Source organism: Gossypium arboreum, chromosome 13 (assembly GCF_025698485.1).
Source record: "Gossypium arboreum isolate Shixiya-1 chromosome 13, ASM2569848v2, whole genome shotgun sequence".
Lineage (NCBI taxonomy): Eukaryota > Viridiplantae > Streptophyta > Magnoliopsida > Malvales > Malvaceae > Gossypium > Gossypium arboreum.
The window spans coordinates 7141833-7274643 of record NC_069082.1 but is presented as its reverse complement, the minus strand read 5'-3'; the positions used below and the strand labels follow the sequence as shown (position 1 = coordinate 7274643).

Below are 132811 nucleotides of genomic sequence, written 5' to 3'. Positions count from 1 at the left end.
TCAAGAGTTAAGGTAGAATCAAGAAGAACTCATGAACCTCAAAATAGAAGCAAGGTACCAAGAACTTACCTTCAATTTTCCTCCTCCTAATGATCGAATACTCAAGAGCTTTCTCCTCTCCTTTCTCTTCTCTAACTTTCAGCTATGATGAACAAAGATGGACAAAACTTTGTTCTTTTCACCCCTTTTTCTTTTAATAAAACTTCATATTTCATCCATTTAATTCTTTAATACAAAAGACATGATATTCTTATCATGAAACATTTACCTAACCCATTATCATGGAACATTTACCTAACCTATTATCATGAAACATTTACCTAACCTATTATCATGAAACATTTACCTAACCCATTATCATGGAACATTTACCTAACCTATTATCAATTTGTATCAATTTGTACCATAAATTATGGATATCAAGTGTACATTTGTCTACAACAACATGATGGTTGGCCACTTCATGTAAAATGGGAGGTTTATCATGCAAATCCTCCTATTTTGCACTCCTATTTATTTGGCCACTTCAATTTAGCCTATAGCATTTTCAAACATTTTCACATAGGTCCTATTTCATAATTTCACTCACAAATGACAAAATCAAAGCATGAAATTTTGTCAACATTCACGAAATTCGAAAATTGGGGCGTTACAACTCTACCCTCCTTAAAGAAATTTCGTCCTCGAAATTTACCTAATCAAACAGATGAGGGTATTGCTTTGTTGCATCGTCTCTTCGGCTCCCAAACTCGAAGTTTCCCCTTCCTTAACTTGTTGAAAACGAGTGACCAAAGACTCATATTCCAACTGCTTTTCCTTAATCTGATCCACCCAGGTTGGCCTCACTTGTAACTCACCAGCAGACTTCCATCATCATCTGAGACTCAGACGAGCAAACATTGCTCTCGGATCGAATCTGACTCTACGACTTAGAGCATCGGCTACCACATTAGCCTTGCTTGGGTGATACTCGATCGAACAATCATAATCCTTAAGCAATTCAATCCATCTCCTTTGCCTAAGGTTCAGCTCCTTCTGAGTCAACAAATACTTAAGACTCTTATGGTCGGTGTATATAATACACCTTTCTCCGTACAAGTAATGTCTTCAAATCTTAAGTGCAAATATCACTCGCCAACTCTAAATCATGAGTCAAATAGTTTCCCTCATGAGGCTTAAGCTATCGTGATGCATATGCAACCACCTTACCCTCTTGCATTAACACGCAGCCCTAAGCGCGCGTGTGATGCGTCCTTATACACAGTAAAATCCTTCCTGACTCGGTTGAATTAACACAGTGCTTGATCGAACTTTCTTCAACCTCTCAAAAGCTTCTTGCTACTTCTTAGTCTATACAAATGGTACTCCTTTCCTTATGAGTTTTGTCAGAGGTGCTGCCATCACAGAAAAACCTTCCACAAACCTTCTGTAGTATCCTGCCAGTCCTAGAAAACTCCGTATTTCTGACACTTGACCTAGGCGGCTTCCACTCCAAAATCGCTTCAATTTTCCGAGAGTCCACCTTAATCCCTCAGCAGAGACCACATGTCCTAAGAAGGTTACCTCCTCAACCAAAATTCACACTTCTTGAACTTGAAAAGTTCCTTCTCCCTTAATACTTACAAGACTATACGGAGATGCTCATCATGTTTCGTTTCGGTTTGAATATACGGGATATCGTCAATAAAGACGACTACTGACCGATCCAAAATGGTTGGAACACACGATTCATCGATCCATAAATGCTGCAGGGCGTTCGTCATCCAAATGGCATAACCAGAAACTCATAATGACCATATCGAGTCCTGAATGCCGTCTTTTGGATATCTGCCTCCTTGACCCTTAACTGATGATATCCAGACCGAAGTTCGATCTTGGAAAATACAGAAGCTCCTCTAAGCTGGTCGAATAGATCGTCAATCCTTGGAAGTTGATACTTATTCTTAATTGTCAATTTGTTCAACTGGCGATAATCAATGCACATCCGCATCGTACCATCCTTCTTTTTCATGAATAGCACTGGCGCTCCCCATGGAGACACGCTTGGCCTAATAAAGCCCCTATCCAACAACTCTTGAATTTGAGCATTTAACTCTACTAACTCCTTCGATGCCATCCTATACGGTGCGATAGACACAGGCACCATTCCAGGCAACAAGTCTATTCCAAACTCAACTTCTCAATTCGGAGGCAATCCTGGAAGCTCCTCCGGAAAAACATCTTGGAACTCCTTTACGATCCTAACCTTATCCACTATCAGTCCCTTCTCTTTCGACTGACTTACAAATGCCAAATAGACCTCACAACCTTTCCGAATCCACTTTTCGGCCCTTAATGCCGACACCACATTGGACAAATAATCCCTTCGCTCACCTATCACCATAACCTCCTCATCCTTTGTGGTCCTTAACACCATTCGTTTAGCAGTACAATCCAGGGTCGCCTTATGCTTAACAAGCTAGTCCATTCCCAAAATGAGATCAAACTCTCCGAACGGTAACTCTATCAGATCTCCAGGGAAAATCCTACATTGAGTTTCTAAGGGTACATCCCTATACAGTTTGTCTACCCTAACTGAATGACCCAAGGGACTTAGTACAGATACCCCACTCACAATCTCCTCGGAAGCGGTCCAAGTCGTCCATAATCCATTCTGGCCTCCAACCAATATTCCGCCATATTCGGGCTATACCGGACACGCCTTAAAATTTTCGTTTCGTTAGTCCCAAGTCATTCGAAATTGATCCACGAATTTCGTTGCCCGAACTTGCTCAAGCAACCCTTCCGAACATGAAGCATTGCACGTGACAAGGCATCATCCTCGGCTGCCCTATCATACGGCCCATTCTCATCCGTCGGTGGTGGTCGTGCTACTCCGGTGGGTATGTGTTCGAAGACGAAGATCCACTCGAGCACTTCCTCGGCTCGTCTACGGACTCTTGTACTCATATCGTATTATCTTGATTACGAATTTTTATGCATCAATTAATATTCCGGTGTTTATTACGATGTTTTATGAATCGATGATAGTTCGAGTTTGTTTTCGCAGAATCAAGTCTAGCTACGCTTCAATCTCTTATCGATTTTCCTATGGTTTCAGATATCATCCTATCTAGAGTGTCCTAGTAGGGTTTGATGATGACAGATAATTCAGAAAATATTCGAAAAATTCGAATACTTACAGACTTGGTAGGAGATTGAATGCCACCTTCTAAAGATCTAAATTTTGAAAATCGAGTTTTCATATTCTTTATAAAATTTTTGCTTTCGAAAATCTTTGTTTTTGTAAACCCATTCCACAGCCGAGTTGTTGCAACCTAGGCTCTGATACCACTAAATGTAGCACCCCAAACCCGGCCCAGAAGTTATGGTCGGATCCGGCATGCCACATCAAAAACATAAAAAAAAATTCATTCTAAGTCCAGAAAATCGTACTTGATGTTCAAAAGATTAATTCATTAAGGGTTAAAGTGAATGGAAGCTATGCACTAGGTAGGAAACCGGAAAAGAGGAGGTGAGTCCATCGGACTGCTTAAGTACCAAACTCCCTTCGGATCCAATCCTAGACATGCAAACCACCATTGCCATACCTTAACGTCATGTATATTTCTAGGAAACCGATTTGATTAAGTCCTTTTTAGGAAAAGTGATTAACTTTGGAAAATATCTTCATTGCAGAAGCTTTGCTTGTTTTTGTGTTATTTTGAAAACAATTACTGTTTTTGAAAACGCGCCTTAAAGCTATCCAATTTCAACAAATCAAATATAAATATTACCTATCTTAATAAAACATATAAAACCATCAAAAATAAATAAGCGGCCTTATTACATTTAAAAGCCCAAAACCTCAAACGTAATTAAAAGGATGTCCAGTTCACGGAAGAAAATCAAACTTTCGAGCGGTGGCCACTCCAAATTCTCTCACGACTCCAAGCCCACTATAGTTGGGGATTTCTGCGTGGATGAAAATAAAAGGGTGAGTTTGGGGAAACTCGGTGTGTAAGGAAAACCCATTCAAAGTCCAAGTCACTCAAGCCCATTGGGCTAAGCCCATTCAGTAATGATGGTCTTGGGCGAGCCTTTTGAGATTACAATAAAGCGGGCCTTAGCCCTTATTCAGATAACAGATGGGGCCCATAGGCCCATTTCAAAATACATGCAACATCAAGAAACATATGCAAGCCCATTTGGGAGACTACTCAACCCACCAACCACTACACTCCACCCGTACCAGCCATACACTCCATGTGGGAATAGCTCAACCCACCCAACCTCAACACTCCACAGCGACTACCTTAACTGCTCGATTATCATAAATTGAGGCAAAGCCTCCAAGACGTGGACAAGCCACTTTCAAGACTTCCTCCGTCAATATCCCATCCATGCATCGATAATAACATCATGGCATGCAAGAAATAACAACGATCAAACATGCATTTAGGTCAATTTAACCCTAGGGGTATTTGGTAATTTATCTCTTAGGGGTAAAAGCGTAAATTTTCCACTTCTAAAGGTATTTCAGTAATTTATCTATTTTAGGGTTTTCAATCATATTCCTACTTTTCACGTACTAATGAATCACATACCGAGGGTTCTTACCTAATTGGGCTGTTGGCCCATCATTCCAATTTTGGCCCATTAAGCCCAAAAATATCGAGGCACGTAAATCATGCACTTTGCGGTCCAAACATTGCAGCTTACCAAAAACATTAATAGATTTACCTCACGAGCATTCGCACACTCGAAAATCTACAAAATCTTGGTTTTCGGCATTTCGACTTTTCGACTTTTGCCGATCTAGACTAAGAAAGAGGTGTTAGTTACACACATGCTTTGCGACGATATCTTGACGAGATCCACACACGAACCGCCTACAATTGGATTACTAACACGTTAATCTAACTATTCAAATACAAACTACGTATTAACCCCTTACAATATTCGGTCAACCACACCTACAGATCATAGTAAGCTTATAAGAAATCAATAAGCAACTCATTAACAAATTTTTGTCAATGTTTACCACATAATCATAATTTCACTGCAATCTGTCTTCCTGAGCAACAGTCACTAAATTATTTATAACTGGAGCTACGAAACTCCAAATCAAGTTCCGTTAATTTTCCTAAAAATAGACTCATATATCTTCTATCCATAAAATTTTCAGAATTTTGGTCTAGCCAATCAATACCAGATTTTCTCAAAGTTTCCCATGTTTCACTGTTTGACTAATCTGACCACTCTTCATTACGAATCAAATTTCTCATTGTACAGAACTCAAAATATGTTGTCGTTTATTCCATTTGAAACTAGACTCATTAAGCTTTAATTACATAATTTATTCAGCTTCTAATTCATCTCCCACAATTTATGGTGATTTTCCAAAATCACGTTACTGCTGCTGTCCCAAGCAGATTTATTACCAAATCACTCTTTCATACACCTATCTTGCATGCATGTTATTTAAACATGTATATCACCAATCAATCATCACATATCTATGATTTTACTTAAGTATAATCTCCATTTCATCATTTTAAAGCACAACATGTTAGCTGATTTTTCCTTTAACATCTAAGGCACATGCATGCTCATTTGTTTGGCTCAACTTCACCTATCTTCCATTTTTCATCAAAAGAACATGAAACAACAACCATTTCCTTCATTTTAATTCATGACTAAATGCTCACAACACAACTAAAATCAAAATATACTTCAAGAGTTAAGGTAGAATCAAGAAGAACTCATGAACCTCAAAATAGAAGCAAGGTACCAAGAACTTACCTTCAATTTTCCTCCTCCTAATGATCGAATACTCAAGAGCTTTCTCCTCTCCTTTCTCTTCTCTAACTTTCAGCTATGATGAACAAAGATGGACAAAACTTTGTTCTTTTCACCCTTTTCTTTTAATAAAACTTCATATTTCATCCATTTAATTCTTTAATACAAAAGACATGATATTCTTATCATGAAACATTTACCTAACCCATTATCATGGAACATTTACCTAACCTATTATCATGAAACATTTACCTAACCTATTATCATGAAACATTTACCTAACTCATTATCATGGAACATTTACCTAACCTATTATCAATTTGTATCAATTTGTACCATAAATTATGGATATCAAGTGTACATTTTGTCTACAACAACATGATGGTTGGCCACTTCATGTAAAATGGGAGGTTTATCATGCAAATCCTCCTATTTTGCACTCCTATTTATTTGGCCACTTCAATTTAGCCTATAGCATTTTCAAACATTTTCACATAGGTCCTATTTCATAATTTCACTCACAAATGACAAAATCAAAGCATGAAATTTTGTCAACATTCACGAAATTCCGAAATTGGGGCGTTACGATCGTGGACAATTTGATCATCTTGCGGACTATCGCCTTTGACTGTGTCAGAACATACGTCAGCACCGCTGCGTATCATTGACTGAACTAGCAATTTTACTGCAACCTAACGGTATAGCGGTCTACCGCATTGCATTGTACCGCATGTACGTTAGCTACGCTACATACTATTATCTGATCTGGCAGTTCATACTTCATGTCTGTACCGCGGTTCACCGCATTGCACAGTACAGCCTATACGCTGGCTTTCCTACATAATTTACGTGACTAGCAGTTTATCTGCATACTGTTAGCCCAAATTCCCAGAGGGTCGAGGGCAATCCCAATACCCTGAGGGTCGTCTGAATACCTTGAGGGTCATGGACAATGCTGATGATCATCGTTGTCGGGTAACCCGGGATGACATCATATGGAGTATAGGGTTGGATGGGCTTTGCGAGGTCCTGTATGGAGTGTTTGGTGGGACAAGCTCATAGCTTTTATGAGAAGTGATGGGGAACGGAGAGGTGTGTTGGCTGGATAGATGGATATTTTTAGAACTTATTTGTACTCATATGCATCTGATTGATCTATTTAACTGAATTGGAACTTGTGAATGGTTGAGAATTATTGCTACTGTGACTGAATGTGATACTGTTCGATTGAGAGGCACTTGTGCCTATGTGAATTTTGTAGATTCTCATTGCGACTGTCTGACTGGATTCTTATTGTGACTGATTAAGATTTGTTGCTACTCTGTCTGAGTGGTACTTGTGAGTGAGTGTATCTAACTGATTGAGTTAAAACTAGTGGCAGAATAGCACGATGTTTGTGTAGCTGAGTGTAATTTTTAATATGCATTAACAAATATTCATGCATCCGATGCGTCCGTTTGAACGCACCTTTGGTTCTGAATAGCTCTGTAAGTATGTTCTGTTTCTGAACTGCTTTTAGTTCCCTATTTTTGTCTCTGTAGTTTAACTGGTTTGATCTCAAATTGAGCTCGAGTAGCTCACCCCCTCTTTCGTTTCCCTTTTCAGGTACAATTCTGGATTATGTTGATGGACTTGGCACGCGAAGGTCTCAGACAGTCTCGCAAACAAATAAATTATCAGTTTTGTTTTCCGTTACGATTTTGTTATTTGGTTAACTTTGAACTGTAAGGCTTTATAATACTGTGGTACAGTTTCCGTTTTAGATTTTCATGCGTACGTTTATTTTGGATTTTATATTGAGTCTTACTGTAAATTTTATTGACTGGTTATTAAATGGTTTTAAACACTTTTGGTTCACTGAGATGAGTTATTTTGAAAAATTTTCCTACGATCACTTCGGTGATCAATGTAGCAGTTCGAATTCGGTCTAGACTTCTAGGCCGGGTTTGAGGTGTTACATTAGGTTTATTTTTTAGGTTCGAATTTGACTCGAAAAATGGGTCTAAAATTTTAACTAAACCCAGTTTAGATAAAAATATTAAACCCAAGTCCAAACGTATGAAACTTTTTATATTATTATTTATATAAAACAAATTTAAAAATATAATACATCAAATACACTAAAATATTAAAATAGATGTTTCCTACTAAATTGAAAATACATTAAAAAAGTTTTTATACTTAACAAGCAAATGCCTTTAAAATAGTAGCAAAATTAACAAGCCCATGATTAGGTCTAATGATGAGTTCTTTTGTTAGTAATGTTTATTTTGGTATTTGAGTTTTTTCTGTCTTAATTTGGTACTTAATTTTGACTTTAATTTTTTTCCAATTAAGCACTTAAGTTTGGCTTCAATGTTCAATTTGGTACCTAATTTTTTTTTGTCCAAATTAATTACCTATATATTTTTTACCAAAGCATGTGTGTCAAACATTTATTGGATCATATGATGACATTTGGCTTAGGTATCAAATTGAATATCAAATTCAAACCTAAGTACTAAATTGAAACAAAAAACACAAATACTAACTTAAGTATTAAAGCTAAACTCAAGTATCAAATTGTATATTAATCATTGGTAAACAAAATTTCAAGGATTAGCATCTACTAAGCTTTCATTTTCCCTTTTGCATGTTACAATTGATATTTGTTTAACGCATAAACTTGGTATCTTTTTTCCCGTAATGATCCATTTTCAACAATTTTTGTACACCTATATTAAAATCTGAAATAATTTGGTTATCTTCAACATACATAAAGCTGTTATATTAAAGTTTATTTATAGTTGAGATTTTTAAAGGATTTTTATAAGATATTTTTTACACATTCTTTCCATGACATTAAGGAGTAAGGAAGAAAACGTGGTAGTGTTAAAAGGATCAATTCATCTAAACAAGCGGAAAGTCAAAATAAGAAACAAGTTAAGGAGGAGTAGGGGAGTCACACATCCATAACATATGCATATGTTAATATTAAAAATTTACACATCGCAATTGTAAATGGTGAGACTTGGACTTCGATACTTGAAGACCCAAAATATCGCCTTAACCAATAATGTCAAGATCTCAATATAATATTAAAGAGTAAAAGTTAATCAAAATTTACATACATCACTCATTTAATCATATGTGTACAGATAAAAGGAAGCCACTCATCCACTTGCCAACCCTACGTGTAACATAATTCACTATAAATTCCACCTACATATACATACATACATAAATATAAAAGAGAATTTCATTGGTCTTGGACTAGATTGGCTACAAAATTTGACAAATGGCATGTGTAGGAGGATTAAATTCGATGAATTGCATGATAGTTTCTCCTTTTTGATAATTTAGTACATGAGAGAATAATGATGATTGTGTGTGGGGGGGGGGGGGGGCTCCATCGAAATAGCTGGAATTTATTTATTTTAGTGAACTGGCAAATGTAATTTGTACGCCAAGTTATAAGGTGAAAAAGGGAGAAATCATATAGATTTGGTTGGTAATGGTATGTTGATGTTGGAAGACCCGCCGTGCACCGCCACAATTAGTAGGCCCCTAGCCCCGCTGTCACCCCATCATATGTGCTTTTGGATGGATCCAACATTTTCGTGTTCTTTCATTCTTCAACATCATCATTATTAATTAGGTACTCTTCAATTTCTATATGTAATTTGCTTTCTTTTCATTCACAGGTTTTCTGTTTTTCTGTCTTTGAATTTGTCTTGTGCACAACTGATGTCCTCCATTTTTTTCCCCTTTTGTAGAATTGGGTTTGTCACTTTAATAGTGTCCGAAATTATTTTATAGATTTTTCTCATCATATCATTTATAATCTATTTTTAGTTATTTAATGATATTTTAGTAATTTTTTTATGTTATTGACACATAATTTTACTAATTTTTTTACCCAGAACCCTCAATCTTGAGTTTAGAATCTTGAACCCCGAATCTTAAACCCTAAACTTAAACCCTAAACTCAAACATTAAACTCCAAACCTAAACCTTAAATCTTGAAACCCTCAAGGTTTAGGTTTGGGGTTTAAGTTCAAGTTCAAGTTTGTAGTTCAGGGTTCGAGGTTTGAAATTTAAGGTCTGAGTTCAGGGTCAGAGTTCAACATTCAGGATTCTGGGTTTGGGGTTTAAGATAAAAAAAATTACCAAAATTATATGTCAATGACATGGAAAAAAAATTACTGAAATGTCATTAAATAATTGGAAAGGGACCATGGATGATGTGGTGGGAATGGTCCAAAAATAATTTCTCATTTGTATGGGATATTATTCATTATCTATTATAATTTGATATCTCTATTTTTATAATATTATTAGGGGAAAGGATTGTATGAAACAGTGACGCCATGTCATCTGTATCCCTTTCCAATAATTTTATGCCATATCATTACTTTTATCCTGAATTTCAGGATTTTATCCTGAAAAAAATCAAATCCAAATTAAAATCCTGAAATTCAGGATAAGAATATTGATGTGGCATAAAACTATTGGAAAGGGATACAGATGACGTGGCGTCACTGTTTCATACAATCCTTTCTCTGTCCAAATTTATAACAATGTTGATTGCTTCACTAAAATGAGAAGGGTCCAAAGGAGTTAGAAGATGTTATTGAGATTAATAAAGGAGTAATTTATTTCGAGATAGATTAATATAATTTATTTGTGTTTTTATTTAAAAAAAAGTAAAAGGACGTAGTAAAGGAATTTTCATGCATCAATAATTTATTATTTAAACTATGAAATTTCAAAAAGAAGAAATTCATGTTGAAATTGATACTATCAAGCAATTTAAAAGTGTAAAAATTTCAGTATCAGCTGGATATTTAATGTCAAATAAACTAAAGAAATGAGAAACACAAGCCAATTGTCCACAATGATTAACTTGTTCCTAAAAAGAAAGTTGTACATAGACTTTGCTTATAAATCAATCCAATTTTTTTTTATATAAAAGGAAACATATTACATACTTATATTGAGTTATTTGTACCACAACCCACTTAAATTATGATTTCAATTTTCGATTAAGTCTTAGTTCAATTGGTATTGGCATTATTATCAGTGGAGGAGTGGATTCAAATGCGCTGAAACGCATTATCCTTCTATTTAAATGTTGAGAAGGGACTATAGGTTCGAAAGCAGATATGATAAGAACCTATAATAAAATTAATGTAATGCCCCCTTTTTTCCTTTAAATCCTACTTAAAACACACTTAATTATTATTTGCTAAAATATTGACAAATCTATAATTTGAATTCGAACATTTATAATTCAATCTTGGTCCCTTTAATACAAAAAATGTTGGCTTCAGCCTTGATCAATTTAGTCATCAAGTTTTTTTTTTAATATAAATTTCAATATAAATTCTTATCATATTAGCTCTTTTTGATACAATGCTTATAACTATTCATATCCCTTCCCCAATCATTAAATAGTAGGATAATACACTTTAGCGTATTCGAATCCACATCCTCTTGTAGTGACAACAATGTCAATCAATACAATTTTAAATACGAGTGTACTACTTAGATAATCATATCCAAGGTACACATACTTTTAAAATTTGATCCACACACTTTAAATATACCCCACCTCTGATCTGATCTAATTTAGCATTTATCACCTAAGCTGACGGTTAGAGGAACAAAAGAACTTGATTGATATAATATCAATATTTTATAGACTCAATCGTACCATAATTATGGAGGTTTTCGCTGAGTTAACTCTATATCTAAATAAGTCATGGTAAACATTCAATATTAAAAAAGATAAAAGGGAAAGTATAATAACCCAAAACACCAAATTTTGGTTGGTTTCATTTGCAGCTTTAACCAATGCTTTTGCATGATCCATCAATTAGTGAGGATTTTGATCTTAATTGGAGGGTCCCATTCGGTTATTAAGCTCTTTTACCACCCTCATGATTGCCATAACATGGGCCCTTACCGTTTTACTTTGGATACCCTTTTATCTTTGCTTTGCTTTGCTTTGATTTAAGGTTTTATACATAAATTGTCCCCTAAACTATACCTCAATTTTTAGATTGGTCCTTAAAGTTTTTTTTTATCAAGAGTGGCCCCCACACTATCAAATTTATCTCATTTTACCCAAAAAGCGTACAATATTCAATAAAAATATTTAAAATGTGACGCGTGTCACATTCTTATTGGTTAATATCATTTTTTGAATAAACAAAAATAAAATTAACAGTTTAGCGATCACTTTGACCAAATAAAAAAGTTTTAAGGACTACTTTAGGAATATAGATATAACTTAAGAGTTATTTTATTAATAAAGCTTTGATTTATTCATCAATTAACACTGAAAGAGTTTTCCTTAATTTACTCAAATGGTCTTTTTGTTTGTATCACCTAACATTTTGAAGAACATCCTTTCTCTGTGTACCTCATACAATTCGTTAATACGAAAATTTTATGATTTTTTTAAAAATAAATTTAATTGTCACGTTGCATGTTACAAATACTTTTAAATAAGGGCTTTTTTCATACAAGAATACCTTTAATACCAATTAAAAAATATCTTCAAAGGTATATCAGTTATACTCAGATCAAAATGTTTAAACTTAATTTATCTAATTTCTTCGGCAGGGACCTAACCCAAAATTGGTAAAATTAAAATTAGATCTTTATAATTTTGAAGCATTAAAATTGGAAAATTTTTTAAATTGTAAAATTATAAATTTAGCCCTAAAAAATTATAATTCAATTTTAGCCTCTAAAATTTTTTCCTCTAACTTCATCTCCCATAATTCAATATATTTAAAAAAATTGTGACTGACATTACCAACAAAAATATATTTATAATTAGTATTTAATATACAATTAATGAAATGTTTTAATTCTATAAGCAATGTTCAAAATTTTCATATATCTCAATTTTTAATATTTTTTATTAAATCATGAATGAAATATATATTGCCTTTCAAATTTTACTTGTAGAGTCTAATAACTATATGACGCATTAAATCATTATATATATATATAAGGTCAAGTGGTCCATAGGTAGCTTAGAGTACAAGGGATTAAGTTGAAGGTCTCTTATCATTTTCCCCAAATGTGAAGTGATGTTAACTGCTTAGCTTCCTCCTCTTGCCCCATTCATTTTCCTTCCTTTCCACAATATATATTGTATAAATATTTATGGGTAATCGATTGAGTATTTACTCGATTAATATGAGTATTAATGTCAATAGAGGAGGACGTAGATTTGGCGCATTATTCTTCTAATCATGGGTTGAGAGGCTATGAGTAGTTTTAAATATTATGTAAAAAAAAAAAATAGATATAATTATAACCTATAATAAGATTATTTAAAAAAAATATTTATGGGTAATCAGTTTATACAATTTCGATTAAATGTATAAATCCAATCATTAATCATTAAATTGTTTTACTTTATGCCATAGTATTGTTTTGACTGCATAAGCATGTGGGTTAATGAAAACTACTTATAGTATCTCAATTAAATGTAATCAACAACCTCAACTCATATCTCCCATCTCTCTCACTCTCAATTATATAACCTATTAATAATTAACATTAATAACCCACTTTCAAGTAGATCTCAGGCTACCTGCCATGCCAAGCCTAAAGCTTATAAGATGCTTGAAAAGGTTTGCACAAATATACAAGAATAAGTAGGATAATGGTTTGGGCAAAAATTAAGCTTAATTTTTAAATTATAGGTTAAATTTATCGATAAATCATGTTAAGCGTAATGATAAGATATATTATACTCTTAAGAAAAGAATGTAGATTCAAACACTAGAAACGATATTGTTAGGAAAAGTAATCACAAATCTCAAACATGAATCATAAAATAAACATATAAAATACTAAAAAATCAAATTTAAACTCATTTAAAATTGTTGAAACATGGATAATTTAACTCAATATTGCAACATGAATTTCGATATAGTTTCTATAAAATTTAGTGTTACAATATGATTTCCCATAGAAGTGTGATAAAATCAATAATGTTGACTTGTATTATTGCATTAAGTAGTGCATGAAATGTAGGATTCTATTGTAAAAGAGAATTAGATAAAATTGTATAAAGTGCATACTAAAAACTGTTTTGGAGGCTTTAAAGAATTCTATTCGCTTAAAAGATAAGAGTCTACTTCATCAGCTAAGGTTTACAATGTAGGGTAAGTGTTCAATCGAATTAAGTGAAAAAATTTTGAGTTTATCGAGTTGATGAGTCCTATTTTATCATACTAACTTGATTTGAAATTTTCTCGAATCGAGTCGAGTAAAATGAAATTCAAGTCAAATCAAATCAAGTGAAATTATTTGAGTTAAATTAAAAATTAAACATGCCAAATTAAAATCTTGTTATAGTATAACTAATTTTATGTTAGAGCACATAAATTTGAAATCACATATATTTGAAATTTTTTCAAAGTAAAATAAGAAAAAAATAATTTAATATAATAAACTTAAATTATTAATTAACTTTTATTTAAGTCCCCAAAATTATTATTTTAAAAAATTAAATTTTAACTTTCTTTATATATTCTTTATAATTTTTTAAAAAATATAAAATTTTGAATTTTATAAATATTTTGAATTTTAAAATTATTATGAAAATTTTGAAATTTATTTTGTATTTTTGTTGAAAGAGATCAATTTGTTTTTTTTTAAATTAACAGGGACCAAAAGGGGTATTTATACCAATCTATTATTCAAATTATTCGAGTTATTCGAATTGTAAAATTCAACTCGACTTGAACTCAGAACTCGAATTACTTATTCGATTTAATTCGAAAAAATTGAATAAGATTCAATTAACTTAGAATTCGATTTTTATTTTATTTTTTTGATCAAATCAAGTTTTGTTCACCCCCAATAACTTGTTAGCAACTTATGCAAGAATTTTTTAATTTTAAAATAAAAGCTAATAAGATTATTTTATCTTGATATTAAATGCTATTTATACAACATATAAAAGATGGTGGATACACACAGTTGGGGTAGACTTTTTGAGTGTTTCATTTTTTGGGTTGAGGGAATATTTTGCAAGGTAAATACACCTTGATACCCTAGGTATTATTTGGAGAATTTTATTCACTTGTATGCAAAGATGTTTGCAATATGTGATAATATTTTGGGAGATTGGATGCAAACAATTGCATACTAGTGAAACTACTTTTTATCTACATTTTGCAAGATAGATACATTATGATTAGAGGTGTCCATAAGTCGGATTGGACCCAATCAAAATTTTATACCCATTTGTCAGGCTAAAAATGTTAAAATTCGAGTCTCATCTGGCCCGTTCGTATTAATTTTTTAAAATATATATAATACATCCACAATACTAAAAACATTAAAATAAATGTTAAAAACATTAAAATAAATGTTCCCCAACAAATTGAAAATAAATTTACAAATTGATTAATAAATTTTAAAAATATGTATACTTAAATAACACTAAGATATGTACAACTTAACAAGCAAATGCCTCTAAAATAGTAACAAAATTAAAAATAAAATAACAGTAATACAATATCCAAATAATAACAATAAAATAGTAGCAATATAATTGTGAAATGCTAGCAAAATAATGAAAAGAAGAAGAAAAAAAAAAGAAAAAAATTACAATTCTTTTATTTTGCATATTCGGGTCGGCTATTTTCTAAACGGTTCTTATTTTTCAGGCCAAAAAAGCCTTACTTGAGGCTCAACCCGTTTTCTAAACAAGCCTTATTTTTTTGCCTAAACACATTTTTCGGGCCTATATTTTTATCCAAACCCTCTCACTTTTCAGGTCGGGCCACATGTACAGGTTTAACCATGATATATTAGGTATTATTATAAACTACTAAATACTAAATAAAAATAACATTTAAAATTAAAAAATGAAAAGAAAAAAAACTTAAATGAATATATACAATGTAACAAGGTACATAAACCTACATTGTGACAAGTGTCGCAACTTTATTTTTTATTTAATTTCTATATTGTTTATCTATTAAATAAAATTCAAATAATTTAAACACAATTTTATCTTAATGTATTACAAAATTTAATTAAAATAAATGAAAATTGTTATTTGGAATATATGGATTTTAAAAATAATAATAGTTTTCATTTAAATAAATTTTACAAATAATATATAATGCTGATTATATAGTTTTTAAATAATATTTTAATATATGAATTGTTATCTACATATTTATTTAAATATATTACAAGAATTAAAACTATTTAATAACATATTCATCATAAAATAAAACGAGAATTATAAATTATTATTATTATTATTATTATTATTTTAAAATATTTATTTAAATAAAACTATATGAGCATAGGTTGTAACATTCTACATATTTATATAGGTAAACCATCATGATAAAACTATTATCATAAAATTTTGCACTTTTTATTATATGATATGTATAAAATAGTTCAATTAGATATGATTAATAATAATATTTATGCTCATAAAATTATCAAATTATATATTACAATGTATTTATAATGGCTCAAATATTAAATAATGGTTTACGGGTTGTAATATATAATAGTTCAAACATATTATAAATTTGAAATATAATATATATTATATTGAATTATTATTAATAGTAGATAATACTGTTATAATAATTTATAATAGTAAAAGTAAAGGGTGAGCTAACAATTTAGTGTGTAACTCAATCCAAACAAACAGCACAAATACAGATACAGTAACAAAGACGAATATAGATATAGATATAAATCCTACTTCATCCACTACACACCATATTTGTTCATCCCTAGACATCAATTAGAGTATTAAATACTCATGCAACCTTACACACCTAGAAGTGAGCGTATGTCACTTTTCAGAATAGTGCAATCAAGCTACCAGAAATAATGTAGTAATCCGCCAGAATTAGATAAGTGTGGTCAAGCCATCAGAACAAATATGTGGTTTAAACCACCAGATAAGACAGATCATTAAATTGTTAACACTTCCTCCATCATATTATTATCCCACCTTAATGCATATGCAAACATTAATCAGATAACAGATGCATATATATCATACACGCTATACGTATCAGAATATACTATCATGCTTTTAGAAATTGCACTAATAGAATATTAGATTTCATATCTATAAGTCATACATAACATATTATGAAACCTACGAAGTGGCTAACCTCGAATCGTACTTTAAATACGACCTAACTAAATTTTACAGAAAATGAGCACACATGCCCATGTGACCCACACGGTCTGGCACACGGCCTCACACACACTCATGTGGCCCACACGACCCACTTAACTTAGCCCATGTGGCCCACATGGTCGTGTGATTTACACGGTCTGGCACACGGCCATATGGTGTCAACAATGAATTTTTTGGCTTCGCATCGTTCATTGTTTTTCGAGATTATCATTACAGACTTGGTCGTTTTTCGATACTAGCACCACGACAAAGATTCCAGAACTTAAAACAACATTTAACACGAACAATTTAGCAACGATACACTAAATATAATCCATTAATTCAACCACAACCACCAACATTAGGCCTTAACATGCTGGAAATCAGTCTTTTGGGCATTCGATTACTTACCCAGAACAGTAGTGACAGTCCTAAAAATCTCCTAATTCACTAGAAGGATGTCACACGCCTCACAAACTTCTCCTATTGAAACATCAAAACAATCAAAAAAATGAATATTGCATAATACTATAACCGCTATTTGTCATACGGAAACGAATTAACCTTACCGAAGAATGCACTTACAAGACTTACACTTAAACAAAAATATGAATTCTTTGCTCGAACACGGCACTACGGTGAAGAAAATCAATACCACAAGGATTTAAACATTGGACCTCTAGGTAAGCTGAAGTTTTACCACTAAATCAACAAGCTCATTCTTATCATTAATTTAGCAAAAATAATATATAACCTTAATATCCAAAGTCGGTGGTTGGGACAAAAATAACAAAAATTTAAACGAAAGAATTTGAACCTAGAACATCACACACACTAACACAACACATAACCAATAAACTAAATTAATCACTTTAACAATATTTAACAATTCAAAAATAAGAATTTTGAGACGTTGCTAAATTGTATCATATATCATATATCATATATCAAATTTACGATACATCATTCATAAAAATTATAACAAACTTACAAAAAGATTTAATGATATTTAATTCTTAACGGGTAAAAACTTATATCATATATCATATATATATATATATATATATTAAGAATTTGAATCATTAATTATATATCTATATATTATAATAGTTTCATCTTCCAAATTTTCTTCCTCATAATTAAAGCATAAGTTATATTTATAATATCATAAATATATTATATTTCAAAAATTTACACACACAATCAACCTATACATCGCTCATGATAAGAAAACTAGTTTATAAATATGAATGTACAAAATTCGAGCTAAATCTAGCTTCAATTTTCCGTGAACTTCTTTTGACTTTAAATCTTACTTTTTCTTCTTCTTTTTGGCAAAATAACTTATTTGGCACAAAAACAAAAGTCCTTTTAACTTTTTCTTTCACCATTTTTTAGCATTTAAACTTGCATTTTTTTTGTTAAATCACTACAAAATGAATGGAAAAATTAACATTTTTAACTTTGCTGATGTTTCAGACATGTGGATAACACATCAACATTTAATAAATCTTAAAAAATTATAAAAACTATTTTAAAAATTAAAATATTAATATTATAAAAAATATAAATATTTTTAAAAATTAATTAAATGCTAATGGGTCATCTACGTAGCAATCCATATGTATGTCATGTCAACAAAGTTAACAAATATTAATATTTTCATCCATTTTAAGATGATTTAACAAAATATATAAATTTAAAGACTAAAGATGCGAAAATAATTATAAGACCAAAATGACTTTTTTTTTAATTGAAGGACGAAATAAATGATTATGTAAAGTTGTGAATATTAATATTACCATAACAATCATAATTCGCTTATGCTTTATTCATTTTAGGGTTTTCCTTACTAGGAGTCTAGGATACTTGAAGGCAGATATTATTATTATTATTATTATTATTATTATTAAATTTAAACATATTTTTTAATTAAGGAACAATAATTTGGTCCGGGTGGGTCCTTGGACAGTATATTGTAATTTCCCAAGTTATTAACTTTTGTTTAGGGTTTCTCATAGTTAAGAATTAAGTGGGCTAATTTCCCAACTTAGATTTGATGATACGATTAAAAATAGGAAATATCAAAATATGATCATATGAATTATTAATACTAGTTTTTTTATCTGAGTAAATAGATAATTACTTGAATCAATTTAATAAAAATTAATATATTAAAAATACAATTCCATCATTTTAATAGTTTATATATTTATAATTTTTAAAGAATTAAATTAATATTTTATCATTTTAGGAATTAAAATTTAATTTTACTATTATTAATTTAAAATTTTATAAATTATAAATGAGACTACATAGAAAATTTTCTATTTTAAGAAGGCTCAAAGACCTTGCCAGCCTCCTTGACTTCACCATTGAAATCTAGAATATACTCCTCACTATGCTTTGGAAAATTAAAGATTTGAAATTATATTATTGTGTAATAGATATAATTAATTTTAAATATATAAATAAAGTTAAAGTTAAAATTAAATCACCGTGATAAATTGTATAGAATATAGATGATTTAAGACATGATGCAAATAAAACATAGTTAAATAATTAATATATAGCATGCCATGATAATAAAGGTGAATCTAGAGGGCTCATGGGCTTGATTCTCCTAAAATAGAAAATTATTATTTAGGTTTTTAAAAATTTTAAAATTTTAAATTAATAAAAATAAAATTGTACTTTGATTCCTTAAAATTATAATTTTTTATTCAATCCTTTTAAAATTATAAAGATATAAACTATTAAAATTAAATTTTCATTTGGCCTCCTAAAAAAATATTCTGGCTTCGCCCTTGCATGATAATAATATTAATACAACACAAATACACAAAAATCAAAATCTATACATAACAATTATTTACTTGTATAATTTTATAATATTTTAAATACAAAGAAATAACACAAACAATTTTCTCTAAATTGAATCACTCAAATAAAATATTTTAAATATCTCATGATTTTAAAATATACTATAAGGATAATTTTTAAAAATAATTTATTATGACAAATCACATAAATTAAATAAAGAAACAATACTAATCCAACATAAAAGAAATTTAATAATAATATCATAAAAATATGTTCTTAGTTAATGATTTAGTCTATACTTTGAGAATTAGAGAAAACTCGAGTTCGAGATTCAATTATATATGAGGAAAGTATTAACAACCTCACAATAACTTAATACGTGTTGTTTTAAAATTTTGAACCCAGTATTTAAATATGATCCCGTAAAATTTAAGAATGCATGAAATTTATTAATTAAGTGAATTTGATTTTGGAAATAAACAAAATACTCAATTTAATTTTATTATATTTTTAAAATTTACTCACATTATAACATTAAGAACAACAAATGAGAGCGTATCCAGTAATTTTGGCAACAATCTCTTTAATTTTCGTAATGCTAAAATATTACCTTTTTTTTTTTAAATTAAATCGATGAAAAGAAATTCATAGGTGCATTTTCATATAAATAATTGAATTATTCAAAATTACATGCATTTAGAGATAAATATTTTACCCAGCACTACGCTTGTTCGACTCGTAAAAGGCAAAAATTAGGATTCAAAATTAAATTATAATTTTTATGATAATAAAAATTACTTAGGACATCATGTTCTCAAAAACTCAAACCTTTATCAACATAGAATTGAATCGAATATCGTTTTCATCTTCCCAAGTTTCTATACATAAACTATGAACACGGAATTAAACAATACAAAAATGGTATTCTTCTTCCATTGACATTTGATATCAGCTTCAGAAAAGGCAAAAGACAAGAATAAAGAGATAAAACAAAAGATTAAATCAATCCTATATCCTTGACTGACATAATTTACCTTAAAAACTCTATACTTTAACCAATCCCACCTATATGATTTTTCTGTTTTCCTATACATAACTTAAAGCTTACTTGGAACCAAGTCATTGTCTTGTATTTCATGTAATTGTTTGAAGCAGATCCTCATCTCCTCCATCTGCATTGAAGGAATAGATGTCGACCGGGGCCACCGTGCAACCCATGGCATTCTGCTTGGTTCTTTTATTACAAAAGGAGCCTCGGTGTTTGTCTAGATAGATTACAATCACGGTGATATCGTCGTGAAAATGGCGCCTTATCCCCTTTTTTATTTTCTTGATGTCACTGTATCTCATCTCCCTTTTCTTTGCAACTTCTTGAAGTGCAGCTCTTACCAATCTCCTGGCAATACCCTGCAAGCATTCAAGCAAACAAATATCAATACTGAAATGCGTTGCATTTCCATAGGTTTCATTAGGTTAATGGAAGAACACGAATACTGACGGCTCTCGGGTTTTTGAAAACGATGTTTACAGCAGCTTCATCACTCAACTGCTCCCATAGGCCGTCTGATGCAAAGATGAGGAATTGATCCTGTGGCTTAAGCTTTCTAATAAGGATCGAGGGTTCTGCTGTAATAACCGGCCTTTTAAGAGGAACAGGGTTTCCGAACTGCTGGAAGATCGGATCTCTATAAAACTCAGGTTTCTTCAGGTAAACATCACCTATAGATCTTGACACCTGAAATAAGAAAAACAAAAATAGCTTAGACCAGCATGATCACTCACATGCTCAAAGATCATGTATTAATCAATCATCTCCAGTTCTACAATCCAATGTAAGATAAAAGCTAATGCATCTTATTCTCTCGATTCGTGAATGGATCGAAGTAAAAAGCTCAACTTGCCTACCAAAGTAAAGGGGAACAACATCACAAAAAGAGAAGAAAAACATAAAAACGAGAGAGCATCGATTCCTTGCAGTTACATAAGCCTAGCTTTATGCTTCAGGGGCCTGCATTTGTCCATCTCATGCATATAAGGCATACTATATGGAAAATAGCAGCATGAAACAGTACTGGAAATCAGACCAAAATATTCTTGGAAAAGTTGAAAATACTCAGAATTATAACCATTTTTTAGAATGAACTTCCATTCTAATGCACAATGTATACGTCCATAATTATACCTCTCCATCAAGCAAAAAGAAACAAAATGGTTGCAAGCAATGCCTACGAAGAGGGAGTTAATTGGCAACTAATTCTAGAATCAACATATTGATCATTTCTCAAGCAGACTAGTTTTGAACTAAACGATTATAAATCAACTTGTCAATAAAATTGTACCTGGATTATGCCCTTAATCCTCCAAACTCCGCGGGTGTAAACAACTATATGTGAGTCATCTGGATGAAGTTCCTCGACCTCCTTTCGAACTTCCTCGACTCCAACATTATGATCAGTTGACAACCTCTCTGCCACTACTGTGTTTTCCTTATCCCCCGAAGCTTTCCTGCCAAGAACAGCTCTCGAGTCACCGAGATTCGCCACGTATAACACATCATTCGAAATTGCACCAACTAGACAGCATGATCCAACCGAAGCAATTTGAGGCCTCACGGACAATGATCGCTTCACCAAACGCAAAAACTCCTCTTCAGTGGCATTGAATGCCTTCTTTATCACATCTGCAGATAATCCCCCTTGTTCTGTAGCAAATTCTACAATGAATAAAGGAAAAAAAAATTTAAGGGTCTCCATCAATCTTTTTTAGAATCCAAGTGCATGCTTATCACTGAAAAGTGTGCAAAACAAAGAAAAATAAATGACCTGAAAAATGCCAAAACTTGAACTACACTTACTAATTATTCCGAAAAATTCAAGTCCAGACAACCCCAAGTAGATACAAATTTAGACAAATAGTTCATATTCTCTTTTCCCATCAAAACATAGTGCTACATGACTGTGGAGCGGGGCAAGATAGATATTGTCAAATTCATTACTGTTCCATTGCTGGCATGATCTGCCTCGACCCCACTCTGCTTCGCCATAAATGTTAAAACTTGAATATCATTACTTTTAATATGCATAATCTATCAATACCTCACCTAATATATACATTTTTACTCGTTTTAAAAGTTAAATATATAAGAATAGAGCAAATATCAAAATTAAGTGCCCCATTGGTCCCTCTTTTACTGTTAAAAATTAGAAAAAGAAAGTCTATTTGGAGTCATCAGTTCGAAATCTATCAAACTAAATACATATTTGATGATTCCATAGACAACTTATGATTTTCCTGACAAGGTCATATCTATATACATACATGATCACATGTTCATTCATGTCATACATACATACATACATACAGAATAGAATGGGAAAAAAGGAATGTTGAAATAAAGAGGGAAAAAGGGAATTACTGTGGAGAAAAGGGAAGAGATGTTTGTTAACAAAACGGGAAGCTTCCGGACCGCCATGACCATCGTAGACGCCAACGTAGGTAGCAAAAGGAGAGGTGAAGACTTGGCTTTGATCTTCGAGACAGTTGTTAGCCTGCACGACGGCGATGGAGAAATCACCGGAAGCGTGGGGTTTAAGGTCAGCGTGCCACATGAGAGCATCCCCACCAGCTCTAACGCCAAGACAACGTTCGAGCGGCCTGGAAAGGGACCGTAACATCATCATCATCGTGTTTAAAAAATAATAATAATCCCTTTATAGGGGATTTGATTAAATGAAAACCTTTTCGATGGTTTCAATGGGGGGTTTCACTTTGGGGGAGAGGAAAATGGAAAGATATTAAGAGGGAAAGAGAGAGTAGAGAGTGGGGTAAAGTGAATGGAAAAGAAATGCCGCGTAAAGAGAGGAAGATGATGATGACCAACGACCCCCGATGCTTGCTGTAATTACTTCCCACTCTACGCGTTAACCACCCTTTTTCTTCTTTTTTGACTTTTAAACCCAAATCCTTTTCTTTTATTTTTAATTTATTGAATGGAGACACTTAGGTCTAATTTAATATTTCAATTTTTAAAGAATCGTATCAGTGATTGAATTATGTATCTACTTATTCTCGATTTAATAGGTTAGTTTAGCTCAATTTAGGCCTGTTCAGATTATTTAAATTTAAAAATTTGTTCGAAAAGTGAGATGATTTAGGTAAAAATATAAGTTTAAAAAATAAATTTTAATAAAAAAATAAAGTATATTTTTTAAATAGGTTGAGTCTTAATATTTTTTTGTTCAGGCTCAACTTGATCCGGCTCAAATTTGTAAAAAAAATTGTTGTTACTTTGTCATTGTTTTACTGTCATTTCGCTATTATATTATTACTATTTTATTGTTTTTGTTTAAATATTGTATAATTATTTTTTTATTGTTGATTTGGCTACTATTTTAGAACCATTTGTTTACTAAGTTGCACTTATATCTTGGTATTAGTTAAGTATAAATATCTTTTAAAAATTTGTTTTCAATTTATTGGGAAACATTTATTGGTCCAACTGACCCATGGATAGCTCTAGTTCAATCCTTTTGCCCGAATTGATATATCAATTGATTTATTGGTTCAACTAATTCGATTAGTTGATTTTATTTGATTTGATTCAAAAACACTAAGTGTTATTTCAAGTTTAACTTAATTTATATTTGTGTTGATAGTTTAAATTATTTTAATTTTAAATCATTCAAATTCAACACTTAATTTTTGGGTCGATCATTTTAGGACTATTTCATATTATAATTTTATAAAAGGAAGTTGAACTGAATAATATTTAAGCTTTTGAGTTGAAATTCAAATCAATGTTATTAAATTGGGTCATAATTAATAGGTGTACTAGAATCTAATTACAAATATATATCTATAAGATAAAACCAAAAATAAAGGATTAACATCTGACCAAGTATTGACAATGCATTGTTATCCACAAATTTAATTAGATACAAAACAAGATAAACACTGTAATGTGAATTCCGTATGTTAACTTAACAGTTAGGATATTCATCGCTTCAAATATGATTTGGGATTGAGTCACGTTATCTCTAATACGCCCTCTACCAAAGAAAATGGAGGACTAAAGTTTGAATTCTTATTTAGTATTTACAGCCATGATCAATTTCTCTTTATGATCTCCACCCATACAATAAATGTGAAAAGTGTAGCAGTATGAATAACATGTTTTTATAGGGGCCGCCATTCAAGAATATATTACTTCCTCTGAACCTGACACTAAGGCATGGATAGCAACTGACAATATATCAAATTAAACTCATATATCAACACTCAAATACAAAATTTGACATTAAAATCAAACGCAAGTACCTAAAAATATATTAATCCATATTCATAAACCTTTTTCTTTGTTTTTGCATCCGTCAAAATTCCAAGACTTACATATCTCTAATTAAGAGCATCATCATTTACAAAAATTAAAAAATTAATCCCTCTACTTTAATTTGTTATAATTTGTCCCACGTAAGTTATAACAACCGAAAAGTTAATCTAATTAAGTAATATTGTTAAACCTTATTATTGAATTGTTTGTTTGGAAACCAGCAATTTAACAACTTATATGCAACAAATTAACAAAACTCATTTGTTCAAGTTCATGTTTTGAATAACACCTGGACTAACTTTCCAATTTTCATATGCTACAATGACTAAATTTTGACAAATTAAAGTAGAGGGACCAACTTCTCAATTTTCATAAAGTAGGGGATGAAAATCATAATTAGACCATGTATATGTTCTATCGTGTGAGTTGGGGCCTGTTTTATAGTATACTTCTACAGTAAGGACAGTCCCCACACGTTCTGAGCCAAGGATCTAAGCAAGCAAAGTGAAACCTGTGCCCACACGGCAGCTGAGTAAGCACATCTCCTTCTCCGAAGCTTTCAAGGCATATACTGCAATCTCTTGATTCCCTTGATGTCTTCCTTTCAACATTGATGTCTTGGCTGCGGAAAATTTCCAGCGGCAAACGGTCCAGAGCCTCCTGAGTAAGTCCAGGAGGCTTCTTGTTTGTTTCTCGTAACAATTCGAATCTTTCTGCTTCAGAGGTTAATGGGGAACCCCTAGCAGCCAACCCTGTAGAGAGTTCACTTATGATCCTAAAATCATCGCGTGTTACATGCTCCCGGTGGGAAGCATTAGGTGGAGCTCTATTGCTTCGCCTGAAGAAAACAACAGGAAGAAACCGTAATGAGAGGGAAAAGAAAAGATGTACAAAATGTTTAAATAGCGGTTAATGCAGGACCTAACATATATGTGTCCATTATTGAATGCCACATGCAAGTAAAATTCAGGATCGAGTGGTCCGCATGCTTCTCTCAAGCAGTAGATGGTAGTTAGGAAACGAGTAACACTAATTCGCTGTGTACATGAAGTGGTACCAAAAGTGGTCTGGATAGTCATAGTGGCTAATGATGTTACTACTTAGAACCTATGTTACTCAGAGTCAGGCATGAGTTTCAGATATGGATATGTATCCAGTACAGGTATAATTACTTTTTTCTAAGTTTTTCCATATATTTAAAAGATCCTTGGAGGTCATATCCTCGTATTTGTGTGTCAGACACGAGTGTCAAATGAAGAGTCCGAGCAACATAGCTTAGAACCACTAATATTACCATAGAATAGGAAGCACCAGCAGTGGGACTGGACCATATTGATAGTTAGCAATGCGAGAACAACAGGCACTAATGGGCAGAAAGCATCAATAATAGCAGTGGGCCTGGAAATTAAGGTACTACTGGTAGGTAAGGAGTGACGAAAGCAATATCAGCTTGAATGTATTAGCAGAAGTGGGACAGAAATTTCAAGCATAAAAACAAAAATTCAATCTATTCAAGAATATATACATATAGAGCGAGAGAGAGACTAAATTCAACTTAAACATTTTCAAGGAAAAAAAGAAAAAGCCTGCCGAAATATGATGATTATGTTAGGCAATTCCATAGAAGAAACTTCAAATTCACTAGTGACAACCCACCCAACTGACCAGCTGAAAAGTCCATGGTAAGTTGGAAAATAGTTTGGACCGAGTGAAATTAGTCTCAACATTAACTGGCTACAACCCCTAACAGCTCTACCATATGATACGGTATCTCTATTCTTACTGCTAAACCAAGTCAGACTCCTACTACCCCTAATACAAGACTACATATTTATCATTTGGATTCACTAATAATAAGGTAGCACAATGAACTGCAAGGCACTGATTCTTCCTACAGGTTACGATGCAAATTGCTCATATGATAGACACTTCTTTTGATCATATTGCACCCTCAACAGATCCACAAAATCAAAGTTCAAGAGCAAAATCATTCTGAATTTAGGTAAAACTTTCACAGACACAGAGCTCCACATGACTTGTCTATCCTATCATCAAACTTCAGAAATAAGTAATAGAGAAGAGATGTGCTGTGCTGTGCTGTCTTTAAAAAATGAAATTTGTGACAGACCAAGAATAGTGGGATAAATTTGGTCCAACTTGAGTAGCAAAACAAATTGAGTGCCACAGGCAAGTTCACCATCAATGATAAAAGTGGCTTCCAATTGGTGTCAAAGATCATGCAGATAAGAAAGAACATGATTCAATAGCTATTATAATTTACTTGTTCTTGCAGTTTGACCAGTAATAATGCTGTACATAATACATGGACAAGAAATGCAAATACTAAAAGTTGCAAATTTGCAGAGAGCTCTAGGTAACCTGTTTGCAGAAACAGACACGCCTCTTAGTCTTTCAACAAGCCTTGCTCTTGCAAGCAGCACAGCTCCAGGAAGCCTCTCATTTGCTCTCAAACTTTGCCTGCTTGAACTGCTTACACCATCTGCATTTAATCCATAGCTCGAACTGAGCTCACCAGTACCTTCATCAAACCCTTCTCTAGCAAGCCTCTCACTTGATCTCAAACTTTGCCTTCTTGCATTGCTTACACCGACTGCATTTAACCCATTGCTCGATACAAGCTCGCTGGTACCTTCATCAAACCGCACTGATGAACGCTCCTGAAAAAGTAATATCCAAATATAAGCGATTCAGGCAAGGAGAAATAAATTACAGAGACTAGGTAATAATATCAAACTTCCTTGTTTATTCTTGTATATGTGGCAAAATCTTACTGCAAGTGAGCTTAGGCTTTGCTTGGTACCAAAGATGGAAAGGATGAACATGGAAAATTTGTTCATCAAATGTTAAGATTCATATCCACCTTATTACTTTGTAACTTAACCATCAGATAAACAATTTTCCAATTCACTCCTTTCCGTCGTTCATAACAAGCAGAGCCTTAGGGTTTAGAAAAATTGTCAAGAAAATACCTATTCTTCAGTAATTTCACTGATAAATTTAGCTTAAAACTAATAATTTTCAGAGCAAAGTTCAGTATTGAAGCATAAAACAGACAACGAATAAAGTACCAATAAATTGGTTGAAAATCCATTTCTTAAATTAAAAATAAAAAAATAAATATATTTTCCTTTCCAAAATAATACTTAATTCACCCCCATTTTTCCTTTAAGTTCTCTTTTTTCTCAGCAATAAAATAAAAACAAATACCTAACAAGAAATAAATAATTTGAAAAAAAAAAGGTAAAAGAGAAATTGAGCGCACAGAGAGCGAGGAAGCACGGGAGCTGAAGTGGCGCACGTGGGGAGACCGGCGGAGGGAATCACCGCCGTCCAAATCATGCCTCTGATTGTGATGACTGAGATGATTCCGGCGATGGTAATTCCGTTCAATTGAGGACCCAATCCCTGAATCCGGATCGGGTCGACCCACTCTTGACCTTCGTGTGTAGAATAACTCCGAAGCGCTTGTCATCCAACTAAAACCCCCAAATGGTGTTTTGATCTGATCTTACCAATTAAAATTTATTTTTAATTTCTCCAAAAAAAATTTAAATAAACATGCAAATTGTAATTTGGATTAAGAAATAAAGGAAGAGAAGCTGATGAACCCTACGAAGAAACGCGGGAGAAATTCCTGCGAATGAAAATCGATAGCCTTAGCTTCAAAGAAAATGAATGGAAAGGGATGTGCGTTTTTTTAACCCTAAATGGTTTAATTCCGGTTTTAGTCCCCCTCCTAAGCTAAAATGTAATATTTAATCTATATATTTTAATTTTATATAATTTCATCTTTGATATTAAAGAATAATATTTGATACACCGCAAATACATTATCATCGAATAATAACATGATACTTGAGTATAAACAAAATTAGTGAAAGAATTATCAATAAATATTAACAATTTTATTTAGTTTTTTTATTTTTAAATTTCACATTCAATTTTAGATATATTTAAATAAAATTATTAATATTTATTTATAAGTCATTCATTATTTTTTATTTCATTAGCATTGAGGTTATTATTCATTAATGGTTGACGATTTATTTTATTAATTTTATCATTATAACGATGATGTGAAATTTTTATTGACAATTTTGTTATGGTCAAGGTAGCCATAATATATATTTTTAATACAAATTCGGATAATAATTAGTAATATTAAGAAAGTAAAAAATTAAATCATGTTAAATTAATCGAGGTTTAAGGGTGTAAAAGCTCTTCAATTTTTTTCAAAAAAGTAATTAAGTCTTTACTTTTTTCACTCAATTGAGTACTTCAACTTTCAAAATGCATAAAAAAAGACCCTCAAACTTTTTTCAAAAAAAAATTAAGCCCCTACCTTTTTTTACACTCAATTTGGCACTTGAACTTTCAAAATATATAAAAAAAAATACCTTCAAGCTTTTTCACAAAAAAGCAATTAAGCCCATACTTTTTTTACATAAAAAATAACATTTGATTGTTAACTTTAACAGTTAAACGTTAAAATTAACTGCCCCTAATTTTTTCAATTAAAATCATCCCGTGTCACAACCACAACATGACATATGGCAAAACAATTATAAAAAATAAAAATCAATACAAGTTATAAAAAGTATTAAACTTTAATAAAAATATAAAATTTATTAAAATTGTAAAATTTTATAAAAATCATAAATAATTATAAAATGTATCAAAAAGGCCCTTTAACCATCAATTTTTACCGTTGACTATTAAAGTTAATGACCCCAATTTTTTCTAATTAAAGTCATCACGTATCGTAATATAGTGTGGCATGTGTCAAAAATGATAAAAAAATAAAGATAATTAAAGTTATAGAAAAATTATAAAATGCTTGTTTAAAAATTATAAAATACTTCTTTTGTACGATAATTTTATATTTTTATAAATTTTATATTTCTTTACATTTTTTATAATTTTCTTACAATTTTATAATTGTTTATGATTTTTATAATTTTTTCTAATTTTTAATATTTTTATATTTTTATTAAAATTTAATGATTTTTATAAATTTTATTTATTTTAATTTTTATCATTGTTTTGCCACATTTCACGCCATGATTGTGACACAAGATAACTTTAACTGAAAAATTAGGGTCAGTTAACTTTAACGGTTTGACTATTAAATTTAACAATCAAAGGGTCTTTTTTTATGCCTTTTGGCAGTTCAAATACTCAATTTAGTGTAAAAAAAATAAAGGTTTAATTGATTCTTTTTTTTAAAAAAAAGTTTGAGAGTCTTTTTGATGCATTTTGACAATTCAAGTACCTAATTGAGTAAAAAAAAAAAGAACAAGGGTTAATTAATTTTCTTGAAAAAATCTTGAAGATTTTTTACACCCTTAACCCATTAATCAACCAACTGTGTCATTGAAATTTGATGATTTGGGAAAATATCTTGTGAATATCAATTAGAGAAATTAAATCTGAATTTCAATATATTAGAGGGACTAAACCCAGAAATTTACCGTGAAAAGAAAAGGTATATCTTTATGTGTTAGTTGAAGGACTAGTATTTAGATGTAGCCACGCGTTAAACAAAGTGTTCCATTACATCAACATAGAATTTATTTTCCTTCAATAAGATTTTTTGCGTTGACTGTTGACCATGGAAAACTATAAATCAAATTATTAATTGAAAATGATATATATTCCTTCAATGAGAATATTTTTATTACCTTAAGTCGAGAATTTGATTCTCACCTTGTATATAGAGTAATTTTAAAACTCATAACTTAATATCTACCTCTTAATAGGCCTACGAATAGAAAAGATTAGTTACTATCTAACTTCAATAAATACATTGAAAAATAAAAAAAATCGATATTAAATGAAATAGACATAATAGATTTCTAAAGTCAACTTTGGTCAATATAAATAGAAAAACTAAATGAAATTTGGTTTAGGTAAATTTTGGGTTCAGATTAAATTTAAAATTTAGTTAATTTTTATTTAAGTCAATTAAGTTTGATTGTAATTTTTGAAGGTTTGGTGATTGGGATATAGATTATTTCGGGTTATAATTACTTTGAGTTTAAGACATTTTAAGTTATTTATTCGGGTCATGTCTAATTATTTATTTGAATTGTTTCAAGTTTGGCTTAATTTGGGTCGATTTCATATTTAGGTTAGACAAATCAATTTTCAAGATATGAACTAGAGTTGTCTATAAGCCAAGTCACCTAGTCTGGCCCGAAGGCTCGTCGACAAATAGGAGGATTTTAACAAAAAATATATGTCCAAAAATGAGATTGGACAAAAAATAAGGCTCGTTTTAAAAATAGGTCGAGCCTCGGGTAAGGTATTTTTTTACCCTGGCCTGACCTAGATTTTACAATAAAAAATTGTTGTTTTGCTACCATTTCACTATTATGTTATTTCAATTTGTTGAAAAATATTTATTTTAATATTTTTAGTGTATTATATTTTTTATTTTTTTTATATAAAAAAATTAATAGTGTCAAACCATACCCGGGTTTTAGTATTTTTATCCAAACCAGGCTTGAATAAAAATTTAAGCTCATTTTTTTGGGCTAAATTGGGCCCAAAAATTTATTAGGACCAACCTGATTCGACCCATGGACAAGTTTATAAAATAACTATTTATATATAAAAAAAATTGTCCATGAGCTATTTACTATTTAGAATATTTAAATATGTCGATTGAGATTTAATTCTTTTTATTTTGAGAGGTGGAATAAAATAATTCAATTAAAGTGTAATGATGATATACCTATAATGCATTATATGTCCCATTCTTCTATCCTTTTAGGAGTCAATAATTATTTATAGCTATTATCTTTATATCAAAAAATAATTCGACTCAATAATTAACTACTTTTGCTAGATTGATTTTTGATTAGATTAATATGTTTTTGGTCAATTTAAATTTTAAAATTTTCAAATTATTTCAATTTCGATTAGTTTTAACTTTAGATCAATTCGTATTCAATTATATTTTAGACTCGTAATTAAATGGATCGAATTATCGATTTAATGATTTGTATGTAAAATTTTATTTAAAATATTTTAAATACCACTCTAACACAATTACATAATTCATAGATTATATAATTTGAAATTATCATTACACACCACCATTGATAATTTCAGCTTGTAAGTCCTAATATTTTATTCAAATTTCATAAAAACCCTTCCTTATCTCCATGACTAATTTTGTTTGATCATCACATATTTGCATGGGAATAGTGGTCATCATGAGCCGAAGACTCCGGTTTATCAACACCGTCGACGCTTCGAACCCAGAAACTTGAACCGAAAGAAGCCGCCCGGTCCGGAACGTCATCCATCACCCATTCATGGCCTTTCGGGAAATATATCCCACTCTTTGGATGTGGAACCCAACTCGATGAACTTTTTATATCGTCGTTACTCTTGCACTTCTTATTGATCTCCCGATCTGCGCCTGCAATTTTGCTCAATGGTCGCTCAACGCGTTTTGCTTCCCTACGCCCGAATAAAGTTTCCAAAAGTCAAACATATTTATTAAGTTCATAATGATTTGCTTCTAAATTTTGTATTTTTGTATGGTTTTTTTTTTGGTAAAAATTTTAATTTTTGGCTTTTCTAAGTACAGAACAAATTTCAAATTTCATTTTTGACCAAACAAAAACATCTCAAAATTATGGCTCAAACTTTAAAACGATCCCTAAATTTTAAAATGTTCTAATTGAATCTTCAAAAATAAAGTATATTTAAAACACGTCTTAAATATGCTCTACATCAAACATAAACTAACATTTAACACCCAGATAGACAGCGAAAGTGACAAAAAAACTTGGTTAATACGATACTAATATTTTTAGGACCCAATTAAACCATTTTAAAATTTAAGGACTAATTTAAAATTCATTCTATAGATTAAGAAAATCTGTTGTAATCAACCCAAATTATAACGACAACATTACGTACCTTAGCATCAAAATCTTGGTTTTGGTAAAAGCAGCTCTTCCCATGCAATGCAGCTCTTTAAAACCCCTAAAAAAGGACTCCAATGCAATTATCTAGGACTTGATCGTTTGTTTTATAGAATGCTTTCGAAAGTGCAGTTTTTGTACTTTAAATTGTATCCGAACGAATGAATAAAGGTTTGACGAATAAGTTCGATTGCGAAGGTCCTAAGAAAATTAAAATTTTAGAATATTATATTTCGGAATTTCGTCTTTTTATTTTAAGAAATTTAATCATTTTATATTTTTCAGATTTAAGTATACAGGTCCAATTATTATTAAAAGTGATTCGACTAAAAAATTAAAAAATATTTCGAATTTCGAGTTAATTGAATTGAGTTATTTGATTTTTTCGAGTCAACTAGAATAAGTAATTCGAGTTCGAGTCGAGTTAAATTTTACAATTCGAATAATGATTAATGTGAATACCCATTTGATCCTGTCAATTTTAAAATAGGTAAATTTATCTCTCAACAAAGTTTACAAAAAATCAAAATAATTTTCAAAAATTTTAAATATAATTTTTAAAATTCAGAATATTTATAAAATATCAAAATTGATATTTAAAAAGTTATAAAAGTTCTAAAGAATATATAAAAAACTTAAATTTTTAAAATAATAATTTTGGAAAATTTAACTATTTAAGTTTATCATACTAAAATATCTTCTTCTTCTTTTTTTCTTATTATGCTTTGAAAGAATTTTCAAATTTATATGTTCTAACATTGAATTAGTTATATTGTAATAATATTTTAATTTGACATATTTATTTTTTAATTTCACTCGATTTGGAAAATTTTCAAATCGAGTTAGAATGATAAAATGGGACTCGTCAACTCGATTAACTCTAAAGTTTTTCACTTGATTCGATCGAATGCTCACCCCAAACTAACATCATAAAAATTCTTTTGTTAAATTTAGATTCGTTATAATATTAATTTTTTATTTTATGACTATCAAATTTGTTTTTTTTCTTTTCATTTCAAGGTGTCACAGAATAAATTTAATAGAATAATTTTAACAATATTAACAATTAATTTTTTTTGACATCTAAAAATAAAGAAACTAAATTCTTAAAAAACCAAATTTACGAAGAATCAAATTGGAAAATAAAGAGATAAATATATATTTTTGGTGCTTATGTTTATCTTTGATTTTAATTTTGCTATTTATATATATTTTTTTCAAATTGGTACTTATGTTGTTTTTAAATTACACAAAATGGTATCAAATTTATTATCTGACATATGGCGATGATGATGTCATAATAACATTTGGGAAATTATAAAAATTTATAAAAATATGTATTAAAAATTCAAAATATAAAAATTATAATGTTTGATACCAAATAAAAATAACATAAAAATCAATTTTTTATATATTTTCATATTTTTATAAAAAAGTATCATTTTTTATGAAAATATAAAATCAATTATTTTAATAAAATAACTTTTTATAAATTTTATTAAAATTTATATCAAAATCATGAAAATATTCATCAAGTCACAAAAAGAATTACAATTTCTTACCCGAAATATATATTTTATATTTCCAGAATCTTTTAGATTTTTTATTTAATATTTAGATAATGACATCATCATCATCACATATTAAATAACCATTGGACCACAAAATAAAAGTTAGCATCATTTAACTTAGGTACCATTCTGTGTAACAGTAGTCAAACGTGGGTACCAATTTGAAATAAAAAAAGGACCAAAATGAATATTAAGATCAAATACATGTACTAAAGAATATATTTATTTTTCCATTAAAATAGTTTAAATTAAATTATTATTTTTGAGAGAAGTCAAAATGAAAATTTTCATTTAAAAAGAATTAAAATATTAAATTTTAGGAGGGTCCAAGGAACCAAAGCCTCTAACTGCCGTTAGTTTGCCATTGTCATTATCAAATTACTCGCCCTGAGAGGAGTTTAGCGGCGAAGCTTGGGGATAATTTGTGGCCTTGACCCTCTTAAATTTAAATAAATTCAATTTAATCTCTTTCAGCCCATTTAATAAGGAGAGGTCAACTTCTTTAAGAAAAGTTTATGAAGTATCATTCATTAAAAGCTGGCGAACATCCCAATAAATCGATATTATTTCAATTAAATTTTTTATCTCTCAATTTTACGAAGAATTAATGGGTTCACAAAATGAATATATCTTATTAGATGTCTAATAAGACAAATCACATACATCGCATCGCACTTGATTACTTACTAAGAAATTTTCATATCATATACGACATCGAAAAGCTAGTATATTACCACTTAAACTAAACACCTATTTATTATGAAATCTGTTGCTTCGAATAAACGAGAAATAACAAATTTCTCCCGAAAAAATCGGCCCCTATCGTTTCCTCTTTTTCAAAAGTAAATCTTAATTCGCTCAGGTGATTTGGAATATTGAGATTTTTTTTAGTGAAAAGAGTGGCAAGTTGGTGTGACACCTAAGGTCACTTTAACATATAGCTCTAAATTCTAGAGACATTGTGAATCGTTACTTCAGCATATGCCTCTTGTTTTTTTTCCTTCTTTCACCAGAATATATTCAATGCAAAGAACTTATCTCTTACACATTTGATTGTTGGTTAAATTCGAGTTTTAGTCCTTATATTATACTTCCTTCCTGTTATCGATGTTATACTTTAGTCTAAATCCATAATATCAACACAACTCCAAATTCATTATATCATTTAAACATTAAAATTATCTATTTAACTTGTTATTTAAATAAAAATTAAATTATGGTATAACCACGATGTGGATAAAAATAAAATTATGTGTTAATTATATTTGTAAAAGAATGAAATTTTAATTAAAACGATAAAGTTCAAATTTAATTTTAATTAAAACGATAAAATTTAAATTTACTTTATAATGCAATGATATTTTAGTCATTATCCAATTGAATTAGTGCCTAATAACTCGTAACACTAATTTAATTAATTATGAATAACATTAAGTTTTATTATCTTTCTTTCTTTAATAGATTACAGTCGGTTACTTAAAAAATTACAGTTAATTATTATTTTATAAGGTAAACTATCAAAATAGTCATTTTGTTTTTCTCATATTACATTTTGGTCACTTATGTTTGAAATGTTAAGTTTTAGTCACTTACGTTTATCGATTATAACATTTTAGTCACCGAGCGTTTATTACAGTTAGCAATATAACAATAAAGCTGATGTGACACGTTAAATCATCAATTCAAACGAAAATTTTAAGTTAAATTATACAATTGGTCCCTATTTATTTTGAGCAATTTATTTTTTTATATTCTTTGAATTTTCTTTTTCTTTTTTATTTTTCGTTCTCTTCTGTTTCTCTCTCTATTTTCTTTCATTCCCTGTCTTTTTTAACGTAAATTTTCTATGTTTTTCATTTCTTAAAATTTATCTATTTTTTTCTTTTATGTACTTCTACGTTAAAAGATATGGAGAAGTGGTGAAAATAGAGGAGAAGTAGAAGAAAATGAAAAAAAAAGAAGAAAGCTAAAAGAACATAAAAGTAAAAATATGGGGATTAATTGTATAATTTAGTTATTTAAAATGATAATTTAACATGTTACATCAGCTTACCGTTAACGACAATTAACGGCTCAGTGACTAAAATGTTACAACACATTAATATAAGTGACTGAAATGTAACAATTGAAACATAAGTAACTGAAATATAATAATTGAAACATAAGTGACTAGTTTAATAATTTATCCAGTTTTATATTATATGAAATAATATTATAACTGCTATTTATTTTAAAATATTAATTAATAAAATCACGTTTCTAACTTGGTAGTTATAAACCAACGAATTTAGGCAATAAGAAACTAATATTTAGTAGAAAAGGGTAATTAGCACCTCAAAGACAAAGCCAGTGAGTATTTTTTTTTTAAATCGAAAGCTCCCTTCCATATATATTTTGATTTTATTTAATTTCTTCGTATTTAAATAATCAATGGTTTGTCGATTGAGTTTTAACTCTATTGACATAGACATTATTGTTAATGTAGGAGGACCTGAGTTCGAATGTACTAAAACGTATTATCTTCCTATTTATGAATTGAATAGAGACTAAAACAGATATAATGAGAATTTATAATGAAATTATTCAGAAAATCAAACTCACTATTAAATAGGAGATTAAATAATATAAAAATAAATAAATAATAATAATTTTTTCGAAAATATCTTACAAAATAAAACATATCTTCAAATCCCAACAAGAAGAATATATATAATATTTAGTTTGGTCAATCACGAAAAGAACTTAGACTTTAACAGAATATATTAATTTTAAAAATAAAAACCAAATTTTTTTTAGAATATAATTTTTTAAAAGGAAAGAATATTAAAAGAAAACAATTGTCATAATTGAACTACTCTTTAAATATGTCTGGTTAAATTGAACCGTATATGACCATGAGATCTTTGGTCGGTTTTAAGAGGTCTCGAACAATGTAGAAGGAGAAATCAAATCTTCTGTTACTTATAAAGTTCACATTATTCGGTTTGCGCAAATAAAGTTTATATGTTTAGTTGGACTTTGAATGATTACAAAAAATTCATTCATAAAGTTTTATCTCATCAAGTGATTTTTTAGAGAGATGATCATGTATTGTAATACATTTGAAGGAAATATTCGGATTTGACTGTGCATTAAAGTAAGCATAGGGTTTTGTTTTTATCTTAGTTAGAATGAAATAAATATAAAATCAAATAATTATAGTATCATACTAGTACATCGTGCGATTTGGAGACCCACATATATAATTGCGTGTAGTGAATTTTGAATTTGGGTACTTAAAGCTAATAACTTATTGAAATATATGGGATAATTTACACCAAGATGATGTTTGAACAAAAATTTAGAAGGATGAGCATTTGGTACACCGGTAGTGTACTCTTTTTATTTAATAAGTAGTCTTAAAAATTGACATGTGTCTCTTTTTTAAATATATATATTAATATTTTATTTTACCCTTATAGGATACTCGTCAACCTCTTAACGGTACTTGTGAAGTCTAAAAACTCCATTGACATTGTATTTATGGTGTAATAAAATAATAATTAAATAATTAAAAATGACACTTATATCATCTTAAACTCGCTTGTGGAGTTTTTTTTTTTTTACTAATAATTACCCATAATTTAATATAATAGTATTTAGTACATTGTGAAATTTTTAGACTGCACAAGCAAATTTATGAGATTGACAAATATCCTATATCTAAACTTTACAAATAGGGTTATGAGGTTATAATAGAATTGAATAGAGTTTTGAATTGGGTGCAATAGTAGCTACAAAGCCATAAATGTTGGTTTGCAAATTGGGGGTTTGGTTGGAAGGAGATGCATTATACATATTGAGGAAACTTACTCAAATGAGAAAGACGTATCTCTTGAGACAAGCTAACCAACTTGTGCTCTACTAGTATCCCAATCTTTCTTTAACAGCTCAACTACTTAAGATATATTTGTACTTTGAGTAAAGAAATTTATAAATCATATCACCGCTAGAAAAAAAAAATGAGAAAATCCTCCAACAACTCTCATCACCTTTTATCGCTAAGGTCTTAAATATAAGATGTTGAGATTTGTAAGAAGTCTTTTTTTTTAATATTTTATGTCTAGATTAATTTTGATTTTAATTTATGATTAACTGTATCTTAGGCCGTGTAAGCATTCGAAATAGGGATATACGGCCGTGTCCCAGCCCGTATGAGTAAATTGACTTGGGTCACACGGCCTAAGACATGGATGTGTCTCACAGCCTGGTCACACAGTCGTGTGATCCCTGCAGTGTTGAAAATTTTAAGTTTCTGATTTAGTCCCAATTTGTTTCTAATGTGTATTTTGGACCTCGAGGGCTCGTATAAGAAACAATATATATGATTTTGATCAGTTTTTGACATGAATGCTATATGATATAAAATGTTTGCATTTTCTGTCTATTTGATTTGTAAACTCCAGTAATGCTCCGTAACTCTGTTCCGACGATAGATTCGGGTTAGGGATATTACAGTGTGGGCTCGAACCAATTGAATTGAAACACAGAACTAGAAAAAGTTTTCTCTCTTTTTGGGGTGAAAACAAAAATTCTCTTTTCTTAATAGAAAACGATAGAATTGTTATTCCGGAAAAATATATATAATAGTTAAGAATAAACTCTGTATTTTTTGATAAAAATAACGATATCTTAAAGTTGTCTAAATAGCTCTATCGGTGCCATTTATTTATACGAGGAGAAAGTAAAACCTTTGTTGAGTTGTAATGGTTTATTTCAAATAGAAAAATAACTTCCTACTTAGAATAGGAGACATGTGCACAACACACCCTAGTATTCCTAAAAGGTTGTCGCCCCCTTCATGTCACATGAGAGGTTTTAGGCCTCTCTTACATCGGGTCCAAGTACGAGTACTTCTTAGGCCTTTTTAATCTAGTACTCTGTAATGTGATCCAACTTGATTCAGTTTTTCTATTTCCTAAAATAAACTTTAATATTTATATATAAACAAAGTTCTCATCCCTATTTTATCCCTACCAAAATTTTGATAATTTTGCCTCTGGTAAAATTTCGAGAAAATATGTTCAATATTTCACAACTCAACACGTTCACTATAACCGAATGGTTTATTTTCATTTTCAGGCTTCAAAATAGTCCAAAAAGATAAACTCATTCTTCCACTATTTTTTAAGTAATCCATATAGGATTGCAAATTTTTATTTTTATTTTTATTTTTATTTTCATTGAAACCTACATTCATTTCCAAATGATTTCATTTATCCATTTTGAAAAAGAACATAATCATTCATGAATGTTTCCTATTTCTCTTTTTCTATTCATTCCGTTCATTTCTATTCAAAGACACAATTCATATCTGGATTCAACAAGCTAACAGAGGGATTGATTGGATATATGTAGTTGAAGATCAAAAGATTTATAATTAAGTTCCAGCTTTTTGTCTATTAATTATAAACTCATTTAGTCAAGAAGTCATTCCACTATAATATCGTAACTGAGCTCTCCTCAATGACATATCATTACGAAAGCAACTACACAGTACTTGTCCAATAACCTTATCATAAATGTGATACCCTTATAGGACATCATAGATATTTTTAGGATAATATTTGTTCTCCTAATATTATATTATTTTATATAGTGGTAATCATTACATCTTTCTTCATGAAAAGTCAATCACTATCAAATAGTGATCAAGTCATCTATCAGAAAAATGGACGACTTGTGACCACGTTTACTTTTCATCAACTATGTAATGCCAATGAGAGGATATCATCTACCCATGTTTTGTGCTATGAATTTCACTGTTATGAATGACGCTACATACTAAAAAAATTCGTACATCCAACACACAAGCTTTTGGTTCCTTATCTATTTGAACTCAGGCTTTTACTTATGTCAAAGTGTACAACTCACACATACATAATCCACTATCCACTCTGGATTTAGGTATGTCACACTATGAACGTCATAAGTGAATAAATCCATAAACGGATTCAGGATGTATCCTGCTTTGGTTTTGTTCGATATACTGCTAGTCCAGTCAGTCACATCTATGTCTTTATCTTTTGTGAGTCATCCACTCTGATGCTTAAGACAAGATATCTCCAAAATTGGACTTAATAGACAACGTATTATCCTTTCAACTAGTTTGCTCATTTTTCATGTAATACCCCGAAAATTTCTATAGTAAAATATTATCCTTGATATAAAAAAATAAGGAAATAAGTGATAAAAAGGGAAGTTTTGAGTTATGACAACATTGGCAAGTAAATTATGATATCTTGATTCAGGAAAGGACTAAAAGTTTTGTTGCACAAGAGTAAATACTCAAAAACTTGAGGGGTTAAAGGGTAAATATGAAAAAGTTTAAAGACCAATAATGCAAATATTTTAAGGGTAGAATGATATAAAAACTAAGGAAAATGGATGAATTAGGACCAAATTGAATAAGTAAAGAATTATGAGAGACTAAATTATAATTTTATCAAATTAAATGATGACTCAAGGATGAAATTTTAAAACATAATCAAGGATAATATGGTCAATTAGAAGGAGAGAGAAATCTAGAGACAATGATGATGTTGGAGATATTTTAGATAAATTAAATAAATAAATATTAGTTTATTAATACTTTAAATTGATTTTTAAATGATATGTGATTATTTGATTATTATTTTATTTAATATATATATGTAAGGAAAGAAAGAAAAGGATGATCATTTTTCCCATGCACTAACGTGCGAGAAAGAGAGAAAGAAAGGAACTTTTGCTTTCTTTACAAATTGGTCCTTCTATAAAAAATTCATCATTTTCATCCAAAAATTAAAAGAATTTTCATAGCTACCAAGAGAAAAAAATGTTAAGGAGACTATGGGAAGTTAGAATATCAAGTTGGATTCAAGAAATGGAAGCTGAAGGAGAGAGAAAATCAAGATGAAGATTGAAATCAATAGAACAAGGTAAGAACATCATGATTTCAATATATTTTTAAGTTTGATATTATTGAAAAAGCACGGAATTGATGTTAATGTAGAGTTTTCTTATATATGGACCTATGTTCTTGACATGTTAGTGAAGAGAAAATAAGAGAAAGTAATGAGAAATAGTGTAGAGAAAGAAAATAAGGGTGTTATAAACATGGTAAATAAACATATTGCACTAAAACAATTTTAGACAACAGCAGTAGGTTAACTTTGAAAAATCACCATAAATTTTGAAAAACGAATTAGAGGATGAAAAATATGGAATTAAATATTATTCAGTCTATTTTCTTATAAAAAAACCATGTAAGAAATAGAATTTTGAATTATGAGATATAATAAATTTTATGAGACAAGGTTAGAATGATTTCGGGTTTCCTATTCTAACTTTGGAAAATCATAAAAATTAAATAAAAATAATTATGGGATTAAATTTACATTTTAGAATCCTGAATGAGTCTATTTTCAATAGAAACAAACAAGAACATTATTCTAATCTTGTACAAGGAGATAATTAATTTTAATGAAGAAGGGTTGGAACTGTCAGACTTCAGAATAGGGGTAACTTTAAAGAATAAACTGTACTTATTGGCTAAACCAAAAATTCTAAAACTTTTATGGTAAGAATATATGTGAGTCTAGTTTTATGGAAAATTAACGAATCTTAATTTGGAGTTCTGTATCTTAAGATAAAAATAATTTAGTGACTATGACAAGCTTTGAATATACATATAAGTAAATAGTGAAATTATAGATAATGTTACTTATAAGCATGTTATATACATTAAGGATGTGGAATGGAGAGGAGGGGGAGGAAAATATATATGAATATTCAGCTAGTATGGTTAATTTACATGTTTTAGGCTCAAGGACTAAATTGAATAAAAGTAAAACCTTAGGGGAAAATTTTGTAAAAATGTCAAAAATGACCAAGTTGAAGGGAATGAATTGTTTTATTATCTAAATTAATAAATTAAATTAAATTATTAATTTAAGATCGGGTGAAAGTTGAGAAAATAGTAAATTACCAAAATGCCCTTAAATCTTGGTATTTCTGCAATTTAGTCAGGTAGATTCGTATAACTTGAATGAGCATTTAAATATGTCAATTTAAATATTGTATTGTATTTTATATGATGTTTGAATTGAATATATGAAATGTATGGATGCTGAAATGATAGAAATAATACATGTTTTGAAACTATTTGAAAGGGATAAAATCTGTTTGAATATTGGGTTCCGGATGGATATAGGTGATTTCCCAAATGAAAGAGTTCCTGCATGTGTTGCAGAAATAGATAACCCGGACTGTTAATCTGGCAGAAGCCTTCTCGAGAATATAAAGTGGATAGGATTCGTTCCTGATTCACTATAATACCTCAAAGTGGATAGGATTTGTTCCTGATTCACTATGGTAATTTAAAGTAAATAGGATTTATTCTTGATTCACTATGGTAACTTAAGGCGGATAAGATTTGACCTGAAAAGGGTAATCCTGATTCCCTACAGTTACGCGATATATGATTCCTTATGATTACTTAAGGTGGGTAGGATTTGACCTGAAAAGGTAATCCTGATTCACTACAGTTACATGAGATATGACTTGAGAAAGTGCTTGATGATTAAACATCCTAAGGGTTATTTCTGAATATGAATTGATGGAATATGGAAATGTACGCTTTGAATGTACTGTTGAAAAATCCATCCGAACTCCAATGATCTGAATATGAATTGATGGAATATGGAAATGTACGCTTTGAGTGTACTGTTGAAAAATCCATCGGAACTCCAATGATTCAACGGATAGAATATTTGATATGATATGAGAATTATAATATGAAAAAGATGTTGCGTGAAACATGAAAATGAATACCAAATGATATAAATTAATTGAAATTATTTTGAAAATTTCGATAATGCCTCATATCCTATACCGATCTCGAGTACTGGTATGGGGTGTTACATTTTATTAGACTAAGGACATGTTTAGGTTCGTTTACTAATACAAGTTGTCTTTCTGTACTACGATCTGACCACATAATACTGCTCAGTATTAGTTAAATATTTAGACAACCAATGAGTAACATTTGCTTCTATTTTGATTTGCGTGCAAAAACCATTTGAGAACAAAATACAAAGTAAATTAATTTAATTTACGAATAATTTTATTAATCAATCTGTTCGGAAAATTACAATTTTACAAATGAATACAGTACACTCAAGACACCAAATCTTGTTAGAAAAATGAGTTTGAAAAACGTATCAGAAAATAAATTTATGGAAAAATCAAAGTTTTAAAATTTTTTCCAAAACAAGATCTTGGTTATAATATCTAAAGTAATAAACACTTAATAAAAATTGTACTTTTTTGATTCGTCTAAGATGAGTGCTTCGACCGAGTAGTCTTTTTCTTTATCCTCAAGCTCACGTCTGTCGAGTGTGAGCTTGCTTCGAATCAGAAAATTTTTCACAAAAATTACCAGTGGGGTAATTTTACAATTTCTCTAAACTTTTGGGTTAAGTTGTAAATCAGAAAAATATTTGTAGAAATTTTTTGAAATAATCTCTTCAGAGAATTTTCTCTCTACAACTTTATCTTGAATTCAAATATATGTAAATAATGACCCAAGATTCTATTTATATAGGAGAGTTCAGAGAATTCAACTATGATTAAACTTAATTATTTTAATATTAAATTTAATCTAATATTTATCAAGATAAATATTAGATTAAATTTAATATTAAATCTTATTAAAATAATCGAATGTTTATTTATAGGATAAACATTAAATTAAATTAAATATTAAGATAATTACTTTAATATTAAATTAATAAAATACTATTAAGATTAGTATTAAATTAAATTTAATATTAAACTATTAAAATAATATTATTTTTTGAATAATTAATCTGAAATCAAATTCTCTAGTAGAATCCCAGTAAGAGCGTAACTCTTCCACTGCTCAACCACTGACGACCAACCGCTGCCGACCACTGGGACGCTGCTGTCGTAGCCACCGATACTATAGTGTCCAGTGATGCAAGTGTGACACCCTTACAGCACCCCCAATAGGTTCAACTGTTATCGGTTCAAAAATTAATTTAATTTTACTTGATCAAAACTAATTTTTTCAAAAATCATTTAGATTTTTCAAATTAAATTTAAAAAAAAAAATTCTTTAATCAAATTCTCTAGTTGAACAATTCTCACTTCCACTTAATTTAATTCCACGTCGAATAAATCGACTCAATTCAATTATTCCCAAAGTCGTAGAATTTTCTTTTAGTCCAAATGCAGTCCAATCGAACATTTGTTGAGCTAGTAGATGAACCAATCAAACATATACAATTAGGCTTTAGTGATTGCAATTATATCCAGAAGCATTGTTCCGATAATTCGCAATTACTTAATTATGTAGTCAGTCCATAAGAAGTACCATGATTGAAAGCTCCTTATTGTATACTCTTTATGAAAGCAATTCATCCAACTACTTTGTCTAATAACTCGTTATGTGTGTGTTACCTTCATATGATATACTTGATTCATTTGAGTTAAATCCGTTCACTCAATGTAATCCTATTTTATCTTATTGCCATCATTGTGTCTTCTTAATGATTAATATGATCACTGTCAACAAATGACTGTGAGAAATTACTCGTTTGAGAACAAGCAACCCGTGACCATGTTCCATATTTTTCAATCCACACAATGCCAATGAGAGAATATCATTAACTCTTTAATTGAGTTATGAATTCCACTGTTGCTAGTAAAGCCATGTCATACACAAGTCATGTACCCAACATATCGGCTATGGACTCGATCATCTTTAGAGTATAAGCCTCTACTTATATCAAAATACATGAGTTGTATACGCATGTCAATGACTAACTCAGGATTTAGGTAAATCACACCATGAACGTCACAAGTGAATTAATTTACAAACGGATTCAGAATTAATTCATCTTAAATTCAGTCTAATATATCATTCTACCAATGAATACATTTATGTCTCTACTCGTGGAGTCAACTGCTGCAATAGCCATAACTAAACATCTCCCCAATTGAAATTGTAGACAACATAATAATCCTTCTCAATATTTGAATCAAATGCTCACTTTGATTCTTTTACGGTATTACAAACTCATTTAGATTATCTACTAAAGTAAGTTGTCTTTCTCGTAATGTAAACGTTTTTTATAATGCCACTTATCTTTAGTTTAAATTTTAAACAATCAATGAACTAATATTTGCTTGTCACAATTTCGCTATGCATGCAAAATATAAACGACATAAATACAAAAGATATAATAGTGGAATGTGAAATTAACTTTATTTATTTATTCATCGTTCAAATAAATAGAAAATAATTACATATTTACTACAATATGGGAACATTTCCCAATAGATCCAATATCGTTTCCATTTAATTATCGTTTTTAACCGAGAGAACAATAGTAAATTGAAATCGGATACATGGGACTGATTTACTCACACAAGCTGACATATTTAGGTTGCTCCCACAAGTTTCAGACTAGGGTTGCTCATACAAGCTTAGTTCTGTGCTGCTCACACAAGCTTTAGAGTATCTGCAACACATGTTGGATCTCAAGTCATCGTATTAATTATTGATCAAATATCCGTTTTCCTTTTCGGGACCCTAATGGCATGTTATTCGTATCTTAATCGTTTATTAAATTCACACAGCCACTGTTACCATTTTCATATAATTTCAAACCTTGTAACATCATCATATGCATATCATTCAATCATATAACAATTTCACATACATTCAATACCATATACCTATTCGTATTTTTCAAATATTTCATATTTTACGATTTAGTCCATTTGATGCCAAAAGACATTATATTTATAAAAATTCAAATTAGAAAGCCAAACAATACAATACAAACATATCATGAATTAATAAAGTAAGTCCCATATGAACTTACTTGGCAACAACAACAACAAATACGTCAATGACTAATTCACAATTTTGTCTTTTCATTGATTATCCTCCGATTGATTTAATTCTTGATCTATACGATAATTCATTTCAATTTATCAATTAAAAATACCTTATTTCATCCTACTATAAGCATAAGTCAGTTCAATTTCACTTTTCGAATGTTTCCTAATTTTTTCCATTTTATCCAATTTAGTTCCTATAACTGAAATTACCATAACTTTCAAATTCGAGCTTCGGTTTCGAAACTGATCTCAATTTCATCTTTCTATAACCCTCTATTATAAAAAATTGTAGAAATATTATACTAATTTCAAAATTCATACACTTTAGTCTTTACATTAAAAAACTAACAATTAAACTTTACAAACTAGCCCATTTTCAATTCTAAGCTCAAAGTCTAACAATTTAGTACCAAAAACTTCAAAAAATCAACAATGGAAACTTTTGAAAATTTTAACAGTTTTACAAGTTGATACGTGAGCTAACTAAATCAAGCTTACAGGACCTAAAAATCATTACAAGAAACGAACTAAATCGAACTTACTTATGGATGGCCGAAAGCTTTGAAACATAAAACCCTATTTCTTTCTTTTCTAATCGTGAAGAAGATGAATATGATAAGAAATGACTTCCATTTCTTTTTAATTTTTGTTTATATATTGTAATTAGTTACCAATTAATTATAATTAACTTAATTAACCTAAGTTGAATTAAAGCTAAATTTAATTAACAATTTTGGTGGGTTACAACTATTCTCCACCACCGATTAACATAACATGTAGGGTCAAATTTCTCAATTGGTCCTTCACTTAATTAAAATTCCATAGTGATTAATTTGTACCAAATGTACAAATTAATCTTTGTACATTTATTAACTATCTATTTGACAAAATTAAGGACCAAACTTTAATTAAACATTATATTAACCTCATAAATATCAAATAATAATATTTACAGACCTGAACATAAAAAATGAGGTTCTGAAACCATCATTTCCGACACCACTAAAAAATGAGTTGTTACATAATACATTGTTATCCGAAAAACAAAGCGATAATTAGTACACTATATTCTCTTATTCTCAAATAAATTATTTTGTTTTAAAAGGATATACGTTGTAATGGATATCTTATTAAGATCATGGATGAGGAGACAATTAATTGAATCTATTATATTGGATAATAATTTTGTATTTAAAAACTACCATATAGTGGAGGCGGTGCTCCTGAAGAGACCAAAAGACACAACTAATTATTAAAACTCCAAAAAAGATTCAAGTACCTGAAATTGAATATGAAAATAGTGAAAATAAAGATATCTCAATATAAGTTATGTTAATACCAGAAAACATGGAACTTTAAAATAGAAAAGTTGTCTACAACGGTTTTGTATGCAATAATATTATTGAGATAATGAAAGAAAAATGAAGTTCTTGACTATTGGGAAATATATACATGAAAAGATTGGCCAAAATGGAAAGATGTAATTTAAGTAGAATTAAATCCTAAAAGTTTTTGGATCAATAGTCTAAACGTATAATGGTATAAAGCCAATAAGGTACAAATGAGTGGTTCTACAAAAACGAAATAAGAAATATGAAGTTTTTCGCGAAGTCCTGACATTTATTATGAAATGTGTAATATTCTCTTACGGTGGATGCAATAGCCTCTAGATATCTTATTAGTTTTGGCTGTTCATGAAAGATTTGATATGTATTTAACGATTGTTGCTATAACATTTATATATATCAGTATATACTGGAAGTTTATATTAAAATTCTTCTGAAATTGTTTATTACAATTGTGTAAATATTTATATGAATTGATTTGAACATATGTATTAGTATACAATGATAATGATCAACTATGATTATTGTTGGAACTCTTAATCAAAACATATTTCTCCAAAGTTAGTGAATCTGTTCAAGTGATCATTTCAAAAGTTAATATTCAAGATTGGAATACGTAAAATTTGAGATATCATGTAAAGTTGTCATAAGTAGGAGTAAATACACATACTATTTTTTATTTAACAAGTTTTATCCATTAAATTTTCTGTTAAAGTATATTAATTATAGATAAGTGTATTATTTTTATTTTTGTAAGAAAATTTTCTCATAAATTCTGAAATCGTATATATGAAAATAACTCATAAATTATATTTGAGTAAAAATAATTTTGGTTAAAATTGTTGACCTAAAATATTTATTAAAAAAAAAACATTTTGAAACTCTTTACAATCCCACCAAACTCTAAATAAAAGATGGAGAAAAACTTACATTTTTCATTTTATTTTGTAAATTACAGCGTATTTCATTCGTAGATCGACTCCTTCAAAGTTCAAAGTCTAAGATAGCATTGGAAACTTGCAGGGCATACGAAATAATTAAAAAAGACAATTATAATTGGAAAAGAAGAATAAACGCATCATCCAGGCAACAACAATTATTTGAAATTTGAAGAAAAAAACATCTCTCAAAAAGACCCATAGATGAAAGGGAAATGGAAAGGTTCGAAGAGAAAACTAGGGTTGCCAGCTGCCCTTCTACTGTGCTCACTCTCATTCCTTGCTGGATTGTTTGTTCCCACTTTTTTCTTTCAGGTAATTCGTAAAAATGCTTTCATTTCCAAGTGTTTATAACTTGGGTTTTGTGTTTAATTATTGGTTTTTTTTTTAATAGGATGTTCCAATCATTAAACCCAAGCCGAGAATGCTCGAGGCAGTGCAGGAGAAGACGTATCGTGATCCGATGCCAAATGGAGTAACTGGGGAGAGTTCGATTGAATCTATTCCATTTCAGGTCATTTTTCCATTCTGGTTTTGTGCATTGACTTTTGAATGATGATGACTTGGTTCATCATGTGAGCTTAGTTGTTGTTAGATTGGTGCCATAATTTTTGGCAGATCTAGTATAAAGATTTTAGTGTATGGTAGGGGTTGTCTAGTGTTGAACCCGAGACAGGTTTTAATGGCAGACTTTAACACAAGTTTTTGCCACTCCACTGTGGTTCGGTCCAAAAAGATTTGTTTATAAATGCTTTTTCTTGGGATACTTTTTTTACTTCAGTTATAATACTTGGCTTTAGGATTTGATACTTGATAGCAGTTAACTCATTAGTTAAAGTATTTATAAAATTGTAGGTGGGATAGGGCCTTGAGCCGAAAACGGAAAGTCGTAGTAATCAATGGTAAAAACCAGAAAAATTGGAGGATTGGTTTAGTCTATGAGTCAGAATATTCGAGTTTGCATGTATTTGAGAGCTAAGATTTTATCAAGGTGTGTTTGTGCTGATTTAAAGAGGAGCTTTTGGATATTAAGAGCGGTAATGATGCAGAACAAGGATTTTATATGCAAATGTTTTACATAATTCCGAGGTCGATATATGCTAGGAAACAATAGTATGGATCTTTTTTATGAGCATTTCTTCGGGGTACTGCTGACTAAAGAACTAACTTCCTATGCTTGCTTATTGTTGAATGCAGGTTTTAAGTTGGAAACCACGAGCTTACTATTTTCCCAACTTTGCAACTTCAGAACAATGTGAACATGTAATAGAAATGGCAAAGGTGAACCTTAAACCATCTGGTTTGGCTTTGCGCGAGGGAGAAACTGAAGAAAGCACAAAAGGAACTAGAACAAGGTGCCCCTTTATGCAATTATTTCTATTCTTATTGTCGGTTTCTTGTTGATCTTGAGTTGAATGTTAGTTATAAGTCAATGATTCTATTAACTGCTTTAAATTAGCATCAAGACCAGATGGTGCATTTTCCTTTGTGTCCATGAATTGTTTGAATTGGTGAGTGCTGATAGTTTGCTTTCTTGATGATGCTTACATGGAAACAGTTCGGGAACTTTTATTAGTGCATCAGAAGATGAAACCGGGACCTTGGACTTAATCGAGAAAAAAATTGCAAAGGTTACAAGCATCCCACAGAGCAATGGAGAGGTACATTTTCTTTTTCTGCTGAAACTATTGTTATCATCTCATGTTGTAAGTTCAGTTAGTATACATGACATTATTGGAGAAAGTTTAAGCAAATATGGTGGAAATTTTAGGCAATTATAAACCTAGGGCAACTGTATGAAATGGGCCACGGGGTGTTGTGAATTGACCTTTGAAGAAAACTTGATTCGGTTTAACTTCCAATGATGGTTTAATCATCCGCCAAACCAATTGTTAAGGCATATAAATCTGCTACCCTATTGGTTGTGTTTGAAAACAGCAAAGTCTTATCATTTTCCTTGAATAGATTCTGTCATATTTGGCATATAACAGGAGTTACTTTTGTCTGCTGCAATACTTGTAACCTATGACGATCATGTTAATCAAACCATAGTTCAGTGAATCTGGTATAGTACTTGCAGTGGAAATATAATAGTTTACATAGAGAGGGAGAGATTCTTGGAATGATATACATCAACACACTAATGATAAATCAACACTCTGCTAAAATTATCTTGATATACTTCCTGTTTGTGTTGGAATTTTGAAATGGCAAATCTTTCCTATTGTAGGCATTTAATATTTTGAGGTACGAGATTGGGCAGAAGTATGATTCTCATTATGATGCATTCAATCCGTCTGAATACGGGCCACAATCAAGCCAAAGGGTACCGTCTTATATGTGAACTTCATTGTTACATGCTGGTTTAATCTTGGTTTCTGGATTTTTTTATGTGCAATTTGTGGCAAACTGAAATGATTGCTGTTCTGTCTGCCTATAGGTCAATACTGTAAATATTATAGCCGGTGCCTCCATAGATAGCCCTTTTTAGTTCTTTCTTCTATGGCATGGTGCCAACATTTGCCTTTGTGCTAGCCTCACCCCATGTATAGGATATTCTTTTGATGCTTCATAGTTAAAGACAGTTTATTCTGGATTATTCTAGTATGGTTTTTGTTTTTTGATAACATATACTGTTCCCTTCATTGCATTTTCTGTATTTTGATCAAGCCATTGTGTGTGTGTTGATGCCAAAGGACTAAAACATTGTGCATATCAACATTGAACGGTCTCTCGCAGGTTGCATCGTTCTTGTTGTATTTATCTGATGTAGAAGAAGGTGGAGAAACAATGTTCCCTTTTGAGGTAGATACGGAAATGCCAACTTGCCTTATCTCTCCTTTATTTCGTTATAGCAAGTATTATTTGTCAAGTTTTGGTACTCACCCTGTTATTCCGGTTGCAGAATGACATGAGAGTCAAAGGTTACGACTACAGACAGTGCGTCGGTTTAAAAATAAAACCACGAAAAGGGGACGGACTTCTTTTCTATTCACTCTTTTTGAATGGCACAATAGATCCGGTAATTTTCGCACTCTCAAATCAAACTTAATGCGCATTGCATTGCTCTCGCTTCCAATCCATTGTTTTAAGGGATTTCTGAAGTCGATCCGTGTTATCAATATGGATGCTTTATAGCTGTTATAATGCTCGAAAACATTGTTGTTTTTGTGTGTGGCTAATGTATTATCTGTTTAAAAACATTATTTGCAGACATCTCTGCATGGAAGCTGTCCAGTGATCAAAGGGGAGAAATGGGTTGCTACAAAGTGGATTAGAGACCAAGACCAAAATGACTGACTATTCAGTGTTTCTGTAAAAAAAATGGCTCATTATCGGTGTTTATTTTTGTCGTTAATCATCATATAAACTCTGTTTTGGATAGTATAATTCTTTATGAATTCACTCCCACTTTCAAAAAAAATTTCCGGATAAAGTAATATTTAGTCCTTGAACTTCCTTGAACTTGATAATTGTATTTCACATAAATTTTGGGACTTGACAGTTTTTTCTAATTTGATCCTTGAATTTTGTCAAGAAATAAAAGAATGACATGTCTTCGCTCTTGAACAAAGTTCAACTTAAGAGACTAAATTGGAAAAAAGAGATTAAGTACCATACATATGACGTGCTACTGACCACATAGATCAATTTTTAACTGATTTTTTAATTTGATATACGGTGATTAATTAATTTATTTTAATAAAAAAGGGAAAATATAATCTGAATTTTAATTCGAGTAAATTTTAATTCACATTTTTATATATAAAAGATTATAATATTATATTATTAAAAAGCAATCATATTTCGAATCTTAATCTAAAAGCACCAAATGCCAATTCAGACCCATTTAACTTTCTTTATTAGCATTTACTTCTTCTGTTCTCCATTGTTTTACTTTCCTCATTATTAATTCTCCCATTTTTCCTTTTTGCCTTCAAGAAATTTCCAAGTTCTTCTTCAAAACCCTCACATCCCACTCGATCAAAAGAACTCAAATCTTTATCATCCACCATGGGAGGAGGAAATGCCCAAAAATCCAAGATGGCTCGTGAGAAGAACTTGGAAAAGCAAAAAGCTGCCGCCAAAGGTGTTTCTTTTTCTTTTTTTTGCAAGCCATTCTCCTTTAATCTTCTTTTTTTCCATTTCTTATCTCTCTGGGTTTTGTTCTTTTCTTTTCTTTTAGTTAGATCTATTCTTGATCATGAATCCTTTTCTTTGTTTTAATTTTTGGGTTTTTGATAGGAAGCCAGCTTGATTCTAACAAGAAGGCCATGACCATCCAGGTAGTATCTTTGCTTCATTTGTTAGGTTCAACACTCTTTTTTTTTTTTGCTCGATCTGTTGTTTTTTTTTTGGTCAAATGATTTATGATTATTTTGTTTCCTTGTACATATGGATCAAACTTAACAAATTCGGTTGAATTTCTTTTCACTGTTTTTTACCTGGGTTAATATATTCATTTGTTGTTAGTTGGTTTTCACTATTTGATTTGTGTACATGCTTTGTAGATTCTTACGTCAAGTTGTATAGCTACCGGAACTTATTTGCCTGGATTCCCTGCTAAAAATTGATGTCCAAATCAAAGTTTGGGAGTATATCATTTACTTAAAAAAGTTAAATACTCTTCATTTTCCATTTAAGATTTCTAGTCCAATAGTTGATGCTGGGTTTGATTTGGGTCAAAATTTGTTTACCATCATGTTCACTTATGAAGTTGGTATAATTGCTTGTGTATTGATGGCAAGTTTTGATAGAAAATACTAACAATGTTAATGTTTGGACTGAGAATTTAAATGGAAAAAATCAAGAGGATTAAATTTTAACTTTTTAAGTACATGGACTAAATCGCAAACCTCATTCTAGTATATGGATTGATGGCACATTTTTAACCAACTTGTAGTTATGGTTGTTGCTGTTTATCACTATCAGTACTGCATTGTTGTAAAGTTTTTCTTAATTTTCTTCCTTTGGGAAATCCTGAGGAATTAACACTTGAGTGTTAGCTCGTCTCGCATGAGCTATTGCCGATTGTCGATTTTGATGACAACAATCTGTAGCCTTCTTGAAAAGATTATTGATAGCAAAAACCATGTTTTTGTTCGATTTGTGTGATGTATGGTGATAAAAGAAGACTTTGGATTTTCCATTTGGTCACTATATATGTTTAGTTTGATATTATTGAATCGAGTTAGACTCGTTTTATTAAGTCCATTGATGGAAGTGTTACTTGCCTTATCTTCTTTGTTCGCTTCATTGATATCGTACCTGGTGGATGGTGGTGATTTGTGTATAGTGCAAGGTGTGCATGCAAACATTCATCTGTACTACAACAGAAGTGAAATGCCGGGAGCATGCTGAGGCGAAGCATCCTAAATCCGACCTATACACATGTTTTCCTCACCTTAAAAAGTAGCACACTGGGGAAGTGGAGATGGCTTGTAGCATGCATCTATCTTGTCCCATTGGTACTGTATGAGTAACTTCTTAAAATCTCTCTCACAAAAGCCCTATAAGCTCTCACTTGGTGATTTCGATGATGCAATTGTCATGTCGTGTTCTGTCTCGATACTTGCTTGTTGCTTGATTTTGATATGATTAATGTGGTAAAGCTGGTGGTGTTATTTGTGGTGCTGTTTTTCCTTAACCTCTCTTTGCCACTTTGCCAATGATTCCATGCTTAAACTTAAATGCATGTGACGTGTATGCTTACAAAAAGATTATAAGGAAAACCATTTCCTAAAATTGGAAGAAGTTCATTTCTTTTAAAACAACTTTTACCTTCACCCCCTATTTGAAAAAAATGAAAAAAAGAGTTCAAAATTGCTTGAATTTCACGGTGATGTGTGTGATTTACATGGAGCTGCGTTAATATAAATATTGTTACTTCCATGGATGAGTTCTCAAGATTTTAATGAACATCAATATTGTTACTTCTATTACTTTCAAAAATTAAATAAAATATGTATTCTAAAAGTTTAAACTTTGTTGAAGCGCATTATTTGATATGATTAGCATTGAAATTATTTAAAATAAATTACTATTATTTTTATAAATAATATCTTGACCATAATAAAAAGGTAATTAAATGTATAAAATGTTAAGGGTTCAAAATTATATATCTAAAAACAGTGAGGTTGTATGGGTTCAATGTGAATTTTTATTAAAATAATAATAATAATGATTTTTTTATAAAAGTAATATTCGAATAAATATAATAGACAAAATCTAATATAATTGATTTAATATTATTCTTTTATTTATAAATATATATGGTTGAAATGATATTAGAAGCAAGATTGAATATTCGATCGAATTAAGTTAAAAATTTGACTGGAATTAACGAAACTTATTATTTATATTTAATGTTATGTTTACATTGATGGATTATTTAACTATTAAATAAAGTATATATGATGTAGTTTTATTTTTTCTTATTCGAATTTTTGAATAATTCAAATTATGTAATTTATATTTGAAATAAATAAAAATTTTAACCTTTTGTTCCAGTTAATTTAGAACTAATTAATTTAAATTTTAATTTTTTAAAATTTTCTAATTAAGGGTCGATTCGCATTGCTTTTCAAAAGTAATTTTGGCTCCAAAAGTATTTTTGGAAAAAAATGTTTCGTAACAAGTTGTTTTTAAATGAAATTTTAACTTTTACTTGTCCAAAAAGTACTTTTAGTGTTTAATTACTTTTTCACATATCTAATAACATTGTACTTCCCTTTTTCTTCATGGTATTTAATTACAAATGTGTTAAAATTATTAATTAAAAATAAAAAATATTTTTAAAATACTAATTATAAATATTTAATAGTTATATTTAAATATTAAAAATATAGTTTATATATTCTAATTAAATTTTATAAATAATTAATATTTATTGTTTAAAAATATTTAAATTTTATATTTTATATATTAAAATATTAATAAGAAATTATAATAATTTTTTATATTATTATTAAAATATAATAATATTAACTAATTTAAATATTATTTAAATGTATATTTATTATTTGATAATAACATATTTAAAATAGACATTTTATTTTTTAAAATATTTTTTACAGTATCCACAGTACTTTTTAAAAGTATTGCAGGATTGAATCAAATTTTGTGAGTGTGGATTGATTAATAGATTTCATCATCATTTGCTTTATGGACACAACTAACCAAAAGTTCAGGGATTTTGAAGTTTGACTGACGTGCTACGTGTAATTAATACGACACGTGGCGTTCAAAGAAAGGAAGACGTTGACGTGTCACGGAAATATATTAATTAATTAAACATAAAAATATGCCAAAATTCTGGAGAGTATTCGAATTATATGTCGAACACGCCAACCCCCTTCATCTACGCGCTTCACCCTGTTTCCCATCTACTCGCTGCTCTGTCCATCCATTTCAATACTTCACGTGCTACAGGAGCGAGTACAATATCAATTGGTACTCGCGAAAACAGTCTTAAAACAAAAACAAGAAAGCCAGAAATTTCCGACCACCAAAAATAAAAAAAAGTTAGGACTTAAAAAAAAAAAAAAAAACCACATCTTTCTTTGCCCTTTTGTCTTTAAAAGCAAATCAAAAACCACACCAAAACCCTATCAAAGCTGAGAGACGCTATTGGAAGAGGGAAAAGAAAACGAAACCCAAAGAAAGGACATAATGAGCGGTTCTTTGCGTAGGTTCGCTGCCATCACCCGCCTGTCACTGAAGCAACCGTTCGCCGACTTGGCTGACCCGATCAACAGAATCCACCCGTTTCTAAAGAACCGAACCAAGACCCAAGCCAGGGAGTATGTTCGGTTCCCAAATGTTGTACGGAAAGTAAGAGAATATGAGATCTCCTCCTCCCTTTTCAGTTCTTCGTTTTCTTCTTCCTCTTCGTCTTCAATGGCGTCGTTTGGGAAGCTGGGTTTTGTTGGGTGGTATTTAGGAATGGTGAAGTCGTGGCCCGTTTTAACCAAGAGCGTTACTTCATCGGCTATTTATGTAGCTGCTGATTTGTCTTCTCAGGTAATCCCTTTTTTTGGTTCTTAATTTAAAGAGCGTTTTTCGTTTTTGGTTGATTGAAGGTGAAAACTATGTATTTTGATTTTTGCCTTCTGTTTGGTTGATGAGAAAGTGGAGAAAAATGAAAGAAAATCCTCTGGGGTTCTCTGGAAACTTCACCTTTTTTTTTTTTTTAAAGAGAAGGATGCCTTTTCACACCAAATACATGGACCATGAACAAATTCTTCAATTTTGTCATAGTTTCTTCTATTCAAGGCTTGAAGTCATTTATGCTCTCCTATTAATGGCCTATATAGTTCTATCTGTTCTGTCACTATGAGGTGCTCTCCTTGTGTGAACCCGCCAAGCTCTAAAATGAACCATTATTAGGCAATTTGTAAATGCATGCTTCATGGACCATGCATTAGTGCCTGTTTAAACTTGTTTCATTGCAGTCCACTTCTAGTTCTTTCCTCATTTGCTAAATTTCACTTGCACATTGTGCTCTGCTCATAATGAGATTGGTGAATACTTTTAGGGTTTAGGGTAAATTGTTCCTAATGTTATGGACTATGGACTACTCTTCATACGAGTAAATGTCTCGGTTTTGTACCGGTGTTTTTGGTGTATGCAAAAACATTATGAACCATGGTTTTGCTGCATTTGATTATGAAATATATATGCACTTTTGCATGCATGCAAAATCCTGTTTGTGTATGTTTTTAATATTGAATTCTATTGCCAGACGATTTCGAAGTCATCTTCGGAACCTTACGATTTGGTGAGGACTTCGCGTATGGCGGGATACGGGTTGTTAATATTAGGACCATCACTGCATCTTTGGTTCAACTTGATGTCGAAACTCTTTCCTAAGAGAGATTTGATCAGTACTTTGAAGAAAATGGCCATGGGGCAACTACTTTACGGACCTACCATGACTGTTGTTTTCTTCTCCTTGAATGCTCGTCTACAAGGTAAGCGCACAATCTTTCCTTGCATGTTGCTATATGAACACGGCTTTGCAGTTCATTAGCTACTGAATTATGATGTATTGCAAGGTATATCGAGCTGCATCAACGTATAATATTTTTATTGCTCATGGATAACCTTTTTGGATCCACACTGAGCCGTTGTGAATGTTGTATGGTACAGGTGAAAGCGGTGATGAAATTATTTCCAGATTAAAGCGTGACTTACTTCCTACGATGTTAAATGGTATAATGTACTGGCCCTTTTGCGACTTCATCACTTTCAGGTTCATCCCGGTTCATTTGCAGGTATGGTTGATCTCCTTCCCTCTTCGTTTTTATTTTATTTTTATTCTTCCTCGTGAAACTTATTCGCAGCGGCATTCATTTTGACAGCCGTTGGTGAGCAATTCGTTCTCATATTTATGGACTGTCTATATGACATACATGGCAAGTCTAGAGAAACCGGTGTCAATATTACCTGCTGAGTGATTTGCTACCTTCGATTCCCCGTGTTCAAGATCCCGGCTTTTCCACGGTGAACTGAGGATTGAATAAAAAAACTATGCATTCGGTGGAATCTGGTCCCGATATTTGTAGTGCAAGCAGGCTTAGGGAAGCATCATGTTATAGTAGTGAAAATTTGGTGCAAAATCTAGTAATAGCAAGGATATGGAGCATTTTGTAAGGACTCATTTGTTGTTATAAACTTTTGAGAGTATTATTCTACGAAAATTCTTTTTCATTCCCCTAGCGGGCCTTGTTTCGGTCCGAAGACGACCATCGATCTCACATCGATTGTGTATTAAGATTAAATTCAATATATATATATGATTGAATTTTATTAAAGCATTGTTAAGAATCTTCAAAATATAAAAATTAAATTCCAACCTGCTTTTTGTTTTCCGCCGTCATTGTCATTCTCAGTCAAGCTAGAAGATGACTGAAAATCCGAACCCATTCCAATCATTGTTCCAAACAGTTGAAAATTTCTCGTATTGCATCCAAACCCATATCGCCAATTTCGTCCGATAGGTTAACCGTTCATCACCCACCGGGAAACTCCCTCTGAGCTTTCCTCCTTCGTCGAAACTAAACTCCGGTTCACCTGCCACCACTACCCATCTTCTCGTCAAGGTATCTCCCTACTTGCATTGCCCCCCATATATTCATCAATTACATGCTTATTCACCTGCTTATCGATCTCGAAGGCACGTAAATTTTAAAAATGACGTTGCTCACTAACTGTTTGATAAAATGTCAATGTCACACTGTTTTTTAGTGGACAAACTTGATATTGACGATCTATTTATCATTTCGGACACCCATTTTGTAGTTCTCTGAAATTAAAACGCTTGGTTGAATTATTTATTAAATAGAAACCTGTTGCACCGGTGACTAAAGAAGAGCTTGGAAGAGCAACTTGGACTTTTCTTCACACCCTTGCTGCCCAGGTCTTTACATTTATACCTTTGCCTTTTCTTTGTTTGTTTGTTTGTCTATATTTGTTTGTCCATATGATTTTCACCCTTGGAAGAACCATTGTTTTTTCTCAGTATCCCGAACGTCCAACAAGACAGCAAACGAAGGATGTAAAACAGCTGGTATGTTGCCTCACCACTCTTGCTTAAAATCTATTATATTCTTATATCTTAATCTCCTTATTCAGTTTGTAGATCTTTAAGCTTCAATGAAGTTCAAGTTTTATAGATTTGGGTTAAAAATGAACTGAGTTGAGTTAAAAGATGTCAAACTGCTGCTCAGCTTAACTATAAGGTTTTTGGCTTGCAGATGTCAATATTATCCCGAATGTACCCTTGCAATGAATGTGCAGGTCATTTCGAAGAAGTTTTAAGGTATATTTTTGTCTTCTCCACAGCCCTTTCTCTGGTAGTAGATGCCGGGTAAAGAACTCCGGTTACCATTTTATGTTACCTTTTTCTTTTAGATTGTATGATCAAAAAGGACTTTTAAGTAACACCAGGAAGCTATTCTGCTTCCCCACCTCATCCATGTTTGATATTTGAAGTAGCATGCAATAAAAGCTAAAACTAAAAGGACAAGAAAACAGGCATAATCCGGTCATGGCGTTATTAGGACGACCTAATGAAATATGAAGTATTCCAAACCAAGACCTCATTACATCAATATTTCTAGCTGTTTTAGCTGTTATAATTGATAAATTTGTTGGTTTCATTTAGTTGTTCTGTCATTCATTTGTGAGGAAAGGAGAGGAAGGCCGTCGGTCGTTTTAACCATTGTCCGGTTTATTCATAATGATCTGCAATGTCTCAGATTTGATCTGATTTCAATCAATAAAAGTTTCGGATTGGAGGTTTTTCTTATAAGTGTTGTTTGCAAAGACTCCTGTGATATTATGATATTAATGTTTCCTGATGGATATCTTCTTCATGAATGCTTCTCAGAGCAAACCCGGTACAAGCTGGATCACATGAAGAGTTTTCTCAATGGCTCTGTCATGTGCACAATGTCATTAACCGAAGGTAAATTTTTTATCTTCTCAGTTATGCATGCACCAATATAAAATAACAGTTCAATGCTTGCATGTCAATTGGCATATTTGCCTTCGCGGCTGTGCCGGTGTGCCCTACCTACTATTCCGAACCGCATGTACCTTAACTCTTAAGCTCCAAACCATATTAGATTGACCCTTTTTCCTTAGCTTTATCCTAGTTAGTTGACATTGGTCATTTCCAACAGCCTTGGCAAAGTGGCATCCCATGTGAGCGAGTTGATGCGAGGTGGGGCAAGCTTGAGTGCGAGCAGCGAGCCTGTGATTTACAGGGAACTACAATGAACCATACTGAATTCTGAATAGATACATGTTATAAGAATTTACGAACTTTGTCAAAAATCAATTAAGCTCTCCCACGAAAGTAGAAGTGCTCAAACTTTCAAATTGGAAACATTTTTCATTTTTTATCGTTACATTGTTGACGTGATTATTAACAACACTGATATTGTAGTATTAGCAAAAATAAAATAAAAATAAATTATAGAAATTATTTAAAATTTTTATGTCTGAAATCACTTGAACAATCATTTGTCCAGATTCATTTGAGACTCAAATTATTATTTTTAAAAATTATAAATTTATAAAATATTACTAAAAAATATAATAATGTTAAATAAAATTTAGAACATAATAAAAATTTAATTCTAGATTCAATCTAGACATATAGTTGTCCAAATTTATTATGGATGATAATATATTCAATTAAAATATATATTCATATTTTTTAACTTTTAAAGTAGAATTGATAAAATAAAAATTATTTATTTATTTTTAAATTATTTTTATATAGCCTAAATTTTGAGTAGAATTAATAAATTTTAAAAAATTATATATATATTTATTAATTTATTTTTATATAGTCTAAAAGATACTAATAGAATTAAAACATTGTTACAATTCTCATTTTAAAAAAATTATTTTTAAAATTTTATATAGTTTTAGATATATAATTTTTCGATTCACTCTGACCCTAGACACTTGTTGGACACGGTTTCAAACCGTGCAACTTTCATCCCTTACCCTAATCTAATATAAATACTATAGCAATTTGAAGTTACAATTAAAGAGAGCGTTCCAATATAACACAATTAAGAAACCGTCATTTGACACACTAGTTATTTGTCACGTGTCTTTATCGACTAAAGTTTAAAATGGATATTATTTCAATATAATTTCTTTATAAAAATATATCTATATTGAATACCCATTCATATAACAAGGATCATATATGTCAATAATCTTTGCTATAGTTGATTTAGTCATAGACTACGTAAAAAATAAATAAATATGTACACACTTAGTCATAGATTTAAACTATTGTCATTAAAATTAAATACTTATATTATTTTAAATTTTCAATAATATTATTTATGAAATATTACTATTTTTTAATCAAATTTTAATAATTTAATATAATATATTTTAATTACTATACACAATTAGTTTAAAACTAAACTTTTGTTTCAACAACTTTCTTCTCAAGTTAAAATTGAACAAACATTAAATTTAAAATTATAATTGTCAATCTTTATAATATTGTTTAATTTAGGATTTTTTATTATATATTTAAATTTATATTTGGTGATTATATTTTCAAATCGTAATTTTTTTAGTAAATTATATAAATAGTTATTCAATTATAAAAAATTATTTTAGATATTTAAAAAATTACAATTTAAACACCTACATTACATAATTTAATCATTTTGACCACTCACGTTAAAACAACAAACAACAAACTAATATGAAAATTAAAATTTAACAAACATCAAATTTAAAGTTATAATTATCATCTTTACAATACCTTTTTAAGTAATATTTGGTTATAACTTCATTAAAAATTCATTAGTCAGTGATTTTTTTAAAATTCAAGGTTTTAATTATTTAGTAATTATATTTAAGTATTTTATTGAGTGAGTATCACTCTTAATTGAGTTTTAAATTCAATTGTGAAATTATAAAATTATCCCTTCTTTTAAGTTATAAATAATATTATTATAATAATATTTTATCTTTTCATATCTTTTATATCATCTTTAAATAGACCAATTAAAATTACAAAAATCAAACACGTGTTTAATAATATTAAAATACAAGTTCATAATTACTCTACCTATATTCAGTATTAAATAAATTTTAAAAGAAAATATTTTCAACATAAAATATATTTTTTTCCATTGGGTGTGATTAAATCTACTTTAAATAGTTATTTTCATTAATTTGTTTTGGCCTTATTTTTTAGAGAAGTTTTATATGAGCAAAGTAATAATTCTTTTGGCTAAAATCAATATATCTTCTATGTCCGTTTTATCGTCCATAGAAACTAATCATATCGGGATTTGTGTTGTCCCTCCCAACGATAGTGTCTTTAAAGTTTAAACTTGAATCATTCCTTTAATAGTATAATGCGTCGAACTATTACATCTAACCCTTATTGATTAAATTAATTTTTTAATGATATTATTTGGATTAAGGTAATATCAGTAGTAGTAGTAGTAGAAGCAAGTGGGTTAACATACCATTTAGCTCTTAAGTTTTGCTTCAATGTTTAATTTGGTATCTGAGTTTTTTCGTTGTCCCAAATTGGTACATGAGTTTGGTTTCAATGTTTAATTTGGTGCCCAGAGCAAATGGTATCATGTAGCCCAATTAACATTTGACATGTGTACTATAGTAAAAAAAAAAACATAAGTACTGAATTGGGAGATAAAAACCTTAAGTATCAAATTGAACATTGAAGTCAAACTTATATACTTAGTACTCAAGTATCTAATTGAAAAAAATTAGGTACCAAATTGAAACAAAAAAATTTCTCAAGTATAAATTTAAACATTAAAATCAAAATTAAGTACAATAACCGAAGCAAATTATGTGAAATTAAAATATAAGGACTAAATCCATGAGCTGTGTATAGTACAAGGATTAAAACCATCATTTGACCAAAAGAAAACAATTGGGTCAAAATGCTGAAACTAGGGTTTTTTTGGAACTCATCTATAAATACCTTATTTTCCCACAATTTTAACTCCTTCGTCAAGTTCCTAGGTTTCCACTAAGCTCTAAAGCCTCCTTTTGCCTTTCAGAGCTTTGATAGATCATGGGTCACTCAAACATCTGGAATTCTCACCCTAAGACATACGGGCCTGGCTCTCGCGCCTGGTAACTTCATCTTCTCTCATTTCTTTTGATTGCGTCCACATTTCAAATTAGATTATTTCACTGTCGACACTTTATTATGTATTACTTACGTTTAACGAACTGCAATAAAATTTTGGGTTATTGATTTTTGAGTGCCTGATCTAGCGATTTAACATTATAATCTTTATGTGTAACGATTTAATATTCTGTGTTATGAATTGTCGGGTTTTGCCTTGGTTAGATATTTTTTTTTAATTTGTTGGGTTTTCTTTTTTTGTTTTTAAATATAGTCGCGTGTGTGGAAACCCCCATGCCATCATAAGGAAGTATGGGCTCATGTGTTGCAGACAGTGCTTCCGTAGCAATGCCAAGGAAATTGGATTCATTAAGGTAACATTAATGGCTTCTTGAAGTAATTGTGTCCCATACAACTAAATGGGGATATGACCCTTTATCTATGTTGCTTGGATCCCTTATTTTTCTCGAAGTACCCGATAAAATGATCTCAAGTATATGACTTCCGATGATCTTCCAACATGTGTAAAGCCATAAATAGTCTAATTATACTCTTGTCCGATGCATACCCATAACTAACACTCGCATCCTAGTCTTAATGATATAATTAATGATTTCTCATATCAGCTTTTTAACCTCTGGGTATTTTTTTTTTTTTTTTTTTTGGTTTTGGTTTGCAGTACCGTTGACGAATTTATATGGTGTGAAGTAGGAAAGGGCTTTGTCCAAGTATGAGCTATTGTAGTAAGGTTTTGGAATTCAAAGAAAAACTTCTAAGATAATGTTTTTGTTGAATCTATTATGGGACATTAAAGTGTCTTACCAGGAGTGCATTATTGTTTTTCAATGAAAGGTTAATGCTAGCTTGCTATTAATTTGTCTATGCAATGTGATGATCCTGTTTGATTTACAGCATTTCATGTGTTACTATAAATGGAATTAGAGGTTGAGTCTTTTATACATTTGAAACCTGGGGGCAAAGCTTTTGTCTCACAGTCACATTTGATTCTTGTTATTTAGTATTATGTCTTGTTTATGATGCTTCAAGGAATGGTTGTACATGGATTCAATGCATATTCCAATGTAGTTCTAGTGTTTGAAATATGCTTTGTTCCATTTTTGTTTCTGTTGTTCTCGGGGTTCAAACTTGTATATTTGATTTTTCTTTTTATATACTTCAATTAATGCTTTTCATTTTCGTTGATTTGGGAAAAAAAAGGAATGAATGCAGATTGAGTTTATATAATCAGTATGCTTTTCATTTTGCTTCCTAAGTGTCTTAGGAGGTTTGTCATTATTTGGCTGGATTAGTAGTATACTGCCATATACAAGTATGGTTTGTATAGGTAAATTAATTAGAATATTTATTAAAATATATAGTATGTTTTTTAATTGTCATCAACATAGTTGCTTCCAGGTTGCTTTGTCTTGTCACATCATTATTTTGATGGTTGCCTCCACGTTGCAATCTGTTTTGTTTTCATCTGGATGTCTTTTTCTTCAAGTTGTCTTCTCTTGTCCATTAGTGTTTCTTAGACATTATTTCTCCACGTGGCTTGATTGTTTTGGCTTATCCTTCTTGAATATTATCGAGATTCATTAACTCTATTTCGTCTAGATGTAATGAATCTGGTGACAGTCGTTCCAAAGCTCCCACGTGTTTTAGATTTTCTTTATTATTTGTGATGGAAAATCATCGATCTCCATATCAGCTATCTTTTTTTTATAGTTGTTTGGATTCTTCATCTCTATCGTTCTGGATGATTTTAGTTTCGTCTGCTATTATTCTTCTTCCATCAGTCAAAAGTTTATATAAGTCTAAAGAACATGTTGAGACTTATAGACTTTTGACTGATGGAAGAAGAATAATAACAGATGAAATTGGAATCATCCAGAACGATAGAGATGAAGAATCCATAACACTATTAAAAAAGATAGTTGATATAGAGATCGATGATTTTCCATCACAAGTAATAGAGGAAATCAGAAACATGTGAGAGCTTTGAAATCTAGACGAAATAGAGTTAATAAATCTAGATAATATTCAAGAAAGATAAGTCAGAAAAGATTGCAATATGGAGGCAACTATCAAAATAATGATGTGACAAGACAAAACAACTATGTTGATAACAAGACAAGATCCTTATTAAAAACACTGTGTGGGATTGAAGAAAAGTTAAATAGAGTTTAGGAATTTTGACGGAAAAGGAAATGTATGAAGCCTAAACAAGGCATCGAAACGAAAAATAGTTTTAGAAATATTTTACTTTCTTTTTACCATCCTCTCCTAAACTTTATTTTATATTATTATTAATAATTTTATATATTTTATATTATTATTAATAATTTTATATGAAGAACAATCTTCAGGATTATATTTCAATATATATTAATAATTATTATTTTTTATTTTTTGTCTAAATTTTTAAACATAAACACTCTTCTATTAGAGGATCTCAGAATAGATATAAAGTAATTTGGTTTAACTTTAAATCATATTACTTTAGTATGTAAATTAGATTGACTACCTCCAAGAAGTGTTTTTAAATCTTTTATCTAATAAAATTGCTATTATAGGTATATTATGACTTTTTTAAATAAAGTTTTAATTTTTATCATAATTATTCTTAAATGTATATATCTAGTGGAGGATATTTTTTCTAATTTTTTAATTTTATCTTTAGTAAATAAAGGAATTTCTGTTAATCATCCTTTAGTTTCTTTAGTTATTATATTGCCACTAATTTTTATGTGTCTTTGCCTCCGTATCTTGAATTTAGAAATTTTATATACTTCTTCTTTAGAAATATGATTATTATTTATTTTTTATCATTTCATCAATTTTTTTTCTGCTCCAATTAAATTTTCTAATTTCTTTTAATTGGTTTTAGAACTGCTTCTTACATTAAACATAAATATATATTCTTCATTATATGAATCGAGTTTGTTTATGATATTAAATCATATAATATTTTTCAGGATTTATTTCTTCTTCTAAGCATATTTCTAAATCTTGTTCTTTAAGAGATTTAATTATTTTCTTTGTATTTTTCCTTTGTTAGGATAATTTGTTGCTATGTGACCTTCTTCATCACATATAAAATATTTACATATTTGTTTTTAAATTTTTAGAAGTTTTTCTTCAAACAATTTTTTTTATTATAACTAGTATATTTTTATTTTTTGGTTTCCATCTAATTAACTTATATCTTTTATTTTTCTTTCTATGTTTTTTATAAGTATCGGACTAATTGGCTTATATTCAAATTCCACATTTTTTAAAATTTTAGTATAATGTTTAGCACTTAATTTATTTTTAACTTGTTTAGAAGCTTTAGTTTATAAGCTATGTAAAGTTATTCTTTCTTTTGTAAAATTTATTTTGTTTCCTATAGAATCTATATTTTCTAGTTCTACTCTAGCTTTTTATTATGCCTTTTCTAGATAATTTACATATTTTTGTATGCAAATCTCATCCCATGGTGGTGGTAATTTATGAAAATATTAATTTTTTTAAAATTTTATATTTTTATTTTTTAATTTTGATATTCATGAAAAGTTTTTAGAAAATTCTTCTAAATATCCAATATCACATAATTTAATTTTTGATAATATATAATTAGATACACTATCTTGATCTTTTTATTAAAATAGCTACAAAATTCTGTTTTAAAATAAAATTAATCTTTTAAAAGATCTTTGGAAGTTCTTATCTGGTTGATTAATTGACCTTTTGTTGTTTTCTTTTTTAGATTTTTCCTATTATCTTAAAATTGTAAAACATTCCTTTGGAATGTTTCGACAAAATAATTTAAAATTTTTCTTTTGACCAATTATTGTTGTTGTTTACAACAATAGTTATTGATTGTGCCTAATCATCTATAGTTTTTCATATTACAATATTAAAATATTAGTCAAGTTTAAATATATTCCACCTTGGGTCATATTTCTTTTATTTAAATCATCAACCCTATGTGCTATAGGTTGACTAGGTTGACTAAATGACTTTCTCAGATATTTTGCTTAATGGTTCATGATCATGTTTAAATTTTATAATAGGAAAATTTTCTTCTAAATCATTAGTAAAAACATATGATTGTAAAAATTAAAAAAAACCTTTTAAATTGAGTTTGTTGATTGTAAATGACAATTTATTTTTGTAAAAGTTTCTACAGTAAAACTTTTTAGCTTTATTATATAAACATAATCTAAATATTTTATTCATGGTAGGATTATTTGTCCCTTTATTCATAAAATACTAGAATATATCAAGAAGATTGTTTATTTCCTTAATATCTATATATTTTGTTTCAAGCTCATCTCAATCTCTATATAAAATAGATTTTAATAATAAATCATGAGCTTTATTTTTTTTAGTTGTTTTTTCAATTAAAAATTGTGAAAACTTGGTAAGAGTTTTTCTGAAATTAGCTCTTTGTTCAAAAATATGGGTAAATTTAAGGTGTAAACCTTACGACTCACAGTTCGAGAATCTCCTTTAATCTCCACTTCTCTCAACCCAAAGTGTAAACTTAGCTGTAGTGCTTGAAGGCACGCCACTACTTCTGCTGCAAAGGCGGTCGATATGTTCGAGTTCATGATTGATTTTGAGCAAATAACCTCAGCGTTAGCATTTCAAATAACTAAACTAGAACATGATTCCTTTTTGTGTTTGTTAAAGTCGGCGTCGAAATTAATTTTCAACCTTATTCCTACCGGAGCGACCCATCTGGCCGAATAGAACCGCTATACAGGTATAGTCACCTTCAACCCATCAAGTTCTTGCATAAATTTTTTCACAAAAAACAACAATTTGAGTACCTGTTTTAATTTAACCTTCATGAATAAATCTGTTTTTGGAGGTCCAAATCGCCCAAAGTGTACATGTTATAACTCTGTAATTAACTGTAGATCTAGAATCAAAGATATTTTTTAACCAGTCTTTCAAGTCAGTGTTTTCATAAAAAACAGGCCAAATAATACTCAAATTCTCCCATGTTTCCTTTGCTCTAGTGTCATGGGTTGCGAATGGAAACTTGCAACCATAATGGACTTTTGCGATTTATCGCTTTTGAAGGAGGTTATTTGGCCCAATCAGACTGGTCCAGTGCTTGGAGAGATTGAAACCCATCTCCGGAGCTTTGGCAAATATGGAAAGTAATCTTCAAAGATATGCTTGGCAAATATGGAAGGGGATCTTCAAAGATATGCGATCCTAGACTTTAATGTAACCTTTAGAAGATACGATTCTGTAATCTTAGAGATTTGATATCTTGATAGCTTTAGATCTTAGCCATTGATGTATTTTGATCTGTACCGTTGATATTGGAAAGGCTCGACTTTAAATAGAGGCCTCTCCCCCTTATTGTATTCATTCAATGATTAATAGAATTTTTAGAGCATTCACTCAAACTTTTCTCTCAAGTGTTCTTATTATTCTGTGGCTTTTGTTCATCTTTTGAGATCGTTCTTACTTCGTTCTTCTGCTGTTCTTCGTGGGTTCTTTAGAGGAGTTCTATTGAATCCTCAATTGTTGCGAGATAGGCTGACTTAGGCGTTTTTGAGTGAAGAAACGTTTAAGGCCGCACGGATTGTTTGGGAAAACTCTAAGTCCTTGATAGTTGGTATTCGAACCAGCGTTCGAAGGAACCGTTGAACGATGTCGAAAGGAGCTGCTGAGAATACTGATGGAATGGAGACTCGTGGGAGGGCTAGGAAAGCTAGCAGTTCGAGGTACATACTGTCGGCTTTGGAAGATCGAGTCGTCACTTTCGAAGAATCCGTGGGGGATGTCAAGGAGAGGGTTGATGATATCAATGATAAAGTCAATGATGGGTTGCAGTCTATGCAAGAGCAACTCAAAGTGTATGTGTTGGATAATATTGAGAAGCTGACGAGTAGGGATGATGCCATCGAGACTATGATGGTTGGTAAGACTGATGCCATGGAGGCTATGATAACGGCCTTGAAAGAGGAGATTGCGGAGCTCAAGGGTGAACTCACAATCTACAAGACTGCTTTGGGCAATGGAGGGTTGGCTGCTGTCACACCCAAACCCAGCGTGGATATTCCCAAGCCAAAGGAATTTAAGGGAACAAGGTCCGCAAGAGAAGTGGACAATTTCCTGTGAGGGGTCGAGCAATACTTTCGTGCCGAGGGCATTGCTGATGATGCCACTAAGGTAATTACTGCTGCTATGTATCTTACTGACATTGCCTTATTGTGGTGGCGTCGTAGGTCCACTGATGTGAGACGTGGTGGGACAAAAATTGGAACTTGGAAGGAGTTTCAATATGAGTTCAAAGTGTAGTTATGAAGCTCGGGCAAAGTTGTGTCGGCTTTCGCAACAAGGCACTGTGAGGGAGTATGTGCAAGAGTTTAGCGAACTCATGCTTCATATTTCTGATATGGGTGAGAAAGAGGCATTCTTTTCCTTCATGGATGGGTTGAAACCATGGGCGAAGCAAGAGTTACAACACCGAGGAGTCCAAGAACTTACTAAAGCCATGTCTGTAGCAGAATCTTTGGCTGAATTTGGTGGGAAGAAAGATAGGCCTGAGTCTTTTAAGCCCAAGTCCCAGTCAAAGGGAAATAGGGGGGGAGACAAAGAAAGGCCCCCTAGAAATGACAACGGTAAGAAGCATTGGGACAAAAGGAAGAGTGGGTCTATAAGGTGCTTCCATTGTGATAGACCACACATGATTAAGGATTGTCCAAAGAAGGCTGCGCTCTCCGTTGTGGAAACAAAAGTGGAGTCCGATGTGGAGGATAACAATCTTGGTTCAATATTAGGGGGTGTTGAAGACAAGATGAGTCATAGGCTGATGTTTGCAGACATCATGGTAGTTGGCAAAAAGTTGAATGCACTTGTCAACACAGGTGCGTCTGATTTATTTATGTCCGAAGGGGCTGCGCATAAACTTGGCCTCAAGATTGAAAATGAGTCCGGTCGGATTAAGATGGTGATTTCGGAAAGTGTTCTAACCAAGGGGGTTACAAAGGGAGTAAAACTCCAATTTGGCGATTAGACCGGTACGGCATCCATCAAGGTAATACCACTTGATGACTATGATTTTGTAGTTGGATTGAGTTTTCTTGATCAGGTTAATGTGACGATTTGTCATTCCGGTAATTTCATGGTGATTTCAGATTCGAACCATCAATGTATGGTGAGATTGACAAGAAATGGGAGCCTCGAAGGGAAAACATTGTCCGCAATCCAACTTGCATTACCGGATTACTCGAAGCCTTATGAAGTACGCACAGATGCGTCAGATTATGCCATTGGGGGAGTACTGATGCAAGAGGGTCATCCCATTGTTTTCGAAAGTCGAAAGCTTAATGAGATGGAGCGGAGATATACGGTCCAAGAGAAAGAAATGACCGCTGTGGTGTATTGTTTGCACACATGGAGGCATTACTTACTGGGTTCCAGGTTCGTGGTCCTTACCGATAATGTTACCAACAGTTATTTTCTAACCCAGAAAAAGTTGTCTCTCAAACAGGCTTGTTGGTATGTTTTTCTAGCGGAGTTCGATTTCACAATGGAATACAAGCCAGGAAGTGCCAACATGGTGGCTGATGCACTTAGCCGAAAGATGGAATTCGCGGCCATCAGTCAACCCGATGGGTCCCTATTGGAACGCATTCGAGAAGGGTTGTCCCATGACCCCACAGCTAAAAGCTTGGTTGAGCTGGCCAATGAGGGGAAAACGAGGAGATTTTGGCTTGATGGGGAATTACTATACACCCATGGGCACCGCCTCTATGTGCCTCATTATGGGAAATTGAGCAAGAAAGTCATGAAAGAATGCCATGACTCACGATGGGCGGGCCATCCGAGAATGCACCGTACCTTCGCCCTTTTGGAGGATCGATACTATTGGCCTCACATGGGTGAAGATGTGGAGACTTATGTGAAGACTTGTCTAGTATGCCAACAATACAATGTTGAGTTAAAGAGTCCCGCCGGCTTGCTACAACCCTTGCCCATTCTGGAAAGGCCATGGGAGAGTGTATCCATGGATTTTATTGTGGGTTTGCCTAAGTCTGACGGATTTGCAAATATTCTTGTTATGGTAGACAGGTTTTCAAAGTATGCGACGTTTATTCCTGCTACCAAGGAGTGCCATGTTGAGGAAGTAGCTCGCTTATTTCTTAGACACGTGGTAAAATATTGGGGAGTGCCATTATCTATTATCAGTGATCGAGATGGGAGATTTATGGGCCGGTTCTGGACAGATCTGTTCAAGTCAATGGGCTCGGAATTGAACTTCTCCACAAGCATGCATCCACAAACTGATGGGCAAATTGAACGAGTGAATGCATTGTTGGAGACATATCTTCGACATTATGTGAGTGCCACGCAAAGGCATTGGCCCAAGTTGTTGGATGTTGCCCAATTTTTATACAACTTGCAGCGAAGTGGGGCAACGAACCAAAATCCGTTCGAGATAGTGACAGGCCAACAGCCACTCACACCCAACGCTGTTGCGACCCGTTATACAGGCCCAAATCCTGCTGCGTATTGATTTGCCAATGATTGGTAAGAAAAGAATGACTTGGCTAGGGCTTGTTTAAACAAAGTAAGTAAGCGCAACAAGAAGTGGGCCGATCAGAATCGAAGGAATGTGCAGTTCAGATGGGGGGCTCAGTCCTTGCCAAACTACACTTGATGTTGCGATATACAGGTTTGCACAAGGGGCTTGTGCGAAGGTATGAGGGGCCGCTTAAAGTCTTGAAGAGGGTAGGCAAGGTGGCCTACAAACTTAAGTTGCCAGCAAAGCTGAAGCTCCACCCAGTGTTCCATGTAAGTATGCTCAAGCCATACCATGGGGATCAAGAGGATCCAAATCGAGGCAAGTCAGAACGAGCACCAATGGGGGTAAAGGACTCTTATGACCAAGAAGTTGAAAACATTGAGGCAGATTGTGTGGTGAGACGAAGGTATCATCGGCCACGACATGAATACTTGGTACGATGGAAATGACTACCTGACAGCGAAGTAAGTTGGGAACCTGCCGAGGCATTGTGGCAATTCTAAGAGAAGATAGCCCAGTTTCATGAAGGGGGCACAACGAGGGCGTCGCTAGAACAAGTGGGGGAGAATGTCATGGGTTGTGAAGGGAAACTTGCAACCATGACGGACTTTTGCGAATTATCGCTTTTAAGGGAGGTCATTTGGCCCAATCAGACTGGTCCAGTGCTTGGAGAGATTGAAAGCCCATCTCCGGAGCTTGGCAAATATGGAAAGTAATCTTCAAAGATATGCTTGGCAAATATGGAAGGGGATCTTCAAAGATATGCGATCCTAGACTTTAATGTAATCTTTAGAAGATACGATTCTGTAATCTTAGAGATTTGATATCTTGATAGCTTTAGATCTTAGCCATTGATGTATTTCGATCTGTACCGTTGATATTGGAAAGACTCGACTTTAAATAGAGGCCTCTCCCCCTTATTGTATTCATTCAGTGATTAATAGAATTTTGAGAGCATTCACTCAAACTTTTCTCTCAAGTGTTCTTATTATTCTGTGGCTTTTGTTCATCTTTTGAGATCGTTCTTACTTCGTTCTTCTGCTGTTCTTCGTGGGTTCTTTAGAGGAGTTTCATTGAATCCTCGATTGTTGCGAGATAGGCTGACTTAGGCATTTTTGAGTGGAGAAATGCTTAAGGCCGCACGGATTGCTTGGGAAAACTCTAAGTCCGTGACACTAGGACATTCACGGAACAAATGTTCCTTCGTTTTCACTCCACTTTGGCACCAAGGGCAAGTAGCAGAATTCCTCAATTTTCGTTAGTGGAGATTACTGAATGTAGGTAGAAAGTTACGAGAAAATCTCTAAATTGTAATCTTTATTTTAGAGGGTAGATCTAAGTTCCACATATTTTTGTAAAATTTTTTGTAAGTAGTTTGTAAATGATTCTGTCCATCATGTAAAGAAGTTTATGACCACTATGAACCGAATATTCCCCAGTTGGCTCACTGCGCCATATAAGAAAGTCTTCTGGTTCAGTCAAAGGCAACAGAATATAGAGAATTTTCTTTGCATCCTGCTCCGAAAAGGTATTATAGACCAAATCAGAATTCCATTTTCTATCATTAGCATCAATTAAATCAACAACTTTTAGAAGGCTCATATTAACATTCATATTCTGGATTCTGAACTCATCATTTCAGGAATCCATGCTTCCCAAATAGAGACTTGCCTTACATTCTCGATCCTCTAGCCCAGTCTCTTCAAAAGAAGCCTCTTTGCAGCCTAAATATTCTGCCAGGTAAAGGAAGGTAAATTTCCCAACCTGGAATTTAAGAGATCAGACTCTCTGTAATATTTAGCTTTTAAAGTACACACTAGTAAAGAATTAGGATTACGTAACAAATGCCAATCCTGTTTGGCCAATAAAGCGATATTAAAAAGATTCAGACTACGAAAACCCATACTGCCTTATTCCTTAAGCGCACACAAAGACTTCCAATCGCACTAATGCATTCATCGCTTTTCATAATTTTTCCACCACCAAAATGAGCCCATTATATTTTCCAATTCCAGACAAAGTGATTTTGGCAAAAGGAAACAAGCCATCGCATAAGTTGGAATTGCTTGCAAAACAACCTTTATAAAGACTTCTCTAACTCCTTGTGAAATATGCCTTAGGCTCCAACTGTCGATCTTTTGCTTCAATCGATCTTTTAAACTTTGAAAGGCTATTTTTTTTTTCGACCCACCACATTTGGAAGATCTAGGAATTTCTCAAGATTTGTCGAACATCTTAAAAAACCAAATTCTTATCTTGATCACTCACATTTGAACTAAAAAAAGCTGTGGATTTTTCAAAATTAACACACTGCCCTGAGCAAGACTCGTACTCTTCAAGGATATCCTTTAGCATATTAATTCCCCAATTTGAAACCTCCCCAAACAATATACAATCATCTGCGAACATTATATGGGTAATAAGTGCGGCTGATCTACAAAACTTAGCACCAAATTTTTTTTCCCTGGCTTGCAAGTCTCATTAAGGCAGAAAGTCCTTCTCCACAGAACAAAAATAAATAGGGACTCAATGGATCCCCTTGGCGCAAACCTCTAGAAGACTAGAACTTGACCCTTCCTTCCCGTTGAGTAAGATAGAATACTGGAAATAATTGACACATTGGAGAATAAAGTCGATGAACTTATCTTCAAAACCCATTTTTGCCATCATTCCTCTAATAAAAGGCCACTCCACTCTATTATAGGCCTTACTTGTAATGACCCAAATTTTACCGATGTTCGAAAAGTGTATTTTTGGGTCTTTATTTTTGAAAAGTGGATTCGTAAATATTTTTAAATAAATATTTACGAAGTTAAGTGAATAGTCAATTAAAGCTTAATTAAGAGGATTTAGCTTAATTAAGAATAATTAAGTATAAGGATTAAATTGAATAAGGAATAAAAGTTTAATTATAGAATAAAGAAAATTGAAGGGACTAAATAGACCAATAAGCCAAAATGGGGTGACAAATGTATGGTTCAAATAAGTTAAATGTATACAAATATAAATGGTACACATGTATTATACATGTGTAATTACTTACTATATAAGTAAAATAATAATAATTAAAGCATATTATATTAATATAATATTATAAAGTAATTAAAATAAAAGAAATAAAGAAAAAAGGAAAGAAAGAATGCCACGGTTAGTAGGGAAAGAAAGAAGAAAAGAGAAAAGAAAAAGAAAAAAAAGAAAACTAGGGATTTGAAGCTTGAAGTTTAAATTGGTAAGTCAATCAAGCCCTTTTTACTTAATTTTGATGTTTTAAAAGTTTTAGAACAAAGTTTTGATGAAATTAAGTTGATATTTTGAAGGTTATTAGATTTCTAGATATTATTCATTTTGAATAAAATGATGAATTGTGAGTTTTATTGATAGGAATTTAAGTTAGAAGTGGGAAAATGATTAAATTATAAAGAGAAAGTTAAGTTTTGACATAGTAAGGACTAAGTTGAAAGAAATTCAGAATTTAAGTTTTATGTTGAATATGAAAAGCTGGAATTTATTTTAAGCAAGTATAAAGATGAAAACTTAAGTTAATTTTGAAGAAAAATAATGATTATGGTGGAAGGACTAAATTGAAATTTATGGAAAAGTTACATAGAAATCTTAAGAATATGATATTAATAACTTTGAATGAATGTAAATTTTTTCGTAGCTAACGTAGAGCCGAAAATGTCATCAAAAAAGGGGAAAGAGAAAGTGGATGAGGATATCGAGTAAACTCGAGAATTACGATTTTATTTCTATAAATCGAATCTAATAATTATTTGTTGAATTTATTATTTATATGAATGGCAAGTATTATTATTATTATTATTATTATTATTATTATTATTATTATGGTATTAAATTGAATAAAAATTCATGAATTATTAGTGATTATTGATATTGAATAGAATATGTGAATATTGAGTGGAAAATTGAAAAATGTATATTGCATTGAAATTGATTTGCATGTGGATTGATATGGAAAAATGTATTAAATTGGATTGAAACTAAATTACAAATGAAATTGAAAAGTTGAAAGTTTATTGAATATCCTATTAACTGTATCGGGCTAGTCGGATATAGTTGGCATGCCATAGGATTAGAAGTGTTCAGGGATATTCTGATTGTGTGTCGATGAGACGCTATATATGTCGACTCATCATCATTGTTCGGATTCGATTCAAGAGGTACTTTGTACTTGATCATTCTTATCGCTTCGGATTTGTTCCGATGAGGTACTTTGTGTACTGCTACTGTTACCCTTACGGTGTATTCCGGCTTCGGCCAATGAAACACTGTATACTATCCCCGGTGTGTGGGTTAGATCCGTGTATCCGTCCAGGTCTGAGTCATGTTAATAGGGGTAATGAAAAGTATTAAAGATTGTCTCACATTGAATAATTGATATTCTGAATAAACGATCGATCTTGAATAAATAAATATTCTTGATTAACCGATTATTCTTGTTGATCGATCGGTATCGAACGATAAAGATCAATTGGTCATTACCCAAGAATATTGACTGTTATTGAAATGAGATAGTACAAAATATTGAATGAAAGGTGAATAATGTTATTACTCAAATGAATTGTAAATAAAAGTACTGAAAAACTAATTGTTACTGAATAATGGACTGCTACTGAATGTCTGAATGATACTGAACAAAGGTTATTACTGAATAAATATGAAAAATCGACGGATAATGAACAAACATTGAAATTGTATACATTTCATTGAAAGTGATTAATAAGATCTTAGCATTATATTTCAAAAACAAATGATTGAACTATCAGGAGTAATAGATTGAATTCTCAAGGTTCATTGATATATGATTTATTATTGACTTAAGCATCGGTTTATAGAAATACCACTGAGTTCATACTCAGCGTATGGTTTGTTTCCGTGTGTAGGTTAGGTTAAAGACAGATCGTCGAATTAGCATCATAAGCCGATCCCGAACTCAAAAAGGTAAAGCATGTTAATTATCAGTAATGGCATGTACCTAGGATGTCTTAAGTGTGTCATATTGGATTGTGATTGTAATAATGAAATAAGTAAATTGATAATTGATAATGATACATGATAAGTGTTTTAAAATTAAGTATTGGATAGTATATAAAATGCGTTTAGAGTGGTTTAGTATTGGTATTTGTATTGGTTGTGGATTGAAATTTGCAGGATTGGTAAATTATAAAATACAAGGTTCATTTTGAGTCCACATGGTTTGTCACACGGGCGTGTGCCTTGGTTGCCACGGCCGTGTTTTAAAGCCAGTTTAGTACACGGGCAGGCCACACGAACGTGTGTGATGGCCGTGTTTAAAAGTCAGTGTTGCATACGGGTTGAGGACATAGGCTTGTCCCATGCTGCACGGGTATGTTAAATTAGCCACACGGGCGTGTGGTACTGTTAAAAAGAAGTGAATTTAAAATTTCATGAAAAATTTACTAAGCTTTAGGATCAAATCCCGGTTTGTTTTAATTACACCTGTAAAGTATTGTGGACCCATTAAAAATTATATTTAGATGGATATATTGCATTTATACTCGTTTATGTGCAAATGTACTGTAATGACTGGTAATACTCAGTAATCCTGTTCCGGTAACGGGACGGGGTTAAGGGTGTTACATTACTCATGTCTAATTTTAAAGCCATGAAACCTTTTCTCCCAGACATTTTATTCTCAAACGAATGAAGTACCTCATAATAACACATTATCAATAATGAGTCTTCTAGGTATAAAAGCACTTTGAGAATCATCAATACATCCGTCCAAAACCTTTTGAAGTTGATTAGCCACAATCTTGGCAATAATCTTATAAATAACAGTTCACAAACTAATAGGACGATAATTTTTCAAATTGATAGGATTAGTAGTTTTGGGAATCAGCACCAATTGAGTTTTGTTTATTTCTTCCAAAGAATTTTCATTATTTAGAATAGCTAAACAAAAACCACAAGTATCCTTATCAATAATGTGCCAGTACTTTGGGTAGAAGATTGCCGGAAAACCATCAGCACTTGAAGCTTTTGTAGGTCCCATCCCTCTTAACGCCTTAATAATTTCTTGCTCTGTATAAGTGGCTAACAAACTTCGATTCATATTTTTCGAAATACACGAATGAACCTCTGAAAGTATGTGCTCCAAATCCCTATTCCTCTAGACTAAAAAAGGTCAGAAAATACTCCCGAGCAATGTTCTCCACTTCCCTACCATCACTTGTAAGAGAGCCATCATTTCTTTGTAAACCGCGAACCCAGTTAATACGTCTTCTCTGTGAAGCAAATTTATGAAAGAACGAGGTATTCTTATCCCCCATTTTTAACCAATTAGCTCAAGCACGTTGCTCTCAATATCTCTCCTTATTATCCATCTCCAAATTCAATTGGAGTTTGACTTCGACAATCTCATCCAAATTCTCTTCCTATTTCTCTTCACAATTTAATTTCTCCAATCTTCTATTTAACCGTTTCACTTATCGACCTCTTTTATGCTTAAACTTCCCCGCCCAAACTTTCAAGCCATTGGCAAGAGTATCCATGCGATTTAGAAAGGATTCAGGACTTCCCTCTTATAACTTCTTTATCTCCTCCTCACATGATTCCTCTAAAGTCCACCACGCTTCAAAATGAAACCGAATAGGTCTTCTCCTCATTCTAGCATTTTCTGTCTCAATGAGCAACGAACAATGGTCTGAGAAGGAATGCGGGAGATGCCTTAAAGAATACGTTAGGAAAAGTTGAAGCCATGCATCTCTAGCCATTCCTCGACCGATTCTTTCTTTAATATTCCATTCCATTATTTGACCCTTTTCCCACGTGAACCATGCACTCGAGAAGCCTATATCCTCCAATTGGCAATCTTCCAACGTTCTACGGAAAGCCTTCATCCTAGCCTCCTCTCTAAGCAACCCTCACTGTTTTTCATGTGCAAAAAAAATATTGTTGAAGTCGCTACTAACTAGCCATGGAAGCGAATTATTTCTCCCTAGTCTTCAAAGTAAATCCCATGTCTCTGATTTATTTCTGACCTCCGGATCCCCATAAAACCCAATAAAATGCCATCGAGAAGAACCTTCATCTATTTGAATCTCAACGTCAATATGGTTCCTTGAAAAACTCTTTAAATTGACTAAATTATACCCATTCCACCTAAGACTGAAACCTCCTCGAGAACCATCTGTAGGAACATCAATACCATTCAAAAAACTACAACGTCTCCTAACAACCTCCATTTTATTCGTACTCAATTTAGTCTCAATAAAGAAGACAATTTGGGCATGATAAATCTTTAGCATATACTGAAGCCTTCTAACTGCTCCCAGACACCCCAATCCATGAACATTCCAGCACAAGATTTTCATTTCTTCTTGTCGGCTTGCCCAATTGCAACCATCGATATCTGTTTAAAGTGAGCTGAATGCCCACCAGCAACCTTCAATGAATCTTGACCAGTAGAAACATTAGAGCCCATAATATAAAACCTGTCTTTTTTTACCATCCTCATTGATAAAAGTTTCTTCTTCTAATTCACAGTCCATATTCGCCACCTCCAACCCATTCGGCTTGCCGAGCCCATTTTAAATAGTCCTTGAAATATCACCATCTAGTGAACACCCTACCAATTGATTTTTCCCACCATTCAAATCCCTTACGCCATTAAGACTCAATTTATTTCCTTGCTGGAAACCATTTAAAGTAGCTGGAGAATTGGAATCTTCCAAATTAATCCCCAGAAATTACTTCCAAATTAAACGTGTCAATTTATTTTCTATAGACTATTAGTTGTTTCTATTAATCCTTTTTCTAATAATTCTTTAATTTGTATATCAAATTCATCTATATCTTGTTTAGTATAGATCATAAGTTTAACTCTAATAATTTTTGTAACAGCCCTGTTTTAGCTAAATCAAAACAGTGGTTTCGTTACCACAAATCTGATGCCGAAAAATTATTTTAATATTATTTTATGTGTTTACAGCATGTTATTTGATATGTGTGAAAATTTTGTGAGTTAATTTTATCGTTTAATTGTTCAATTTGAGAAAAAAAACTAAATCGCATAAAATGCAAAAGTTGTATTCTAGTAGTTAAAGGTGTCAAATGGCTTTGGCTTTTAATTATGGTGGCCTTAAATAGTAATTAAACCATTTAAAACATTAATGGACATATATGGACATATAATTAGGTATTTTTAAATGTTTTACTAAAGGTTATTTAAGTAATTTGATTATTAATCATATAATAAATAAAAAAAAGTTAAAATAAGTCTTATTATCATCTTGTTCAACTGAAAGTTAGGACTAAGGAAAGATAATTCTTTTCTCTTCATTCGGCTATGGCATATTTGTCAATTAAGGTACGGATTTTGATCCCTTTTTTATTATTTTTACGTTTTTGAGATCTTTGCTTCGTATTCTAGCTAGCCCGTACCTTTAATTTCAAAATTATTAAATATTTTGAGAGTTTCCATTGTTGAATCTGAGTTCTTTAATGTTTGATAATAGATTATGAAAGCTTGATGATAATTTTACATGTTTTATTAAGTGATTTTTGATGAAAATGCATAATAGGGATTAAATTGTGAAATATGCAAATTGAGTGGTTGAAATGTGAAATAAATAAAGTTTTAGGCTGCTAGGGACCTATATATAATTCGGCTAAGCTTGGGTTTTGTTGAATTGTATGAATTTTGTGTATTTGTGAAATAGGGACTAAATTGATTAAATGTGAAAGTTTAGGGGCTAATGTGTAAAAATGCCCGAATGAGTAATTTTGGACTAAATTGAATGAGTAGATGAATAAATAAGTTAATTTTGAATTCATATAGATTAAGAAAGAAAGAATTTAGATTTAGATCGGGGGAAAAGTAAAGTTGTCGAATAGTCGATCCGATTCGTCAATTCTGAACACGAGGTAAGTTCGTATGTAACGAGCTCTATTATAATTGTATTCAAATGCTTTGATTATGCATAAATTGTAATTAATAGACTACGGACTTGTTCGACCATGATTCAACAACGATTCGACAGTAATTCCAAATGATTCGACTATGATTTGGTAATGAAAATTCCCGGTTGAACCTTAGGAATAGTCTAGGATATTAATGACATGTCATTAGGGTATTAAGTTGGCTTCGTGCCATGATATCGACACTTCGGGTGCGTGTTATGCCTTGATTTAGCTTCGGGCCATGGTATAGGCACTTCGGAGGTAAATTGCCTTAATTTGGCTTCGGGCCATGATATAGGTACTTATCTTTTGAGATACTTGAATATTCGACTTCTATTCAGAATGGTTCAATAGGAAAATAAAAAATGTGGATCAAAATGAGATTGGTATGAGTTGGTACAGGTATGTGAGTAAAGTTTATAAACATTGAATCCATGAAATGGATGAATTCTTGGTAAGCTAGTGAATGAATGATCAAATGACTTGAGATTTAATGTATTTGTGATATCTTGTATTTGTATTGTTTGAATTGGGAATGAATAGTGAAGTTGCTCATTACGTTAATAAGAACTTACTAAGCTATGAAGCTTACTTTATGTTGTTTTCCTATGTTTTATAAAAAATCAAAGCTAGCTCAGATTCGGGAGTCGTCGGGAACATCATTGCACTATCAAACATCTAAGTTGGTACTTTTGAGTTAAGTTTGTGGTATATGGCATGTATAGGTTAGTTGTGATTTTAACGATGAGAATTGGCTTGTAAATGATGTTAATTTTGATGTGTGTTTGGCTATTAAAAATGACTCATAAATGTATATGTTTTGGATGTATTTATATAGCCATAATGATGGCTTATCTTGGCATGTTTGATATGAATATGGTTATGGTTTTATAGTTGCAAATGTTAGATTGATTCATAGAGTATAATGTTTGAGAAATGATTTTTTTTATGAAGTGTGCTTTTAGAAGTTGAGTTGAATAAGTATTTGATATTTATTTGAGTATTGAATTTGGTCGAAATGGATATAGTATAATTGTGCATTTGTTGGATGATTTTGGCTGCCTATTTGTGTGATGAAATGGTACTATTTGAGTGTTTATAGGTATGTGCAAAATGGGTGGCAAATTGGCCTTGCAAATGGCCTATTTTTGTCCACATGGGCAGATACATGGGCGTGTGTCCCCTGGTGTTGACATTACAATGAAGTCAGTATGCTCCACACGGTCTCACACACAGGTGTGTGACTGGCCGTGTGGTATAAGTCAGTATACCCCCTATTTGGCACATGGTCATGTTATACGGCCGTGTGTCCCCTGGTGTTGACATTACAATGAAGTCAGTATGCTCCACACGGTCTCACACACAGGTGTGTGACTGGCCGTGTGGTATAAGTCAGTATACCCCCTATTTGGCACATGGCCTAGCACTCAGGCGTGTGACTTGGCTGTGTTGTATAAGTCAGTATACCCTACAGTTTTGGCACGGCCTAGCACACGGCCTGGTACATGGGCGTGTGTGGCCACTTCGAAGGGCACACGGGCTAGACATACGGGCGTGTGGTTGGCCGTGTGACCTAAGTTAGTAAGTATGCCCTGTTTTTACACAATCTGATACATGAGCATGTCTGGAGCTATGTAAGGCACACGACCTGTTCACATGGGCGTGTGACCCCTGTATGTTTGAAAAATTTCTAAGTTTCCAAAATTTTCGTATGTTATCAGTTTAGTCTCGAACCACTTCTAAAGCATGTTTAAGACATCGTAGGCCCTTATAAAGGACAATATGATTGTGTTGAATGAACATATGAGAATGAATGCTTTATGTTTGATAAATGTATGTTATAGTTGTGAATTGATCAATAATGGCTCGTAACACTATTCTGGCGACGAATACGGGTTAGGGGTGCTACAATTTTATTAGGATTTTCCAATTTAATTTCACAATATCTATGACTATTTTACCATAATTTTAACGGTTCTTCACTAAATTATTTTCTAATAATTTAAATAACCAATGATCTGTTTCTAGTTGTTTAATCTGTTCTTTTCTTGGTGGTGTAAAATTTTTATCACACACAAATTTACGATTTTTTACTAAAGGTATTTCTCGAAAGTCTTTTACGGAGATAATATTATTAAATTTTATCTATAGAAAATAGTAGATGTTGATATATAAAATTAGTTCCTAATAATATGTCTCCATGCATTTCAAGAAAACATAATATTTTAGGAATAACAAATCTAACCTTATTTATGTAAATTGGTATATTTCTAGCCTTAAATTGAATTACGGTTTCATTACCATCTATTATTATGGCTCTAATTGGGTTTTTTATTGGTTCCCATTTTTCTACAGGAATGACATTTTTTCTACAACTACTAGTGGTAGTTCCAATATCTAATAAAGCATGTAAAGAATATGTATTATATTCTCTAAATTGAAATGTAATTTCAATATATGTATAATATTTCCTGGGTTAAAAATTTGAAAATGTAATAACATTTCTATTTCCAATTTTCATTTGTTGAATAATTGTTGAAGTTTGAATTTCTTCCATTCAGTGTTTCTAGAATTTCTACTACGTTCAGTTGGAAAAATAAGTATATGAACTGTTTTCATTCCTATTGGTGCTGAACTTGTACTTATATTATCCTCGTCTTCCTCTGTTTGAGTATTTGAGGGTAAAACTAAATTATCCTTTGTATTTATTATAGCATTATTTTTAAAATATAATCTATCTCCTAACGACATATATTCTATAGTACTTACAGGTTTTGAAGTACTAGTACCACTTGTTTTATCTATCATCAGTCTCTTGGTATTGATAGATCCCTCAAATGCAATAATTTTAGTTGTATTTTTGTAGTAAATTTATTGGGTTCAAAAAGTTCAATAATTTTATTATTAATATCTTTAATTTCTACTTCTGCAGATTAGTATATTCATTAATAGAAGTCTAACTTATTGCTAGAGCTTTTGCTAAATCATTTATTTCAGAATTTTTTGTCTGAATTCTTAAACAGAAACACTCTTCTATTAGAGGATCTGTGATAGATATAAAGTAATTTGGTTTAACTTAAATCCTATTACTCCAGTATGCAAATTAGATTGAATACCTCCAATAAGTGTTTTTATTAGATTTTCAAATCTTTTATCTAATAAAATTGCTATTATAGGTATATCATTACCTTTTCTAAATAAAGCTCTAATTTTTATCATAATTATTCCTAAATGTATATATCTAACTTGAGGACATTTCTTTCTAATTCTTTTAATTTTATCTTTAGTAAATAATGGAATTTCATTAATCCTCCTCTAGTATCTTTAGCATTGTATTGCCACTAATTTTTTCTATCTGTCTTTGACTCCATATCTTGAATTTAGAAATTTTATATATTTCTTCTTTAGAAATATGATTTTATTTATTTTTCTATCATTTCATCAAAAAGTCTTTTTTCCTCCAATTAAATTTCCTAATTTTATATCCCGTTGTTCAAATTTAGAAATTTTTTCTAATAATATGATAAAGATAAAAGGAAAATTAATTCTATATGAATAAATAGAGTTATTTGTAATAAAAAAAAACCTTTAGCTAAAAACATTAATATATTATCATGAAGAAAATATTAATTAGATCAAAAACAAAGGAAATAATAAATTACCTAAACTAAATAATATTTATGACTATTAATAAACTATTATTATCATAAATTAATAATATATAGAAATATTTTATCTTTGTATCATGGCAAGCATCGTTTTGTAAATAAAACTATGTTTTTATTAATGTAATTTTTGTCCCTTTAACTTAACAACTGGGTTCATTTTGGTACTTGAACTTAGAAATTCATTTTGATCCTTGAACTTAGAAAAATATAAAAAGTTTAAGTTCAGGGACCAAAATTGATGTAGTTGCTAAATATAAGTACTAAAGTGAATCTAGTTGCCAAATTTAAGACAAAAAAAATTATATTAACCCTTGTTATTATGATGTGGGTGTGTGTTTCAAATAAAAATGAAGTATCATGTTTGTAGAATTAGGAAGGAATTGCTTTGTATATCAACCAGCTCAATGCATTTTGAGTAAATTAATGACCCGCATGTTGTATCCCATAGTTATCCAAATTTTAGCAATGCTTTTGTGAACTAAACATGAGAATCAATTAGGCTTGCATTGGCATTTTTTTTATTTCAACATTGTTCATCCTCTTCTTGTACATCCACTTCCATATTTTCAATTTATTTTGTATATTAATAGTATGGCATTAGGAGAGAAGTTTATTTTCTATTTTTAACATGGTATTTATTTCTGGCCTTCTGCCAATTGGACTTGGACTTGGTTCATCATCATCATTCTATTTTCATTGTTTATGATGAATGTTGGTACTGAACACTTAGACCTATGGTGATAAGTCAGCTTTACCAATGAATCATACTAGTTAAAGAGCTTTAAGTTTTCAACACATAAAGTCTTGCAATGATCCAAGTTACCAACTTGCTTGTCTAGATTTCTTCTTCAAGCTTTATTTTCCGGGGTCCCCTCAATTGTGAACTTCAAGTCATGGAAGTCATTTTAAAGTCCCATCTTCCGTAATTAATCTCAATTAAGCTAGAAGATCAATAGCTCTAAGAATTCATCTAGACATTGCAATTCAAGTTCCTATTTGTCAAAATATGTTTCATTGTATTCCTGCACTGAGTCAGACCAAAGCTTGTCTTTGATGTTATTCCTAAGAAAAAATAAAGTCCAATGAAATCATGCCAAAAAATCGAACTATGCAGGACTGACCAACCTTTCAATTTGACTCTAACCTTAAAATCTAATCCAATCAATTTCACCTCGAGTATGATTATCTAATTTATTATAAAAAGTCAATAGATCTGAACTCTAAAATGAACCAAATATGAAATACATTAAATTTTAAATTAAGACTGAAATAATTAAACCTTAAAATGAACCCTGATCTTAAATTATATAAAAAATAATTTTGATGACTAAAACCTAGAATTTTGAATATTTTAACTTAAAATAATCTAATTTAAAACCAACTTGAGTTGTCTAATTAACAAATTCAGAATCTATTTTAATATTTGGAACTCATTCTTATCCAAGATTGCGGCCATTTTTAGTAAAAGGAAAAGTGAGGAACATGGTGGAATGGAGAGGCAATGTTGGAAAGGTGAGGGTGCAGACAAAGGAATTCTCTTTTTTGAAGTTTATAATCACTTGGAAAGTGGGATAAGTGATGCCCAACCCCCCCTAATTAAACAAAGCATCACTTATATGGGTTTTTCTTCCTTTTACACCAATTTATTCTATGGAGTATGTTCTAAGTCACATGGCTACAAAAGTTTCAACTAGCATCATCTCATAATTTATTCCCTTTATTTTATTACTATTTCAACTTACAATTATACCAACAGTTTCAATAAGAATCACTCATTATAAACACTAAACTGAATAGCTAATTAATTAACTATGACTATAATAAATTTAGAGGAGAACTCACACATTTACATAAAATGAAACTCAAATCTAGGACCTCAACATTCATACCATATCCACAATCTAACAATGGGGTTCTTTCTATTATTTATGTATTTATAATATTTGTTGTTATTACTTGGCCCTCTACATGTACTACACTCTACACCACTTATTAAACACACATATCAATTGATATATAAAAATAAAAGCATGCAAAGAATAGCATATATGTGATAACTGTATGTATCTACATTGAAGTACTACATTCAATTTATACCCAAATATAGGTCCTTAAAAGGGAAAAGAGTAAAGATTCATTATAATCATTTTAAGGGTTAAATGCATAAAAATACTCCAATTTTTATCGGCTTAGATTTTATATGTATTATATTTAAAACATGTGTATACTTATCGTGTAATCAATTTGGATCATATGTGTCATATAAAAATATATTCCTCATAAATTTTAATAGCATTATTTATATTTTATTCTTTTAAAAATGTCACATCCAAGCTATTTACGTAGTAAAGAAGGATGTGAATGTTTTGAAATTTGAAGGATCAATTTAGAATCAAAACTATAGTTTTGGTACACTTAATGCAATTAACCCTTTGAGTATAAATTGAAGAATCAAAAGAGAATTAAGTAAAAGAAAATTATATACAATCGAACAAAACACAAAGAGGGCATTTGATGTAAGCCTTGCAACCAAATGGAGGACCAATGAGAATGAAAAAATAAAAATTGAAAATTATATGATTGAAACTGCATTTTGTTTTTAAACACATGGTGGATCAAAAATCATTTTTTTACCATATAATATAATAATAAAATAAATAAAGGTTCTTTCCATTTGAAGGAAAACTATGGCGAGAAAAGAGAAAATGGAAATGGGTAACTTTTTTAACTTTTTCATCTTATAAAAATTAATAAAATCGTCGAAAATTTATTGTGTAAGATAATATTTGATGCATTATCAACGTATGAATTTCATATATCATCAGTAAATAATAATATGAAATATCATTGTTGAATAGAACAAAAATCGATGGAGGACTTAGAAATAAATACAAACAATTTTATTTAAACATAATTAACTAAAAATGATTGCACATAAATATTAATACCATAAACACGAAAGTTATTAATATTTATTTAGAAATATTCCACACATTTATAATTAATTATGCAATATTATGTTATTATTCATTGACAGTGCATGGTACATCAAATATTATTCCTATCATTATACATATCTATACTATTATTTTAAAGGATTAATTGAGTTGTAGCTTATTAATTGGATCTCAACTCAGTTGAGAAATTACAAAAAAAATCTTTATATAAAATATCAAATTTTATTATGAGGATATTTTTATTATTTTATATTTAAGTAAATTTCTGAAAAATGTAAAAATGTATTTAAAATTTAAATATTTTGATTTTTAATATCTTAACTTTACAATTTTAACGAAGCCTCTTTTATTTTTTATATTATTTTTATAAATATATAATTTTTCACTCACATCATGGGTGTATCATAATTTAATATATATCTACCGATTCTAATTTGAATAATTTGAATAAGAAAATTATAATAAAACAAAAATATTTGCATAATTGTACTTAGTTTTAGTTAAGGCTTTTTTTCCCTAAAGTTAATATTTGGCTAAAATAGGTTCTAAGTCCCTACTACCTTTTTTTTTTACATTTGGAATTTTTTAATTTCAAAGAGTTTAGTCTCTTCGCTCATTATATTTCAAAATTCAGGTCAATTATTAATCATATTAAAGTTTTTTTTTCTTAAATCCATTGGTGTAGTATTTTTAAATTAAAAACAAAAAACCTCACTTAGTATCCATGCAAAAAAAAGAAGAAGCATTGTAACGATATTGAAATTAACCAAAAAAGATTAACAATATTAACAATGACCATGTTTAAATTCGGAAATCAGGAAGACTAAATTCTAAATGTATGAAAAATATAATGACTTGAAACATAATTTACCCTACTATTTCAAGCTAAAACTTGTGCTGCTGAGAATTCAAGGCTGTATGGGTAGCTGTTGAAATTGGAGGTTTGTACAAATATGCGTTGAAATCAAGGGAAATGGAGAATTTAAGAGGGATTGAAAATAGACATTCCATCTTTTATAATTTAATTTAATGGGTTTTAACTTTGCTTCCAATAATCACAAGGAATTTTTCTCGTCTTTTGACTTTAATTTTTTTTCAATTTAATTATTATAAATAAGATAATTGTGCGAATTAGTCAATATTATTAAAATTTCTGTTTCTTTTAACAGATTGTTAATGTGACACATAAGCCCATTAAATGACTGACATGTGACAATTTTTTACTTACTTTTGACTAAAGTTTAAGAAAACCTCTCTATAATGTTTAGGGGAAAAATTGGACTAATTATAGGAAGGTCCTTAAACTTTAGTCAAAAGTCAAAAAAAATATTATGTGTCAGTCACTCAATGTGCTAATGTGCCACATCAGCAATCCGTTAAAAGAAAACAAAAATTTTAACGGTAGTGATTAATTAACACAATTATCTTATTTATAATAACTAAATTGAGAAAAAATTAGAATGATCAAAATAGAATAAACCCTATTTTAGAGTGATCATGGATGTAATTTACCCTAACAGTAATGATTATATATATTTAAAAACTTGAAGTTTGTTTGCAACAATTTTCCATTTTATACCAGCAACTTCTTTTTCTCTGTTGCTTGGAAGCTCTTTTCATGTCTCTCCACTCTCAAAGGTACTCTGACTTTGGTAAATTTTGTTTGCTGTTTGTTTCTCGAGAAAGTTTATATATATATATAATATTCAGTTTAGTATTAAATTTCATCTCTTTATTCTACAAAAATAGAAAAGCTAATAATTTATCAATTTTTTGTCATTCGACTTTACAAAACTTAAAAGAAGTTTTTCCAATTATTGGTAAATACATAAATTACTTGTCTGATGCTTATTTTGAGATAGTTGATACTTGATATATATATATATATATTTAGATCCAATATTGAAATTAAACTTTTAACTATGAAAATTTTGAAATTAATCTTTCTACTTTACTTGGTCAGAATTGAGTTCCCATACTTTAAAAAACTAAAAATTAATCTAATAATTAGTTAATACATGAACTTGAATCGTTGATTTTTGTTAATTTATTGTATATAAATTACTGAATTGATAATTTTAATAGTTTATTGCATTAAACCGTTGATTGTCGGATCTGTAATTTAATGAAAAGGTCTAACAGCGTTATCCAATTAGACAAAATTCTCTACTTTCATAAAATAAGAAGATCAAATTCTATCAAATTGAAATAAATGGACTAATTTTACACTTTTCGTAAAGTAAAAAAAGAAAGAATTAAACCCTTTTTCTATCAAACTTAAATCTCAATATAATCACCATAAACATTTGGATCATGTTGTGGCTAATCATTGGTTTAAGGTTTATGAAAGTTTTGATTAACGTAATATAGATCTACAGATTGTGATTATAGCAAAAGATCTTGATCTTAGTTGTATTCCTATTTTTATTTTGAATTATTTTTGAGAAAAAAAGTTAACGACGAAATAATATATTGATGATGACCCAAAAAATAGACTTTAGCTTTGAACATGATCTTTTTATATTGAGTTGCGACTTGACCAACACGATATGATATATAAATAGTTTTACGATGTAATTGAAGTTACTGTTTGAAAAAAAAGTAATTTAAAGTTATTATTTCAGAAAAGATTTGTTTAAGAATTGGAGGAATATCTTTTACTCATAAAGATTAATTTTGGCATTACCATTATTGTTATTATAAGAGGATGTGGATTTAAGTGTGTTAAAGTGCATTATCCTCTTATTTATGTGTTGGAGACAGATTATAAGTAATTTTATGTCAATTTAGTCAAAAACATTATTCAATTAAAATATAACATGTAATGCTTATTATTTTAAACCATATAAGCAAAGTTAAAGATTTAAAAATATTAATCATCCACTTATTTTATATTATCTCCATAAAATTAAATAAATAGAAATTATTTGTTGAATTATATCACTTTTCGGACTGGTCTTCGAACTGAATGACCTAACTCATAAACAAGTCTATTAACAGCTCATACAACAATTTACGTAAATATGCTTTCTAATTTCTATAAATATTTTTAAATATTTGTTGAATTTTTTTTTTGAATTTTATGAGGTTGATGTGAACAATGGAGAGCCATGATGATGACCCCACAAAAATAAAAAAAATAAATATTACTTATAAATTTTCAAATTTGTTTTTATACAATTGATTTATTAATTCACAAAAATTTAAAATGACCTCACATAAATTTAAAAATAACCCACCAAAGGTTTTGAAAAAGAATTATTTTGTAAAATAAATTATTTATATAAAATAAATGAATCTCTTTAAATCTTAAAATTTTAAATTATTTGTTGAATGGATTTATGATTATTAATTTTATATGAGATTCCTAATTTCGTGAGTGGATAATAATTTTAGAAGATGATTAATACAAACCGAAGAAATTTACCGAAAAAATTTAATTAACTTTTATGTACTTAAGACATAGATATACTTAGTTTAAATGTTTAGTAGAAATGAAAATTATTGTGAAATAGATGAATAACAAGAATAACAATGTATTAGTTGTTATGACTTTTATAAATAATTAATTTTTTAAAAATCCTATAATTATCTCGACAGGTGAATTATTATACGAATTGTCATATCACTACTTTTATCTAAAAACAAATTAACAAAAGAGACAAATTTGGAAGAGAGGTTGGCCTATTTAGAAATTGGATTAGACTAAACTACAAATTTCCTAAAAAAATTGGAAATTGCTTTTGGGTAGAATTGTTGACATTTGATATAAGATTGAGGATTCATTTGTAAATGATTTCCCATTTTCATTTATACCAAAATGTTCCATTATAGGGAAGATTAAAGTCTAAGAAAATTGGTAATTTCATTAATTAACCTAACATCTTACAGAAAGATTCATAAAAACCCAAAGCCAAAACAGCCCCAGCTGAATCTCTCTTTCTCTCTCTCTTCTATTCTCCCAATTCTCACTTTACTTCTCTTCTCTGAAAACCCAGAAAGACCTGTGGGTTTCACTGTTGTTGAAGCAAAACTGGAGGATCCTTCAAAAACCCTTTATGGGTTCACCTCCATTCTTCTCAAAATCGCCTAAAAATACTCTTTTTCCCAGGTTTTCAGCCATGGAAATGGAGACTCATTAACGAAAGTTTCATTCAAGGCAATGTGGAAAAGAACGTAGATTCCTTTGCAGTCTCCGACGATGGTGGCTGCATTGTCTCGTCCACCAACTCCTTCAAAGCCCACTGTTGAAGAACCACAGCAAGAAACAAATAGTATCCATCAAAAGCCTCCTCTCAAAGACAATGGCTCCGGTGTTCCGAGAAAGCCCAGAGGACGACAAGTTTCTTCAAGGTATTTGTCTTCTTCTCCTTCATCGTCTTCTTCCACTTCTTCCACTTCTTCGGCGGCCAAACCAACGGCGAGATTTCCTTCTCCTCTTATATCTCGTTCCACTAATACTATGTCGACGGGGAACAAAGCAGCTGCGAGATTCCATTCCCCGCTTGTTTCTCGTTCAACGAATGCTAGTACGACGTCGTCTTCGCTTCCTAAACGGTCTCAATCCGTCGACCGGAGGCGGCCGGGAAGTCAATTGCCGCCAGGAAATAACAATGCTAATGGCTCCACGGAATTGTCAGCTGCTACCAAGATGTTGATTACTTCAACGCGAAGTTTGTCGGTTTCGTTTCAAGGCGAGTCCTATTCGCTTCCGATCAGTAAGGCTAAGGCTCAAGTGGGTTCTACTCTGATGAGGAAAGCAACACCCGAAAGGCGTAGAGCTACTCCGGTGAGAGATCACGGGGAGAACTCGAAGCCTGCTGATCGGCAACTCTGGCCGGGCAGAACCCGGCAAGGGAATTCGGGTCCAGGTTCGGGTTCAAATCCGTTGTCTAGGAGCTTTGATTATAGTGGTGAAAGGAAGGATTTTGGATCTGGGGCAGCGCTGGCTAAGTCATTGCAACAATCAATGATGCTTGATGAGAGTAGCAGAAGGGTTTCTTTTGATGGTGGTAGTAGATTGAGTTTAGATTTGGGTAGCTCCGAGTTGTTAAAAGAAGCTAATAAGCTAAACGCAGATTCCAATTCTTTAATTGAGGCTTCTAATGAACTCACTGCATCTGATACAGATAGTATATCATCTGGGAGCACCAATTCTGGAACTGGAAGAAGTGGGAATTTGAAAGGGAAGAATGGACCCCGTAAAATTGTTGTGTCTGCAAGGTTTTGGCAGGAAACTAATAGCAGGTTCAGGCGGTTGCAGGACCCGGGTTCACCTTTGTCTTCGAGCCCAGGGTCTAGAATTGGTTCACCAGCTAAGTTTAGTCAACCAAGAAGGGTTTCTTGTGACGGTGCAATGGCTTCTCCTATTAGGTATAGTATAAGACCTGCTTCTCCTAGTAAGCTTTGGACATCTTCGGCTTCGACTCCGACTCTGTCGAGGGGACTAAGTCCTGGTCGGGTTAGAAATGCAGTTGGTGGTAAAGAGATGATTGGTAATGCTGTTAATACCCCTTCGATTCTTAGCTTTTCTGTTGATATTCGGAGAGGGAAGAAGGGAGAGGATCGAATTGTTGATGCTCATACATTGAGGCTTTTTTATAACGGTTACTTGCAATGGAGATTTGCAAATGCAAGGGCGGATGCAGCTTTCATTGTACAAAAACTGAGTGCTGAGGTATGGTTATCCTGCCTTCTCATTGCTCTTAATACGTTCAATGTTCTTGTATGCTTATGTGTATTTGATGAATTCTTCAACTTATTTCACGAGTTTTAGTTTGGCAAACAAGCTGAACCCAACTAGTTTATGGTAAAGGTTGCCTATAATGCAAGTGGCAGCTTAGTTCTTGCAATATGGTACTCCTTGGAGAGTATCATGTAGTCTTCTCCAATATGGTATCACATGATTTGTTTACGTGCTACTGCTACATAAATTACCTGTAGTTCCTAAGAAAAGCATGTCCATGTCCAGTTGTCCTTTTTATATTTGCTAAGAGATTAGATTTAATGACAGAAGGATCTTGAGGCAATATATTGTCATACTTCTGAATAGTAAATTCCTTGATGTGATCGATGATTGGTGAGTTGGCTCCATGCTGAAGGTAAGAGTTAGTACTCTAGGCAGCTTTGGCACAGTACTTATCGGCTCAAGATGATGCAAAATCATTGAGAAATACATACCTATGAATGTTATATATACACATACATATGTGTATGCATATACTGTTGTAAATTTGCTTAGTGGAATGTGTTGTCGACTTATTGGAAGAAGGCAAATTAAAGATATGCCTGGCGAGGAATTATTTAAATGTTTTTGGGTTCAATTAGTGTCTGTCATAAAGTGGACATGGTGCTCTTAATCTGTTCTTGGCAAGCGATAAGTGAATGACGCTGGCTGTATTTTCAGTTAAAAGGGCCTATTTAAAGATTTACTGGTAGAATAGAACTAGTGCCCTGCTTTTTAAATTCTTCAGGATGTCATCACTTCTCTGGTAACAGCCTATATAATAAACTGGAATTTTACTAACCGTTTGCTGTAATGATCAGTTTGATATTAAAAAGAAAACAATAATCATGAGTTGAGGTTTAACATGATGGTTGATAATAAATCTGGTTTGTTCACCTCTAATGTTCCTTCACTTGTATCAGAAAAATCTGTGGAATGCGTGGGTAACAACATCGGAACTGCGGCATTCTGTGACCCTGAAGAGAATAAAGTTGCTACTGCTGAGGCAAAAGTTGAAATTAACTTCCATCTTGAAAAGACAAGTAAGATTCAAAACTTCAAGTTTCTCGAAGTAGTAAACTTAATCCTTGTAGACTCTTTCATAGACAAAACTGTTTTCAACTATCTGATTATAGCTTTACCTTCATATTATCATATCATACACGTATTTCATGTCTGTATCCATGCTTTCATTAAAAGAAAAAATGACTACATTATTAGGAATTAATATGATGAGAATGAAATCATCAATCTAGGATCTGGTCTTATAATGAGGAATTCTTTAGTTTCTTGCAGTGGTCAACGGGGCTGCCTGGCCCTTAATATTTAATAATCCACTTAGATACCTGCTTTGAAGTAGTCAGAATTCACTTTATGAGTAGGTGCTCAAATAATTGGTACTAGTTAAGACACATAAAACACAGAAAAATGGAAAACTAGATGTACTATTCTTGTTGACTGTAGAGAATTGGTCAGTGTTGAGTTTTTTCAAATTTCATGCGCTTTCTGGAGTTAAGAGGAAGTCAGAAAGAAAATGAGTGAATAAGAACGCAAGGAAAGTTAGAGAAGAAAAATTGTGTACTTTATATTTCATTCCGAAAGGAAAAAGGCTGTTGGTGATTCTATAATTCGAACCTCAGTTCTTACTGCATACTTGTTAGAACAGACCTGTCCTTTCTATTCTCAGTTACAAGATGCTGGCTTTTATAGCATGAATTCTCTACATGACTAAACTTTTTTGTAATTGGTGAGTGTAGATAGCTCATTTAGAAGCATGGTCCCTCCTCGAGAGAGACCACTCTAGCTCTTTGCTAGGAGCAACTGAAGCTTTAAAGGCTAGTACTCTTCGACTTCCAATTGTTGGAAAAGCAACAGTAAGTTTCTTTCTTATTCTTTTCTTTTCCCCTATTTTCCATATACAATGTGTTGATGATTCAATTCGTGACTATATCATAGTTTAAAATGTTGTTCGTTTCTCTTCCCTTTCTCCGTTCTCTCATAATAGGCAGATATCCAAAATCTGAAGGATGCAATCAGTTCAGCAGTTGAGATGATGCAGGCAATGGCATCTTCAATATGCTCACTGTCATCAAAGGTAAAATTCATTAATTCAATCTCATGGGCATTAGTCTTCCAAAATAAAAATCATCGAGTTGTTTTATATGGTAATTATTTGTAATAGTTCAGTTCTTTACAGGCTGGTTGTATCTTGTGGTGGCTTGATTGCGGCTCATCAATAAAAGGGCAAATCTACCTGATTATCTAAATCTTATTTGTCCCTTGCAGGTGGAGGAAATGAATTCTTTGGTAGCAGAACTTGCGAGCTTGGCTGCAAAGGAAACTGTTTTGCTTGAACATTGTAAGGATTTTTTGTCTGCATTAGCAGCCATTGAGGTAAATACGGTGTTCTGTTTTATGTTCCAAGCTTTTCTCAGCTTTCATCTGCTCATGTGGCTCATTAGAAGTCTTTTCAACAGGTTAAGGACTGTAGCTTGAGGTCACATATAATACAACTAAAGTGTGTACCTGCGACCAACAACCTGACCACACGTGTGTAGAACTGATCTTATTTGACAACTCACCCTAAACGCTAACATTACGCCCAAGCTTATGTTTCTTACAGTAGGCAGAGGCGGCACCGACAAAATCACAGCAGACTGAATATATCTAGGTTGGCTTCTCTCATTTTAGCAGTTCTAGAACCAGTTGTTGTCTTTCATGATCAAGTGGCTTATCCTCTCAACTGATTTCTCATTTCTGTATACAAGAACCCCATGATTTTTTGGTTTTTTTTCCCACTTTTTAGGTAAAAGAAAGCATTGTATATATATGTAAGTTCATCTGATAACCTATTATTATGTATTTCTTGATCTACACTGATTAATCATCTAAGAATGATCTTGTTGATGCCTGTTAAATCATATACTGTCCTTTTCCATCGTCTCCAAAGTCATTGAACTGCATGCACATTGATGTGGTGTTGCATGATTCGAGTGCACAAAAACGAATCATGTTTCCTATCTGAATTGATTAAGCCTTGTTGAGGAAACAGCTATATACCCTATTCAAGAACTGTGAAGGGGGCAATTTCTGTCTAGCGGATGGAGCAAATACCATATTAGTGTTTCAGTCATGCTGGTATTTGTTTTGTTTTCCTACTTAGGCTATCTCAATCTAGGATCAGGGCGTGCCACTAGTTTCATAGAGGGCTGATAGTTTTACTTGCATAGTATCCATCAAATGATATATTGCTGATGAGACTCAAATGTTGGTGCTTGTTCAATCAATTGGATCAACCTAACCCTTGGTTGACAGGGTTTACCATTTTCATTTCATTTTACTTGAGAAATATGCCAATCAGCCTGGCATTTACCATGTCATTTTCCTTATGAATGTCAAAGGGATACTAATCAATGACCATTGGTTTTAACTTTTTCTATGCCAAAATGAGGTGAAAGAGACACCTAGTATGGCACAAAGTAAAAGAACAAGGTTAGGCCTTAAGTTGATGTTGACCACACAAATAATGCCTTAGAGGGTGAGGGATCCACCATTGTTTTTTGAGTAATGAATATATAGAAAGAAAAGAGAAACTAGGTTTAGGAAGGTGGCTTAATTGAGCAGCAATATTTCAGCAAAGTTACATGGGGTTGAGTTTTTTATGGTGGAGCAAATATTAGTATTATGAGCTTTAGCTACAACTTTTGAGGCCATATCAAAATCAAACCTTTAAAATGGGTCGATTAAGGATAAAGCCATTTCAGACATGCTCAAATAAAGATTTTGACACACTTTATTAGCTGTTTTTTTTTTTCTTTAAAATTCAGTGAACTCACAATGTCCCATTATTTGATTTAATAAAGTATTAAATTGTATGGGTTTCTAGAAGGAATAAATCTCATAATTATATATGAATTTTGATTTAATATGCAATTATTTTACATGAATTTTGATTTTGTATAATTTTGTAAAATCAGTTTATGTTTATACATTGCACAAGAAATAATTTTATTTATTCAATATAAAAATAAATAGATGTATTTATTTTTTAAACGTGTATGATTGAATTAAAATTAAGTTTCACGTATACATTCTAACCGCAATCAAAGTTCATGTGTAAAATTACATCAAATTAAAATTCATATATACAATTGCATATTAAACTAAAGTTTATGTATTTATCTCTTTCTAGTGTTTGATATACCTAATTTGATATCAGAGGTTTCTAAGTAGAATGTAGGTTGTTCTTCTCTTTCTTCCAATTGAGAAAGCGAATCTTTCTTTTATCTGCCTTGTGCTTCCACCAAAAATTTCGGACAGCTTTAGAATTACAAACATTTATAGGGCCGTGTGGATTTGATTACTGTTAATCTCCCACCTGGTTAGAGGAATCTCCCTCTTCAATTCTGAATCTGCCTTGGATTTTGTCAAAAACAGATGGGAAAAATTTCTTCTACGAGAAGAAATAAAGACTTAGGTCAATTCATCGATTCATTTTTCATTCACATTTATGCCAATTTAGGGGCAACATTCCTTTCACATTTTAACCAAGCAACTTTATTTATGCCTATTTTAATACACAATAAATTCATGAAACGATATTGCATTAATAATAAACACTTAGTCCTTAGTAAACTCCAGTGGAATGGGACTCATATACTTACGATTCTAAATGATCACATCACACATATTGCATCAATTGTGCATCCAACTAAACACGCCAAACGTTTAATGACCCAATATGCACTAAAGTGCTATGGCGTAAGGCATCACATTGATGTTCCAAAGCACACACACACTAATCCTTATAGCATGCCAATTGTATCCTAATTGTTCTACTAAACTTACTAGATCAATTTACTTATTTAATCAATTAAACATTTCAAAATTCATATAACACACCGATATCACATGATGATTCTCATGCACATATACACGTCACATACACATATTCACAGATTTTCATTTTTAAACTCTTATCGTTCTTCAATTATCAAATTCACTCTTTAAGAGCTCATAAAACCATTCATTAATAATTTATACACTTTTCACTTATTCAGTTATCATTTAGGTGAGTTATATCACTAGTTGACATTCATACATATATATATATATATATATATAAATATGTTCAATATCCATTTCTCAACAAGGTATATATTTTAGTCATTACTTCACAATTTCTCTAGCAACATTTTACATATATTATCACTATACCTCATTCTCAATGTTCAATACAACATTTAAATTTGCATCTTATGATTCAATTTCCACAATTTATCACATCTTCACTTCACTGTATTGCATGACTAAACTTTTGCTAATTTATGACAATTAATCACATTTTACTATTATTTAAGAACACTTTTTTTTACTCAATATACTACGACATTAAAATTTTCATAACACTTTAATAGTTCTTTTTTATGTAATTAAAGTCAAAGCTTATTCCTAGCAAAATTTTCTTACTATTAATGACAAATTTCAAGCCATGGTTTTTCACATGATAATACACATAATCACTTCAACCCTTCATTTTGCTAATTATTCAAACTCGTAATTATGTTATTTAACAGAAAGAAAATTCAAGTATACTTACCTAGGTAATCATTAACAAAAAACAAGGCTTCTCTCTAATCCTTCATTTTCACTTTCTCCATGCTTGGAACCCTTCTCTCCTCTTCTTTCTCTTTTTCTCCACCCAACACAAAAATATACACAAGTTATCAAAGCATGCTCATCACATTTTAAACACAACCTTAAATAAAGAAGGTGAAAATTCTGAAAAACATGTTTCTTACCCTTATCGAAACTTTCTCTCTCTAGTCAAAGTTTTCTCTTTCTAAACCATAAAACCCTAGACTTTAATGAAGAAGATGATGGCAGGAATGGGTTGATTTAAAGAGGAGATGAGAAGAATGAAAAAGAAGTTTTTTTTTCTCCTACAAGAGAGGGAGGGGCGGCAAACTAAGGTAGGGGTGTTGAAATTTTAGTTAAAATCGAATTAATCGATTGAATCGATCTAATTCAGTTAATTAGTTGGTTAACCAATAGTTCAGTCGAAGGCCGGTTTAATATTTTTTAAAATTTCGATTAACGGTTAATTCGATTAAAATTTAAGTAATTAATCAAATTAACGAACTTAATAAATAATATTATATATTATATGTATTAGACTATTACTAATTCTATTAACTCGGTTAATTTAAAAATTCGGTCAAATAAACATTATCAATTTATTTTTAATATGTTTTAGATTTATTTTAACCAAAAACCCAAAACATATAAATTTTGATTAATTCGATTAACGATCAAATTAATCGAAATATTTCAATTTAGTTAATTTTTTAAAAAAATCAATTTGAGTAACGATTAAAAATTCAATTAATTCAATTAATATTAGTTCAATTCAGTTAACCATTTGATCACTATAAAAATCTCATCTTTCTGTTCTCATTTATCCCATTTTAAAATGAGTTGTCAAAAGTCAAAAGTCAAAAGTTAAATAATTTTTATACTCATCCAAAGGCCACAATCAAACCCAACAATTTAATATCTCATTATTATAATATTTTAAACACAATTTCATAAAAATGATTAAAATACTTTTTTTACGAAAAAATTGCACTTTAACCCTTTTATCACTTTTACATTTTTCCTATTTCCATTCACGACACTTAACAAATCAAGTTGTCCATAATTCATACTTATCATTCATAATTATTAATTATTCATGTAAAAAATTACATTTACGTCAGTTTTCGGTAAAATGGAACAATTACAAATTAGGCCCTATACTCTTCACTTTCATTCCAGTTAGTCCAATCGAGACTTCCTTTTAACACTAATGTATATTTCATATAATCTTTAGTGCTGCTGATCATTCTAGGGTATATGGGTAGCTGTTGAAATGGGAGGTTTATACAAATATGCGTTGAAAACAAGGGAAATGGAGATTTTAAGAGACATTGAAAATAGACCTTCCATCTTTTTTATTTTATTTTAATTAAATGGGTTTTAACTTTTCTTCCAATAATCACAACCCATTTTTCTTGTCTTTTGACTATAATTTTTCTTAATAACAATAATAATATATTTATATATATATTTGGAGTTTTTTTTTTTTGCAATAAATTTTCATTTGATACCATCAACTTATTTGTTGCTTGGAAGCCTTTTTCATGTCCCTCCTCTTTCTAAGGTACCCTGTCTTTGATAATTCTTATTTGTTGTTTGCTTCTCGAGAAAGTTTATATATATATATATATATATATATATATATATATTGTTTGATATTGAATTTCATATCTTTTTACTCTATAAAAGAAGTTAAACCTCATACTTTAATTTGTCAATATTTTAACATTCCACTTTAAAACTTTAAAATAGTCACTTTTATTTGTTTGATTACATTTTAGCCATTTATGTTTGAAATGTTACGTTTTAGTCACTTATGTTATTGTGTTGTAATATTTAGACACTTTAAATAATAATTTCAAACGAAAATTTTAGATTAAATTATACAATTGGTCACTATTTTTGTTGAGCAATTTAATCTTTTCTTTTATTTTTTCTTTATTTTTCATTTTAATCTTTTCATTTATTTTTTCTTTATTTTTCATTCTCTTCTGCTATTCCCTCTATTTTCTCCCTTCTCCATTTCTTTTAACATAGTTTTTTATGTTTTCCATTTGTTAAAACTAATCCCTATACTTTTATTTTTTGAACAATTTAATTTTTCTTTTTATTTCTTTATTTGTTAAAGCTAAATATCCTTGATTACATAGAAAAACTACGTTAAAATAAATGGAGAAGGAGAAAACATAGGAAGAAGCAAAGAGAATAGAAAATAAAAAATTAAAAGAACATAAAAGAAAAGAATTAAATTGCTCAAAACAAGAAAAATATAGGGACCAATTGTATAATTTAATCTAAAATTTTTATTTGAAATGATGATTTAATGTGTCACGTACCATTTCAAATATAAATAACTAAAATGTAACTTGAAGCAAATAAAAGTAACTATTTTAATAGTTTACCTTAATCTAATTATCGATAAAATATGAATTTAAATTGCTGATTTTCATTATTTGTTTTATATAAATTGTCGAATTGAAAATGTTTAATTCATTACATATAGATTGTTGAACTACTAATTTTAGATAAATGATTTAATGATAAGATTTAATAAGATTACCGAATTGAACAAACATCTTACGTTTTATAAGGAATGATGATGAGAATATAATAAATTGAAATAGAATGACATAGAATTATGAAATTTGATATTGAAACCCTTTTTCCTTCCCTACAAAATATGGAACTTAGATCTCAATCTAATCTCAATAAACATTTGAACCTAATCATTGGTTTAGGGTTTGTGAAAGTTTAATTTAACGTAAAATAGATCGAGAGATTGTGATTGTAGCAAAAGATCTTAATCTTAGTTGTAAAGATTTTATTCTCATTTTATTTTGAGATTTTTGTGATAATTTTTTAATTTAAATATATAAATGTTAATATAAAATATATTTTTTAAAAATATATATTTTATTTTTCAAGATATAGCGAGCCCGTAAATAATCTTTTGCATTCTATTGGTTAATAGATGAATCAAAAATTAGGAATGAGTTAAAAAAAATTTGAATTGAAAAGATGATGTATACTTGTAATTGAAGTTGTAGGATAATTTAAAAAATAAAAAATAAACTTGTATCCTTTTGCAGGACATTGTGCATTAGTACTTGTGTATTAGGTCAAAGAGTAAACTAGTCTTTCGTTTAAAAATTTATTTACTTTTTTTTGTTAAGTGCTGACGTTGCTTATAGAGCATTTAGACAGTGACACTTGGTGTGCTATGTATACCTCATGTTGATATGGAGGGATTAATTCAAGTAAAATGGATGGAATTTTAGACGTGAAGGGATTAATTCAAGCAACTAGATAGTAATACGCCATCACTTAATAATAGAAATTGAAGCGATTTTTAATAGAATGACCAACTTGCTCTTTGATATAATATATATGCCTAATTTATATATTTTTTAGTAAAGAAGGCAAAATGCAATTTAACTTTCAATACAAATGTCTCCATAATACTTTTATCGTCCTTCATCCTTTATCTAACGTCAATAATTTTAACCAATAACTAGGAGGCACATGTTACAGGAATTGATTGCATCTTATCTGTTCTACACAAAAAAAAATGGATAAATCATTCTCTATATATTAAATCAAAGAATAAATTGATCATTTTATTATATATGTAATTATTTAGTTATTCGTTATACCAATTTTTAACTGCAAAAATAGAATTCCTGAGGGACTACTTTGCTGAAGAAAACAAAATATAAAATCTAACTCCATGATGAGTTAATCAAATGAGAAGACATTTGTGAATGAATTTGCATATCATTTACACCATAATGTACCATTATAGAGAAGATTAAAGTCTAAGAAAATTGGTAATTTAATTAATTAACCTAACGTCTTACAAAAGATTCATAAAAGCCCAAAGCCAAAAATAGCCCCGGCTGAATCTCTCTCTCTCTTTCTTCTCTGCTATTCTCCCAAATCTCACCACACCCACCCTTCTCTTCTCTGAAAACCCGGAAATAGCCTCTGTGTGTTTCACAACTTTAACTATTGTTGAAGTAAAAATGGAGAATCCTTCAAAAACCCTTTATGGGTTCACTGCCATTCTCCTCAAAATTGCCTAAAAATCCTCTTTTCCCCCAGGTTTTCAGCCATGGAAATGGTGACTCATTAACGGAAGTTTCTTTCAAGGCAATGTGGAAAACAACGTAGATTCCTTTGCAGTCTCTGATGATGGTGGCTGCATTGTCTCGTCCACCAACTCCTTCGCGCCCCACTGTTGAACCACAGCAAGAAACAAATAGTACCCATCAAAAGCCCCCTCTCAAAGACAATGGCTCCACTGTTACGAGAAAGCCCAGAGGACGACAAGTTTCTTCAAGGTATTTGTCTCCTTCTCCTTCATCGTCTTCTTCCACTTCTTCTACTTCATCGGCGGTCAAACCAATGGCGAGATTTCCTTCGCCTCTTTTATCTCGTTCCACTAATACTATGTCGACCGGGAACAAAGCAGCTGCGAGATTCCATTCCCCCCTTGTTTCTCGTTCAACGAATGCTAGTACGACGTCGTCTTCGCTTCCTAAACGGTCTCAATCCGTCGACCGGAGGCGGCCGGGGAGTCAATTGCCGCCAGGAAATAACAATGCTAATGGCTCCACGGAATTGTCAGCTGCTACCAAGATGTTGATTACTTCAACGCGAAGTTTGTCGGTTTCGTTTCAAGGCGAGTCCTATTCGCTTCCGATCAGTAAGGCTAAGGCTCAAGTGGGTTCTACTCTGATAAGGAAAGCAACACCCGAAAGGCGTAGAGCTACTCCGGTGAGAGATCACGGGGAGAACTCGAAACCTACGGATCAGCAACTCTGGCCGGCCAGAAACCGGAAAGGGAATTCCGGTCCGGGTTCGGGTTCAAACCCGTTGTCTAGGAGCTTTGATTATAGTGGTGAAAGGAAGGATTTTGGATCTGGGGCAGTGCTGGCTAAGTCACTGCAACAATCAATGATGCTTGATGAGAGTAGCAGAAGGGTTTCTTTTGATGGTAGTAGATTGAGTTTGGATTTGGGTAGCTCCGAGTTGTTAAAAGAAGCTAATAAGCTAAACCCAGATTCCAATTCTTTAATTGAGGCTTCTAATGAACTCAATGCATCTGATACAGATAGTATGTCATCTGGGAGCACCAATTCTGGAACTGGAAGAAGTGGGAATTTGAAAGGGAAGAATGGACCCCGTAATATTGTTGTGTCTGCAAGGTTTTGGCAGGAAACTAATAGCCGGTTAAGGCGGTTGCAGGACCCATGTTCACCTTTGTCTTCGAGCCCGGGTTCTAGAATTGGTTCACCAGCTAAGTTTAGTCAACCAAAAAGGGTTTCTTGTGATGGTGCAGTGGCTTCTCCTATTAGGGGTAGTATAAGACCTGCTTCTCCTAGTAAGCTTTGGACATCTTCGGCTTCATCTCCTACTCCATCGAGGGGACTAAGTCCTGGTCGGGTTAGAAATGCAGTTGGTGGTAAAGAGATGATTGGTAATGCTGTTAATACCCCTTCAATTCTTAGCTTTTCCGTTGATATTCGGAGAGGAAAGAAGGGAGAGGATCTAATTTTCGATGCTCATACATTGAGGCTTTTTTATAACGGTTACTTGCAATGGAGATTTGCAAATGCAAGGGCAGATGCAACTTTCATAGTGCAAAATCTGAGCGCTGAGGTATGGTTATCCTCCCTTTCCTTCGCATTGCTCTTAATATGTTCAAAGTTCATGTATGCTTATGTGTATTTGATGAATTCTAAAACTTATTTCACCAGTATTAGTTTGGAAAACAAGCTGAGCCCAACTAGTTTATGGTAAAGGTTGCCAATAATGCAAGTGGCTGCACAGTCCTCGCATTATGGTACCCTTTGGAGAGTATCGTGTAGTCTTCTCCAATATGTCATCACATAATTTCTTTATGTGCTACATGAATTACCCTTAGTTCCTGAGAAAAGCATGCCAGTTGTCCTTTTTATATTTGCTAAGAGATTAGATTTAGTGACAGAAGGATCTTAAGGCAATATATTGTCATACTTTTGAATAGTAAAATCCTTGATGTGATCGATGATTGGTGAGTTGGCTCCATGCTGAAGGTAAGAGTTAGTACTCTAGGCAGCTTTGGCACAGTACTTATTGGCTCAAGATGATGCAAAATCATTGAGAAATACATACTTACGAATATTATTGAGCAGCTTCTTTTCCCATATACCATTCTTTTACTAGAGTATTAATTGATAAACTATAATTGCTTAAACTTCCCTGAGTAACATTTTGAATTCTCGTTGTTACTGAGAGGCTGAAGATGTAGACATTTTATCACATTGGGTAAGATAAGGTTGCTCTTTGGGAAGTTTCCATCGTCCATAATGGACATTGCATAGTCATTAGGTTGGATTCCAATAGTTAATTTTACTCTGGCCTTATTGTCATTGTGTCGCTTCCCCAATGGTCCTTGTTTCTGTAAGTTTAGAGGCAAAGAAAGGTTAATTATCTAAAAGAACTGAAAACCTATTCTGAGTATTTCAGTTGTTATATGGGGTCAACATGAAGTGAGTGTTTAGTAGTAAATGATCATAAAACTGTATGAATTTGATATGTGATGTCAAAGTAGATGAATTGTGGCTGATCTTGTGTGTCCATTTAGTCTAAATTCTGATCTTATAAAGAGATTTTCAAGCTCTTTCCATCTCTCTCTCTCTCTCTCTCTATATATATATATATATATATATATTCCATCTATATATGTATATACTGTTGTAAATTTGCTTAGTGGAATGTGTAGTGGACTTATTGGGAAAAGGCAAAATTACAGTTATGCCTGGTGAGGAATTATTTGGATGTTTTTGGGTTCCATTAGTGTCTGTTGTAAATTGGACATGGTGCTCTTAATCTGTTCTTGGCAAGAGATAAGTGAATGATGCTGCCTTTATATCTGTTAAAAAGGCCTATTCAAAGATTAACTGGTAGAATAGAACTAGAGCCCCGCTTCTAATATTCTTCAGGATGTCATCACTTCTCTGGTAACAGCGATCAATGTTGGGTCAAAATTGGTCTGCTGGGTTGCTTTATGATAAACCGAAATTTTATGAACTGATTGGTGTGATTATCAGTTTGATCTAAAAAAGAAAATAATAATCGTGAGTTGAGGTTTAACTTGATAGTCGGAGTCTGGTTCTAATGTTCCTTCTTTTGTATCAGAAAAATCTGTGGAATGCATGGGTAACAACATCAGAACTGCGGCATTCTGTGACCCTCAAGAGAGTAAAGTTACTGCTGCTGAAGCAAAAGTTGAAATTGACTTCCATCCTGAAAAGACAAGTAAGATTCAAAACTTCAAGTTTCTCAAAGTATTGAACCAAATCCGTGTAACTCATTCATACAACTGTTTTCAACTATCTGATTATGGTTTTAGCTTTGTATTTATCAATTCATAGCCATGCTTTCATAGACAACATTGTTAGGAATTAATATGATGAGAATGAAATCATCAAACTCGTTCATAGACAACTGTTTTCAACTATCTGATTATGGTTTTGAGCTTCGTATTTATTAAATCATATCCATGCTTTCATAGACAACATTGTTAGGAATTAGTATGATGAGAATGAAACCATCAAACCAGGACCTGGTCTTATAATGAGGAATTCTTTAGTTTCTAGCAATGGTAACGGGGCTGCCTGGCTTTTAATATTTAATAATCTGCTTAGATACCTGCTTGGAAGTAGTCAGAATCCACTTGCATCATTAAAATGAGTAGGTGCTTAAAAATTGGTACTAATTAAGACATAAAACACCGAAAAATGGAAAACTAGATGTACTATTCTTGTCTGCTGTGAAGAATGGTTAGTGTTTGATTTATTTGCAAATTCCGTGCACCTTCTGGAGTTAGAAGGAAGTCAGAAAGAAAATGAGCAAATAAGAACCCAAGGAAAGTCGAGAAGAGAAAACTTTTGTACTGTTGTATTTCATTCCTGAAAGAAAAAAGGCGGTTGGTGATTTGATACTTTGAAATTTACTTCTTACTGCATGCTAGTTAGAACAGACCTATCCTTTACATTCTCAGTTACAAGATGCTGGCTTTTATAGCATGAGCACGCTTCATGACTAAATTTTTTTAATAATTGGTGAGTGTAGATAGCTCATTTAGAAGCATGGGCCCTCTTGGAGAGAGACCACTCTAGCTCTTTGCTAGGAGCAACTGAAGCTTTGAAGGCTAGTACTCTTCGACTTCCAATTGTTGGAAAAGCAACAGTAAGTTTCTTCCTTTCTCTTTTCCCCTATTTTCCATATACGATGTGTCAATGATTCGATTAATGAGTATTAATGTAGTTTAAAATAGTTTGTTTCTCTTCCCTTTCTCTGTTCTCTCATAATAGGCAGACATCCAAAATCTGAAGGATGCTATCAGTTCAGCAGTTGAGATGATGCAGGCAATGGCATCTTCAATATGCTCGCTGTCATCAAAGGTGAAATTCATTAATTCAATCTTGTGGGATTAGTCTTCCAAAATAAAGACCATTGAGTTGTTTTTTATGTGGTAATTATTTGTAATCGTTGAGTTCTTTACAAACCAGTTGTATCTTGTGAAGACTTCGTAATAACTCTATAGCGAGCTTTTCATTGACATCAGATAAAAAAAATAAGCTCTATAGCAAGCTTTTCGTTGACATTAGATAAACTGATTATAGCTGCCGAGAACGGAAACTGCAGTTAAAAGATAAGGCTCTTCATTCACATTAGGTAGGTTCTCTGAAATGAGAGATTATAGGACTCAACCATAAGTGAGAGTCTCGAGGTTAGATAGGCAATGGAAATATATATTACCATCTGTCAGTGCGCTTTACAAGCAGTGCGCTCTCCAATTTGGAGGCTTCTTTTATGGGAAAGAGAAGAAAACTGCTTACTGAAAGGTAATGCTAAAAAGGAATAGTTAGTAGAAAAAACCTTTGCAGCTGATTGTATTCTTTGCCTTGCTTTTTCCATCTAGAACTTGGATCAGACATTTTTGTCACAAGGGACTATTATTGCCGATCCTGAGATATTTAGTAATTTCCATTAATAAACAAATTATTTGTGTTTGTCCTGAACTTGCTCTTTGAAAAGGGCAAATCTACCCTAATTATCTATATCTCTCATTTGCCCCTTGCAGGTGGAGGAAATGAATTCTTTGGTGGCTGAACTTGCGAGCTTGGCTGCAAAGGAAACAGTTTTGCTTGAACATTGTAAGGATTTTTTATCCGCGTTAGCAGCCATTCAGGTAAATCTGGTGTTTTTGTTTTATGTTCCAAGCTTTTCTCAGCTTTCATCTGCTCATGTGGCTAAGTCTTTTCAACAGGTTAAGGACTGTAGTTTGAGGTCACATATAATACAACTAAATCGTGTACCCACGACCAACAACCTGACCACACGTGTTTAGAACTGATCTTATTTGACAACTCACCCTAAATGCTAACATTACACCCGAGCTCGTGTTCGTACATTAGGTGAAGGCGGCACCAGACAAAATCACAGCAGTCTCAATATATCTTGGTTTGGCTTCTCATTTTAGGCAGTTCCAGAACCAGTTCTTATCTATCATGATCAAGTGGCTTTTCCTGTCAACTGATTTCTCATTTCTGTACACAGAACCCCCTGATTTTTTGGTTTTTTTTTTTTCCCTCTTTTTTTTAGGTAAAAGAAAGCATTGTATATATAAATATGTAAGTTCATCTGATAACCTATTATCATGTATCTCTTGGCCTACACTAATTAATCATCTAAGCATGATCTTGTTGATGCTTGTTAAATTATACTGTCTTTTTCCATTGTCTCAAAAACTTCATTGAACTGCATTGCATACACATTGATGTTGTGTTGCATGATTTGAGTGCATGGAAACGAATTGTGTTTCCTATTTGAATCGATTAAGCCTTGTTGATCAAACAGCTATATATATGCCCCATTCAAGATGGTGGAGGGGACAAATTTTCCATTCAAGATTTGTTACATTGGGGCAAAGTCTGTCTATAGGATGGAGCAAATACTATATTAGTGTTTCAGTGATGCTGGTATTTGTTTTGTTTTCCTACTGATAGGCTTATCTCATCTAAGTCAGGGCATGTCACCAGTAGTTTTATAGAAGATTGAAAGTTGTATTTACAGATTATCCATCATATGAGATTGTTGATGAGAGACTTGAATGTTGGTGCTTGCCTAATCATTTAAAACATGCCAATTAATTTTATTTAAATGTCAAAAAAAAATGTCAAAAGGGATTCCTGACCAGGACCATTGGTTTTAAACTTTTTCTTCGGCTTCAGTCATGCAATGCCAAAAGGGGGGTAAAAGAGACACCTACGATGGTCCAAAGTAAACATGGGCCTTAGAGGGTAAAGGATCCCCCATTTTTTTGAGTGCCTCTTCCAGGGAATGAATATATAGGAAGGTGGCTTAAATAGGCAACAATACTTTACCGAAAGTTACGGAGTCGAAGCAAATATTTGTATTGGAATCTTTGGTTCTGACATACTCTGTTAGCAATTTTTCTAAATTAATGTCATTTGGTTTGGTTTATCCAATTTGGTATAGTTGTTGTAGTCTCTTTCTCATTTAAGAGCGGACATTCCTAAATTTAAAAAATCCCGATCGCTTCAATATTTCTCCAATGAACCAAGGTAAATTTTTATTATTGTCTCTTGATTTACTTAGAACCTCAAACATTTGTGAGAGATGGCATCTAATAGATTTGAAGCTCCGTATTTACTCAACATATAAGCCTTCAAAGTGGAGAGTTAAACATATAAATTAAATAAATGAGAGCATTGAAGCAACTTGCATGAATGACCCTCAAAAGTTCATTATACGGTAACCATTTTTTCCCCTTAATACTGTAATGTTTTTCATCATAGTTTTAGTTCATGACTATATATGCTTTCATTTTTGCTAAAATTAACATAAAACTAGTTTTCAATTTTAGTAAAATGCCCCCCAAAAAAGAACCCACCAAAAAAAAGGCAGCTACTATGTTTTTTTCCTTTCATTTCTACTTTAAGAAACCGAATGCCTTCTATTTCTGGATGGTGTTGATTTGGCTTCTTCGGGATTGGCAGAACCGAGACTCTCTGATGAATCCGAACCGCTGTTTTCACCTTGGGCTCCTTTGCTTGACCATATCTTTGAAAATATCCTCTTGGATTTCAATAAACCTTTCATTTTACTAATGGCAACTTTGTCGACACTGTTCCTACTATCTCCGCCGTTTCTCTCACTCCCCCCAATGCTGTTGCTCATCCTCAAGGCAGCTATTTCGCCTTTCAGGGCCTTGAGTTCCTCGGCTGTGGCCACTGCATCCCAATCTTCCTCCGGGTGGGTTGCTGCTGACCTTGAGCTCCCATGAGATCCAATATTTAGATCCTTCAGGCCTCTAGGCAAGTCAGGAGTGCTACTTCCTGATGAAGCAGTAGCCCTTACCTGCTCGAAAAACAGAACCTGCACAACGACACGCAATGGGAGTCTCTCATTTTGCACAGCGTGCATACATGCATCGACTGATAGTTTCTTGCAATCCATTAATTTGCATATTCTTTTCCTCTCACTCTTGCTGATCCCTGGGTGCTCCTGCATTGAAGCCGAGTGGATTTTAAGTCAACAGAATCGGTTTGTAAGTACATCGACAAAAATAGAGTTTGGCAAGATTCTCACCTTAAGGTACATGTCAATGGCTCGGTAAAGCCCATCGTGAGAAGGCCGAGAGATGCAAGACACCATTTCAGCTAGGTCTACAAACTTCGACAAGGGTAAGTTGGGATCCTTTGCAATTTCAGCAAGATATGCATCGATCAATTTTGCCACCATCAGCTTGGAAGCATCGGTTAGGATTCCAGGTCTTCGTATTTCCTGGACCTCGTTGTCTTCCGACTCGAATTCAGCATTCTGATCCTGCATCAGAAACTCTTTCACTATTTTCTGTACCGTATCAACATCGTACACTACATCTTCCCCGTCTGCAGCTCGTATCGAAAGATCATTTACGGAAGCCTCCTCAAGTTGCTGCCCTATTCGCCTCACGAGCTGCTCCCGGGCCATTTCTCCCAAGTCAACAATGATGGCTGCTTTCAATAACTTCAGCAAGAAACTACAAGATACACTTCCTTTCTCAGCGGGCAACAGCCAGACAATAGTATCAACTGTTGATCTATACTTTATGACATCCCCGGAACGGATCACGCCCTTACTGAAACCAGGCAACCTTCTGTAAGAATAAGCTTTCAAAGCTTCTCCAATCACTTCATGAGATAGTATTCCTTTGGTTTTAATATTCATTATGACACGCTTATATAGATCAATTTCAAGTTCACACAAATCCTCAACCCACCAGTCCTTTGGCACAGGTCGGTTTCTGAAACCATTACAGTTCAGATCATTCCCATTTTCCTCTGGGACCTTCCTCCGGTTATAAGTGTAGGACCAATCAACCTTGGAAACATCAATGCAAGCCTTGGTAGCTATAGCATCGATGCAGAGACCAACCACCTTCAATTCCTCGGATAATGGTAACATAGATTTCGAGGTCTGAAGAACAATGATCGAATCCTTCCAGCAATGGAAGATGCTGGAGTTGAGGAAGACATCGATCTTGTAAATTAGGTTCCCTTTTTCGATGGTCTCATGCATTCCTAAGTACTCAGCTGCAAATCTAGCAGCGACAACATTGTAAGCATTGAGGGTGACAGTCATGCCGTAACAAAATTTGGCACATATCTCAAAGGCAACTGGGCCTCCGGGAATGTCAGAAATCTGAATTTCATCATTGTTTTCTTCATTACCACTTGCAACCAACTTTTGTAAGTATGCACTTTTCGACAGAAGAGGAAACTGCATATAAGTTCACAAAGATATAAGTTCGGATTGCATGTAAGATACAATGGAAATATGGAAAGCATTCTAGTAAGGAAATTACGCTTGAAGAGAATGCTCGACCATAGACAGAAATTCATGAAAACTGGAAGAAAATGCTTACCTTGTGCAGATAAAACTTAACATCCCCTACAGTGACAGTGATGTCAGTTGCCAGCTCACTTGCCACATACCTGACATGCAGATATAAGCTTAAAACATCAGAACTTCGAAAAATTCACACAGGTTGGACAAAGACAACATTATATCAAACACCAGTCCATGGTACAGTTATCTATTTAAGAATAAGTGAATTACATTCACATTAAGCAACGAAATGAATACACATTATATCTGCGTTGCTGTGATGTATAGGCCACAAAGTGACAAGTTACGAGATGTATTTAACTAATGACGGTTTTAAGGAACCAGATCTACAGCTGTAGAACATGTAACAAATAGCTAAGGAAACTAGTAGTATAAGTAATGTCAACTCATTACCGCATTCAAATAGTACATCGAGAAATCTAGTTCAAATTTCTTCATGGCAAGATCAGTGCACTTAAAAGGTGAAATTTCGGTCAAATTTTAACTGGATGTTGGGATTAAGTTATCTTTGGACCTCATCCTACATTCTCGAGGTTGTTATCAAACAAATTCAGGGTTGAACTCATACACGGCGATAGGAAAGAATATGGTTATAAAGAATCGAAAAGAGTAGGATTCCCTCTATCTTCATAAGCAGAAGTTCAAACTACCTATCATTGGATCTCAAGGATCGTGAATTTGAAATCGTTAATATTTGTGCCACACACGGAGTTAGAATAACCCGAGTATGTAAAAGGCCGAAAAGTATAACACATACACAAGGAACCATAAAAGATTTAACCAGAAAAAAAGAAAAGGATATATCAAAAGTTAAAAAGAAAGAAGATTAGTCAGTCTTCACTCACGAGCAGCAACGTATGCGGCGCTAAGAGGAACGTAACAAAATCAATGGCCTATAAAAGCTGCAAATCACATAAACCATTCTACGGTATACTGTAAATGGTCATTTAGAAAAAAGGACCACCACAATTTCACATAGCCACGAAAAGATTCCTAGTTTATGCATAAACCAAAGAGGCAACGTTACCGGAATTTGGAGTATGCAGTTGAAATGAACAAATGAAGGCAAGAGATAATCACTTGATGGTCTTATGAAAGAATGGATTGAACTATGTGGACATAGTTTTATTTTTCTCAACAAATGATAAATTGTGAATAAGGTTCCAAGAGATCTCACCTCGCATTGTTCCCATCACTCTGAAACGTATCTGGCTTCGATCCAAGCTTCATGAACTTCATATTGACACACAAAAAGAACCCCTTCCCCTCTGCAAACCTCAAAAACTGTACTCTCAGCTACTTGATCAGATCACAAGAAAATCAAATACCAATGGAACATAACACCAACTCGAGGAAAAGTTGCCAAAACTGGTAACCGATACCCCCAACTGTGAGGACCGAGTTTTCTGAATTCAAACAGCTTTCTGTGGTTCAACGAGACTAAAGAACTATCTAAGGGAAAGGAAAGGGATATATGCTACGAAAGCATATGACGGAATCTCAACAGCAATCGAGGCAGGGAGGGTCTGAATAAGATGGGGTTTTTTCTGAGTAACAATTTAAGAAAAGGTTCTCTTGAATGGCAAGAGAGGCATGGAAGAGGTTGTTGTTTCCTATGTTGATGGCAAAGCCCACCGAGTGCGGGAGAACTCGGCCAGCTTAGGGGACATAAACAACAGACTCTTTACACTAAAATAATGCCCAAAACCAGAGACTATCACAAGCACCAATCTGACTTCACCTCTACTCCCCCACACACTAATTTTTTAAAGCATATAAAAGATTCATATCATCAAGACCTTTTAAGGTCCTTTAAAGCTTCAAGTTCCAAACTTGGCATATACAAATCAAATATCTATATCCATCCACCCATCCATACATCCATCCATACATACATGTGTATATATATATATATTGCTTTTACCGTTGAAGTCTGAAATCCTGCAATGGAAAACAGCATCTTGGAATCAGTTGAAGAAACCACCAAAACGGTAGACAACAAGCATCTATCTATCTTTATTTTTATTTTATGTTATTTTTTATTCAAAGAATGGGGAATCAATGAAAAAGGATAACAAAAAGATTATAAAAGTAATATAGTAATGAACAATCAAACATCAACTAACCAACAAATTAACAACAATATCATTCACAAATTGGAACTGAAATCTGAGGAATCTACCAGAATATATATAATCACAAAAATCTAATAAAAAAATCAAAATTCCAACATTCAAGATCAGATTTTTACAGCATGGGAAACCGGGAAAATGCCCACAATCAAAAAGATTTTTCAGAATGACAAAACAAATGCAGAAATTACCAAGAAATTTACACCATCATTGAGGAGAATTAAGTAGAAAAACTCAAAAAAAAAGTAACCAAATTTACACAATAAACCCACCAAAAAAAACCAAACTTTCAAGTACCCATCAGTTTTAGACAAAAATCCAAAACTTGTTGGCAAATGTGTTTTTTTTTTTTTTTTATCTGGGTTTTATGTGTAGTGGCAAATACTATAACTTTTCCTTCAATTACACAAACCAAGAAACAAAAACTTTAACTTTGATGCTTTGGGTATTTTTTTTTTCCTCTTTTATGAAGATTGGTGAAGAAAGTAGATTCAGCTTCATTGGGTTATTGGGAGAAAAAGGGGTATAAGCATTAACACAGTCGACATATAAGCTGAGTTAAGCACGCCAAAGGCTGACAACGCGGCTTTCTTGCTTTGCCACCTTCTTTTTTACTAAATGCCTTCTCTTTACTTGTATCCTAATTAACCTTTCATTCTCCGTCTTTTGCTGTATTCAACAACTGTTTCCTCAGAAAGTAATGATGATAATAATAATGATGGAGAGTTTTTATTGGAATTTCATGATTTTCTTACCATAACAAATGACAATGACAAGGAAAAAGAAAAACAATGTCTCTGTCCAAAATCAAGTTACATTGTTCCTTTCATTGTGGTGAAATCATGACTGTCCAGTGAGGGTAAAGAAATTCTTTTTCCCTTCCATTTTGATTTTTAGTTGGGTGAGTTTATTGGAATATTGTCAATGTAGACAACAAAGAGTTTATTCCTGTTTATATGTAATATGATTTTAGATTTAATGGAGAGAAGAGGGCTCACGAGCCGGGTCAAGTTCCGAGCAGGCTAAGTTGATTTTAAATTCGATACTGTCTGAAATATGAATATAAAATTTTACTTAAATTTACTTATATTTATGAATAATTAACCTAAATTTATTTTAAATTAATTTATATTATTTTTAAAAATTTTAAAATATATTTCTTTTTAATATTTAATATATTTATTTATTATAGTTTTATATAGTCATTTTAATTTTTAATGTTTATATTATAATAGTATTATACATTATTATAGATTTAATTTTGATATGCTATAAATTACATAATATATAAAAATATGATAATATAAAACATTATGAACTTGAAAAAGGGTTGGTCCAAACTAGGCTTGGGCCTTAAATATTCAAGCCCGAGCCCGACCTGTACTCTAAGCGGGCCTAATTATTTGCTCAAACCCTCTCAAATTTTGAACGAGCCTAAACAAATAACCCGACTCATAAATAGGTCTAATTGAGACACGATATACTTATCAACACCAGAAGATCTTATTAAAAAAATATATCAATGTGTAATATTCAAGTAAACTAGCTTTAGCTAGCCATAAACATATTTAAGAATCCAATTACTTGTCCAAACCCGAAGGTTAATTTGAAAGGATTTATATAAAAATATTATATTCGAAAAATAAGCTTGGGTAAAGAAAATTAGGTCCATTTAGAAAATGAGTTGGGCTCGGATTTAGACTTTCCAAACTAAGCTCAACTCATTCTCTAAGTTTGTAATATATTATATTATGTTATTTTTATATATTATGTAATTGATAGCACATAAAAATTAAATATTTAATAATATATAAGGCTATTATGTAAGCATTAAAAAATTAAGTTGCCTATATATGAAATTTTAATAAATGAAAAATAAAAATTTAAATATTATATAAATATATAAACAAAAATAAAAATGGGTTGACCAAAATGAGTTTCGATTAACCATTTATAAATATGGACGAGTTTGGTCAAAATTTTAGACTCATATTTTTAAATGGGCCAAGCTTAAGCAAATATAAAATGTGTTAATATCATATTCAAGTCCAACTCGACTTATTAACACCTCTAGCTAGCGACAGTTACTTCAATATAGCATGGGATAAATCTCAAAATTATACTTAAACTTTGATCCAATGTACAATGTCATACATAAACTTTAATTTTGCATAATTTTATACATTAAATTTTGATTTAATTCAATTTCACTAAACTACTAACCCAATTATCAATATAGCATCATTTTATATTTACATATTACATATTGCATATACAAATATTTTATTTATCCAATATAAAAATAAATTGATATATTTATTTCTTTAAATCTATACAATTAAATCAAAATTAAAATTTTATATATACATATTTAAATCATATTTTAAATTTTTATATAATTGTATTAAATCAAAATTAGTATATAGTAACAAACCTTAAATTATAAAATAAAATTCTAATTGCAGAGTATAAAAGGCTATCAATTATTACATCCAAATATGATATTAGCTATTATTGTTAGAGTAGCTTCATAGGTATATACTTTTTTTATTGGTGAAATAATATCTCTTATTTTATTTTTATTTAAATAATCTCGTTATAGGTTTCGATTATATTTACTTTTTTTGACATAATATTTAAAACTACCCCAGCCTCTCCTTAATCCATAAATAGAAAGATAATGCGTTTCAACGCACTCAAATTTTCATCCTCTTATACTGATAACAATATTTATACCAATTTAACTGAGACTCAATCGAATTTTATTTTTAATTCGCTTAATAAATACACATCCAACTTTTGATATGGTGGTATCATATTGTAGATCAGATAATAATATTTCCCCGACCAAAATCAACAAAGAAGGCAGCATTGTTGAGTATAAAATTGGAGTAAAAGAACATTTCATATTCCTCATCTCAACACTTCCCTATGAAAGTGTTACATTTCTTTCACATTTCACACCACATTTTGAGGCTTTCCTTCTTTCCCTTTTAACTTGGAACAGGACTAAATTTGGTAATTAGGTTCACTTTAATATTTATATTTTTTAATCTATTTTAGGATTTGAATTTATCAAGTAAGTTCATTTTAATCCTTGAACTTGATGAATATAAAAAATTTGATGATTTAGCACTTTGAGATTCTACCACATCATCGAAAAATCAAAATTGACCTAATTGAATACAGGTACTAAAATGGACTAAATTGTTAAATTTGGGGACTAAAAGTTATATTAACCCTTATAAGTTAGTAAAGATCATGAGAGGTATCTATCTCAAAATCCCACACATGTTGCTGACTGTATCACACTGTATGTGTATATATAATATAAACCCTACTGCTAGATCATCTCATCTCATATATATATATTTGAGGATTTCTTAACAAACACTTGATTCCTTGTCTACTATTTTAATTCAACCAAATCTTAAAAGTCAAGGAGAAGGTTTCCTTGGGCAGAAATTTTCACCACAAGTCATTGTGTGATTGGGGGAATAAAATTGAAATCAAGTCAAATTGAGGTTAAACAGTGGCAAATTCGAGTTTTACTTGAAACTTGTAGTTCGATGCTGAATTCAAACTTAATCAAGTTTCATTTTCTTGACTCGAGATATAATTAAACTTATTGAATTATAACACTTAACTCGAATTAAGTTAAGGTTTTAATAATATTTAAAAATTATTTTAAAATATATATTAAAAAAATAATTGAACTCGTGAATTATTCAAATTAGATAATTAATTGTTCTAATTCAATTGAATCAAATTCAATTTTATTTTTTAAAATTAAATTCGAATAGTTTATGAATACAAATATCTGGTTTACAACCTGGTGTTGATATAAAATAGGGTCCTATCTGCCTAATTTTGAGCATAAAATATCTCAAAGGGAATAAAAATGTGTAGCTTAGGGTCATATGCTAGTTGTGGAAAAAAGAGGTCCCCAGCCTCTCTAACTTTGACCCACCACATGCTTTAGCAAGTTTGTTTGATTTGCTTGCCCATATTTGCCAAACCCCACCTTTCCTTCTAGATTCATTGCTACATGGATTAACACAGTGCCCAAGCTAGAACTTTTTTAAAAATGTTATAATTAAATTATAAAATTTTAAATGGTTAAATTAATTTAAAATTATACAATTTTTAAAATAATTTAATTATAAGGTCCAATTTGATTTTAGGAAATAGAGATTATTTTCGTTTTTAATTTTTAAAAAAATAATAAACACTACGGAAAATATGTTCAAAATTAATTTTTGGAAAATGAAAATATGTAAAATTAGAAAATAATAATAAGTCGTTTTATTGTTTTCACTAAAAATGTTTTGCAAAATTGAAAAAGCTTAGAACAAAGTCTTTTAACTTTAATTTTAATTAATGAATTGTGCTTACTTCAAACCCAATTAAATGTAAAAATATTGTTTTCAACAATGTTTAAATATCAAAATCTTTTACCCTGTTTCAAATCCCTATAAATGTAGTAATTTTATTTTATTTCTCATGTTTCTGTTATAAGAAAATAGTGCATCAAACATGTTTCCATATTTTCATTACTAAAAACAAAATTGTATTTTTATTTAACAAATGTTCTTTTAAATTTTTCTAAAATAAAAAAAAGTTTTAAGTAACCAGCTTAAATTTCTCAGTTTTGAGGGCAATAATTTTGCTTACCCTTAAAATAGATGATGTTTTGGTTGAAATTGTAAAATTGAACCTTTAAATTCATGGTATCTTAGGCTCAAACTTTGTTTTTGTGTGAATGCTTTTTCTAAACTTATTTCAGTTTTAAATTGGGTTTTATAAATTTTATATAAAAATTAAAAATAAAATACCCTTATAATAATATTTATTACTATATAAAGAGAACGAAAATTTTAATCTTTACTTATGATACCAACTCATCAAATGCTAAATACTCTTTTAGATGAGCCGTGGCTATAATGCGATAAAATCTTTTATCTCATAACTATAATAATTAATCTCATCACCACCGTTATTTTTAATCTTATAGGTATAACACCTCAAGCTAAACAAATATATGAACACACTCATTTGTCAAAATTTCAACATAAATTAAAGATAAGTGGAAGACAATTTGGGTTAATTATATTGAATAAAAAAAGGGATTGGGCATGGGATCTTATGGGAGACAAAGGAAATAGAAAACATAAACATTGTGATCTAAAGATACTGCTAATACAATAATCATACAACTCATTACTGTACTATACGTTATGAATAAATAAATAAATAAATAATAGTGAATAGATCACTTGGTCTACGTTTAACGCAAATGCACATCACATGCACGTCTTAAAATCTAGGGTTAATATACCATTTGACACCTATATTTAGTTTTAATATTTAATTTAGTACTTAAATGTATTTTTTTATCCCAATTAAATATTTATGTTGAAATCGAACCTTTGAATATTAAAGTTAAATTTATATATTAACTGATATATTAACCCTAAAAGTTAGGCTCAATTTGCTTAGTTTTACCGTATCAAGACTCATACCTCCCATATGATCAGTCTACTATGTTTTTCGGCATGTATCATGCCATACGTCACATGCATCGATCCATCCTACAGTGTCTTTGATATTTATATTTTGATTATTGAGTAGGACTCAAAAAAGTTGGTTTGTGATCAGTTGAATCACATTAAACTATTCTTTTTCTCTTTTGATGTAATTGCGTCTCCATCTTTTTGTGTAGCCAAATCATGATACTTGGTTAAAGATAGTTTAATTAGATAAATGATGTACATAATTATTATCCGCGGTCCATTAAATATAAATTCATATATAATTTTGTACCTTGTTAGAGGATTAAATGATGATGTGTCGTTAAAATGGATTAATATTGTTAAGTAAATTTACGTTGATTATTAGGTTTAAAGTTTGAATTAATTTTGTAAAGATTTATATCAATCATTTTAATTAATATGGTTGATATAATTTCTTTTAATCAGATATTATTTTATGAGTCTTTCCCACACATTATTTATAGTTCATTTTCAATTATTTAATGATATTTTTATGTTATTGACACATAATTTTGGTATTTTTTACCTAAATCTCGTACCTAAACCTTGAACTTGAGTTTAGGGTTTGAAGTTTGGGATTTAGGATTTAAGATTTGAGGCTCGGGGTTTAAGGTTAGGTTATAGTTTCAAGTTCGAGCTTTGTGGTAAAGAAATTATCAAAATTATGCGTCAATGACGTGAAAATATTTTTTCATAGACCCTTCTCACCACATCATCTATGTCCCTGTCCAATTATTTAATGATATTTCAACAAATTTTTTCATGTCATTAACACATAATTTTGGTAATTTTTTTTATCATGAACCCAAACTCAAAAACCTCGAATCCTAAATCCTAAATTTGAGTTTAGGGTTCGAGATTTAATATTTAGGATTTGAGGTTCAAGGTCAAGTTAGAGTTCGAAGTTCGAGGTTTGGGGTAAAAAATTATCAAAATTATATGTCAATGACATGAAAAAAATTACTAAAATGCCATTAAATAATTAGAAAAAGATCATGAATGATGTGGTGGGAAAGATCCATAAAATAATTTCTCTACAAATTAATATTCATCGTTTTTGAGAAATTCCGAAGAGGTGTAGATATGCTTTTAAAGAAGACCAACTTTATTCCTTATTTAAAGGATATTTGATATGGGAAACATTTAAGGGATTATGAAGATCTGGTTTTATCCTTTCGAACTGGTTTGAAGTAATCGCTTACAGTCTATGTATTGAAGCATTTGCTAGTGAAACAAGTTGCAACTCATTATGACAACTAGTTTTACTATAAGACCAGTGATTTTTGGTTGACAATTTTTTACTTGATTGTATGAAGTAAATCTTATGATCTTACACAGTTAATTGAAAGGAGATATTATTCACAATAAGGGAACTAATATATGGGATTATGATCATCTTTCCATAAGGAGATATAAATAGTTATCATATTATATGTATCTCAAATATATCTAAGCTATAATAGTGGTTGATGTGGGATGAAATTTTAGAGATTTATTCTGATTAAACTAATTCATTGAATATATATGAAATCGAGGGTGTACTTATTTGTTCATTGAGAGGAATTTTTGTAGTGCGAATTCTTGTATAATTAAATTGTCTTATCAATTTATATAGGAGTTAGGCTACAATATTTGAGAATGTGGTTGGGGTTAAATCATCTCTTGCAACGTGAAGATTATAGTGAGTTGCTGTTTAGGCAAATCTTCTGAATGTAGGATTGGATCTAAACTATATAAATAATCTCTTGCGTTTATTGATCCTGTTTTAAGTTGTTTCGTGAGTCGCAACTCAACAAATAACTAAGTTAGCAACTTCAACATTTGCATGATTCACTGATAGTTTATATGGTGTCAATGCATCAAATGTGAAGCTATTTGGATTAGTTTTATGATCCATTTGACAATATATAATTTTATAAACTATAAGTGAACCAAATGATACTGTGTCGTCACCTGTTTTTCCTTTTAAGGTAAAGAAAATTCATTGCAAAGACAACAGTATAAAAATTCATTGCATGCCCTCGACGTTCTCATCAATCTGACTTCCTATGTTAATATTGAACCAGTGAGGGTCATGATATAAACATCTTCCTTGGCCAATTTATGGACAACCTCGTTAGCTTCCCTATTAATGTATGTACATATGATTTCTAAAAATCAGAATGGAGTCAATAATACCTATTAGAAATGTCGGTGTTGAATCAAGATTTTTAATTCAATTGACGAAATTCTTTCCTACAAAATAATTTAAAAATTTTTCTTTTGTCCAAGAACCGTTGTTGTTTACAACTATTGTCATTGATAAACATTTATATATTATTTTATATACTTATAGTCATTGTACAAAAATTCTAAAAATGAATGGGAATTTGGATGTAAAACAACACGTCCTAATACTTATAAAAACATAAAAGAAAAATAGAAAATATAAATTTATTAGGTGAAAACCAGAAATAAAAAATATACTGGTAATAATAAGAAAAGAAAAATTTGTTAGAAAAAACTTCTAAAAATCTAAAAACAGATATGTAAATGTTTTATTTGTGATGAAGAAGGCCATATAGCACCAAACTGTCCTAATAAAGGAAAAAGTGCTAAAAAGAAGATTAAAAGTCTTGAAGAATAAGATTTAGAAATTTGTTATGAAGTTACAAACTAACACAAGTGCGGAAGATAGTTATTTTATTAAAAGTAAAAGGAAGATTTTACAAAGAGAGAGTGTTTACAAAGAGAGAATACTGAAAGTAAAAGAAAATATTTCTAAGCTATTTTTCGATGCCTCGTTTAGGCTCTTTACATTGCTATTTATAGTAAAATTTCTAAACTCTATTTGATTTTTCTTCAATCCCGCACAGTGTTTCTGATAAGGATGAATTTATTATTGCCTCCACGTATGTTGTCAGTTGTCTTTGTCATATCTTCATTCGTACATGGATGCCTTGAATTTTTGTTTACCGCCAATCTTGAAAATCAGCTTGAAAGTCTTCTTGACTTTCCACGTGGTCTTTGTTTTGTCTTTATCCTTCTTGGATGTTGTCCAGGTTCCATGTTTCTATTTCATCCAGGTGTAAAGATTCTGGTGATAGTTTTGGTGAATTCCAAGTCTCCCACGTGTTCTTGATTTCTTCAATTATTTCTGAAGGAAAATCGTCTATTTCCATATCTGCTATTTTCTTTAGCAGTTGTATGGATTCTTCATCTCTTGATTTCTGAATCATGCTGTTTTTATCAGCTACTATTCTTCTTCCATCGGTAGATAATTTGTATGTTTGATCTTGAAGTACATGTCGAGCTGTTGACATTAAATCAATTCCAGCTTGAATTTGAAAATATTTTGGATTATTGTAACACTTGTCAATGGTTTTGGTCAAGTGTTTTTATCTTCTTTGGTCACGATAAATAAGGACTATCAAACATTCGTTGAATAATCCATATTTGATATGGTTGATAGAATCGCTCTTTTTCAGCAATTCCAATAAGACTACTTATTTGGATATAAAAATAGTAATAAAAATCATCTTGATATTCTAAAAGTGACAATATAGCTTTTATAATAGCAGGAAAATCTTTTAATAAGTAAAAAGAAAAGTTTTGTACTACAATTTCTCTAACCAAACCCCATTCAATACTGTTTATATCAAATGGTTCATGATCTAATCTGAATTTTATAGTAGGAATTTCTTCCCCTATATCATTTAGATAAATATATGATTGTAAAAAGTATTCAGAAAAGACTTTTTTATATTGAGTCTGCTGGTTGCGATAATTTTATTGATTTTTCAAAAATTTCATTGGTAGTATTTTCCTAGCTTTATTATATAAACATATTCTAAACATTTTATTCATAATGGGACTATTTGTTCCTTTATGAATAAAGTATTGAAATATATCAATAAGATTATTTATCTATTTGATATTTGTATACTCTATTTCGAGTTCTTGCCAATCTCTGTATAAAACAGCTTTTAATAATAATTCATGTGCTTCATTTTCTTTAGTTGTTTTTTTTCAACTAGAAATTGTGAAAACTTTGTAAGAGCTCGTCTAAAATTTGCTCTTTGTTCTAAAATATGGGTTTTCCATATTTCATTAATATATTTATAAATTTCACTTGGTAATCCTGAATTATAAAAATCTTTTATTTCTGGAATTTGTTGTTGTTTCAACAAATTTTCTGCTCCTTTTATAACTTCAGAATAACTGGCTTGATATGCTGAATTTGGATCTTGAGACCAAGGAGATTGAATTATTCTTTTTGAAGGGTATTCGTTTGCCATTCTTGATGCATATGATGAAGGAGATCCAGTTGGTTGTCTTACCATTGGATAAGGAACATAATATCCTTGATTAGGATAGAATCCTGTTAATATAGGAGTAAATCCCTGATTGGGAGTCAATCCTTGATTAGGATTTATCTGCTTTCCTTTGTTGGGTTTTTTATGGACAGTAGTTCATTCCCCGACTTGTTCTAGAGGTTTTTTACCTCTATCCATAAGGCCTGCTAAGATAATCAGCAATAATATTATTAGTACCTTTGACATATAAAACTTCAAAATTGAAACTACATAAATCATTGTACCATCTAATTCTTCTTGGTACACTTTCTAGACTATTATTAGTCAGAAATTGTTTGACTGCCTGGTTGTCAGTTTTTATAATAAAATTTTCAGATGCTAAATATATAAGAAAGGTTTTTATTGCCTTTTTAATAGCTAATAATTCTTTTTCATATATAGCATAATTAACTTCATTTGATTTAAATTTTCCAGAACTATATCCACATATTAGTTCTTCGTTTTTTGCTGTTTTAGCTTTTAAAATACATCCCCATTAATTTTCTGATGCATCGGTTTCTAAAATTAATCTATCACCTTGTTTTGGTAAATAGACTTTTGGGGTATAATTTATTTCTGATTTTATATTTTTAATAATTTCTGAGTCTTCTTTAGACTAGCTAAAAGTTTTATCCTTTTTTAATTTTTCATTTGTTGAATAATAGTAGTAGATTGTATTTCTTCCATTCTAGTATTTCTAGAATTTCTACTAGGTTCAGAGGGAAAATAGGTATTTGAACTATTTTCATACCTATTGGTGTTGTCAATTTGTACTAATATTATATTCTTCTTCCTCTATTTGATAATTAGAAGGTAAAACTAAATTATCATTTGTATTTGTTATAGCATTATTTTTAAAATATAGTCTATCTCCAGATGACATATATTCTATAGTACTTACAGGTTTTGAAGTACTAGTACCACTTATTCTATCTATCATCCAATCTTTTGGTATTGACAGATCTTTTAGATGTAGTAATTTTGGTTGTATCTCTGTAGTAAATTTATTGGGTTCAAATAACTCAATTATTTTATTATTAATTTCGTTAATTTCTACTTCTGCCATGTTGGTATATTCATTAATAGAAGTCAAACTTATTGCTAGATCTTCTGCTAAATCACTTATTTCACAAAAATAAATAAAATTGTAACCTGGATGTTTTATTTTTGATACTATTTTATATTCTTTAGACCAGCTCTGATACCAATTATAAACTAACACAAGTACGGAAGATAGTTATTTTATTAAAAGTAAAAGGAAGATTTTACAAAGAGAGAGTGTTTACAAAGAGAGAATACTGAAAGTAAAAGAAAAGATTTCTAAGCTATTTTTTGATGCCTTGTTTAGGCTCTTTACATTGCTATTTATAGTAAAATTTTTAAACTCTATTTGATTTTTCTTCAATCCCGCACAGTGTTTCTGATAAGGATAAATTTATTATTGCCTCCACGTATGTTGTCAGTTGTCTTTGTCATATCTTCGTTCGTACATGGATGCCTTGAATTTTTGTTTACCGCCAATCTTGAAAATCAGCTTGAAAGTCTTCTTAACTTTTCACGTGGTCTTTGTTTTGTCTTTATCCTTCTTGGATGTTGTCCAGGTTCCATGTTTCTATTTCATCCAGGTGTAAAGATTCTGGTGATAATCTTGGTGAATTCCAAGTCTCCCACGTGTTCTTGATTTCTTCAATTATTTCTGAAGGAAAATCTTCTATTTCCATATCTGCTATTTTCTTTAGCAGATGTATGGATTCTTCATCTCTTGATTTCTGAATCATGCTGTTTTTATCAGCTACTATTCTTCTTCCATCGGTAGATAATTTGTATGTTTGATCTTGAAGTACATGTTGAGCTGTTGACATTAAATCAATTCCGGCTTGGATTTGAAAATATTTTGGATTATTGTAACACTTGTCAATGGTTTTGGTCAAGTGTTTTTTATCATCTAAACCATTAACAGCCTTTAGTGCACCTAATGGTCATTATCAATGGACAGTAATGCCATTTGGGTTATGTAATGCACCTCAAATCTTCCAAAGATGGATGGATTCTATATTTAATAAATATAAAAATTTTGTGTAGTTTATATAGACGATATATTAATATTTTCAGAAACACTGGAAAAACATAAAAAACATTTAAATATTATCTCTCAAGAATTCATAAAACATGGAATTATTTTGAGCCCTAAGAAAATAGAATTAGAAAAAACAAAAATAGAATTTTTAGGTTTAAATCTATCGGCTGATGGTCTTAAACTACAAGATCATATTATAGTAAAAATAAAAGAATTTTCAGAAGAAATTAAAAACCAAAAACAACTTCAACAATTTTTAGGAATAGTTAATTATGGAAGAAACTTCTTTCCTAACTTATCCCAAAAATTAGGTGATTTATATGAAAAATTAAAAAATGATAAAACTTTTAGCTGGTCTAAAGAAGACTCGTAAATTATTAAAATATAAAATCGAAATAAATTATACCCCAAAAGTCTATTTACCAAAACAAGGTGATAGATTAATTTTAGAAACCGATGCATCGAAAAATTATTGGGGATGTATTTTAAAAGCTAAAACAACAAAAACGAAGAACTAATATGTGGATATAGTTCGAAAATTTAAATCAAATGAAGTTAATTATGCTATATATGAAAAAGAATTATTAGCTATTAAAAGGCAATAAAACCTTTCTCATATATTTAGCATCCAAAAATTTTATTATAAAACCGACAACCAGTAAATAAACAATTTCGACTAATAATAGTCTAGAAAGTGTACCAAGAAGAATTAGATGGTACAATGATTTATGTAGTTTCAATTTTGAAGTTTTATATGTCAAAGGTACTAATAATATTATTGCTGATTATCTTAGCAGGCCTCATGGATAGAGGTAAAAAACCTCTAGAACAAGTCGGGGAATGGAGTACTGTCCATAAAAAACCCAACAAAGGAAAGCAGATAAATCCTAATCAAGGATTTACTCCCAATCAAGGATTGACTCCCAATCAGGGATTTACTCCTATATTAACAGGATTCTATCCTAATCAAGGATATTATGTTCCTTATCCAATGGTAAGACAACCAACTGGATCTCTTTCATCATATGCATCAAGAATGGCAAACGAATACCCTTCAAAAAGAATAATTCAATCTCCTTGGTCTCAAGATCCGAATTCAAAGATATCAAGCCGCTTATTCGAAGTTATAAAGGAGCGAAAATTTGTTGAAACAACAACAAATTCGAAATAAAAGATTTTTATAATCCAGGATTACCAAGTGAAATTTATAAATATATTAATGAAATATGAAAAACCCATATTTTAGAATAAAGAGCAAATTTTAGACGAGCTCTTACAAAGTTTTCACAATTTCTAGTTGAAAAACAACTAAAGAAAATGAAGCTCATGAATTATTATTAAAAGTTGTTTTATACAGAGATTGGCAAGAACTCAAAATAGAGTATACAAATATCAATGAGATAAATAATCTTATTGATATATTTCAATACTTTATTCATAAAGGAACAAATAGTCCCATTATGAATAAAATGTTTAGAATATGTTTATATAATAAAGCTAGAAAATACTACCAAAGTAAATTTTGAAAAATCAATAAAATTATCTCAACCAAAGCAGACTCAATATAAAAAACTCTTTTCTGAATACTTTTTACAATCATATGTTTATCTAAATGATATAGGGGAAGAAATTCCTACTATAAAATTCAGATTAGATCATGAACTATTTCAAGGAGATGTTTTACAATTCTTAAGACGTTGGGAAGAATCAGAAGTAGGAAAAGTCCAAAAAGGACAACTAATTAATGGTTTTAAATGTTAATATCCTTGTAATACCTTTTTGTCTACTATTAATAGAAATAAAAACCTATATTTGATCTTCTACTAATACATTTAATAGTTTATAGAAATTACTGCATTTATAGGTATATCAAAATATATTTTATTATAGCACCAAACTGTCCTAATAAAGGAAAAAGTGTTAAAAGATGATTAAAAGTCTTGAAAAACAAGATTTAGAAATTTGTTATGAAGAGGAAATAAATCCTGAAGAAATATTATATGAGTTAATATCAGAAACAGAGTCTGATTCAGATAAAGAAGAATATATATTTATGTTTAATGTAGGAAGTAGTTCTAAAAATCAATTAGAACCAAGAAGAATTAGATGGTACAATGATTTATGTAGTTTCAATTTTGAAGTTTTATATGTCAAAGGTACTAATAATATTATTGCCGATTATCTTAGCAGGCCTTATGGATAGAGGTAAAAAACCTCTAGAACAAGTCGGGGAATGGACTACTGTCCATAAAAAACCCACTAATAATATTATTGCTGATTATCTTAGCAGGCCTTATGGATAGAGGTAAAAAACCTCTAGAACAAGTCGGGGAATGGACTACTGTCCATAAAAAACCCAACAAAGGAAAGCAGATAAATCCTAATCAAGGATTTACTCCCAATCAAGGATTGACTCCCAATCAGGGATTTACTCCTATATTAACAGGATTCTATCCTAATCAAGGATATTATGTTCCTTATCCAATGGTATAGAAATTACTGCATTTATAGGTATATCAAAATATTTGAAAATATTTTGGATTATTGTAACACTTGTCAATGGTTTTGGTCAAGTGTTTTGTATCTTCTTTGGCTGCTGATAAATAAGGACTATCAAACATTCGTTGAATAATCCATATTTGATATGGTTGATAGAATCGCTCTTTTTAAGCAATTCCAATAAGACTACTTATTTGGATATAAAATAGTAATAAAATCATCTTGATATACTAAAAGTGACAATATAGCTTTTATAATAGCGGAAAATCTTTTAATAAGTGAAAAGAAAAGTTTTGTACTACAATTTCTCTAACTGAAACCCCATTCAATCATTTTATATTAAATGGTTCATAATCTAATCTGAATTTTATAGTAGGAATTTCTTCCCTATATCATTTAGATAAACATATGATTGTAAAAGTATTCGAAAAGACTTTTTATATTGAGTCTGCAGTTGCGAGATAATTTTATTGATTTTTCAAAATTTACTGCTGGTAGTATTTTCCTAGCTTTATTATATAAATATATTCTAAACATTTTATTCATAATGGGACTATTTGTTCCTTTATGAATAAAGTATTGAAATATATCAATAAGATTATTTATCTATTTGATATTTGTATACTCTATTTGAGTTCTTGCCAATCTCTGTAAAAAAGACTTTTAATAATAATTCATGTGCTTCATTTTCATTAGTTGTTTTTTTTCAACTAGAAATTGTGAAAACTTTGTAAGAGCTCGTCTAAAATTTGCTCTTTGTTCTAAAATATGGGTTTTCCATATTTCATTAATATATTTATAAATTTCACTTGGTAATCTGGATTATAAAATCTTTTATTTCGGAATTTGTTGTTGTTTCAACAAATTTTCGCTCCTTTATAACTTCGAATAAGCGGCTTGATATGCTGAATTCGGATCTTGAGACCAAGGAGATTGAATTATTCTTTTTGAAGGGTATTCTTTTACATTCTTGATGCATATGATGAAGGAGATCCAGGTTGGTTGTCTTACCATTGGATAAGGAACATAATATCCTTGATTAGGATAGAATCCTGTTAATATAGGAGTAAATCCCTGATTGGAAGTCAATCCTTGATTGGGAGTAAATCCTTGATTAGGATTTATCTACTTTCCTTTGTTGGGTTTTTTATGGACAGTAGTCCATTCACCGACTTGTTCTAGAGATTTTTTACCTCTATCCATAAGGCCTGCTAAGATAATCAAGGACAGTAACTTGAGGGTACTATAGAATATATTTTCATAAACTACCCCCACCATGGGATGAGATATGTATAAAAAAATATGTCTTATTTAGATAAACATAGTAAAGAATCAGGAATAGTAAAAGAAAATATAGATTCTATAGGAAATAGAATTAATTTTGCAAGAGAAAAAATAACTATACATTGTCTACAAACTAAAGCGGCTAAACAAGTAAAAAATAAATTAACTTATAGTCATTGTACAAAAATTCTAGAAAATGAATGGGAATTTGGATGTAAAACAACACGTCCTAATACTTATAAAAAACATAAAAAGAAAAATAGAAAATATAAATTTATTAGGTGGAAACCAGAAATAAAAAATATACTTGGTAATAATAAGAAAAAGAAAAATTTGTTAGAAAAAAACTTCTAAAAATCTAAAAAGTCTTTTTGAATACTTTTTACAATCATATGTTTATCTAAATGATATAGGGAGGAAATTCCTACTATAAAATTCAGATTAGATCATGAACCATTTGATATAAATAGTATTGAATAGGGTTTTGTTAGAGAAATTGTAGTACAAAACTTTTCTTTTCACTTATTAAAAGATTTTCCTGCTATTATAAAAGCTATATTGTCACTTTTAGTATATCAAGATGATTTTTATTACTATTTTTATATCCAAATAAGTAGTCTTATTGGAATTGCTGAAAAAGAGCGATTGTATCAACCATATCAAATATGGATTATTCAACGAATGTTTGATAGTCCTTATTTATCAGCAGCCAAAGAAGATAAAAAACACTTGACCAAAACCATTGACAAGTGTTACAATAATCCAAAATATTTTCAAATCCAAGCCGGAATTGATTTAATGTCAACAGCTCGACATGTACTTCAAGACTATTATTAGTCAGAAATTGTTTGCCTGCCTGGTTGTCAGTTTTTATAATAAAATTTTCAGATGCTAAATTATCATTTTTTATAATAAAATTGTACCAGAAAGTGTACCAAGAAGAATTAGATGGTACAATGATTTATGTAGTTTCAATTTTGAAGTTTTATATGTCAAAGGTACTAATAATATTATTGCTGATTATCTTAGCAGGCCTTATGGATAGAGGTAAAAAACCTCTAGAACAAGTCGGGGAATGGACTACTATCCATAAAAAACCCAACAAAGGAAAGCAGATAAATCCTAATCAAGGATTTACTCCCAATCAAGGATTGACTCTCAATCAGGGATTTACTCCTATATTAACAAGATTCTATCCTAATTAAGGATATTATGTTCCTTATCCAATGGTAAGACAACCAACTGGATCTCCTTCATCATATGCATCAAGAATGGTAAACGAATACCCTTCAAAAAGAATAATTCAATCTCCTTGGTCTCAAGATCCGAATTCAAATATCAAGCCGCTTATTCGAAGTTATAAAGGAGCGAAAATTTGTTGAAACAACAACAAATTCCGAAATAAAAGATTTTTATAATCCGTGATTACCAAGTGAAATTTATAAATATATTAATGAAATATGAAAACCCATATTTTAGAACAAAGAGCAAATTTTAGACGAGCTCTTACAAAGTTTTCACAATTTCTAGTTGAAAAACAACTATATAAAATGAAGCACATGAATTATTATTAAAAGTCATTTTTATACAGAGATTGGCAAGAACTCGAAATAGAGTATACAAATATCAATGAGATAAATAATCTTATTGATATATTTCAATACTTTATTCATAAAGAAACAAATAGTCCCGTTATGAATAAAATGTTTAGAATATGTTTATATAATAAAGCTAGGAAAATACTACCAGCAGAAATTTTTGAAAAAATCAATAAAATTATCTGCAACCAACAGACTCAATATAAAAAAGTATTTTCTGAATACTTTTTACAATCATATGTTTATCTAAATGATATAGGGGAAGAAATTCCTACTATAAAATTCAGATTAGATCATGAACCATTTGATATAAATAGTATTGAATGGGGTTTCGTTAGAGAAATTGTAGTAAAAAACTTTTCTTTTCACTTATTAAAAGATTTTCCTGCTATTATAAAAGCTATTTGTCACTTTTAGTATATCAAGATGATTTTTATTACTATTTTTATATCCAAATAAGTAGTCTTATTGGAATTGCTGAAAAAGAGCGATTCTATCAACCATATCAAATATGGATTATTCAACGAATGTTTGATAGTCCTTATTTATCAGCAGCCAAAGAAGATAAAAAACACTTGACCAAAACCATTGACAAGTGTTACAATAATCCAAAATATTTTCAAATCCAAGCCGGAATTGATTTAATGTCAACAGCTCGACATGTACTTCAAGATCAAACATACAAACTATCTACCGATGGAAGAAGAATAGTAGCTGATAAAAACAGCATGATTCAGAAATCAAGAGATGAAGAATCCATACAACTGCTAAAGAAAATAGTAGATATGGAAATAGACGATTTTTCTTCAGAAATAATTGAAGAAATCAAGAACACGTGGGAGACTTGGAATTCACCAAGACTATCACCATAATCTTTACACCTGGATGAAATAGAAACATGGAACCTAGACAACATCCAAGAAGGATAAAGACAAAATAAAGACCACATGGAAAGTCAAGAAGACTATTTGATTTGATGATGAGTTTATACGAGTTGAACCATCTTGTTTCAGCTAATAAAATAACAACTTTAATTGTGTGATAGATTTATCAATAATGGGATCAGATTTATCTAAGGGTGTTTAATTGGTTAATCGAACCGAACTAGTATTAATCGAATTAATCGAATTTTTTAAACCCTTAACCGTTAATTGAACCAAATTTTTTTCAAAAAAAATTTAACCAAACCAAACTATTTCGGTTAATTCGGTCGGTTAGTCGAATTAACCAAAATTTTTATGTTTTTATTTTTTTGTTAAAACAAATATAAAACATATCAAAAAATTAAATTGGCAATGTTCACTTAACCAAATTAATCAAAATTAACTGAATTGGTAATATAGAATATTGGTTTCGATTAA

General features: G+C 31.1%; 10 protein-coding genes, 2 long non-coding RNA genes and 1 pseudogene across 17 annotated transcripts; 8 read left to right on the top strand and 5 right to left on the bottom strand.

Annotated features, from left to right (window-relative positions):
* Positions 1-20594: 20594 nt before the first annotated feature.
* LOC108484392 (probable protein phosphatase 2C 63) lies at positions 20595-23722 on the bottom strand. Its single transcript, XM_017788164.2, has 4 exons — positions 23199-23722; positions 22123-22496; positions 21282-21518; positions 20595-21190 (listed from the first exon to the last, which is right to left on the bottom strand). Exons 1-4 carry the CDS (start codon positions 23464-23466, stop codon positions 20918-20920), a joined length of 1152 nt encoding a protein of 383 aa, XP_017643653.1. The 5' UTR covers positions 23467-23722; the 3' UTR covers positions 20595-20917.
* Positions 23723-24813: 1091 nt separating this feature from the next.
* Positions 24814-28825, bottom strand: LOC108484352 (probable E3 ubiquitin-protein ligase RHY1A). The gene is made up of 3 exons (XM_017788108.2): positions 28396-28825; positions 27492-27790; positions 24814-25950 (listed from the first exon to the last, which is right to left on the bottom strand). The coding sequence occupies exons 1-3, from the start codon at positions 28603-28605 to the stop codon at positions 25551-25553; spliced, it is 909 nt and encodes a 302-aa protein (XP_017643597.1). The 5' UTR covers positions 28606-28825; the 3' UTR covers positions 24814-25550.
* Positions 28826-32121: 3296 nt separating this feature from the next.
* Positions 32122-33220, bottom strand: LOC108485854 (uncharacterized). Its single transcript, XM_017789701.2, has 2 exons — positions 33069-33220; positions 32122-32603 (listed from the first exon to the last, which is right to left on the bottom strand). The coding sequence occupies exons 1-2, from the start codon at positions 33110-33112 to the stop codon at positions 32324-32326; spliced, it is 324 nt and encodes a 107-aa protein (XP_017645190.1). The 5' UTR covers positions 33113-33220; the 3' UTR covers positions 32122-32323.
* A 15571-nt stretch (positions 33221-48791) lies between these two features.
* Positions 48792-52429, top strand: LOC108486358 (probable prolyl 4-hydroxylase 9). Its single transcript, XM_017790383.2, has 8 exons — positions 48792-49195; positions 49275-49394; positions 50078-50235; positions 50439-50541; positions 51111-51206; positions 51620-51685; positions 51786-51902; positions 52094-52429. The coding sequence occupies exons 1-8, from the start codon at positions 49085-49087 to the stop codon at positions 52178-52180; spliced, it is 858 nt and encodes a 285-aa protein (XP_017645872.1). The 5' UTR covers positions 48792-49084; the 3' UTR covers positions 52181-52429.
* Positions 52430-52706: 277 nt separating this feature from the next.
* On the top strand, positions 52707-54625 carry LOC108486360 (uncharacterized protein At2g23090-like). The gene is made up of 3 exons (XM_017790384.2): positions 52707-52970; positions 53126-53166; positions 54177-54625. The coding sequence occupies exons 1-3, from the start codon at positions 52895-52897 to the stop codon at positions 54294-54296; spliced, it is 237 nt and encodes a 78-aa protein (XP_017645873.1). The 5' UTR covers positions 52707-52894; the 3' UTR covers positions 54297-54625.
* Positions 54626-56353: 1728 nt separating this feature from the next.
* On the top strand, positions 56354-58695 carry LOC108484316 (uncharacterized). The gene is made up of 4 exons (XM_017788054.2): positions 56354-56902; positions 57624-57852; positions 58031-58155; positions 58243-58695. Exons 1-4 carry the CDS (start codon positions 56552-56554, stop codon positions 58336-58338), a joined length of 801 nt encoding a protein of 266 aa, XP_017643543.1. The 5' UTR covers positions 56354-56551; the 3' UTR covers positions 58339-58695.
* LOC108485028 (FAD-linked sulfhydryl oxidase ERV1-like) lies at positions 58412-60773 on the top strand (annotated as a pseudogene).
* Positions 60774-63381: 2608 nt separating this feature from the next.
* On the top strand, positions 63382-64637 carry LOC108484389 (40S ribosomal protein S29-like). Its single transcript, XM_017788161.2, has 3 exons — positions 63382-63541; positions 63811-63910; positions 64216-64637. Exons 1-3 carry the CDS (start codon positions 63480-63482, stop codon positions 64222-64224), a joined length of 171 nt encoding a protein of 56 aa, XP_017643650.1. The 5' UTR covers positions 63382-63479; the 3' UTR covers positions 64225-64637.
* A 3225-nt stretch (positions 64638-67862) lies between these two features.
* LOC128286429 (uncharacterized) lies at positions 67863-68947 on the top strand. Its single transcript, XR_008276987.1, has 2 exons — positions 67863-68289; positions 68549-68947. It is a non-coding gene; the product is annotated as an uncharacterized LOC128286429 (long non-coding RNA).
* A 22450-nt stretch (positions 68948-91397) lies between these two features.
* LOC108484258 (QWRF motif-containing protein 2-like) lies at positions 91398-96289 on the top strand. The gene is made up of 6 exons (XM_017787979.2): positions 91398-93323; positions 94295-94414; positions 95129-95245; positions 95377-95466; positions 95658-95765; positions 95849-96289. The coding sequence occupies exons 1-6, from the start codon at positions 91848-91850 to the stop codon at positions 95927-95929; spliced, it is 1992 nt and encodes a 663-aa protein (XP_017643468.1). The 5' UTR covers positions 91398-91847; the 3' UTR covers positions 95930-96289.
* Positions 96290-97433: 1144 nt separating this feature from the next.
* LOC128286725 (uncharacterized) lies at positions 97434-99345 on the bottom strand. Its single transcript, XR_008277365.1, has 2 exons — positions 98971-99345; positions 97434-97824 (listed from the first exon to the last, which is right to left on the bottom strand). It is a non-coding gene; the product is annotated as an uncharacterized LOC128286725 (long non-coding RNA).
* A 3429-nt stretch (positions 99346-102774) lies between these two features.
* On the top strand, positions 102775-108808 carry LOC108484081 (QWRF motif-containing protein 2-like). Its single transcript, XM_017787720.2, has 6 exons — positions 102775-104669; positions 106191-106310; positions 107127-107243; positions 107369-107458; positions 108142-108249; positions 108328-108808. Exons 1-6 carry the CDS (start codon positions 103197-103199, stop codon positions 108406-108408), a joined length of 1989 nt encoding a protein of 662 aa, XP_017643209.1. The 5' UTR covers positions 102775-103196; the 3' UTR covers positions 108409-108808.
* Positions 108809-109828: 1020 nt separating this feature from the next.
* Positions 109829-115100, bottom strand: LOC108486575 (BTB/POZ domain-containing protein NPY2-like). 6 transcript variants are annotated; one of them, XM_053024262.1, is made up of 6 exons: positions 114298-114839; positions 113899-113915; positions 113152-113242; positions 111991-112060; positions 110673-111845; positions 109829-110588 (listed from the first exon to the last, which is right to left on the bottom strand). In XM_053024262.1, the coding sequence occupies exons 3-6, from the start codon at positions 113211-113213 to the stop codon at positions 110019-110021; spliced, it is 1875 nt and encodes a 624-aa protein (XP_052880222.1). In that variant the 5' UTR covers positions 113214-113242; positions 113899-113915; positions 114298-114839; the 3' UTR covers positions 109829-110018. The 6 variants fall into 6 exon arrangements, with proteins under 6 accessions (XP_052880222.1, XP_052880223.1, XP_052880220.1 ...); XM_053024263.1 differs by having other exon boundaries at positions 114379-114839; XM_053024260.1 differs by lacking the exon at positions 114298-114839 and adding an exon at positions 114862-115100 and having other exon boundaries at positions 113152-113915.
* Between the last annotated feature and the right edge of the window lie 17711 nt (positions 115101-132811).

Excerpts from the sequence above, each read along its gene's own strand:
- LOC108484392 (XM_017788164.2), bottom strand. The coding sequence starts at position 23,466 with ATGATGATGATGTTACGGTCCCTTTCCAGGCCGCTCGAACGTTGTCTT. Across the intron at positions 21,519-22,122 it reads GGATTAAGGGCATAATCCAG|GTGTCAAGATCTATAGGTGA; the intron begins GTACAATTTTAT and ends TTCTTATTTCAG. Across the intron at positions 21,191-21,281 it reads TTTTCAAAAACCCGAGAGCC|GGTATTGCCAGGAGATTGGT; the intron begins GTCAGTATTCGT and ends GAATGCTTGCAG.
- LOC108484352 (XM_017788108.2), bottom strand. The coding sequence starts at position 28,605 with ATGACAAGCGCTTCGGAGTTATTCTACACACGAAGGTCAAGAGTGGGT. Across the intron at positions 27,791-28,395 it reads CCCGTGCTTCCTCGCTCTCT|GAGCGTTCATCAGTGCGGTT; the intron begins GTGCGCTCAATT and ends TTACTTTTTCAG. Across the intron at positions 25,951-27,491 it reads GTGTCTGTTTCTGCAAACAG|GCGAAGCAATAGAGCTCCAC; the intron begins GTTACCTAGAGC and ends TGTTTTCTTCAG.
- LOC108485854 (XM_017789701.2), bottom strand. The coding sequence starts at position 33,112 with ATGGGAAGAGCTGCTTTTACCAAAACCAAGATTTTGATGCTAAG. Across the intron at positions 32,604-33,068 it reads ACCAAGATTTTGATGCTAAG|GGAAGCAAAACGCGTTGAGC; the intron begins GTACGTAATGTT and ends ATTCGGGCGTAG.
- LOC108486358 (XM_017790383.2), top strand. The coding sequence starts at position 49,085 with ATGAAAGGGAAATGGAAAGGTTCGAAGAGAAAACTAGGGTTGCCAGCT. Across the intron at positions 49,395-50,077 it reads TTGAATCTATTCCATTTCAG|GTTTTAAGTTGGAAACCACG; the intron begins GTCATTTTTCCA and ends TGTTGAATGCAG. Across the intron at positions 51,207-51,619 it reads GGCCACAATCAAGCCAAAGG|GTTGCATCGTTCTTGTTGTA; the intron begins GTACCGTCTTAT and ends GGTCTCTCGCAG.
- LOC108486360 (XM_017790384.2), top strand. The coding sequence starts at position 52,895 with ATGGGAGGAGGAAATGCCCAAAAATCCAAGATGGCTCGTGAGAAGAAC. Across the intron at positions 52,971-53,125 it reads GCAAAAAGCTGCCGCCAAAG|GAAGCCAGCTTGATTCTAAC; the intron begins GTGTTTCTTTTT and ends GGTTTTTGATAG. Across the intron at positions 53,167-54,176 it reads AGAAGGCCATGACCATCCAG|TGCAAGGTGTGCATGCAAAC; the intron begins GTAGTATCTTTG and ends ATTTGTGTATAG.
- LOC108484316 (XM_017788054.2), top strand. The coding sequence starts at position 56,552 with ATGAGCGGTTCTTTGCGTAGGTTCGCTGCCATCACCCGCCTGTCACTG. Across the intron at positions 56,903-57,623 it reads CTGCTGATTTGTCTTCTCAG|ACGATTTCGAAGTCATCTTC; the intron begins GTAATCCCTTTT and ends TTCTATTGCCAG. Across the intron at positions 57,853-58,030 it reads CTTGAATGCTCGTCTACAAG|GTGAAAGCGGTGATGAAATT; the intron begins GTAAGCGCACAA and ends TGTATGGTACAG.
- LOC108484389 (XM_017788161.2), top strand. The coding sequence starts at position 63,480 with ATGGGTCACTCAAACATCTGGAATTCTCACCCTAAGACATACGGGCCT. Across the intron at positions 63,542-63,810 it reads GGGCCTGGCTCTCGCGCCTG|TCGCGTGTGTGGAAACCCCC; the intron begins GTAACTTCATCT and ends TTTTAAATATAG.
- LOC108484258 (XM_017787979.2), top strand. The coding sequence starts at position 91,848 with ATGGTGGCTGCATTGTCTCGTCCACCAACTCCTTCAAAGCCCACTGTT. Across the intron at positions 93,324-94,294 it reads TACAAAAACTGAGTGCTGAG|AAAAATCTGTGGAATGCGTG; the intron begins GTATGGTTATCC and ends CACTTGTATCAG. Across the intron at positions 95,766-95,848 it reads CTGCATTAGCAGCCATTGAG|GTTAAGGACTGTAGCTTGAG; the intron begins GTAAATACGGTG and ends TCTTTTCAACAG.
- LOC108484081 (XM_017787720.2), top strand. The coding sequence starts at position 103,197 with ATGATGGTGGCTGCATTGTCTCGTCCACCAACTCCTTCGCGCCCCACT. Across the intron at positions 104,670-106,190 it reads TGCAAAATCTGAGCGCTGAG|AAAAATCTGTGGAATGCATG; the intron begins GTATGGTTATCC and ends CTTTTGTATCAG. Across the intron at positions 107,244-107,368 it reads CAATTGTTGGAAAAGCAACA|GCAGACATCCAAAATCTGAA; the intron begins GTAAGTTTCTTC and ends CTCTCATAATAG.
- LOC108486575 (XM_053024260.1), bottom strand. The coding sequence starts at position 113,213 with ATGAAGTTCATGAAGCTTGGATCGAAGCCAGATACGTTTCAGAGTGAT. Across the intron at positions 111,846-111,990 it reads TTAAGTTTTATCTGCACAAG|TTTCCTCTTCTGTCGAAAAG; the intron begins GTAAGCATTTTC and ends ACTTATATGCAG. Across the intron at positions 110,589-110,672 it reads CCATTGACATGTACCTTAAG|GAGCACCCAGGGATCAGCAA; the intron begins GTGAGAATCTTG and ends GCTTCAATGCAG.